Genomic DNA, 144179 nt, shown 5'->3' with positions numbered 1-144179 from the left:
CAAGGGCTTGGGATGTTGCATAGTGGCACCGCGACTGTCTGGCAAGTGCAAAATCTTGAGTTCGACCTCCAGTACCAGGAAAATTTTTTTTTCTCCATTTCTAGGAAGTGTTGCTATTGTGAACTCACATGAACTTTTGATTCTCAAGCTTCTATATTTGTATTTTAATAAAAAATTTAAAATTGGTATTTTATCTTCAATGTCTGAAAATTGTACAAAATTAAAATTGTTTTCAACCACAGTAATTTCTCCCTCTTCAATTTATGGCCTTTGGATTGAGAAGAAAAAGTTTTTTAATATAATATTCTCCTCATCAAGTATTTTGTTTGCTTTTCCTGAAACCTCTATGAATCAAATTATACAGCAGCATCTCCATCCCCCAATATTTCCTTTCTATGATTGTTTTGGCTTCTCTGAATTACACTGGACGCTTTATGATTTTAGAAACCTTTACTTCTATTTATAAGTGAGGATATGGAAAAGCTCTCTGCATATAAACAGAGCTTGCTATTTTTGTGTTAGTATAGGATGACAGTGTTGCTGTCAGATTGTTCACTCTAGACCTTCACATATGGAAATGTGTAGTCTATTTCTTTGGAATGCTCATTTGCTTCATAGAAGGTAATAATCTTGTCCCTTGGCTGTGGATTATTGGCCTGCACGTGGATATCCCAGGTCTCAGCAGTGAACAACAGATTTTCATAATTGATAAAAGAGATTCTTACTTAATTTTTAAGTTTTCTGTTTCAGGACTGACTCCCTTCCATCTCACACCATGTTTTTAACCTTGGAACCAGCAATTACTTCCTTAGATAGAGGGAAGGTAGCACCTGAATACAAACCAAATACATTTCTATTTTGAGGATTTAAGTTGTTTGTGTGGAATTTTTCAGTCCACTTTCTTTCTGGTCCCCTAATTTTCTTTTAAGTCTCCTATGGTGTCTGGCATCTCCAATCAGCTTCTTTGATATCAATATCTCCAATTGTAGGCAGAAGTGATTGCCTTCTAGAAGCTTACTAATTTTTTGAAGAGACAGAGAAAAGTAGCCCTTTTAAAATACAGATTACAGCAAAACCAGAATTATTTCAGTAGATGATAAAAGTTATCAATACATTCAGCAAATAGGAATTTAAAAGAAGAGACTTTTGGAGACAGAATTAGAAAACCATGAGTCAGGTAATAATATTATATAAAGGGCTCTTAAGCAAATTTTGAAAGTGGAGTATAATTGTTTAGAGAGAGCAATGTAGCTTTCTGGAAAATAATAATTTTATATTTTCCATAAACACCATCTTATTCTAGAGAATGTGAATTATATCCATCAACCAAAACATGTATACTTAGTCTTTGACCATTTCTTTCAAAGTCTTATATGTTGATTTGGGTGACATAGTCATATGATCAAAAATTCAGTTAGATTTCAAGAACATTTGAACAGGATATCAATTTTATCCAAATATATGTGAAATAACAGCACTATAATTTTGGGTATGTTTGAGTTTATGAATTCATACTTATGCACATTATTAATATTAAATGGTTATGAATCTTACTGCTCTCAACTTCTGGTTATTCTTAATGACAGAAGATAGCTCTGCTTCCAAGAAATTATATCCAATCAGCAACAGAGATTAGTTTGCCCCAAGAAAGATAGTACATAATTTTATTGTCATTAATAGTAATGATGTAGAGAAATGAGGAGCTGCAGGGTGGGTAGGAGAGAGCGGTGAAGCTGAAATTGTTTCTTTTCTGGAATTAAATTAGGTAGATATTCACATTTATTTCTATTGTAATCCAAAAAGCTAAGGTTTAGAGATGATACAAGATTTCCGAAAAACAAATACCTAGTCTGAGAACTTAGTCATTAATAGTTAATAGTTAGTTGATTAAAATAATCTGTCAATGAGCCTTTCTACTTGGAACATGGAGATAGAGCCCTAATACTTTCCATCTATCTTTGGTCAGCTGCTGGTTCTCTACCTTCCTTTCAGTTTTAATACTCTCATTGTATATTTGTTCTTATGATTCTTTGGAGCCAGAGCACAGGATTGGTGCACAAGTATTGGTGAGATTGAAAGGAATAATAAGGGTTTCCAACTGTGTGATTCACAAGGGGGGCTCTGATATCTCCACCTCACCGGTAAGCGTACTTTGTGTGAAACAACACTCGATATATGGTTTTAAAATTATTAATGAGCATATAGTATATAAATATAAAGAAATCTGTAGCTTCGACTTCACAGTGAAGATTTTTATTGTTAAACATGATATTTTGAGAAGTCCAGAAGAGTAACTAATTATACTTTTCAAACAATTTTGAGTAGAGTAGGCTGTACTTTCCTTTTTGATTTTATTGCTCTCGTTCCTTCTAATAAAGAATTAATTTCACGCTAAGAGAATACTAAAATTGTGATCAAATAAGTGTAAATATGTATTTATTAGTTTTCTTATAAATTCCTTCCATCATTTTGAGTTTAAATTAGCCAGAAAGAAACAATACCTTTATTCCATAAATTTCATCTATTTTTCTAATAGTCCCTAACCTAAACATAAAATTAGATACACCAAAACAGCTTATTAGTGAATTTTCTTTCTTATTTTATTCTCTTTTCCAATTTCATCATTCTTCTCAACTTCATTTCATATTTTCTTCCTTTTTGCATTTAATATATTTCCTTGTTTGCTATCTATTTCACTATATATATATGAATAATTACAAATTTAAACATGCAGCATTATTATATATTATAAAGCACTACATTATAATACTTTGGAAGATTATCAATTTATACTATACATCTATAATGATATTTCATAATATATTAATATTTAAGGTAAATGTTCTGAAATATACAAGGCCCGTTTCCCTAAGTTTAGCATTGATTCAATGTACTAGCATACTATATATTCTTCCATCTTAAAGTTACTAACACAGTTTTCAACAGTAATTTTCTCAGTAGTAATTTCCATATTGATAGAGTGTTGTAATTGCATCAGTGAGGACTACAAACTAACTGGAATGCCATGACTATTTTTGTGTGGTAACAATAAATCAACGTGAAATTAAAGAGGGCAATCAACTTTCCATAATTCTTAGAATGGATTTAATGCCATTACAACTAGATATTTTGAGGAGATATTTAACTTCAAAACTATTTTACGTTAAAGCCCATTAAGAAGTCTTAAGCATTTTGGTAAATATTTATAATATATAATATAATATATTATATTATATATTATATATTATATACAAATATTTATCGTATAAAGATTTATATAAGTATTTAAAATACCAAGGTTTATATTATAAATTCATCTGAAAATATTCATATTAATTGTTGCTAACAAAGATTCATATTTTAATTTTTGATTTATAGCATTGTTCTTGATTTATTTATATGCAAATCTTTTAAGTAGACAATAACATTAAGTAAGAGAAAGAATTTATTATACAGTGTAAAGCTTAGGAGATTTTCTAAAAAAATCTGTTCAATATGTGAGCTTTCTTACTTCAAATAAATATATTAAAATATTTAGTCTTTAATAGTTAAATAAGCTGCATAAATAATTTTAATTACCACAGTTTTCTTTTTGCATTTAATAAGGACACACATGTGTGTAGATCCATATAATGCTTACATGGTTAAAGTTTATATTTCTGACTTTTTCACTGTAATATCCTTTTTCCTTATAGTTGGTACTTAATAAGTATTTGTTGTTGAATGTGTCCTTGAAGATAAACATTTGTATTATACCAAATTTGAATGAATAACATTCAGGTAAACACTGAAAATAAAAATACCTTGAAAATAAAGATAATTTCAAGGGAAAATTCTATCCAATACATCATTGTTGTATTGAGAGAGAAATTAAGAAATAGTAGTCTTTGTTACATCAGTTAATTTTTTCTGTTTTTTCACAAATCATATCAATAAAATAAATGTACAGATCAACACAGAATTTTTTAAAAAAACCTTTTAAATGTCTAAGGTGTTTTTAACATTTTAATTCCTTATCATTCCTAGTCCTGAATGCAGAAAAATAGACACTTGGTACCATGATCCCAAGGTCTATCCACTTTCTGCCAAAAATTGCCACCAACTTTAGTAGTCTGAAAAGAGGCATTGCCCTAACTGCAGTGACAATCTTTTAATAGAATTTCCTATTTAAAGAATGAGATAACTACATTAACTTTCCTTCTTTTCTATTTCTTATAAAGAAGAAAATTAAAAAAAAATTTTAACTATGGCAACCTTTATCAGAACTTTTAATAAAAGAAAGGGAATGGTTTAGTAACACAGTAAAACTCCAGGGTTTATATTTCATCTTATGGGTAGAAAGATAATAAAACCTGACTATGGTTTTGGGGGAACTCATATCTTAGTGTTATAGCAGATTAACTGACATGTGAACATTTCAATGGGCATAAAATTTGCTTAAATTCAGGGAATTCATTCATGTCATTCAAAAGCTTTGAAACAATTACCTTCAATTGACCTATGCAGAATTGAACAACTTTGCCTATGATAACTGCTTTTCTGAAAAATGTAATAAATTTAGCAACCAAGAAGTATTTCCTCAGACACTGAAATTCTCAGAAGTCTGCAGCTTGTCTCTGTAATCCCTGTACTCTTAATTCATGGTCTCCTTATGATATAATCTATTTTCTGTATATATCCTATCATTCCAAGTAACTCTTAGCTTTAAATAGCAAGTATACTTGTCTTCTATTTGCATTTTATTGCTCCAGATAAAAACTACACCAAATAAGTTCTTGTGAAAGTATTGGTCTTGGTCATTTTTGGGGAAGTGACAGCAGAGTAGAAAGGGACAAGGAGTACCACAGGATGGTGGTCAGCACAAAGAGGTAGGGATCACCTGAAACTAGACTTTGAGGAATTAAGTGTCATTGGTTTTCAGCTGTGGCCTTAGTCACCAATTCTATCTAGGTAACAGCAAAAGATCTTTACTTAAATCTTATTACATCCACACAAAATAGAGGATATATATATTTGCTATTGCTATAGAAAGGAAATCCAACTTATACCTTTTCAGCACAAATAGAACATACTGTACTATTGCTCTATGAGAGAGAATTAGCCCTCCTCATGTCAAGTGTAAAGGTCAAAAACAATCCTTCCTGTAGTGAAGATAATACACATATTCTTGAACATACATTGTTAATAACAAAATATTCAAAGATTTGGTGATTCTACCAAGTAGTTCTGATGAGCCAATGCATATGTTATCAATAAATGCATGCAACACTAATTTCTAGAAATTCTGTGCCTTTTCAAAAATTTTAATTGAAGTAGTGGAAGGGAAGTGGAAACACAACATTCATCTCCCCCCCTCTCATTTTTATTAATACATAATGCATTTGAGTAATCCAGAGAGCAAAAGAGATACAATGCAATGTGTGTGATAGCTCTCTATCATTATCAATTAATCAATCTATTCTATCTGCTAATCTCATCTACAGAGAAAGTGAGAGAGAGTACTCATTATGAAAGATAATCTGCTTTACATAAAGTGTACTGACTTTAGTGTTAAACTTATCTAAAAATACTTTTGTAGAAACCTCAAGACTATTGATAGACCTAATATCTATATATCATTGCATATCCAAGTTGACCTATAAAATTTACCAACATATTGGACAATTTATATTCCTGTACTGCTCTCTCATTTTTCTACAAGTTCAGTTCATGAACCTTTCATTAACCTTTTATTGAGTCAAGCAGGGATTGAAACAGTGCATTGCTTTCTTGGCTTTCTTACTGCTGTTAATCAGTTCATACCCATCCATGTGTGCCACATATTTTATAATGCAGGAGTTACCATCTTTTCTCCTTGATTCATAAAGTGTTCAATGGGAATTAGGAAAAAGAAATGAGAACACTGATGAAAGTCAGAAATGGAAATTAACAAATGAGATCAAGAGAAATATATTTAGATTTTATGATGTAAAAGGTGAAGATGACTCCCTTAAATCAGTAGCCAGTATGAGGATAGTGTTGAGAGTGGTTAGTATCAGGTAGATTGAACAGCATGAAAATCAATGAGAGTAAGGGGAAGATTGTTACTGTAACATAGTTAGTTTACAATGTAACAATTTTCTGACACTAGAAACAATCCCGTTATATGTCTCAGTCAGTATCTTTCTACAGTTTAAAATATCACGTTTTTATTGTGCCTATTAATTGTACAGAAAGTCAGGATATGGTAATTTTACCCAAACTTTAAAAATGATCCATCACAAACAATGATTTCCTGACTGACTTTTTAAAATCGGTGTTCTCATTTCTATATACGCATGTCTATTTTTCAGCTTCTACTTCCATATCAACTAAACAAATTCTCTGAAGTTTTGAATTTTACGTCAAAAAGCAAATGTCTTCTGATTAGAGTTACCATTCACAATTACCTTAATTCATCCATCCTTTCTTTCCAGCAATATGCAGTTAAATTTTTTTCAAAAATATCAACTGGGATAATATTTTAAAATTTGACAATGAAATTACCTAGAATAAGCTTTATATTTTTCCAAAGAAATTAATATAGACAAACACTAAGGGTAGTAAAATTAAGCACAGGATCCAGCTGCTTTGAACAGTGAGACGAGAGAAGCAGCATTAAGCACATGGGTTGCCCTGGGTCTATGAGGCACATCATTCAGATTACTGAAGCTTATGGTTAAGGTCATTATTCTGTGTCCAAAAGTCTGTACAAAATCATTATTCTGTATTATATTTAAATTGGTTAAACACATTTCTTGGAGTGAAGCAATTCAGAAGACATTTTGAGATACTTAAATATAACTCCGTCAATGAAATTTTATAGTGGAAATAGATCTGAGTTCTACTTTTTAAGGTATATCAGTAAATTTTTCTTATTAGATTTTCCACTCAAAACTACTTTTTATTAAAATACTGAAATTATTTTTAGCTTGTTATATTTATCAAGAACTGTATGAATAATATATTGCACTTTTGCCATTAATCTATATTAATATTTTCAGTTGATCACCAGAGGTTTAAATTTCATTTGAATAGAAAAATTTGAGAAACTATGACACATAATTCCTGTTTGCTAGATGTAGCAGGACATATGAGAAAGTACATACTGACTTCCATGGGGGTTATGCTGCACAATTGATGTATTAGCATCTTTTTGCTGTTCCAACTAATTACCAATAGCTTAAAGAAGTACAAATTTATTCTGTTACAGGTCTGACGGTCAAAAGTGTAAAATAGGTTTTAGGTTGTGTTTCTTCTGGAAAGTCAAGGGGGAGAATCTCTTGAATATTTTACCTTTTCAAGCTGTTCATAATTCCTAGTTCAAGACCACATTGCTTTGACATTTACTATGTTGTCACATGTCCTCCTCTGATCTCCAGTGTTAAATTTTCCCAAATGTCTCACAAATTCCGTGCTGGCTATGATACCACAGGTGGCTCAACTAACCTTTAACAGTGAAAATGGTCACTGTTAATTCCCTTAATTGTTGCCAGTGTCATAAAATTGTGGTAAGGATTTGTTGCTGTAAGATCCTTTCATATAAGACTAGAAATATAATATTTCATATTCCAAATCATCAGAAATTTTGTTGTTTATGGAATAGTACTTAATGGAAGAATAATTGCAAAATATTTCCTCTGATTTTGTTGTTAGTTGCATTCTCTTTCTTTTTACCCATAAAGAATTTTGGAAAAAGCACACACCTGTGTAAATTATCCTATAAGAGGACTGAGTGGTATTAAAAAATATTCAACAAAGACAAATTACTAGTAATGTGTTGCATAACAGTGTGTAGAAATTAGAGGACTTGTAAATTCTAAAAACACACCAAAGGAAATTTAATATGCAGCTTTCAGATCATAGAGAACTTCTATGAAACAATTATAATTTCATATAAAATGTTGCATGAATACTTAAAATATTTATGAAGATTCTAAAGTATTTAAAACTCATAGCATAAAACCTGTTCTCTGAAAACTAATTGTTGGAGGTTTTGGTCAATATATTAAAATAACTAATGTGATTATATGCTGATTTTTTAATATTAATTAAGTTATTGGAGAAAATTATGTCTAATGCATTTTAGGTTTATTTTATTTGAGTTCATCTCCTTTTATTTGGACTTCCTTTCTCAGTTTAATCTATGCGGATTCTCTAGAGCTATATTTACATATGACATTTTCCAAATTAAACTATGGTTGAGTTAAACCAATATACAGTATAATATAATCTTTTGTATCTTTTAACATCTTACATTTTACTGTTGACTGCATTTTCATGCAACTCCAGCAACAATAATAAAATAATTCTTAATGTTTTTTATCCTCCCTTTCTCATAGTGGAGATGCAATGAATTTGTAACATGCTGTGAAGTCAGAATTGTGCCTCTGAGCTGTGCTTGAATGAGGTCCTCCTGAATAAACTCTATCAAGCTTGACTCTGCTATCCTGTACATTATCTCAGTAAGAAGCTACCTGGGGTCATATTCTGTATTAAGTAGTTTTAATTTGTTAAGACACTGCATTATTCCATGAAAACAAATTTACTTTTTACAGTTAATGTGAAGAAAGAAAATGCAATCACCTACCACTTATTCTAAGCAATTCAAAAAGAAAGACAATTTGATGGGACTAGGAATGAGTGTGAATAAATATCATAAATCTTATTTAGAAGGGAATTAATTTTAGGAAAACATAAGTATAATAAAATATTTTGTTTAAAAAACAGTAATTTGGATATGTGGTATTAGGATTAACTTTGAAAGTAATAGAGGGATTCTGGATAGACACCTTAATTCTCAGGCCCTAAATTTCCTTCTCTATTGTTATTTTTTTTCTTTTAAAACTCAGGAAAATTTTATAAAATTAATAGTACTTGGAAAGCTGCAGGGCACCATTAAAATATTATGAGATAAATTTTTAAAGCTAATTTAGCTTCTTATTGACTGAAATGTCATATATTTGAGGAATCAACTTTAAATTTCCTAGTAAAAGTGTTATCTACATGCAACAAAAATATAATGCTGTTTTTTTTTTTTTTGATGAACTAGAGATCTTGGTGGAATGGTATTGGATCATAATCCCTATTTCTCTGTTTCTTTATCTTTGCTCTCTTAGGCTCCTCATGCTGAATTACCACTATTTATTTCAATTTAAAGAAGGTCACAGATTGACTCATGAAAGAGATTAATCACGCAAATCTGATGCAATGCACTATTTTTAGGGGCTAGTTGAAGTCTTGAATGATTACTGAAGCCCAGTAGGATTGCTGAGGGGAAATTGATCATCTGTGTTGGCATGATGTTGGTGCAAATTTCAAGAAATATTGTGGAGATTTCTGGATGTGGAGGGTCTCATCTGTAATCTCAGTACTCTGGGAGGCTGAGGCAAGGAGACTAAAAGCTTGAGCAGTTTAGTTACTTAAGGAGACTAACTAAAAAAAAATCCAATGAGTGTCTGGAGATGTGGCCTAACTTAGTATGATTGGCCTCTGTTCTGTCTCCAGCACTTAAAAAAACACCCAGCAAATGAAAAAAAAGAAAAGAAAAGAAGAAAGAAAGTAAAAGAGAAAGAAAGGAAAAAGTCAGAAATGTTGTGGAGATTAACTAAATTAATCACAGCAAATAGTCTGTAAAATGCCTGACATATATTGAATGTTCTAGGAACGGTGGCTAACACATCATCATCAAAGATCAGGAAAATTTATTTATATATTTATGTCTGCTTTTTTTCTCATTTTATTTTTATAACCTTGGTTTACTTACATATCCAAGTGCTTTTATGTACTCTGTGTTACAGGCATAAATGTAGAAGTTACTGTGAAACAACCTGCATTGTTGGATTGGGTTTAAGGAGAACAGTAGACTTGCAGACACAAGTATTTCAAAAGATGGAATAGAGAAAGGTTCCCTGACACTAGAAACATTAAATAAAGAAGAGATTGCACATTTCTACTGTGCACACATGCAAGCATTTCTCTTGGATATATTCCTAAGTGCTATAAGAAGCCTGTGGGATATAATACAATTTTCAACTTTTTAAGAACCTCTCACATGGTTTTCCAAATGTTCTATGTATCCAAACTCTCAAAAGCTACTCATAAATTTTCTCATTGTATTCATTTTATCATTTGGTTTCATCAAAATTTATATATTTCCGGTTCATTGGTTGTGAATAGCCTCATCAAAACTATGATTTGTGTTTCCCTCATTGCTGTTTTCTCTGTTTATTGGTCATATGTAGTTTCTCTTATGTGGAATGATATTTATGTTCATGGAGTGATATTTTAAACATTTAGCAACTGGTGTGGCAAACATCAAAGATAAGAGGCCAATCAGAAAAGAAGCTTGATAAAAGGATATTAAACTTGTATTATGTTTTACTGGATAAGCAGTAACTCAGGATTTTCACAACTTTTACCATTCTCCACAGGATTATAGGCTTTTGTACTTCTGATTTTTCTTTTATATACTTTATACCCAATTAAATATATTTCTCCCAGATATAGCTTGTGTTTTTACACAGGACCTTAATTTTAATGTAGTTAAATTTAGCAATCTTTTACAAGACCCACAGTTTTTAAATTATTTCTGCATATATATGTGTGTATACACACATATATATGCATTTGAGACAGAGTCTCACTCTGTAGCCCAAGATTGCCTGAACTCACCATCTTCCTTCCTCAGGTTCCTGGAATGCTGGGATTGCAGGCCTGAGAAACCACACCTGATTTGTTTTTATATTTTGTTTAAGAGATCATATACCAGTTCTGAAAGATACACTCCTTTATTTTCTCCTAAATATTTATTATATTCTCATTAGATTATTAAATACTTAAACGATCTGAGTTTGATTCTGTATGTAATATGAGGCAGGGATCCATATTTATGTTTTTTTTTCTTTGTGGATTATGAGTTGTCCTTATTTGTGTAGCCCCTCTACCCCACACATCTCTCATACCATTGCTTTAAAATATTAAAGGTTCATATATATACAGTCTTCTTTTGTACTCCTTTCTTTGTTTTAAAGTAGTTATGTCTATTTCAATATGGCTATCTTAATTCCCATAGTTTTCAATTTTCTTGATATTTGAAAGGACAAATCCTCTATCAGAATGTTCTTTTATCTTTCAATCTTAGCTTTTGGGGTTTAATTTTAGGAAAACAAAACTAAATTCCACATTAAATCATGTCAATATTTTATAAGGGAGTTTCATTTATATTTACTTTAAAGAATAGATTACCATCTTTACCAAAGAATGTCTCTCTGTATAGAATATCTTAATTTACTTCAGACATATTTTATAAAATTGTGCATGCAGACATGAAAATTCCTTGTTAAAGAAAAGGGTTAAATATGTAAAATGATGTGATTTTATGCTAATCTGTTTGTGAAGTAATTAATATTCAAACATATAGCAATGAGAAACTTGGTAACTTAATAGCTCCCTCTATGTATATACTTCTTCACACATTTTCCCTCAGAGTATTGTTCATGATTTTCCAATTTGAAATCTCCATTCAGGATCCAATCTATATTAATGATATAGTCTGTCAAACTTCTGTTGCATTTGTATCTTGTAACTTTTAATTTAAGAGTTCTATGTTCCTCCAATTTCTTTAGTATTCCAAGCACTGCTTTGTTACCCTAGTGAGTAGAAAAATTAAGATGTATTTAATGAACCCTGCTTGTGCAAAAATTTTTGTTCACGTACCTTTTATTCACCATCTACCAGAACATATAACATATAACCAGAACATACCTAATAAAACTTTTAAAGCACTTTATTTACATTACTTTTAGATAATTATATTATTAAGAAGTGCTTTATTAAAAAAAGAGCAAAATAAAACCATCTCAACAAAAATAAATCCAATCTCAACAACTACAGATGACTCATCATAATTTAGAATATCTTTCAGTTGTTTAATATATATTATTTAATCTTAAATTTGGGTTCATACTTATGAAAATAAAACTAAAATATTTCAAATGTGTAATAACTTATGTAACATCTCTATTGATGGTTAGTCAAATGATTTTAATACTCATTATTTTTCAATTATGCAATTTTTTAATATTAATTAACTCTTTAAATTCTTATTAGTAATTTGCTAAATCAAAAGCAATCTTAAATTTATCTTTACAAGGTTCCACCACTCCCAGCCCAGAGGTCGGGGATTCCAGGCCACCATTCCACCACTCCCAGCTCAGAGGGGGTGAGCCGCTTGGGTGCCAACAGCACCCCTCCCCCACAATTGAAATGAGAAGACACGTAAACGAGTCTCAAAACCAAATTTTCAGATAGGTTACAGCAACCCCAAAGGGAATTGAGATGGAACACTCTGATACTCAACCACCTGGACTCACGGAACTGGCAACAAAAGAGGATATGGAAAAATGAAATCAGAAATAATTTCTCAGATAACAGCAGAGATTGCACTCATAGTGCAAGACATGATTAATAAATATAGAGAGGAGCTGAGGAATAAGATGGAATTCCAACACAGGAAACAAATGGAATCCTTAAAAAGATGCAAACAGATCTCCAGGAGATCAAAAACTCCATTGAAAGCCTACACAGCAGAATGAGCCAATGTGAGGACAGAATTTCAGATATAGAAGATAAGATTGCAATTAGTGACCAGGAAAAGAAAAATTACTTCAAAATTGTAAAGGACCATGAGGAATCAATCCAGCAGCTAGTAGCTGATACAAAGAAGAATAACATAAGAATAATTAGAGTCAATGAAGAAACAGGAGAGAGTTCAGATGATATAAAAAAACTGTTCACAGAAGCAATGGCAGAAAACTTCCCAAGCAGGGGAAGAGAATTTGACATACAGATAAGTGAGGCATTTTAGGACTCCAAATAGCCTTGATCAAAACAAATCTGCACATAGGCACCTAATTGTCAAGATTCCAGAAATGCAAAGGAAGAACAAAGTTCTACCAGCAGAGAAAAGAAACAAATCACATACAAAGGAAAGCCCATCAGAATCACAGCAGACTCTTCAACCCAAACCCTCAAGGCAAGAAGAGCTTGGAGTGATGTATTTCAAGCCCTAAAGGAAAACAGCCTCCAACCCAGATTGATGTATGCTGTAAAACCATCTTTAAACATTGATGGAGAAATAAGGTACTTTCATGACAAAGAGCACCTTAGGAACTGCATGAATACCAAACCAGCACTCCAAACAGTTTTAGACAATATCTTAGGAACAGACAATGAGGAGCACAACACCAGGAAGCACAGTAGAATGAATCCATGAGGTGCGATAAGAAATTAAATGTAAAGTGGGAGAATCCAGCAAACAGGAAAAGTCATGACAATGATAAGTCAATTTGTATCAGTTATAACCACCAATGATAATGGTCTCAATTCACCAATCAAAAGAAATAGGCTGGCAGAATGGGTCAAGAAGCAATATCCAACAATATGGTGCATACAAGAAACACACTTAATTCAAAAAGAAACCCATATATTGAAAGTTAAAGGAAGGAAAACAGTACTCCATGCAATGGGAATGGCAAAAAATAAAAAAGCCATAGTAGCTATCCTCTTTGCAGATCAATTGGATTTCAAACCAACACTGATTAAGAGAGACAGAGAAGGTCACTACATCCTTGTAAAGGGAACGATCCAACAGGAAGAGATGACAATCATAAATATCTATACACCAAATACTAGGACACCCAACTGTATAAAATAAATACTAATGCACATGAAAAGTTACATATGCACTAATACAATAGTAGTGGGGGACCTCAATACCCCACTGTCACAAATAGATAGATCAACTAGTCAAAAAATAATCAAATACTAGAACTCAATTGAACTCTTGAACAAATGAACTTAACAGATGTTTAGAGTCTTCAACCTCACAAAACTAGAATATACATTCTTTTCAGGTGCACATGGGTCATTCTCCAAAATAGACCATATACTTGCTCATAGAACATGTTTAAGTAAGTGGAAAGGAATTGAAGCTATCCTCTGTATATTATCAGACCATAGTACGATGAAATTGGAGATCCATAGCAAAAGGAACAGCAAAAATTTCATAAACACATGGAAATTGAAGAACACACTTCTGAATAACCAATGGGTTACGGAGGAAATTAAAGAAGAAATCAGACAGTTCCTTCAATTAAATGACAAGGACTATACAACATATTGGAATCTATGGGACACAAGGAAACCAGACTTATGAGGGAAATTCATAGCAGTGAATACACATATTAGGAAAACAGAGTGAGCCCAAAATGATGCATAACCTCAAGCTTCTAGAAAAGCAGGAGCACGACAAATCCAAAGTTCACATAAGGGAGGAAATTATAAAAATCAGAGCAAAAATCAATGCAATTGAGACTAACAGAATGATAGAAAAAAGAAATGAAGCCACAAGTTGGTTCTTTGAAAGAATAAACATAATTGACAAACAAAAGGCAACCTTATCAGAAAAAGGAAAGAAAGACCCAAATCCATGCAATTAGGAATGAAAACGGTGATATTATCACAGACCCAAGAGAAATCTAGAGGATCATCAATACCTACTTCAAGTACCTATATGTCAATAAGATGGAAAACACAGAAGAAATGGAGAGATTCCTAGATACATATGAATTACCAAAGTTGATCAAAGAAGACCTAAAAATTCTAAATGACACAATATAAAACAACGAAATTGAAAATGTAATTAAAAACTTACCAACTAAGAAAAGCCCAAGTCCTGATGGCTTCACTGCTAAATTCTATGAGACATTTAGAGTGGAACTACTGCCATTACTTTTTAAACACTTCAATGAAATTGAAAGGGAAGCAATACTCCTAAAATAATTCCTGGAAGCAAGCATCACCTTGATCCCCAAAGCAGAGAAAGACCCAATTGAAAAAGAGAACTATAGGCCAATCTCCCTAATGAACATAGATGCAAAAATCCTTAATAAGATACTGGCAAACAGAATGCAGAAGATCATCAAGAAGATCATAAATCCTGACCAAGTGGGATTCAATGCAGGGATGTAGGGATGATTCAACATACACAAATCAATCAATGTAATACACTATATCAATAGAGCCAAGGACAAAAACCATATGATCATCTCAATTGATGCAGAAAAACCATTCCACAAAATCCAACCCACATTTATGATAAAAACCGTACAAAAATTGGAATAGATGGTCTCTACCTCAATCTGATAAAAGTCATTTATGAAAAACCAACAGCCAATATCATACTAAATGGTCAAAAACTGAAATCCTTCACACTAAAATCACAAACAAGACAAGGATGTCCACTCTCACCACTCTTGTTCAATATAGTTTTGGAAACATTACCCACAGCAATTAGAGAAGAGAAAGAAATAAAAGTAATAAAGATAGGTAATGAAGAAGTCAAATTGTCATTATTTGCAGATGACATGAAACTCTATATAGAAGACCCCAAGAACTCCACCAAAAGTCTTCTAGACTTAATGACCAAATTCAGTCAAGTAGCTGGTTACAAGGTCAACACACAAAAATCAATAGCTTTCCTCTACACAAATGACAGACTCACTGAGAGAGAAATAGGGCAAATAATTCCTTTCACAATAGCATCCAAAAAACTGAAATACCTAGGAATCAACCTAACAAAAGAAATCAAAGACCTCTTCTCTGAAAACTATGGCACTCTGAAAAGAGAGATTGAAGATGATATCAGAAAATGGACAGACATCCCCTGCTCCTGGGTAGGAAGGATTAATATAATGAAAATGGCCATACTTCCAAAACTGCTATATAGATTTAATGCAATTCCAATTGAGATCCCAGAAGCATACTTCATGGACCTTGAGAAAACAATCCAAAAATTCATTTGGAACAAGAAAAGACCCAGAATAGCAAAAGCAATTCTAGGTAACAGAGACATGGCAGGGGGTATCACAATCCCCAACCTGCAACTCTACTACAAACCTACTGTGATAAAAACAGCATGGTACTGGCAAAGAAACAGACCTGAGGACCAGTGGAACAGATTAGAAGATGTAGAAACAACTCCAGAAACACTCAGCCACCTCATCTTTGTAAAAGGTGAAAGATTTATGCGATCTGAAGAGAAACCAGAGTGTAACCTCATCTTTGATAAAGTAGCCAAACACCCTCACTGGAGGAAAGATAGCCTCTTTAATAAATGGTGCTGGAGAAATTGGATTTCAACTTCCCAAAGACTAAAACTAGACCTATATCTCTCAACATGCAGTAAACTAAAATAAAAATGGATTAAAGATCTAAATTTTAAAATAGAAATGCTGAACTGGCTGGAACAGAGGTTAGGTAGAACTCTTGAAGATATTGATGTAGGAAAAGATTTTATGAACATAATCTCAGTTGCCCGGGAACTAGCACAAGCAATCAACAAGTGGGATCTCTTCTTATTAAAAGGCTTCTGCACAGCAAGAGAAACCACCATCAGTGTGAAGAGACAACACACAATATGGAAAAACTCTTCACCTGCTGTTCCTCAGACAAAAGCCTACTATCTCACATATATAAAGAATTTAAAAAGATCAGACCTCCCAAATTTAAAGACCCAACCCAAAAATGGGCATTTGAAATGAACAGACATTTCTCAGACAAAGAAGTAGAAAAAGCAAATAAACATAAAAAAAAATGTTCAACATCACTGGTCATTCGAGAGATGCAAATGAAAACAACTTTGAGATTCCACCTCACTCCAGAAAGAATGACTGCTATCATGAAATCAACCAATAACGAAGGCTGGCAGGGATGTGGCAGAAGAGGAACCCTCCTCCACTGCTAGTGGGAGTGTAGACTGGTGCAACCACTGTGGAAATCAATATGGAGGTACATCAAAGAACTAGGACTGGAGGTCCCATTTGACCCAGCTATTCCTCTGCTGGGGATCTTCCCCAAAGAATTAAAAGAATCATACCACAGTGATATATGTACACCCATGTTCATAGCAGCACAGTTTGTAATAGCTAAAATTTGGAAGCAGCTCAAATGCCCGTCAACTGAAGACTGGATAAAGAAAATGTGATTTTTTAATAAAATGGAGTACTACTCGGCCATAAAAAATGAGAAATTAGCAACATTTATAGCTAAATGGATGCACATTGAGGAGATACTCTTTAGTGAAATAAATAGGACACACATGTGTAAATTCTGAATAGTTTCTCTAGTGTGAAAAAATTGAAAGTGTAAATAAGAACTAAAAGGTATAATCAATAATGTGAAATAGGAAGAAAAGGAGCAAAGGGGAAGGGGAAGCGGGATGGGTAGGGGAAAGGAGAGAAGGGAATGGAATTAATATGTGAAAATATAAAAATGGAAATAAAGCCTTGTAAATAGGGAGGGATGGAGGGGTTGAAGGTAGGGCAGCAGAAGGGGGATAAATAAGAGCCAATAGAGAGTATGTAAAGGTGCAAATTTCCAATGATGAATGTCATTATATTGTATACCTAAAATGTACCAATGACTAAAATGAATAATTGATAATGCAAAATAGGAAGCAAAGTTCCAAAGGAGTAGGGGAAGTGGGAGGGGTAGGGGAAAGAAAAAATTATGAGAAATGGAAAAAATGGAAACAAAATCTTTGTAAATACGGAAAGGTGGAGGGGGTGAAGGGAGGGCTGGGAATGAGAAAAAAATAAGAACCAAGATACACCAGGTAAAGTTACAAGTTCCCAATGAGAAATGTAAATCTACTATATACCTAAAATGTACCAATAAAAGAATTTAAGGAAAAAAACCTATTCTATACATACAAAACTTTAAAAAATTTTATCTTTATGATAATGTTTCTCAATTTTCAGGTTCTATTAATCTTATCTATTCTCTTTTAATAATAATAGTCAAACATTTGGTTCTAAACTTTATTTTTATTTTAATTGACATTTATGGGGTACATTTTGGTACTCTGATTCTTGTATACAGTGTACAATGATCGAACTAACTAGCATATTCTTTTTTTCAATCTTTTGTCATTTCCTTGTGATGACAATATTTAAACTCTTCTATCTATTTGGAAAAATGCTGTATATTTAAATCAGCTTTTACTGATGGGAACAAAAATATCTAAGATAAACAACTTAAAGGAAGGGAAATATTCACTTTGGCTCATGGTTCCAGAGCTTTCTGTCCATGGTTGCGATCTCCTATTTTTTGGTTTGTAGTGAGACAGAGCATAGTGGTGGGGAGCATGCAGTGGAGCAACTTTGCTCATTTCATGGCACCCAGGACTCCAAGTGAGAGTGAAAGGGGTAGATGCTAATAGTCCCTGCAAGGACCTGCCTCCAAGACTTATCTTCCTGTCACTAGGAACCTCCTAAAGGTTCCTTCACCTCCCAGTGGCACCTTCCACAGGAAACCCAGTTCTTATCATAGCAACCTTTGGGGAACTTTGAGGATCCAAACACTCTATAATTTCTGTATTTTTATTTTTTCTTGTTATTTTCATTGTTTATTTTTAAGATATCTTTTGAAGGATATTATTAAGTTCCAATATTTTTCATGTAACTTTTTATTATAGATGAAATTCAAGTGCTTAAAGGGAAAGCTGATGTATTTTTATTGACATGTCTTAATTTCCAGAAATAGACACTTATTTAAAAATATCTTCAAATCCTATATGTATCTTTCAATAATATTTTTTACACATATATCCTGGACGTCTTTTTAAAATTTCATTTTGAAATCATTTTTATTTTTATTCCTATTGTCCAAATGTTTGTGTTGTTACACTGAGTAAAAATTAGTGTAGCATTTTATACATACATAAACATGCATAAGTGCACAGATGTGTGGCAAATTGTCTTCTAACTGAATTGACATTTTGTTCAGTTGATGATTTTGAGTTTCCAGTATAGCCTTAGCATACCACAAAAAACAAAATAATAGTAAATTTTCTATCTGTGTCTTTATCTTTCATTTTTGTGTCTTTTACAATTATATTTATCAATGTTTTCTGTACAAAGTTTGATAATATTTTTAAGGAGGTCAAACTTGTTCAATGTTTAATTATAACATAATTATTTTTGGTGTTTCATTTTTTTAAAAAACCACAGTTTACTGAGATTAGAATGCAATAGTATAGAAGAGGGAACAGGATTGAAAGTGCTGGATTTCCACACTTCCAGACATGCTTTCCTAGTCATTTTTCTGTTGCTGTAACTGTATACTACACACTGAGTAATTTATCAAGAATAAAAATTTATTTGACTTATATCTCTGAAAGCTGGGAAGGACTTCAAGTGGGCATGTTTAGTGATGTCTTTTTTGCTGGTGAGAACTGTGCAGAGTACAAAGGTGGTACAGGACCTCACATGATGGGACAGTAACCTAGCTCAGGGCTCTCTTCTAAAGCCACAGTCTTTTTGAATTAAGGCTCCCCCCTGTGGTTGCATTTAATCTTAATTATCTCCCAAAGGTACTACTTTCTAATACAATAATCAGATTAAATTTCCACTCTCTATACCTCATAATGTGGGTTAAACTTCAACTGTAATTTGGATGGAGGACATTCAAATTACCATAAGAACCTGGTGTGGATAAAATCTTCTTAAGGTCAATATATCTAGATAAGTTTTGGAGTTGGCATATTTCTCTGTTTTGTAGAGAAATATACCCACATTACAAATCATAATTGTACTTTTCCAAAGTTACAGAGTTTATAAGAAATATCACTATTTCTCCAAAGCATTCAATACCTTCTACAAGTCATCAGATCATCTGATTTATTATTCGATGTTATTTAAAATTAGAAAAAGAAGCAGGGCAAGATTGTTTGCCTGCTGATGATTATATTGAATTTTGTGCATAAATCTATATATATAGTTATAATATGCTCATTTAGATAAATTCTTTCACTTAGGGGGTTGCCTTTGAGCTTAAACCATATATTGCATTTTAGGCTAATTTTAACACCAACAAAAATATTATGTTATTTTTGAAAGGTACCTCATCATGTATAGAGAAACTTTATCTATTTTCAGAATAAGGTCTCTAAAAATCAGACACCCTTGATTAATTTTTCTGTTATGAATTATTCATCATTCATTCATTATGAACCAAATAGGGTGATATTACAGAACTCATAAAACAAGGTAGAAATGTAGCCCTGAATCAGAGCCAGGCAGTTTAAAATCAGAGCTGTCATGTTTTCATGTATTTCTTATTCTAAAGAAGTTGTCAAACAATAACACATATAACTATATCAAACAAAGAAACAGATAGAAATTTACTATAGCTTTTCTTTTTCAAGTTTATCTAAATGCCATGATGTCAAGCTGGAAAATCCATTGAAACATAGCTAAGTAAAAGCAGTAAAGATGGCTTTGTAAGTTAGAAATGTGGTTTTAACAATTCTATCAGTTTCTTATGATTAGTTCAATTTATTGTGCTTTTTGCTATTAATGTGAAAAGGTATCATGTGTTCATTTACCATTTTTGTTATAGAAGAGCTAATTATTTTAATGAATTATGAGAGCATTTGGCAAATACCACAAAGAAAAAATAATGCATGGATACAGGCATATGTATCCATAGATTGCTAAAAGAAAATAAGACCAGAATTACAAAACATATTACTTTTTTCCTCATGATTAGAATTTTAAAAATAATGAAGACACAATCTCTCTTTAATTGTCTCATAATAGGTTTGGGGTCTGTTGTTGTATACTGTATCATTTGTTTAATGATTTTAGCATGATGAACTTTGAACTATTCCTTTTACCAATTTTATTTATATTTTCAGTAGTACTGTTGCTCTCAGTTACATTGCCTACCATTATTAGAGAGGGGAGTCTCTAGTGTGTACTTCCTGCCATTTCATTAAAGAGATACTCACCAGTTTTCTTTGACATTTATCACAGAAATATCACAGAATCTGGCACACATTGTATTCTTAGCATAGATTTATTTAGTTTAATATACGATGGCATGAAGAAAGCTGGGATGTACCCGTGGAACTCCAGCTCTGAAAAAACACAAAACTCCAAGATCTGAAGTGAAAAACAAAGGCAAGGTGAGATCTCCCCATCATTCAGGGAAAGGAAACCAACATAAATCACAAAATACAATGCCGAAGCTGTGCATAGAAAGATGTAGAAACTGTAGGACCGAGGGGCAAGTTTGATACCTTCTGAGCCATGTAAATGAACAACTAGAGTTCTATAGAACTCTTATTTAAGAAAGGATGGTAAAGATTCCCAAAGCTTCAGATGAACTGACTCAGCAGAAAGAAAAGAAGAACTGAGAGGCAAGAGGTTGGTGAAGAAGGAATTAAGTAGCTATTTCTGACCAAAGTAATGACAACTATAAAATGCTAAGACCCTAAGAAAAACAGATTCTTTTCCCTTTTTCCTATGTATATAAAGAGTTTTTAATAAAAGAAACACAATTTAAGCCTTAGGTTATGCAATTTAGTTTTGAGAAACAGATTCAGTGAGGTTACATTTTAGGCCGACCTCAGGCAAAACAGAATAAGTTAGTTAACCATGAAATTAGAATAATTATTTGTTATTGACACTTTTCATGACTAAAATCATTTCCACTCAGTCATGTCATTTATTTATTCCTATAATGCACTAAAGCTTTTACTGATGTAAAAGTTTCTTTTTTACAAATCAAATGTGGAAAATGCACAGGTTTTCACAGGTCACAAGTCTTGATGCTTTCTAGGGCCCCTGTTTCAAATTTTCACTTGCAATAAAGGCACAGATGCCATCCTAGGAATGTCCATTGTGGAAAGTAATTAGTCAGTCTCTGGTCCAACGTTCCCTCACACTTCCATCTAGGAAACACAGTGAGTGAGTAGATAAGTTTACATTGGCATGTGGCTCAAGATCCTGAAAAGGGCTGTTTTTATATCATTAAATATGTAAAAAACCTTTATTCTCTTCACTGTTATTATCAAGCTCTGCCAACCACATTAAAATACATGCATATTGGTTTTGGCATTAGACACATGCATCTGTGTGTGTGTGTGTGTGTGTGTGTGTATGTTTACATTCTCTTATAATTCCTCACAGTCTTCCATTCCCTCACTAAAAAGCTCACATCATAGTAAGCGCTCATACATTCAATACTTCAAATATGTCAATAGGTAATAATTTTATTGTTCTATATATGCATATATTTAAAGTATATGCTTTTAGATGTAGGCACTTATTGATGATGAGAAAATAGCAAGAAGATTACAATTGAAATACATGTAACTATGTATACATGTAGCTTTGTGAATCATCCTATATTCATTATGAATGAACTAGGAGATATTCATTTGCAACAAGGGACAGTTGTTTCCTTATGTCTCCACTCAGATTTTAAAACAATAAGTAAATTTTATTCATTGGTTATATGTGGTTGATAATAACAATGGATGCAACCAAGGATAAACTGAAGATTTTTTATTCACTCTCTAAAAGGTTCAAATTAGACAATAGCTTGCTGAAACTGCACTAAAATTTAAAGAATGTTTCTGAGTGAAATCACAGAGTGCAATAAAGTCCCTTTTACATTTTATTTAGTGAACATAACTCTACTAAAGTATAGTGTAATTCATCTTAAAAATTGAGGCATAAATAACTAATTAAATCAATGAGCAGCATTTTGAAAGCTTTGATAAACAAAAGCAAATCCTCTCTCTGAGGGAATCATATAACAGATTAATGGGGCTTGCATCAGACTAAGTATGGGATGTATTTAATAGTGTTTGATAAATTTTGAGGCAAATTAGAATTGATCAGAAGATAAACAACACATTTTAGATACACTTTGTCTTCTTGTTAAAGTTTGAACTTAAATTTTCTTTATTACTCTATTAAGAGCTTAATTTCTACTCTTGCTTTGAAAAAAATGGTCTACAAATCTCCACTATAAAGTCTACTCTTAGTATTTAATATATTAATCTATTTATTTTCTTCTTTACTTGAAGCTTTAAAACACATACATTATAGCACATTGGTGAAAATATTTCAAATGCCAGCTTAATTTTATATCACAAAGGAATAAAAAAGAGAATAAATAATATTGAGTTAGACTTTTTCCTTCTGATAAGAATTGAGATATAACTTTAATAAACCATAGGCTAAATTCTCATTAGCAATTTATCATTATGGTAATAAATGGAGTTAATATATACACTTTTGAAGCTCATGCTTCATATAGTTTTTATTTTCCTCATTATAAGAAGAGCAATCTCTACTAATTTATGTACATGATCAATACATACATGTATCTCACAGGGAAAAGCATTCTTTCTCAATTATGCATTCTAGCTGTGACTGGAAAAGGGCTTAATTCTATAGTAAACCTTGAAAAAATCGGTTTTCAGCCATACAGAATTTCTCAGAATGTTTAATTTGCTCTTTTACTTTGTGAGCCTCAAATTGAAAAGATTTTCAATGTAGTATACATTTTGAGAAAAGACATTTAACTTAACAGGTACCATTGTGTGATGTATTTTAAGAAATGCCAGAATTGTGAGTGTAGTGTAATTAATATGAGGGTTTTATTCCCAATTTTAAATGATCCTTTTTACATTTTTGTGCATCAAATTTATATATTACTATGACTATAGAAAAATATTATTTTAGAAAACAATTTCAAGTCATATCACTAAGAAAATACCTGCTAATTTTTTTCCTATTCTTATCATAGTACACACCTAAACTCTCCTCTAGAAACACTTTTAAATATTTAATTATCACAATAATAAATTTTGTATATACATACATATGTTTAGTGGTTTTATAATTCTGAACTTAACATAATTTTATAAGAATGTCTCCAGTGACTGCTGCTGAAGGAAGTATTTATTGTCTAACATAGATAATAAAATAAATATTAAAATAAAAATAAACATTCAATATGAATTAAAAATACAATTATGATACTATCAATACTAATCAGTGATGGAACTACTCATTCAAATTGGGAATAATCAAAATGTGCACTAGCTTTTGAAAATATAAATCTATGTAGATATATCCACAGGATGGAAGACTTCTCAGAAATAAAAAGAAGTGAACTAATATAGGAAACTACATAGATAAATCCAAAAGCATTTTACTAAGTAAAAGAAGCCAATCACAAAGCATAACATACTATAATATTCCATTTATATGACATTATAGAAAAGGAAAAATTATTGCGATTAATAGCAGTTGAAAGATTTTCAGTGTTGAGGGTAAGAATTGGCTGCATAGACCCATGGGGGTCCTTTGAAGGGTTATAAATATTCTGTGTCATGCTGTCAGTATCACTTATACTACTAGAAATACTTATCAAAAAATTTGGAAACTTGTATGCTTGGAATTGATGAATTTTATTTTACATGCATTTATATAAATTTTAATGATGGTGTCTTTATTACAAATAAATGACAAATCTCATTCATATAGCTTTTCTTGCCAGCCAGTCTTTCCTACATGATTCCAATATAGTACTTATCCTTTAGTGATTTAAAAAAAATTTTTGGTCATCTTTATCATTTGTCATCTATGTTGAACTGTAAATATATGTTCAGCCACAAACAGTATGAAAAAAGAAACACAATGAACACTTTTGAGCAAATTTTGCAAAGGCAAACATTTTAACAATGGCTTATTCTTGTTTCAGATAAAGAGACTGAGTTTTGCCTTTGAAACAGAAATAATATAAACTGCTTAAGTACTTGAAATCCCAATTTCTAACAAAAACTCAGCTCGCATGCCTCATTTATAACTTGCTTAACATTTCTCAACTACTCTTCTGTATAAAGTTCCCATTTTCCCAGAAGTGTCTAATGAGTAGATGCAATGCCTCTGTTTGTCAAGGCCATTGGCTTGCGGAGGGGGGCAACTATCTAATTTCTATATCCTTTTGTTGAACAACAATTTATTACTGTTAGCAAAATCATTACACTAGCTTTGTCTCTGATTATGATTATGAAGTCCCTTCTAGAAAAAGTGACCTATCAAATGCTTTATACTGATATCATTTGTTTCAAGATTTCAGTTTTCCTTTTTAAATTGTTTTTGTTTGTCGGGGTCTGGAATTTTTAAAGTACTGAAGCACTCCATGAGACAGACACTGCTTGATAGTCTGATGGATGAGCTGAACTTGTCTTGGGAGACCTAAAATTTCAACAGTCCCCAAATTACAACCAGAATAATGTCTGAGGCCAACTTCAACCTGATCTATCTTGTTCTTCTAAGGAATTTTCTAGCATGAAATGATAGTATCTATTACCAGAAGAGCCAAAGATGCATACTCACCAAGTGAACGCAAGGTACAAAGTATCCAAAAAGTGCAAGTGGTATTCCAACTGCCCACATTGCACAAGCTGTCACCTTGAAGATGGCAAAATTGAAAACTTTTTTGGAGGACTGAATTTTTTCCTGGAAAAAAAAGAGAATCTGCTGCTTTCACTCTCTTTGTCTTTGGCCCTGGAATCAAGAGGTTGGTAAGTAAAGCCAGTGAGAATGAGAACAAACATGAAGATGCAGAGGACCCTCAGTGTATTAAAGAGGCCTGTGCTGTCAATCAGAACCCTTAAATGCAAAGGGAACAAAATTGTGAACAGACTGCTCTCAGGGGTGACAATGCCATTTACAAGCCCAAGGTGCTTCTTGAAATAGTGTCCCAAAATGACCAGTGAGGGCTGGTATGCAAAGGAGCAGCCACAGGCAAATATAATTCCATAGGTAAGGTACAAACGCTTGATGGATCTTACAAAAGAATTGGACATGAGTCCAATGAATCCCACAGCAGCACCCACAACAGCTGTTTTGCGACAGCCAAATATGTCTGTGAAGACACTGACTAAAGGGCAAGGAAAATCATCCCCATGGACAGAGAGCTTACCCATGCTGTCTTGAAGATCATCTTGTCATTGTCCTTGGACCGGAAAGTCTGGAGCATGGACATGAAGAGCACCCTGCAGGTGTTCTGGAAGCAGAACACCAACAGTTGCATCACATGTCCGCCAGCATCACTAGCCAGCCCCAGTTGCCCTGTGGGGGGGTGGGGGGCGCCCAGGGTTCTGGCCCCACCAGCTCCACCTCCACCTTTTCAGGAGCCGCCTCGGGGTCATCTGAGGGCCTGGGCCAGGCAGCACAGCATCCCTCATGGCCGCGGGGCCGGGCAGCAGCGCCTTGCCAGTCCCCTGCACGGTGGCGGCAGGCTGCTCCTGGATTTTTAAGATATTTTTGATCCAGTAGGTTATACTTTGGAGAAAGGAAAATATTTTCGCTACCTTTGTAGGTCAGATCCTTGCAATAAATAGGCACATAACTTTTTAGAAAATAAAGAAGAAATTCCCTGATAATGTATAATGTTATGTCTACAGAAATGCCTTATTGAAATTCCAGAAGAATATCTGAGAAAACATAAAAGCTTTTTTCAAAATTTTGATACATTTACATGAAATTTAAATATAGTCTCCTTAAGTATGACTCTATATACACATATATTAAATATACTTACATACATATATACACAAGTATATGGTTGAGAAAAAGCATTCAATTCTTTAAGTTCCTTGTAAAATATTCCAAAACCTCCACAGAACAAGACGGGATAGTTTATTAAATTGATTTAAAATGATATTTAAAAACTAAAGACAACTTTTTGTGCAGCACAATCAAAATCCTTGAGGTATCCAAATTTGTCTATTTGTAGACCCAACATGAAACTTTAAGGCCAAGAATTAGCCTTTGTTCCTAGTTCATTCTTTTTTCACAGTGGAAAGTAATATATTTTTTTTCCCTTAAATTCTTTTACTGGTACATTTTAGGTATACATTACATTTACATTTATCATTGAGTGCTTGTACCTGTACATGATGTATCTTGGTTTTCATTCCCCCCCCATTACCTGTGCACCCTTCACACCCTCCACCCTTCCCTATTTACATAAACTTCATTTGCATTTTTTTTCTTTTCTCATGATTTTTCCTTTCCCTTCTTTCCTTTCCCCATCCCCTCTGATCACCCCTACCCCTTTGGACCTTTTCCTATTTCAAATTATCAATTATTTGTTATTAATCCTTTTAATCCTCATTTACACTTTCAGTTTCTCACACTAGAGAAACTATTCCGTATTTACACATGTGTGTCCTATTTATTTCACTTAAGACTATGGCCTCAATATGCACCCATTTAGCTATAAATGACTCTAGTTTCTCCTTCTTTATGGCTGAGTAGTGCTCCATTTTATAAAAAAAAAATATATCTTCTTTATTCAGTTTCCAGTTGATGGGCACTTGGGCTGTTTCCAAGCTTTAGCCATTACAAACTGTGCTGCTATAAATATGGGTGCATATATATCACTGTGGTACGATTCTTTTAAATCTTTTGGGAAGATACCCAGTAGGGGAAAAGCTGGGTCAAATGGCACCTCCAACCCTAGTTCTTTGAGGTATCTCCACACTGATTTCCACAGTGGTTGCACCAGCCTGCACTCCCACCAGCAGTGAAAGAGGGTTCCTCTTTCCCCACACCCCCACCAGCATTTGTTATTGGTTGATTTCTTGATAGCAGCCACTCTTTCTGGGGTGAGGTGGAATCTCAGCATTGTTTTCATCTGCATCTCTCGAATGACCAGTGATGTTGAACATTTTTTCATATGTTTATTTTCTGCTTTTACCTCTTTGTCTGAGAAATGTCTGTTCATTTCAGATGTTCATTTTTGAATTGGGTCTTTAAATTTGGGGGGTCTGATTTTTTTTCAGTTCTTTATATCTTCTAGATAGTAGTCTCTTGTCTGAGGTACAGCTGCTAAAAATTTTTTCCCACATTGTAGGTTGTCTGTTAGCTCTGTTGGTGGTTTCTCTTGCAGTGCAGACGCTTTTTAATAAGATGAAATCCCAGTTGTTGATTCTTTCTGCTAGTTCCTCTGCTACTGGGGTTTTGTTCATAAAGTCTTTTCCTATGCCAATATCTTCAAGAGTTCTACCTAACTTATCTTCCAGTAAGTTTAGTGTTTCTGTCTTAATATTTAGATCTTTAATCCACTTTGATCTTAGTTTAATGCATGGTGGTAGGTATGGATCTAGTTTTAATCTTTTTTGTGGCAGGTTGAAATCCAGTTTTTCCAACACCATTTCTTAAATAGGGTATCTTTCCTCCAATAAGGGTGGTTGGCTCCTTTGTCAAAGATGAGATGGCTGAGTATGTCTGAAATTGTTTCTGCATCTTCTAATCTATTCCACTGATCCTCGGGTCTATTTCTTTTCCAGTACCATGCTGTTTTTATGGAAAGTAATATTTTTCTATAGTCACACATATGGATGTCAATCCAATATGGATTTTATATCCTCAGTTTTGATCAAGGGAAACCTTAAAAACTAACTGCTTCTCAGGAAAATACAGTATTAACAAATATGACAATGACTACTTTCTGTAAACACAATTTGAAACATTATATCTAAACTCAGTTAATCATATAAAATAGTGTAACAAATATACATGTTTTGATGTATGCATGGTTTTATATATAATAATTATATCCAATAATAATTTTGACTTAATTTTATTAGACATTCATAATGCCAGATAGTGTGTACTTTGAAAATATAGTTAGGGAGCATTTTAAAAAGCATCTAAATTATTTTCCATTCAAGTAATTTTTTTCTCCTTGTCTGTACCATTTTCTGTTGAGATAAGGCCACTAGGCTAAGGCTTAGCCTCATGGAGAAAAGAAAGGAAAATCATGCTAAGATGAAATGTCTTTCTTTAGTTTTGGTTCTCACACAATTTTTGTTTCTACTTTAGCAAAAGTCTTGAAATTTCAGAGAGAGAGAATATTTTTTGAAATTCTTAAAATTCAGTTATACAATAATAATAACCAGATTAATAGGAGTGCTACAAAGGACACTTTTGCTTTACAGTAGTTTTGTGGCAAAGGCCTAAGGGAACAAGAAATATAATGACACAAAATTAGATTCATAGATTTTGCTACTTTTCAAGTGAAAGGCATTTATACCATACTAATTGTATATCGTATTTCATTGAAAAGAAAGTTTGTGTTATCTGTTTGTTTCTTTCTTTATAAGAACTGTTTTGGTTTATGTCACATAATGGTTAATTACATTGAAGATATATACAGTGTAATAACTACTGTTATTCTCTTATTATTTGATTTTATTATATTGTTTTAGTTTTTATAAAATTGAAAAGAATAACCTACTAAAATAGTAAATGGTAAAAATATACAGATAAATTTTGGGGTTAAGTGGCAAATTGTAGTGTTTTGAAAGATTTCAAGATTTCCAGAAATGGCTTACAGTCAACTTTGTCTTAAATATAATATGTCACATTTATATAGAGTGACTATAGCTGTGGAGAGTACTGAGTAGATATACCTGAGCAAAACCTTAGTAGTTTGCAGATTCTCTGCAGAAAGAAAAGAATGGAATGTTCTTGAGTCCCCCATGTGGAGAAAATTACTGCATCTGAAGAGCCGCAGGCTTAGCAGGAGACAGCCAAAAGATTTCAGGTTTCCCAAGTGGAGCTGATGGTTGGTCCACGGGAATTTACAACACTGTCTGTGCAACATATGAACAATCTGGAAAAACTTGGCATCAACAACATCTAAGTTCAAGATGCTAATGATCCAGCAAGAAAAACTCTACCAGAGTGCAGACAATGAATAAAAGGCCAAAGGATATATTCCAAGTACAATTAAACATCATAACCAAAACTCAGGGAGAACAATCACCTGATACCCATGTGGGGATAAATCTTGTCACCTCTACTACAGAACAGATGCCTTGAAAAGAGGGTCATCACCTTCCTGGTTCTGATAAAACAACAACACCACCATAGGCTCAAACAAGTTGACTGACTTTCTAAGGTATCAGTACAGAGTGAGGTACTGTACAGGATTGGTACCAGTGCTCCCATGCTTTAAAACTGCATATTTGCATGCTTCAGCTGCCTGCCAAGAATAAATATTATTTGTGAAAGTATAAATCATACTAAGTGGTCTTGATACAATCTCAAGTATGCTAATTCACATCCAACTTATTCAATAGTTAAAATCCACTCCACAGTTTCTAAATATAAAACATATGTGAATAAAATATGTACTAGTATATGCATATGTAAGATATATAATACAACTTATTTTATTGGAGAAACTTCAAGTTTAACTGTGACCTGAGTACCTATTCAGGATATACACACAGACCTCGTCTTTGAGCTTTAATGAAAAACAGATTCTAAATAGGACTTGTAGAAGCTGGATGTGATGGTGCACACCTGTAATGCCAGCACTCAGGAAGCTGAGGCAAGAGAAACACACCTTGAGTTTGAGGCTAGCCTGAGCTGCATAGTGAGTTCAAGACCAGCCTGGACTATAAAGCAAGTCTGTCTCATAAAACAAAATAAAACATAACAAAACAAAAACATCAACAACAAAATATAGGACTTGTACACCTGTAGAATAATTTGTTAGCCCTTTAAATTGTATATTAATTAGTACTAAGAATAGTTCAATAGCCTATAACAGAATAGACAGACTAGATAAATTCTACAGTATTTGAAGTTGAGAAGTTAGATTAAATGAACACCCAGGTTTCGATAAGTTCCCTTATATTGTTTCTGTGTTTTGCTCTTTTACTTTTTATTTTAAGAATGAGTATAAAGCCATATGAAGAGGTTGAAAATCACATGGTAACATATTTTCAGTTATATTATTTTCTATATAAATATAATGGAATTCTTGTATCTTTTAATTAAAGATATGACTTCAGAGTTCACCCCCCAGAATAACTCAGTAGAGTAGCCATACTTTCATAGAATATCATCCTGGAGTCTACCACAGTTCCAGAAGACTCAAAGAAGTTTTTTACATGAATAAATGAATGATATATTGTAGGGAACAAGGAAAAGGGACATTACCAGAACCCCTGTAGTGGATCCTGGTCTCCTATGACCCATGACAACACAAGGCATATTGAAGAATTAAGATAGGAAACTAAACTTGCAGAAGAAGCTGGGATCTGACCTGATCAGTGCTGCTCTGGTGAGCAAAGACAAAGGCACCAGAGCTTGCCACTATTTATTCAGTTCATAGGAAGTAACAGACAACTTACAGGGCAGTGATAATCCTAAATTAACAAAGATCTTACAATTGGAGGAAGTATCAGATGTTTCAGAGGGTGGTGGTAATCCTAAAACCAGAAGATCTTATACTTATGAGAATATTATATTGATTAGGACAGTAAGATGGGCAAAGATGGTCTTACAGCAGCAGGTATGATGCATTAAGATGATAAGGAATTTGTCCCTCCCCAGGTGAGACCTTTCCGCTTGGTTTTCAAAGACCCCGAATTTCTTCAGCTGATATAATCTTGCCCTTGAGCATCACAGCATTACCAGACCATTGAGGTCTCAGCTGTGACCAGAGGCAAAATGGAGTTATGTTTTGATATGTCATTGCCAGCCTGTATACGGGAAGACTAGGTCTAATCATAATTTAATTGTATAATGATTCTTTCTGAAAATTATGTAGAATTGTTCCTGACAATATATATTTTAGTGGATTCTGATTTTAAAATATTTACCTATGATTCTCCATTTTAAATCTTCTTCCTTACTATGTATGATTTAATTAGTCATTGAAAATAAAAATACATAATGCATGATCTTGAAAAACTAATGTATATCCAGATTTTGATTATAGCTTCCTGTTTCTTCTCCAGTGGTGTCTTCATAGATTTTTCTCACACAGTTATTTAAAAGATGCAAAAATTTAGTGTGTATATGTTAATAAGCATAATTTTAAAAGCCTTGTGTAAACAAAGTTCTATAGATTTGTTTTGCTGTTAACATTCACTAAGATTTTTCTCTTTTCACACACACAATGGAAATGTTGATCAGGGGTTAGCTAATGGAATGAATAGTGATTGAATTCATACACTTTTTGTTGTTCCTGTTGTTGTTGCTGTTGTTGTACTGGACACTGAACTCATCCTTTCTGTACTGAGCTTTTTTATTTTTTATTTTGAGACAGTGTTGTGCTAAGTTGCTAAATTGCTTAAGCTAGGCTTGAACTTGCATCCTCTTGCCTCAGCCTCCTTGAGTGCTGAGATTATAGGCATGAACCACTACACCCAGCTTTGAATTCATATTCTTGACTAAACTGAATAGTATTGAAAGACATGGATGAAAATTTGTGTATATGACTAAAGGGTTTTGATAATAATGTAGATCATGTACTTAACTGTGACAGCTATGCTGCTAGGAGGAAACAGGGAGACAGTGACACCAGAACAATGCTAATAGGGGGCTTTATCATCTCATTTTTGCAATGGACACTTCTTGAAGAGAGTAAATCAACAAAGAGGCAGAACTAAATTAAATACTACTTAGTGGACTTAGATATCTGTCCGTTTCTAACAGCTGAAGAATTTTTGTGGTTCTCATGAGCAGATAGCATTTCTCCAGGTAAGAGCATATGATATACCACAAAACAAGTCTCAATAAAATGAAATCTCAAGTATCTTTTCTTACCAAAATGAAATATACCTAGAAATAAAAAAAAACACTTGGAAATATATATGTATTAATAATATATATATCATAAACAATATTTGAAACATCATATTTTTGAATATTCAAAAGGTGAAGGAAGAAATCAAGAAGAAAATTAAAACATTTATTGAAATAAATGAAAATCTATTAGGCGGAAAGTCTGTAGCAATAAATACACACACATACACGTACACACAGAGCAGAAAGTTCTCAGCTAAGCTATAGCTGCATTTCCAAGAAATTTAAAGATAAGAACAAACAAACATAGAAGGTGACAAACTCTAGAAGGAAACAAATACTAAATATTATAATAAAAATAAAAGAAATAATGATTTAAAATTACAAAAGATCAATGAAGATCTGGTTCTTCCAATAGATAAACAGTAGTAGCAAACCATTAGTGAGACATGTTAAGAAACAGAAATAAGATTTTGGAGGTCTTCCACTGAGATTACTGGTCAGAGATGAATTAAATTTGCTTCTCTGGGGTGAACCTTCTGGATGCCATACCACCATACCCAGTGCCAAGGGGGTGAACCACATGGGTGCCAGCAGCACACATCCTCCCCCACCCCATTGTTGAAATGAGAAGACAAATAAACAAGTCTCAAAACCATATTTCCAGATCACCTAAAGCAAACCTAAAGGGCAACGAGATGGAACAATCTGAAACTCAAGCACATGGACTCCCTGAACTGGCAATGAAAGAGAATCTGGAAAAAATGAAATCAGAAATAATTTCTCACATAACAGCAGAGATTGTGCCCATAGTGCAAGACATAATTAATAAATCTAGAGGCACACAGCTGAAAAAAAGAGGAGCTGAGGTACATGACGGAATCCCAACATAAGAAACAAATGGAATCCATAAAACAGATGAAAACAGATTTTCAGGAGATTAAAATCTCCATTAAAAGTTTACACAGCAGAATGAGCCAATGTGAGGACAGAATTTCACATATAGAAGATAAGATTGCAATTAGTGACCATGAAAAGAAAAATTGCTTTAAAACTGTAAGGGAACATGTGAAATCAATCCAGAAGCGGCTAGATGATGCAAAGAAGAATAACATAAGACTGATTGGAGTCAATGAAGAAAGAGGAGAGAGTGCAGATGACATAAAAAAAACTGTTCACAGAAGTGATGGCAGAAAACTTCCCAAGGAGGGGAAAAGAACTTGACATACAGATAAGTGAGGCATATAGGACTCCAGCTAGTCTTGATCAAAAAAAATCTACACATAGGCATATAATAATTAGAATTCCAGAAACCCAACAGAAGAACAAAATTCTACAAGCAGTTAGAGAAAAGAAACAAGTCACATACAAAGGAAAGCCTATCAGAATGACAGCAGACTTCTCAACACAAACCCTCAGGGCAAGAAGAGCTTGGAGCAATGTATTTCAAGCCCTACTTCCAGCAGCTATTTCCCTGCTGGCTATGTTCCCCAAAGAATTAAAAGAATCATACCACAGTGATATATGTGCATATACCATGTTCATAGCAGCATAATTTTTAATAACTAAAACTTGGAAGCAGCCCAATTGCCCATCAACTGGAGACTAGATAAAGAAAATGTGGTCTTTTTATAAAATGGAGGACCACTCAGCCATAAAAAATGAAAAATTAGAGACATTTATAGCTAAATGGATGCACATTGAGGTGATAGTCTTAAGTGAAATAAATAGAACACACATATAAATACCAAATAGTTTCTCTGGTGTGAGAAACTAAAAGTGTATATAAGAACTAAAATGTATAATACACAATGTGAAATAGGAACAAAAGAGGCAAAGGGGAAGGGGAAGAGGGAGGGGTAGGGGAAAGGAAAGAAGGTAATAGAATTAATATGAGAAAATGAAAAAATGGAAACAAAGTCTTTGTAAATAGCGAGGGATGGAGGGGTTGAAGGGAGGCAGGGGAAGGGCGAAAAATAAGAACCAAGAGAGATTATGTAAAGGTGCAAATTTCCAATGATGAAAGTCATTATATTGTATACCTAAAATGTACCAATACAATTAATTTTTAAAAAAGAAACAGATAATATTAAATGAATAAAATGAGAGATAAGAAAGGAACCACTGTAACAAACACCACAGAAATATAAACGATCATTAGAGTTTATAATGAACAAATGTACAGCAAAATTTAATAATCTAGGTGAAATGAACAAATTAAGATTTTACAAAGTGAATCATAAAGGATTGTATAATTTCAGCACAAAAATAACAAGTAGCAAGGTAGAAACTATAATAAAATCTCTCATAAGAGAAAACTTCAGAAGCAGAACACTTCACTACTGAGTTTTACCAAAAATTTAAAGAGGATTTTGTAGCATTTCTTATTAAATTACTTCAAAAAATATTGAAGGGAAGGAAATTCTTCAAAGTTCATTCTACAAAGCCAACTTTATCTGCATAACAAAACCAGACAAGAAGATAACTAAAAGAGAAAAGTTCAACCCAATATCCTTAATGGATATAAGCACAAAGGTCCTCAACAATATCTTAGCAAACCAATTTCAACAGCACATTTAAAAGTTTATTCAGGCTTGGGGATTTAGCTCCATGGCGCCACACCTGCCTTGCAAGCCCAACGTCCTGAGTTTGATCCCCAGAACCGAAAATAAAAGTTTATTCATTATGATTAAAGGATTTTTCCCATGTGTACAAATCTGACTCAACATACATAAATCAATAATCAGGATACTAAAGCATTATCACACCAAAGAGAAAATGACAAAACCATACGTTCATCTCAACAGATGCAAAAAGTGCATTTGATAAAATTCAACATCCCTTCATTATAAAAATGTGGATAAAATCAAGTACAGAAGGAACGTACCTTAACATAAGCAGGGCATTCATAACAAGCTAACAGCTAACATTCTACTCAATGGGTAAATACAAAGCTTTCTTTCTAAGATTTAGGTTAAGAAAAGAATGTCCACTTATATTCAACATAGTACAGGAAATCCCAGATAGAGCAAAAAAACCCCCCCAAAATAAAGGGCACTCAAATTGGAAAAGAGAAGTCAAATATATAACTCTTTGCGGATGGCATACTTTTATATATAGAAAATCTCACGTACTTCAACAAAAGACTATTAGAGCAAATAAATGTATTTAGCAGTGTGTCACAATATTAAAAATTCATGTGTAAAATCAATTACATTTCTATAAGCCAATAGAAGTTATCTGAAATAAAAGCTAAGAAAACACTTCCAATTACAATACTTACAAAAAATGATAAATAATCTATGATGGAATTCAACCAAAGAGGTAAAAATTCCCTTCAAGAAAAATTATAATACATTGATGAAAGCAATTAAAGAGAACATCCCCCCAAAAAAAAACAAAAGAAGAAGAAAGAAAAGAAAGATATCCCATGTCTGTGGATTGGAAAAATTAATCTTGTTAAAATGGCCATACTAAAAGAAGCCTACAGGTTAAATGCATTGCGTATCAAAATATCAATGACATCCTAAAATTTGTATAAAATTATAGATAGCCAAAGCAATTTTAATCAAAAGAACAAAGTAGAAGGCATTACACTAATTGATTTCACAATGCAGCTCAAGGCTATAGTTATCAGCTTGGTACTGACATAAAAATAGATATGTAGAGCAATAGAAGAGAATAGAGAAACTACAAGTAAACTTATGAGCCTACAACCATGTGATTTTTCAACAAAGATGCTGAGAACATGCATTGCAGAAAGTAGAGTGTTTTCAATAAACTTTGTTGGGAAAAGTAGATACAAACATGCAAAAGGATAAAACAAGCTCCTTAATTCTCACTAGTTAAGAAAAATCATCTTAGCACACATTAAAACTGAGCATTATAATTTAAAACAGTAACACTACTAGCAGAATACATAAGAGGAAATGCTTCAGGACATTGGAATGGACAAACTTTTTTTGGACAAGATACCAAAATCATAGAAAGCAAGAGCAAAAGAGGCCAAATAAAGTTTCATCAACTAACAGTTTTGGTTCAGCACAGGAAACAATTAGTGTGAGGAGATAATCTAAAGAATGAGAGAATATATTTGCAAATTATAAACCTGAAAAGAGGTTATTCACAAACAGGAAAATATTAACTCATGTTACTGCAAATTGGCACACTATCTCTGGAGAGCAGGGATTCAAAGAACAAATCTATGAGCTTCCTAGAGCTATGAAAATGTTCTATACCTCAAAAGATATTTTATATAATATTACCAAAATTCATCTAATTGTACACTTATCTAAGCATTTCTTTTTATGTTAATTTTACCTTAATTTAAAAATTATTTTTCATACAAGATTTTATTAATTCCAATGTGAACAGTGAACCTTAAAAATGTAGACTGAGTTTGGTAGTGCACATGGCTGTAGGCCCAGCACTAGGGAGGCTGAGGCAGGAAGATTGCTGCAAGTTTGAGGCCAACCTGGAATACATAGTGCATTCAAGGCCAGCCTCAACTATATAGCAGGACCCTGCCTTAAAATATCAAAAAAGAAATGGAGATTAGAAACACTGATATACTGAATATATCTTAGTAAGGTTACAAACCCCACGAATCTTGAACAATATGATAAATTAGAAATATTAGATTCATGAAATTCAGTCCATTAATAATAGTATAAAGAGATGAAAAATCAACTCATGTTGTAGGAAACATAATACACATATTTGAGAAAAAGTCATATTCTGTAAATGTAAAAATGTTCCAAAGTAGTTTAAATAGAATTGTAAATATTTAGGGAGAAATTTGAGTTTAACGAAAGTAGGTTATTGGATTTCCAATAAACTGTGAAAATATTGTAAACATTCATTCATTCACTGTAAACTGTGAAAATATTGTAAATTATTTATTTAGGCAAATAAAGGCTACATTCTTTGTGAAATACTAGTATGCATCCATAAAAATAGCTCACAGTAAAAAGAGAGAAAATCAATACAGACATCAAGTCATTGAAATTATGTTTGGGAAGTTTAAATTAGCAATATCAGGTGAAATACTTAAATTCTGTGGGTGAGGTGGGGGAAGAGAAGAGAGAGAAAAAGAGAGAGGCAGAGAGACAGAGAGAAAATGTGAGTAGAGATTTAAATTAAGGTATTATATCCTAGTGCTGTTGATTACTTGAATTATTTACCTTTATAGTATTATTCTTCTTCAACAATATGATTTCTTTTTCTTTGGTACCGGGGATCAAACTCGGGTCCTTGTGCTTGCGAGGCAGGCGATGGAACCACTGGGCTAAATCCCCGACCCACCAATATGATTTCTGATACTAGAGAAGAAACTTGGAGACTCAAAATACTAAACAAATGTAAATACTTATTGGGGCCAGGGATTTAGCTCAGTGGTGCCACCACCTGCCTTGCAAGCGCAAGGTCCTGAGTGCAATCCCTGGTACCAAAAAAAAAAAAAAATTTTTTTTTAAATACTTATTTTGAGAATTCGTTTTACTCATTTGTCACTATGGAGACTTGCTGCCATCTGCCATTCCTTCAACAACTTCTTAAAAGTCATTTTCTACATGAGAGGCCATAGAAAGCAATTAATTGTCATCCCAAAGTGATATCTATTCTGGAATATTCCCAGGATCAACAGAATGAGTCATAAGAGAGAGAATAGTAATTTGAAAAGCCAAAAATCACCAGTATAAACATTATTTTTAGTCTTCTAGTGAATAAAATGAGCCATTTGGTTTCAGTGTAGACTAGTCAGTTCTTTTCTGAAAATGTTTACACTGCTCAGTCAGGAGCTATGGCCCAGTGTTAGAGTGCCTACCTAGCATATTCATGGCCCTGGATTCAGACCTCATCACTAGTAAAAAAAAATCACATTGGCCAATATAAATAATCTTCCTATGCTTGCAGTAATGTCAAATTACACATGCATAATGCATTATAGTTTATAAGACACATTATTTCAAATTTCTAGTTTGCATTTTCAGTCCTACATTAAAGTTTTTTGAAACACCCTGACTTTAACACAAATTCTTTCTTTATCAATGTTTAGGCAGGTTCCTAAAATTTCTCCTAAACTGTCATTGCATGTTCTTATAAACTCCAGTTTTAGTAAGAATCCTTCCACATCAGTTTAGCAAGTGCCTTTTTCCTTAAATATTTGGTCACATTTGATATTTAATCAAGTTCCTCATCCTCCATCAACCTGCAGGCAGTGTCTGGTCACCCTAGCATGCTGGTAGGTAAGAATTGTTAGGATTATTTAGCTAGATTATCCTCTGATGCTTGTCTTAGTCCATTTAGGCTGCTATAATGGAATATCATGAACAGGACTGCTTAAATAACCAACATTTATTACTTATAATTTTGGAATCTAGAAAATCCAATATCAAGGCCTTTGAAGAGTTGATGTCAGCATGGTCCTACTTCTTTGTTCATGGATGGCCAGCCCATCTTCCTGTAGCCCTTTATGGTGAGAAAGGGCACTAATCCCATTTATGAGATCTTCATCCTCATAACCCAGTTACCTCCTAAAAGATTGTCCTATACTGATGAATATCATCATATCTGTATTAAGATTTCAACATATGAGTTTTGGGGATGCACAAACATTCAGTCTATAGTACTTTTGTGTTTCTACTACTCCTATTCTTCTGATTGGCCATGAATTCTCCCTTATCTAGCTGTATTTAGAGCAGAGTCCAATTCTCTCCTTCACCAAAAGACACCCTACACCAATCACCACCCCACCCCATAGTCCCTTGAAAAAAGTTTGCCTTACTTTATTGTCCTCAACAATTATCATGGATATGTGCTTTTCTTTAACATCTTAATTTCTAAAGACATGGATCTTTAATTCACAATGTTCTCATTCTAATACATACCAATAAATTAAGATAATATTACTAATAATTGACTATATGATAGCTCTATCTCCATTCATTAACCCATTGAGAGACATTGAGTAATTTTCAAGCCTTTTAAAAACTTTCATGAATTAAAATAATTAAGTAACTAATCACCTTTGATGTTACCCTTGAATAACTTTTCAGTAGCTGTGGCTGGTAGTTTCACCATTTTATCATTAATATGACCTGGACAAATGAAGTCATCCTCCAACTTATTTTATAACTGTTGTGGCCAAATTGGTTTCATAATTCTTTTCTTCAAGAAGTAGTGATTCAATACTACTATCTTTTTGGAACTCATTACATGTCACATGATATAATGATGGAAAAAAAATTAACTTGGCACCATACAGTTCACATTCCACCTCCTTTCTTTCCCTGAATTTCCCATTTCTTAAGTAAAGTCATGGTTGAGAAAGTCACAAATTCATTCTAAACCATGCCTTTCTGGCAGTTTTAAAAGAATGTGATGAATCAGGTTTGCTTTGGGCTATATTCAGTACTTAGTCATTTTTGTGGTGATTGCCCGAAGATGAATTTAGTATGTTCATTTAAACAACCCTCAGCATAGAAATATGATGACAGAAAAGAGAGAACTGAAAGTAACTGTTTTGCACTCATTTTCTACCAGATAACAGAAAGGAATGTCAAAAATACGTATTGGCATTTCCTCAAATTTTAATCATTTTTAGATGAGAAAATACGGCAGTTACATGTATGACAAGTATATTTTATTGAAGTTTTAATTTTAGTTTCAGGTGCCAACTGCTCCAAATTAATCCTTTGCTAGTATCCTGTGTTCACTTCAGAACACTTTTTTTTTCCTTAAAATTTTTTTTTTTTTTTGGATTTATCCAGTCTGGCAAATAAACACGAGCCTTAATGTCAATAGAACACTACAAACAAACAAAGCATATGAACTATTTGCCCCAAAATGAAGTTTGTAGTTGCATTAAAAAATTGGACTGTGGTTTAACTTCAAAACATAAATGTACTGTCCTGGGTGCCTAATACTCAAAATGAATTTGAGGTAGACAAAAAAGCATCAGCAAGATAAAATTAATTTAACATTTGTGTTCTTTATGCTTTCATGGAATGTAGTTATCTTTTTCTTGTACTGGGGATCAAACTTGGGACTTTGAACTTGTGAGGCAGGTGGCGGCACCACTGAACTCAGCCCCTGTAGTTATCTTTTAATAATGCAGTTAGTCCTTTACAAGATTGCTCTATTCTGGGAACCCTAGTAATTTGAGATTTTATTTATTACTTTTCTCTTCACACCTATTATTTTGATTCCAGTATTTAAAAAATACTACTGTGTGTATAATGAATTTTCTTGTGGTTTATTGTGAAAAAGAAATATACTCTTTAATGAGTGTCACATCTCACATAAGTTAAAGATTGTTCCAGATTTCTATCATAGTTAAATTTATAATGATAAAGCTACTATATAGAATGTCATAACGTATCCATTTACTAAAATTGACATGTATAAAATGTCAAATCACTGTGTAGTCATTGATTTCAATACTGTTACTTGGGGTTTAATCATGCTGGATCTTATTTACTGTGCTATTCCTAGGCTAAATGGAAAATAATAAGTTGGACTGTGGAACTAAAATAATGTACCTAAAACTCATACAGTGTTGCCTGCCAAAGTTTATACTTAAGCATAATGTGAAACCTGCTTCTATTTACCACATGAATTGGAGAAATAGAACGTGTGGTGATCTAAATTTACATATTTTATTTTTCTAATTGCCCAAGTGAAACATAAATACATTATTGTGCCTAAAATTAAGATGATAAAGGACCATAGAGAGTAAAATAGAGATATTATAACTTACTTTCCTTTGCAATATTGCTGTTATCGCTCTGATAGTCGCCTTTCTCTAGTTCTTCTATTAATGTTAAAATGTTCTGGTATGCTTATATGGATCATATTTATAATCTTTATTAAAATAAATTTGTTCTACTATATTTTTCTAACAGCATAAATCATCTTCCAAACTGTGACTCTTGTATTGGTTAATACAAATATTAATATCAGTATCTTCATATACATAGAAGGATATCTATTAATTTTCCTATAGATTGTTTAAAAATTTAAAATTACCTATATACTGCTCAATCAACACTCTTGTGTATACATATGTGCATATTCAATTATAATTTTAGACAGCATGTTAATTAGATATGATGGAGTGAGATTCAGTTGAAATTTCATGTTACTTAAGAATAAAAAGTTGGGCTGGGGATTTAGCTCAGTGGTTTTGCTGCCTGCTGCACAAGCGCAAGGACCCGAGTTCGATCCCCAGTACCAAAAAAAAAAAAAGAAAAGAATAAAAAATGTAACAAGTAGCTTTGACTAGTGGTCCACTTAGATTTTTGGTTTTATGTTTTACTGTGGTTTTTGTAGATTTGTGGTTAAAAGTACACCAGGTAGAGATTTCTAAAATCTGGTATGTAAAAATAGAATTTACTTTTTTGTATCAAAATGATGGGGAAATTTATGGTTTTTCAATTATTTAGTAAAAATGATCGAGATGTGATATGCATATGTACCAATTCTCCAAAATAAATGTAAGTATTATATATTTCAAACATGTACTAATAGTAGAAAAAAGAAACAGAAATTGTGTGTGTGAATAAATAATTAAATGAGATTAAACTCCATGGATTTTGCATAATTACCATGTATTTCCTTGATTGCTGGTTATAACCGAACAGAGGGCAGAAGAGGCAGTGCAAACAGTATTGGATTATCGATAATGTTGATAAGATGTAATTCAATACAGAAGTCCACTGTCTTGGCTTGGATTTGCCAAGCCATGTACATTTGCCATGTGCAGCCTGGAATTGAAATTGCTGTCTAAGGGACTATGTTGCATTTCATACTATCATCAAACTCAAGCTATCGCACAGGGAGCCATTCTAAGATGGTCTGTAATCTTCAGTATTGCTTCTGCGAGACAACACTTCTTAAAACTGGGAGTAGAGCACCTATATTTTAGATCTCCTGTATTTCTGACCTGGGGACCCCAGCCCACAACTGTCTGGACTTCCTGGTTACACAATAAAACTGGAATAATCTTTATATTCTTCACCGGCAATTAAACCAATTAGACACTCACAATTCACTAGTGATATAAATGAATTTTCCCTTCCAATACAGAGTATTTAAGGCCTAGATTAATTTTATCAGATCACTTCAGCTGATTAAAAGTTAGGAACTATTTTAATGTCTTAAGTTTGCTTTGATAGTTTCAAATTTCCGTTTAAATTTGAAACATACAATGAGGAAAAAAAGTAGCATCTCAAGCTTAGCCTGTCAAATATAATTCAGATGAAAATTTGAAGCTGTATATTCCTTTTAAATCAAAATTATAAGAAAGTCATTCTTTCATTCAAATTTCAAATAGTCTTATGAGACCCAGTTCTTGTTAGTTATTATTCCAGTAAATATTGTGGTTGTCAAACCAAAGTATATGATAAAATCAAAGCCTAAATATTTTTGAGAGTGCAGTGCATTAGAGGTACTAAAAGTATGTCAGCATTTTTGGAGACAAACATGAGAAATGAATTTGAAAATTTACTTAGGCACAATCCAGCTCTGTGTTATACTGTTTGCACTTCATTCTAAACAGGAAGAGATCACTGAAGTTTTATGCAGGTGAAAATATGCTTAGATTCCATGCTTTGTAATGTTCCTTCTGGATATAGAAGAAGAATGGATTTTAAGGAGGAAACAAATTTCATGTAAATCAAATTTACAGGTGCTACAGAAATTTAGCAAAAGCTGACAATGGCATTAATGAATATATTGTTTTCAGGGAGATGGAAAGAAAGATTTGGATTTGAGAAAATTTACATGGACAGACTAATTTAATTTACTTTTGATAGTTAATTATTAATTACTAAATATTTCTTAGCACACGTTCTCTTTTTGAATCAGAAAATTATTTTTTTCTAATTATAAGACCTATTCTTGGGTCCTGAAGATGGAATTTAGTTTTTTGTTTCCTTGAGCTATCTGAAAATGAATCATAATTCAAAAATAATTTTATTATCTACAAGAAACCATAATTCCTTTATATAACTAATTGAAAATTCCAAATGCTATATTATTGCAACAGTTTTAAGTGGAACATATTATGACTGGCATCTTGGTTATTAGATTCCAGACACATGTGGGAACTGAAATTATAGTATAAAATAATGAGTTGAATCAATTGAAGGCAGCATTCAGGGTTCACAAACTTCATCTCTTAAATGAGGAAGAGACCTCACTTTTAGCACCTTTACTATGTGGTGGAGATTTACAAGACACTATTTGAGAAATGTTGATGAACAAACAATTCATTCATTACACATAATAAAAATTGCAATGGTTAGCATGACTCTCTTTGGAGAAAAATGTCTATATTACTTTTGAATTTAACATTTATTTAATTACATTTACATTCTGACTAATAAAATAACCTGAATTTTTCTAGCAATGTGAAATAAAGTTCTGTAGAAAATTTTGTGACAATAAGAAATCATGGAATTATAGCACTGTTCAGTCTTGAAATACATAAATAAATATAATATGGACAACTGTTATAGTTGTTATATAATCTGTATTTATTCTCAATACCAGTCCTATGGGGAGCTCTTAGTAAAATCATATTAGCAGAGCTAAAGCCTTACGAAAATGTTGATAATATTTACAGCTTGATTTAGGAAGGTTATAACTCAGGCATATTTTAAAAGTTACAAATACTAGTGTGCTTTTAACTTCTTAAAAGCTTATTTTCAGGAAATACAATTCAAGCATTGGAACTTCATGATCTGTACTAATGGCAGCTTTACTACAAAGTTATGCTGTGATACAGTGCAATTTCAGGGTCTCTTGCCATCTCAAAACGTGTGCATTTTCTTTTCTTATTAATAACATTACTCATTAACTAGCTACATTATTTGACACTATAAAAAAAGCCGACAGAGTAGAATATGGGAAGCAATGGAAGATGGGAAAGAAAGGAAAGGAACAACAGTTTGATCACACTTGCAATATATACAGGCTCTTTATTCTGGGACTAATTATTCCAAATTTTCCCATTTTTGATCATTAGTAATTATCTGGGGAATGCTGCACACTAATTGGCTAAAGCTAATCAGCATCCCTTTCTGGAGCTGCAGATGAAGTTCCTTTTCTCTTTTCTCTAAGTTCCAGGGGGACACAGATGCTTGCATTAAATTAGGTTTCTCTAGGTAAGAAGAGGAAGCTATGTATTTATTAACCAGCTAACACCATGAAATATCCTGCTAATATTGAATCTTATAAGAAATTTGAAATGTGCAGAGGAGAAATTCTGACCAGAAAAAAATGTTTTAAAGCATCCCAAATGTTACCTTTAAAAGCTAGGATTTAGTAATCTTGAAATTATAAATTTATTTGAAATACTCAGTTTTATTTCTTCATAGTAAGCTTTTGTCCAATCATTTTGGAGAGATCTGATGAGAGATACATGTACACAGATACAATTAAATTAGATATATTCATTATTGCAACTTTCAAATCTTAGATAACTTCAGATATGAGTATACTTTAACTGGCCTTTCTCAGTCTTGATTAAAAATAGCAAAATGTAATGTGAAATACACATAAGTTACTTATAGGTGACTAATAATTTTCTCACTGATTTTAATATATTAAATAATGTTCGGAACACAAATGCCCTATAAAGAAGCGATTTTTTTTCTTATTTATAATAAGGCCATAAAAGCTGAAAAAAAAGGTATAGAATTCTTCACATAACATAGGTGAAGAGCAGTAGAGGTGCATCTGAAATTGGACAGTGTGACTTTGGGATGGATATTAACCCCCATAAACCTGACAATTAGTACTCACTTGTTCATTTTTTTGGAGCATCTTGAGTTGATCTATATGTTCAAGGTAATCACAGACTTTGAGTGACTTTCTTTCTGATTTTGATTTAATATTTTGCAGCTTTTAAACTTAATTTTTCTTGAGAGAATTGGAAACTATATATGTATAAATGTGGCTTCTACATTTCACTATTTAGTTCCCTATTTTAGAGATGATAGTGTTTTTCTAAGCTCAAGTTTAATGTTATCTATCAAAATTTTTTGTAATTTTATGAGGATTGCATTATAATTTTTTTATTCCAATAATTATGGCCAGCAACTAAAACAGCAAAAATATATATATTCTAACTGAGAATAAAGGTATATTAGTGTTTCAAAGACATACAGACACAGGCCTTGTAAGCTCAGGGTCCCAAGTTTGATCCCCAGTACCAAAAAAAAAATCATCGAAGACATACAGATAAATATGTAATAATTGAAAGAAGTAAATATGTAAGAGAGAGGAGCGGGATATCGTAAGGTGAGAGTGAGAAAGAACTGAGAGGAGAAAGATTTCAGTTTTTTTTTTGCTTGTTATTTGTTTTGTTTTTGTTTGCTTGGTTTTTGAGACAAAGTCTCACTATGCAGTTCAGGCTGACCTGGATCGCTATCCTGATCGCTAAACTCCTGCCTCAGTCTCCAGAGTGCGGGGATTACAGGTATGAGCTACCTTGCCCGGCAAGATCTCAGTTTTCTTTCTTTTTTTTTTTAAATTCATTAAATTTACTGGTACATTTTAGATATACTAATGTAAATACATCATCTGTTGGAGAATGATAAGGTCTCAAAGTCCATTGCCCTTTAGAATGCAAATAAATGGCACCAAGGGAGAGAAACCTGTAAATCTTCACAGAACCTTATCTTTAATTTCCTAGTCTTGATTCCCTTTTATTTATCTTTTAATCCAAATTTCCATCCCATTTTGCTTAGCAAATGCTGACCATGCAAACATGAAACTGCTGTATTAAAAAAATTCTTTCCCGATATGAAACATGCACATTGTATCTATAGCTTTTCAAGAATAATTCACACAACAAAAGAAGTTGTGTGTATTTAGAGATTTTTGGATGAAATTTTTAGAATCTACATTAATTGTGGATTATTCTTAATATTCAAGAGAAAGAACTACCTTCAGCTAGTATGATTTTTAATGCAAATTAATGTTACCATATATTAATTAATCTATCAATATAAATTATTTGAAACACATTTAAATATGCATATTAATTTTAGGAAAATGTTTCTACCTGAAACTTTACATTTGCTTTAAAGATTTTCCAATTAAATACAAGAATGGTCATATTTTAATTTGTGCTACACATTTTAAAAATTACTTGTTCCAAGGTTTTCCTAGTCAATGAGGGAAACTGAGTAACTGACTTTTATTATAAAAGCGACAAATAGGACTGATCTTTTCTGTTTTTTCTCATGTTGGTACTTTTCACGTGATTCACAGTATCTGTCAGATAGTAAACTTTTATTATTTTCATTTCTCACTTTTTACTAGATGAAAAATTTATGTAATATAATCACAAATAAAAAAATATATTGAATGGAAAGTTGGTGTCACATTATTTGCCCATTCCTCCCCTGCAAATTGAGTTGTTTACCTGTGTACTGAGTGGTAAGAGTTTTATTTTTACATAGTTTTTATATTCGACCTCTGTCAGATAAATGTATTATAGTTTTCCTTTCTCCCACCTTGTGACTTTTTAAAAATTACAATAGCATTTTTTAAAGATTCAGTTATTTGTTCTTTATAAAAGTTTGATAAATATTATTATTTTCTTTAAGGTTAATGTTTTTTGTGTTATTTCAAAGATATCTGTGATTTTTCTGAGCTAGTAAATATGTCTTCATATACCTATTTTATAAATCAATTCCAAGTATACAAATACATTAATTTAAAAGAAGATACTAGGGTTTCTTGAAGAATGTGTATGAATATATATTTAATTACTAAATGATGGAATGGCATGTTTAAAAACATTACAAGATACACAAGAAACAAAATAAGTCAATATGAAACATGATTGTTTTACATTTAGAATTTGGTTCATGAAATGAGTTGTAAAGAGGTGAAAAGATAATCTGCAAATTTGGAAAGGCATTTTAATGTGAAACACAAGAGATTTGTATCTAGAAATATAAAAATTCTTAAAAAGAGAAAAGTTAGATGGAATGCAAAGAAAGTTATGAACATGACATTTACTGCAGAATAAAACACACATAGCCTATTTAGGATTGTCTTGCTGTTTCCAATCATTTGTCCTTTCTTCTTCTTTTGTATCGGATTATGTTTGTTTTCAGTTGCTGTGACCAAATACCTGACCTACATGATTTAAAGGAATAGAAGCTTAATTTGGCTCATAATTTCAGAGGATTCATATAGTGGTCAACTGGCAGAAACATCATGGTGGAAACGCATGATGGGTAGATTGGCTTAGTTCATGGAGGCTGGGAAGCAAAGTCGGGGAACAGTGCCACAGAAGAGGCTGAGGAGCAGACTTAGACCACAAGGTTACTCCCTCATGACCATCTAGACACACCAAGAAGTGTGCTTTACTTTTCTGAGAGGCTTTCAAGCAGATCAAGCTGGCAATTAAGCTTAACCACCACAATATAACCATGTGAATTGTCACTTGAACGGCATGCCACACTGTCTTTGGGTTTGGTTATTTAATTAGCATTGGCCAATGATCCACAAACATATATGATCTATGTCACATACAAGCAGATGGTTTAAGAAATACTGGCTTTTAGCTTCTTCTCATATACATATACATATACATATATGTTCATATACATATTTTTTGCCATAAGAAGCATACCTTTCAATATGCACTTATACTCATCCCGTATCCTAGAATTAAGATGTTATATGGAATAAACTTCCAGAAAACTATAGCTTAAACAAAGCCACATCCTGGCACAGAAATAGGACCAAATGAGAGCTGTCATTAGTGACAAATAATATTTGTTCTTTTAAAACACTCAATGAGTTGTTTATCATGATGTACTACAAAAAAACTGATTGATACCTGACTCATAAATAAGAAATGAGAGTCTAAACATTTGGTGATCAGAAATACAAATTAAAAAAAAAGAGGAGCATCCATTTCATATTGCCAAATTTGAATAAGAGAAAATGCTAAAACAGACATGAAAAGTTGTAAAACATAAAAAACTCACGTCCAGTTTCATTATAAATTTGTACTCATTTTAGAAAAGTTGAAAAATATAGATTAGTCTTCAATATGTTCATAAATAGAAGGTTAACAATCTCTTTCCAGGTATTTACCTTGGAGAAACTATTCTACACAGACATCAGGAGTAAAAAATAGTTCATTTTTGTTTTTAAAAAAGCATTTATTTCCCTAGGCCAATACTTAGATTTTTCTACAATAGGAAAATTAAGAGATAAAATGTTGTTGAATAAAGTCATTCCTACAAAATTCATATTTTTTTTATTTTATGTTCTTCTAATAGCCTTTTTTTTTTTCATTTCAATTGTTTTGAACATTGATAGCATGGAGAGAAAAGTGAGTTTCTGGCATTTTTTTCATCAGCTACAACTAGGCAGTATTTTCTATGCTTATTTTACTTATTCTATAAGCAAGTAGAGACTTACAATTTTGTTTCAGATTTTACTTCATCTTTGTTCAGGTAAGGCAGGATTTCCATGATTTCTCACCTAGGTAAAGTACCAATTATATGAGAAATAGATTTAGAGACAAATGTAAATCTACCCATGAAATAATATTATATTCTACTTTAACAAATTATATAATAAATGTATGAATACAGTCGAAATGATTATCTCAGAGCATGCTCATTCTGGTAGAGATAAAAAAATTAAGCACAATGAATTAAATATAAAAACATTCATCTGTTTTACAATTAAAGGTGGGATTTTAAAATAAATAAAAATCCAGGGATCTATTTGCTCTTTATTAATGTTTTAAATTTGTGACTGTTATTGATTAGAAATGTAACAACTGCTTTCTATTAATAATTAAGTGAAACACTTTTTACTTTTTTTTTTTTTGGTGTGGGGATCGAACTTCTCTCCATGTGCTTAAGCAGCAGGCGGAGAAACCACTGAGCTAAATCCCCAGCCCCCACTTTTTACTTTTTGATAAGAAAAGTAATTAGCACCGTTCTGATTATAGACAAAAGTGTGGACACTTTTAAAAAATCCACAAATGTAGTTGACTGGTATAAAGGGTGAGGGCATGGAACTATGTCAAGTGAAAAGACTGATCAGTTTAAACCCGCCGCAAACTGGCCACACATAATATGAGAATGAAGGAATGGGTCAGATATGGGTTGAATGGTCATTATTTAATTTCTTTACAAAATCTTGTCTTGCAAAATAAACTAAAATAAACCTAATACTTGTATGATAATTTGTACTATGATTTATTAGTGTAACATCAATGTGCCTGGTTCTATCTTAAGAAAATATCTTATTAACTTTCAGATGTGCTTCCATTTTAAGAAAATACTTAAGTATGAGGCAAATAGAAGCTTTACTATCCTGTGAATGAACTGTGTTTAACACTATAACTTCATTTTCTGTCTCTAAGTCAGGAGATGAAAGAACCGGTAACACAGATTACCACAGAGCTACATATCAACAAACAAGGACCATAAATCTGGTGACTCTACCACTTCCTTCCACTCCTACCACCGTCTCTCTGGTTCCCTTGACCATGACAAGTCCCAGCTACACATTTGTTTCCAAGGCAGAATAAGGAAAACAAAATCACAGAAAATATGAGTAACAATTGTGACAAAATGGTTTTTGTGACAAAAACAAAATGCTTACAAAAACACATGAATTATCATTGGTTTTTTTTTTTTTATTCCTATACATGACTGCAGGAAATGTCACTTGTGTAAGTGGCCTGGGTTGCATGGTGCCACTGACTATCAGCAGTTGGCTGTCCTCTGCTCTGACTGGCATGAGTCTATGCTGTTCCGGTAGTTAACATTCTAGTGATTGACTGTCACTTTGGTAGGCAAACACTTTTGTAAATGTTTTGGAAATAACTGTATCTTCATTGTACAATTTGTATTGTTTGTGTAGGAGTGCTTGAGTATTTTTGATTGGGGTGCTCTGGACTTTTTAAAAAGACTAAGAAAGATGATTCTCAAGGTAATGTGGTTTGTGTGTTGTAACTGCTTGGAAAATAATAGATATAATTGTTTCTAATTCCTGCCCATTGTCATTTTTTATTGCCATCTGTTTTATTGAATTGTATATTGTGACAATTAAAAGGCCACTAAAGTGTTAATTGAAAAATAAGACAAAAAGAAAATCAGTAATAAAACATGTTAAAATTAAACAAATTGTGAAATATTAAGCTAGAATTCCTAAGTATTTGAAGTCTAACTGTGTTTACATATTCTTGAGGGCAAATTCTTAACTTTTTTTCAGTATTATTTTTTCTGTTGTATAGTGACTATTATTTTTAATAAAATATGGTTTACAAGTAGGTTATAAATTTCAAATATACCTATGACATGTATTTTAAAATTTAAAATAATTCCAAGCAAACCACATTAGTAAAAATTTTCTTAAGATAATATCTAATTTAGTTCATATGTTTATAAAATGTTAAAGGATATTAAGGAAAACTGTCTATTTTAATGTGCAATTTTTTTTCAGGAAGCAGTGAATCCTAGAATTGTGCAATTAAATTATAAGTAATAATTTAATAAAATAAAAATATTCCACACACTTTTAATGTCTCTGGAATGATGATAATTTAAAAAAAAAACCCTCAAGGAAGGAGAGAGAGTTGAAACATATAATGGCAAAAATAATGGAACAATAGCAATTTCCACATGAAAACATGCACGGTCAATGCCAAAAGTCAATTTCTGTTCCCTTGAAAATCTGCCATGCCAAGCACAGCTCTGGGCACCTAAAATGTACCACACCAGTACTTGTTGGAAGAGTGTCTTGCTCAATATGTTTATATTGAAAGATAGATCAAGTATATCTTTGTTTAGACAAATAACTTCATTTACAAGTAAATAAAGTGGCTGTGTGATACATCAGTCTGGAATAATGGAGTAGGCTTTTCTGATTAGTGCCATGATAGAGAAGATTCAAATGAAAATTATCAAACACTTTCTTAAATAACATTGCCCAGTTTAAATATATATAGAAGGTTAAATATTAAACACTGTATTAGACTTTTGATTTCCAAATGATAATGTTTACATGAGATTAAAAGGCTATTATTGAATTAAATTAAAAAACTCCAAATAGAGAATTGTGAAATGAAAGCATTTTTGAGATCCTAATATGGTACTAAATTTTCTTATCACTATAATAAAAAATTATTTCTCTTCAATGTCTTTCTAAATCATGAAGTGAAATGTACTTCAAAAGTTCTGCTTTTCAATAGTAGAATACATTTCAATGGAATAAATTACATATTTTGAACAAATACTCATAATACATAATTTTGAAAATAAGGAAGGGCTTGGTCAAAAAGCAAAGTCAAGTAGTTGTCTTAGATAAAACATACTGTTCTCGGGCTGGGGATTTAGCTCAGTGGTTCTACTGCCTGCCTTGCGAGTGCAAGGACCTGTGTTCGATCCCCGGTACCAAAACAAAACAAAACAAACAAAAAACTTACTGTTCTCAATTGCTATGTAAGCTTACTTAGAAATCTTTCCATATTTTAAGCTACATTTGAATTTTATTTTATTAAACAACAATGAAGAAAATCTTGGGATATTTAGCTTAGCTCAAAAATAGAAGGATCATTTATTTACATTCAGAAGTGAGTTCTAAATTATATGTATTATTATATGTAATATAATATATAATATTATATACAATGTGTTATATGTAATATAATATATAATATTATATATAGTGTGTTATATGTAATATAATATATAATATTATATATAATGTGTTATATGAAATATTCATCCTTTCACTTATATCAAGCAAAATATCACAATGGATACATACAATCACTCACAGAATCACCATTGCAAACATGGTCAAACTCAAAAATAAATTTTAAAAGTTCCTTAAAAAGTGGACTTGAATATTTACAGATTTCCTGGATTTGAGAGGACCCTTTTGAAACAAAGGCTTATCTGGAAAATTCCATCTGTAATCTTACAAGTGTATCATGTGTAAAGAGTGGATGTTGAATTTTCAGAAATCAGCATGTTATTATTTAATATTAATACTATATAATGTGATTTAATGTGAATTTATCATCAAGCCTTCTGGGAATGATTATGACTACTTTGATTGTGGCTGTAGGTCTATACAAACGACTTAGTGTTTTCTCTAGATGGTGAAATACTTTCAGTTTAACATGTCAGTTTTAAGGTATGGCATAAAATAAATTAGGTTTAGATTGTAAATTTAAAACAGATAATGATCAAGAATGACAAGGAATATTATTGACCTTAATTATTTTGAATTTGCAAGAAATGGAAAGAATTATCTTATAATTTATCTATTGGAATAGACTCAGTCCTACTAGTGCAGACCAGGTTTTGATTATGTTGTATATCAGACAAGGATTGAATCTTTCAAATTTGCAGCAAAGAGCAACTATGTTTGGCAGGGTTGCCTGCTTTATCCTTTTAGAGCTATTTCTTACAACATATTGCAAGTCAGGGTTTTGGAATACATTAGTTAAACCCACTGAGACAAAGGATTAGGTTTAACAGTTGAAACAGTGGAAATAGGGCTAACATTTCAATATCAAAGGTGTATAGGATCAAGCAATATATTAAATTTCCTCCACAAAAACCTAGTTGGATTAAATTCTATCTTATAATAAATAACACTTTACTTGGAATTGATTTATATATATATATATATTTCTACTTAAAGGTGAATTTGACTATACTTTTCAGCTGACTTTGCTTCTGTTTCTGAAACAGCACAGCTTTCAAGAATACTTTTAAGGGGAAATTAATGCTTTTAGTTGTGCATAGTTGAATGACTCAGCAAAAATACTGCTGAGTTGATGACACCTCTTGGAGCTGGAACACAGTATTTAATGAAGTTTCCTAATCTCTTGGCAATCGAAAGAAAAACATGATGTTTTCTAAGGTCAACAACTTATGAAAGTAGAAGATGGTTCCTCATTTAATTGTGATTTTTTATTCAGATTCATGACATTTTCTGCTTATAATTTGAAAAAATCTTTACCATATTTAAAGGGTTTATGATTTTACCTACTAATATTGATGTGGATGAAATAATTCCTTCACTAGCAAAATTGTATACTTTTAAGAAATTCTTGGGATGGGCTTCGGAGTGCATCCACTGAGGCCGGGCCGCCACAGGGGGAGGCGCCAACTCGTGGCCTTGCTGGGCCTGTGACTGAGTTGAGACCGTGACCCAAGAGGCAGAGCACAGGCAGTGCAGGCTAGTGCTGAGTCTTACTAACCTTGTTATAGAAGACAGCTTTACAAGGACTTAGGAGGAACAGGATTACAGATGACAGAATACCAGGCTTCAGAAATATAAAACAACCAGCAAATCATATATTCTTCAGTGGATCTGAGAATTGATAAAATCTGTTCTTCACAGTGATTTGGAACTTTATAATCCCAGAGAAAATTTGACCAAGGTCTGAAATTTACTTTTCTTTATCTATAGGAAGTCAACTCTGAAATAAACATTTTCTATTCATTTCCTTATAGACATAAGAACTTACAGTTATTCTGGGATTACTTTCCTGACCTCTGTAGAATGTTTCTATAAGAGTTCCAGAACACTCGGCCCAGAGGAAGGAGTTTCTGGGCTGCCATCCATCTGTGGCTCCTGGCCCAGAGGTAGGGGCTTCTGAGCCACCATCCATCCTGCCAATCCCAGCCCAGAGGAAAGGGCTTTGGGCCTGCCATCCATCCTGCCACTCCCCTCCCAGAGGAAGGAGCTTTGGGGCCACCATCGCTCCCACCACTCCTGGCTCTGAGGTAGGGGCTTCTGAGCTGCCTTCCCACTGTTCCTGGTCCAGAGAAAGAGGCTTCCCAGCCACCATCCCTCCCACTGCTCCCAGCCCCAGCTGACAGGAAAGGGCTTTCGGGCTGCCTCCTGTCCCCCCGCTACTGACCCAGAGGAAGGGGCTTCCGGGCCACCATCCCTACTGCTACTCCCAACCCCTGCCTGCCCCACCTCTCCCAGCACAGAGGAGGTGATCTGCATGGGTGCCAACAGCACCCCCACCCAAGGTGGCCCCAGTCAAAATGAGAAAACACGTAAATAAGTCTCAAAACAAGACTTCCAGATCACCTACAGCAACCCAAAAGTGAAATGAAATGGAGCACAATGATACTCAACCACCTGGACCCACTGAACTGGCAACAAAAGGGGATCTGGAAAAAATGAAATCAGAAATAATTTCTCAGATAACAATTGTGCTCCTACTGCAAGACATGATTAATAAATCTAGAGAGGAGCTGAGGAAAATGATGCAATCAGAACATAGGAAACAAATGGAATCCATAAAACAGATGCAAATAGATTTCCAGCAGATCAAAAACTCCATTGAAAGTCTACACAGCAGAATGAGTCAATGTGAGGACAGAATTTCAGATATACAAGATAAGATTGCAGTTAATGACCAGGAAAAGAAAAATTGCTTCAAAATTATAAGGGAACATGAGAAATCAATCCAGCAGCTGCTAGATGATGCAAAGAAGAACAACATAAGACTGATTGGAGTCAATGAAGAAACAGGAGAGAGTGCAGATGACATTAAAAAAACTCTTCACAGAAGTAATGGCAGAAAACTTCCCAAGCAGGGGAAAAGAACTTGACATACAGATAAGTGAGGCATATAGGATTCCAACTAGCCTTGATCAAAAAAACTCTACACATAGGCATATAATTGTTAAGATTCCAGAAACTCAACAGAAGAACAAAGTTCTACAAGCAGTCAGAGAAAAGAAACAAATCACATACAAAGGAAAGCCCATCAGAATCACAGCAGACTTCTCAAAACAAACCCTCAAGGCAAGAAGAGCTTGGAGTGAAATATTCCAAGCTCTAAAAGAAAACAGCCTCCAATCAGATTGACATAACCTGCAAAACTATCTTTAAAAATTGATGGAGAAATAAAATACTTTCATGAAAAAGAGCACCTTAGAAACTTTGTGAATACCAAACCAGCACAACAAAGAATTGTACACAATATCCTAGGAACAGACATTGAGGATCATAACCCCGGGAAGTAAAGCAGAATGAACCCATCTGGTATGACAAGAAATTAAATGTAAACGGGGAGAACCCAATAAAAAGAAAAAGACATGGCAATGACAAGTCAATACATTTCAGTTATAACCATCAACATTAGTGGTCTCAATTCACCAATCAAAAGAAATAGACTGGCAGAATGGGTCAAGAAGCAAAATCCAACAATATGTTGCATACAAGAAACACACTTAATCCAAAAGGAAACTCATAGACTGAAAGTTAAAGGGTGGAAAACAATACTCCATGTGACGGGGACCCAAAAAAAAGCAGGAGTAGCTATCCTCTTTGCAGATCAAGTAGATTTCAAACCAAAACTGATTAAGAGAGATGAAGAAGGACACTACATCCTTGTAAAGGGAACAATCCAAGAGGAAAAGATAACAATTATAAATATCTATGCACCAAACATTAGTGAGCCCAACTATATAAAACAAATACTAACAGACATGAAAAGTCATATATGCGTTAATACAATTGTAGTGGAGGACCTCAACACCCCATGGTCACAAATAGATAGATCAACTAGACAAAAAATAAGTAATTAAATACTAGAACTCAATTGAACTCATGAACAAATGAACTTAACAAATGTTTACAGAATCTTCCACCCCACAAAATCAGAATACACATTCTTCTCAGCTGCACATGGGTCATTCTCCAAAATAGATCACATACTCACATATAGAACATGTTTAAGTAAGTGCAAAGGAATTGAAGTTATCCCCTGTATATTATCAAACCACAGTGCGATGAAATTGGAGATCCATAGCAAAAGAAACTTGAAAAGTTTCATAAACACGTGGAAATTGAACAACACACTTCTGAATAACCAATGGGTCACAGAGGAAATTAAAGAAGAAAACAGACAGTTCCTTCAATTAAATGACAATGACAATACAACATATTGGAATCTATGGAACACAATGAAAGCAGTCTTACGAGGGAAATTCTAGGCAGTGAATATGCATATTAGGAAAACAGAATGAGCCCAATTAAACAACCTGATGCTGAACCTCAAGCTTCTAGAAAAAGAAGAGCAGGACAATCCCAAAGATCATACAAGGGAGGAAATTATAAAGATCAGAGCAGAAATCAATGCAATGGAGACTAAAAGAATGATACAAAAAAATCAATGAAGCCAAGAGTTGGTTCTTCAAAAGAATCAACAAAATTGACAAACCCTTAGCCAACCTTATCAGAAAAAAGAAAGAAAAGGCCCAAATCCATGCAATTAGGAATGAAAAGGGTGAAATTCCAACGGACCCAGCAGAAATCCAGAGGATCATCAATACCTACTTCCAGAACCTATACGCCAATAAGATGGACAACACAGAAGAAATGGACAGATTCCTAGATATATATGAATTACCAAAGTTGAACGAAGAAGACCGAAAAATTCTAAACAACCCAATATGAACCAATGAAATTGAAAACAATTAAAAACTTATCAACTAAGAAAAGCCTGGGCCCTGATGGCTTCACTGCTGAATTCTACAAGACATTTAGAGAGGAACTGCTGCCACTACTGTTTAAACTCTTCAAGGAAATTGAAAGGGAAGCAATACTCCCAAATTCATTCCTGGAAGCAAGCATCACCTTGATCCCCAAAGTAGAGAAAGACCCAACTGAAAAGGAGAACTATAGGCCCATCTCACTAATGAACATAGATGCAAAAATCCTTACTAAGATACTGGCAAATAGAATGCAGAAGATCATCAAGAAGATCATATACCCTGACCAAGTGGGATTCATCCCAGGCATGCAGGGATGGTTCAGCATATGCAAATCAAGCAATGTAATACACTATATCAATAGAGTCAAGAACAAAAACCATATGATTATCTCCATGGATGCAGAAAAAGCATTTGACAAACTCCAACATGCATTTATGATAAAAACCCTACAAAAAATTGGAATAGATGGTCTCTACCTCAAACTGATAAAAGCCATCTATGAAAAAACAACAGCCAATATCACTAAATGGTCAAAAACTGAAGCCCTTCACACTAAAATCAGGAACAAGACAAGGATGTCTGCTATCACCACTCCTGTTCAATATAGTTCTGGAAATATTAGCCATGGCAATTAGACAAGAGAAAGAAATAAAAGGAATAAAGATAGGTAATGAAGAAGTCAAATTGTCATTATTTGCAGATGACATGAAACTCTATATAGAAGACCCCAAGAACTCCACCAAAAGTCTTCTAGACCTAATAACCAAATTCAGTCAAGTAGCTGGTTACAAGGTCAACACATAAAAATCAATAGCTTTGCTCTACAGGCATGACAGACTCACTGAGAGAGAAATAGGGGAAATAATTCCCCTCACAATCACATCCATAAAACTGAAATACCTAGGAATCAACCTAACAAAAGAAATCAAAGACCTCTTCTCTGAAAACTATAGCACTCTGAAAAGAGAGATTTAAGATGATATCAGAAAATGGACAGACATCCCTTGCTCCTGGGAAGGAAGGATTAATATGGTGAAAATGACCATACTTCCAAAACTGCTATATAGATTTAATGCAATTCCAATTGAGATCCCAGCAGCATACTTCATGGACCTTGAGAAAACAATCCAAAAATTCATTTGGAACAAGAAGAGACCCAGAATAGCAAAAGCAATTCTAAGTAAGAGAGACATGCCAGGGGTTATCACAATCCCCAACCTGCAACTCTACTACAAAGCTACTGTGATAAAAACAGCATGGTACTGGCAAAGAAACAGACCTGAGGACCAGTGGAACAGATTAGAAGATGCAGAAAGAATGCCAGACACACTCAGCCATCTCATCTTTGATAAAGTAGCCAAACACTCTCACTGGAGGAAAGATAGCCCCTTTAATAAATGGTGCTGGAGAAATTGGGTTTCAGCTTGCCAAAGACCAAAACTAGACCTATATCTCTCATCATGCACTAAACTAAAATCAAAATGGATTAAAGATCTAAATATTAAAATAGAAATGCTGAACTGGCAGGAACACAGGTTAGGTAGAACTCTTGAAGACATTGGTGTAGGAGAAGATTTTATGAATTAAACATCAGTTGCCCAGGAACTAGCACAAACAATCAACAAGTGGGATCTGTTCTTACTAAGAAGCTTCTGCACATCAAGAGAAACCACCAGCCATGAGAACAACAACCAACAATGTGGGAAAAAATTTTCACTAGTGGTCCCTCAGATAAAGGCCTGCTATTTGAATCTCTAAAGAGCTTGAAAAAATCAGACCTCCCAAAATTAAAGACCCAATCCAAAAATGGGCATCTGAAAGGAATAGACATTCTTCACACAAAGAAGTAGAAATGACAAATAAACATATGAAAAAATATTCAACATCACTGGTCATTGGAGAGATGCAAATGAAAACAACACTGAGATTGGACCTCACCCCAGAAAGAATGGTTGCTATCATGAAATCAACCAACAACAAATGCTGGCGGGGCTGTGGGGAAAGAGGAATGCTGCTCCACTGCTGGTGGGAGTGTAGACTGTTGCAACCACTGTGGAAATCAGTATGGAGATACCTCAAAGAGCTAGGACTGGAAGTCCGATTTGACCCAGCTATTCCACTGCTGGGGATCTTCCCCAAAGAATTAAAAGAATCATACCACAGTGATATATGTGCACCCATGATCATAGCAGCACAGTTTGTGATAGCTAAAACTTGGAAACAGCCCAAATGCCCATCAACTGGAGACTGGATAAAGAAAATGTGGTTTTTGTATAAAATGGAGTACTAGTCAGCCATAAAAAATGAGAAATTAGAGACATTTATAGCTAAGTGGATGCACATTGAGGTGATACTCTTAAGTGAAATAAATAGGGCACACATGTATAAATACTGAATAGTTTCTCTGGTGTAAGAAGCTGAAAGTGCAAATAAGGACTAAAATGTATAATAGGTAATGTGAAATAGGAAAAAAAGGGCCAAAAGGGAAGGAAGTGGGAGGGATAGGGGAAAGGAAAGAAGGGAATGGGATTAATATGACTAAATGGAAAAATAGGAACAAAATCTTTGTAAATAGGGAGGAATGGAGGGGTTGAAGGGAGGGCTGAGCAAGGGTGAAAAATAAGAACCAAGAGAGGTTATGTAAAGGTGCAAATTTCCAATGTGGAATGTCATTATATTGTATACCTAAGATGTACCAATGATTAAAAAGAATAATCGATAATGTAAAATAGGAAGAAAAAGTCCAAAGGGGTAGGGGTAGTGGGAGGGGCAGGGGAAAGGAAAGAAGGGAAAGGAAAAATGATGAGAAATGGAAAAAATGCAAATAAAGTCTTTGTAAATAGGGAAGGGTGGAGGGGGTGAAGGGAGGGCTAGGAATGGGGGAAAAATAAGAACCAAGATGCATTATGTAAAGGTACAATTCCAAATGAGAAATGAAATTGTGTTGTGTGTCTAAAATGTACCTATAAAAGAATTTAACAAAAAAAAGAAAGTCTTAGTTTATTTTCAAATAGTTAATCTAAATACAGTTCATATTATGTTATCATACTGAAGTTTACTTTAGCTTTTGATGAGTATTACTTCCAATTTGCTTGAAAGTTGAATATATTTGCTTAACTGTTTTGTCAATATTCATCACTTTGTGAATCCTGACATGTCAAAGTCTAAGATTCCATTGGGCCTTACTTTAACACTTTTATTTGAATTATATGTGAGTTATATTTGACTACCTATAAAGGGAGTTAGAAAAATTTTGTTTATAGCTCCAGTTAGAAAACATAATGGTAGTCACCTTCAATAGCAAACTACTGCTCTATTAAACCACTCTCCCAAAGTATCATCTATATTTGCTTTGCATGTCTTTGTTTATACATTCATCCACTAAGCATGTACTGAATACCTAAATAGAAGACAACATTGTGAGCACACTTAGGAACCTGTGACTGATGCTTTCTGTGAGCATAAGGAGAATAAAGCATGAGCAGATTTTTATGGGAGACTTTCCAGACTGAGAAAAAGGGAAAGACACAGCTCCATGAAAGATGAGCAGTCATGAGACAAATGGAAGAGCATGAGAAATGGGACAAAATAAGGAAGAAGATGAGAAAATATATGGTAAGATGGTCAAGAGATGAGAAGGTAAGTTTCATGCTTTGAGCCTCACTGATCATTTTTCCCCCGTTGTTCTTCTATCTGTAACAGTTGATTCAGGGCTTTGAGAAGACAATAGAAGATTATAGCTTTTATGATTTTTTTAAAAAAATGAATAGATTGCTAGTAGCCATATGAAGGCTACTTTGAGGTGATTGCTATTAAACAAAAAAGAAAACTAGAGGGGACTGGTAATGGTCATTCTCAAATCAACTTGATTAAGAGATGGTTAAGGGATTAATAAAACACACTGCTAGGTGTATCTGTGGGATCGTCCAGAAATTACTGGTATGTGGGTCAACAAATTATGGAGAGAGCACAGCCCTGATGTGAGTTGCACCTTCCAATAGGCTTGCAACCTGGCTAAAAGGAAAGGGAAGGGAGAAATCGGCCTGTGTTTTAAAAAGCTCCATGGTGCTATACCAGGCACATCTTTTGTAAGGGCATGACAAGTGGGCATCAGACTGCAGCTTTTCCACCCTTTCAACTGGGACGCGGACCAGTGATTCTGCAGGGACCTTTCAGGTCCTCCATGTTAACTGATTCTGCATCCTTTACTTCTCTTGTTCTGGGCCTTCCAGGATCTTGGAATGAGCAACTACTGGATTCTCTGGCTCTCCAGCAAGTAGGGAGTCACTGTTAATTATCCTGCCTGTGATCTATTCTGTTCTTCTAGAGCAATCTAACTAATCAGGTAATTAAGTAGCATTATCTCCAATTCTGTGAATTTCCCATCATGTTCTATGATATAACATTTAAAAGTTATTGGCTTCTTCTTTTTTCTTAAGGTTGGGAATAATTTCCTTCTTCGAAGTTACATTATTTTTATTAGTAAAAAGTAATGAATTGATGGAATATATTTGATGTAGAGATTATTGTAAGACTGTGTACCCTCTTACCAGGGCCACTAGAAATGGAACATGTCCAATAAATCTACACCAGGATTTTTAGCTGTACCTGGTTATATTGTTCCATACTGCTAGATATCTTTATGGGCTTGGGAAAACAACATAATTCATCTCTATATTCTGAAAACTTTCTCCTTTTATCTCTCTTACCTCAAGTTTTCTTTGTGTTCTTAAATTTCAAGTGGTCTGAATTATTTCTTCTCAATTTACAAATTTAACTTGATCTATTTCTTAGTAGCTTAGTAGCTTAGCTTAGTAGCTAAGCCCTTTTCTGACACAAATTCTTTACAGGTAACTATTTCCTACCCATCCTCATATGCCATATATATAATTCCACTGAATTGTGATAGCAGGATTTGAAAATAAGGCTTCTAATGATAAGGAAAATATTAGTCTAATGTAGAAGAAATTAGGAAAGAAAGAAAAAGAAATATATAAAATATATTTATATAATATTAATGTATAATATATTATATATTAATATATATTCTCCAGAATTTTGTAGGGTGAATAATACCTGTAGCCAAATGGACAGATTATATTTCAGGACAAGACAAATGAACTTTGTAGGCTATCTTTAAAAGATTATGATATTTTGTGGGAAATAATAAAATATTTATTAAAGATAATATGGAAATAACATTATGCTTTGAAAAATGTAGGCATCGTGGATTAGCCTTTATAAAAATTTGAATCATGGAAATACCTTGTAGATTTTGTAAGTGAAGCTAAACTATTAATAGAGTCTTTTACAGTGATTTTTATAATGTAATCTCTAGTGGCTTTTAACAGAGAATATAAAATGATCTTAAAGTCAATAACATTAAAGTTCAATATTTTGGTGACTGTTTTATAGATGCTCATTAAGCAATGAGTTGGGACTACAGCTACTTTTTGAATTTATATTCTTTCTCAGCATTTGTCTAAGTATATTACTGTTTGAAACTTGTAAATAAAATTTCTTATATTGGAAAATTTTTGTAAGGCCCTAGAAATGACAGGGTAAGTTTCCGGTTTTCTAATGACAACAATTAATGTCTCTCTGTTTCACAGTATTTGAGTATAGCAATTTCCCTCTCAAGGCATAAAATAATAAATATATAAATATATATTTACATCAGTGTAGTCTGAAACGCATATGTGAATAACAGATAACTCTCTGTAAAAAGTATGTTCTGGTGGTAGTTCATCACATAATTTATTAGAATATTATAGCTGTCATGGAAATCTCACATAAAACAATGGCTTTTCTACTTCTTTGATGATTCATACAATCCCTTAATTGATGTGATTGAGGAATTACTCTTGCAATCTCAGTTTAAACAGTGCTATTGGTTTAAAATACTTTTGTTATTTTTGGAATTCAAAAAAATCTTTTTGCATTTTAAGTAAAAGCCATCATCCATCATTCACTCCTAGTGTTTTTCTTCTTGTAGAGTCAACCTGGAAGTTGACTTTGTTATGTACACACTCTAAATTCTTTATATACCTGATGGCTGTTGTCTCTTCTGCATCCTTAAAATTTCTCCAACTGATGACATACCTTACTGATATTTTCTTTAGATGTTCATAATACTATTTAACTTACCAGTGTGGCATTTTATTTTAGATAATGTCACATATTGTTTTATCTTGATTATTTTTAAATATGCCTTATTCTCACTGGCTATTGCTAACATCTTATATTTTTATTAGCTATATTTCTAATTCTAGAACTGTCTTTTCAACTGATTGTAGTTGACTTTATATATATATATATGTATTATATATACATATATTATATATATATTTCATTGTGTTTTCTTTTCAACTCTCATTTGTGGTAGCTATATTTTTAAAATATCTGTTGGGTTTGTAAGTTCAACTTCTGAGGCAGTCATCTACTCTGCTTGGTAATGTGTCCTGTGGAAAAACACGAGGCCTTGATCTCTATTAGTCCAGTGTTTTGGGAAGAGGAAATGATATCAATCTCAAATCAATCTCAAAATATGGAGCCTTGAGCAACACAAAACCATTATTAATCATTCCTGTGTGCTTCCTAATTGGTCACATGCTTCAGTGAATATTTCATCCAGAAATCAGTAGAATTTAGAAGAAGTTAACTCTGAAACTTTTGTCTTTCTTTTCAAAAGGTTGTTTACTTTGGATATAGAACTCAAGCATGAATGGCTTTTGTTGCTTTATTATGAGTACATTTAAGATCTTATTCCATTGCTTCCTGCTTATACAGACTTTATCAAATAAGCTAAAATCCTTATATTGGCACTTTGTAAATAAGTCCCTCCTTGAATCCAGCTGTTTGGAAGATTTCCTGTCCATCCTAATTTTAAGTAGATTTATTATGTTGTGCCTTGGTATTATAAAATGTATACTTGTGCTTGAGTTTATTGAACTTCTCTTATCTGCGAGTTACTTCTTTAAATTCAACTAGGAACATTTTAGTAATTGGTAGTAAAAATTTTTTGCAACTACCTGTGATATTCTAATCACCCATAACTTATACTATTTCATATTGTACCATATCTAAATTTCTACTCATATTTGTTCAATTTATGTTTTTGTCTTCACTTTTAATGAGTTATATTGCATTATCTCAAGATCAGGAATCTTTACTTCTGTAGAGTTTAGTTTTTTGTTAATTTTCTCCAGTGTATTTTTATGAAAATTTCATTTACATATTATTCTTCTATTATTTTCCTCATAAATGTTCTCTCTCTCTCTCATTTTTTTTTTTTTTTGTACCAGGGAACGAACTCGGGTCCTTACACTTGCGCAGCAGGCGGTGGAGCCACTGAGCTAAATCCCCGGCCCCTTTCTTTCAATAAATCTTTATACTTCTCCAACCATTCTAGCCCACCAGCACTGTAGGCTAATAGAATACATATAGCTAATTTCTTTGGAAAGAAATAATTTACAACATTGACCATAAGTCTTTATCTTCTATTTAAGACCCCTATCTACTCTTTACAGTTCTCATCAGATAATCTGCTATTTCTCAGATTTTTGGTTTTATTTACATTGAATAATTTTACTCTTGTTTATAGTTAGTGATTATCTGCTTCACTACATGTATGATAATTTAAAAATTGGGTTGCTGAAATTGTTTATCTCATGTTTTTGAGTACTAGATTTTAATGTACTTCTTTATAGAGCACTGGATTTTGGTATGGCAGGCAGTTGAATAATCATGGATTAATTTGGTACTTTAAACTAATCATGGATTAGTTTGGTACTTTGACCTCTTAGAGGTCTTAGTGTGACTGATGCAAAATAACATTTTTTCTAAACTAGTTTTGTTCCACTAATGGGGTGATTCCGCTAATTCCTCTGATAAGTCTCCAATGTTCCAGAATTATTAGTTCTTTTCACTGTAGCTAATAAGAACATTATTTCTAGCTCTCTTGAGCTCCAGAAATTATTTGATCTAATGCATTCTATAGACTTTCCTTGGTCTCAAATAGATTCTTAAACATGTCAGACCATTACTCAGATAAATACTCCAGGGTATTCCTCTGCAGATACTTGCATCCTTCTCTCTCAGTGCAGCCCTCTCTTTGCCAACATTCTGCTCTCCTAATTTAGGAACCTTACACTCTGTGAAGCTACGTATCTATTTTGTTACTAGCTTCTATTTAGTTCTACCCTTACGTGTATTAGCATGGAACCTGCCTTCAAGTATGCTTCTAGCAGAATAAAAAGAAAATGTATAACAAACCCATTTTTTTCTACTCAACCCTTTCCTTCCTACTTCGAATCACCTTGACCTCCAGAATATATTTCCTTACTAAACACCATTTAAAATAGCCTTCTTAGATTTCTTCACAACAGTTTATCTGAGTCTATACACTGTAGATGAATTAACAGATGGATGTGACGAATATAATTTGATTTGAGGCAACAAATAGTCTTTTTGCAATCATCTTTAGAGAATGAATAACTTGTTAGATTCATATTTTAGATAAATATCTATAGACAATAAGAGAAAGATTTGAAGGACATAGAATTAAAAACAGAGACCTGGGGCTGGGGATTTAGCTCAGTGGCACCATGCCTGCCTGGCAAATGCAAGGTCCTGAGTTAAATTCTCAGTACCAGAAAACAAACAAAAAACCAAACAAACAAAACCAGAGACCAAGTTGATGTGTGGAAACAGTGTGAGTTACTAGGGATTACAGAATGGATATAATTAATCTTTGGTTAATTATAGGACTTGTCAGTGTTCAAAGGTAAATGTGAATTGCAACAAAGAATGGCTTTCATATTTTTAGTTTGGAGATTAGGATAGATAAATGTGTTGTAATTTGAAATGGAGGGTATAAGAACATGAAATTCATCAAAAAAGAGTAGTTTTGATTTGTTGTTGAATTTAAATACATTTTGGACAGAGAAATAAAAGTCTGAAGCTAATGGGAATGTATGATTTCAGGTGTTAATTCATAATAATTATTTCAGTTATTTCAAAAAGTTTTATAATGGATGAAAAGACTAAATGTTACAATTTTGACTAAAAGTAGTTAAAAAAGAATATATATATATATATATATATATATGTTTTCTTGGACATATATATATGTTTTCTTGGTACCTTGAGCTTGTGAGGCAGGCAGAGGCCCCACTGAGCTAAATTCCCAGCCCAAAATATGAGATACATTATTTTATATAAAATTTATACTTTATAAATTCTATGTAAAATATTATAAAAATTTAAAATATATTTATATTATAAAATAAATAAAATTTTATAAATTTATATTTTATTTATATCACAAAATATATAAAATTTTATATAAAAATTTAAAATATATTTGTATTATAAATATATAAAATTTTATAAAATATATAAATTTATATTTTATTTATATTATAAAATATATAAAATTTTATATAAAAATTTTAAATGTATTTATATTATAAAATATATAAAATTTCATAAATTCGTATTTTATTTACATAAAATTTATTGTTTTATATAAAATATAGTTTTATAATTATTCATCATTGTATAAGATTTAATTTAAATCCTATTGTTTTCTACAATAAACACTAGATGAAGATTTTACTTCTCAGACACTCAAAACAGAAAATGACCTTTAGAAACAGGAAGAAATGTTAAGTTCCTATAAGTTTAAAGAGGCTCTACAGACCTTAAAATTTGAAAGACAAATAATCTAACAGTCTTATTGGCTACCCATTCCTGTCTCATCTACCAGTCATTTTGATGTAACTCTAAGGAAAAGAAAAGTTCTTATAAGGGTGTTAGACATTGATTTTTCTTTATCACATGTGAAACATTCCTTGAAGTCAACAACAGCAACTAAAAACTCCAGTAACTGAAAATATGGATACCTGCAGGTGGTACTGGAAATTGGATAACTGGGAGACCATATACCATGAAAAAAATAAAGTTTACTACATCCACACATTTATATGGCTTTAAAGTTGAATATTGTTATTAAAAGTGAGGAAGGCATAGCTCATTTTTTCTTTTATGCATGAGAAAAGCTAGTGACAAATAATATAAGCAAAAAGAACAGTGCTCTGCTAAGAACTTTTAAAAACTTTTGTCTCTTTAGCTTTTGTTCCGACAGTGCTTGGACTTTAGAATTAGCCCTTCATGACTTTTCTGACATTGTGACATTATATCCTGTTTCCAGCTGTGCTGACTATTCTAAAAGAATATTTTTGAAGACAAGATAAAATTAGCAGTGCCAGAAATTCTACATGTTGGGAGCACAGAATATACTTGGAGAAAAATGGGCCTATAATAGCCACATCATCATCTAGTGAGGAGAGTATCTACAGAGCTGAAAATCTCAACCTCAGTCTCTGTACAGAGGCTTTTTTGTGCTCTAACTAGTGAGTTTAAAATGACCAGTATAGAACAGAGGTAAGTAATCTAAAATTTTAATGTATTACTCAAGTTCTTTAATACAAGAAAATCAAGGATAATTCTGGTAACGTTTGAAACTCAAATAATTTTCTGGGAGAAATACCAAATCTTGTGTCATGTTCTAAGGGTAAATGCTTCTTGCTCAGATTAATGCAACCTGACAGCAGATATTCCCAGACATCCAAAATTATAAAAGGTTTACTTCCTTATCTCTAACATTGAGTTAACCTGACATTAAAAAAGCAAATAAAATTTTTATTGTAAATTGTAAAGTTATTTTTAAGTATAGTTAACATATTTGAACTGCTCATACTCTGCTTCTACCCTTTATAATTCCAATAAACTCTACAGAAAATCTCTCTATGTTAATTCAAGAAAAATTATATGATATCTAAAAAATCAACATTTGACAGGAGCATTAGAACAGAAATAAGAGGGCTACTTTGATTCTATATCTCACTTTCCAGAAAAAAGAAATACAGTGGGTAGAAAGCATTAATTATTAAAAGTTAAGTTATTCATTGCAAGGCTTTTTTAAAAATAAATTTGTTTTAGTTGATACATAAAAACAAAACTTATACATATTAGTGGGATACCATTATGTTTTGATGTTGTGATACATGTTTCAATGTTTTGATACATGGATATATTATACAATACATGGATATATATTATATATTATACTATATACAATATATAGATATATTATGAATATATACAATGCATGGATATATTATACAATGCTCAAATCGGGTTAAACATATATATTTCTACAAACATTTATGTGGGTTTTTTCTAACTATTTGAGATATATTGTGTGTAATTTTCATCTATAGTCACCCCAGTGTGCAATAGCACATCAGAACTTCTTTTTCCTGTTAACTGCATCTTAGTACCCATCTTTCTCTGTATTTCCTCTCCCCGCTCTCGCCTCTCCTCTCCAGGGCTCTGATAACCACTGGTAATTGCCATAATATTCTAGACATCTATGAGATCAACCTTTTAGATTCCTTATATGAATGAAGATATTTTTCTTTCTGTGTCTGGCTTGTTTCACTTCACATAATCTCCAGTTCCAGCTATGTTGTCAGGATTCCCTTCATTTTATTTCTCTTCCCTTAATTTTATTTATGGTTGACTAATATTCCATTGTGTATACAGCATGTAGCCACATTTTCTTTATCCATTTATCCATTGATATACACTTAGGTTGTTCCTATATTTTCACTATTTTGAGTAGTGCTGTAATAATTATGCAAATGCAGATATTTCTTCAATATATTAATTTCATTTCCTATATACCCAGGAATGGGATTGCTAGATCATATGGTAGTTCTATTTTTAATTTTTTGAGAAAAATGTGTATTATACTGGCTATACTAATTTACATTCCCACCAAACATGTACAACAGCTTCCCCTTTTACACATCTTCATCAGGACTTGTTACCTTTTGTGTTTTTGATAATAGTCTTCCTTGCAGAAGTGAGGCAGTATTTCTTTGTGGTTTTGATTTGCACTTTCCTAATGATTACTGATGTTGAATATGTGCTCATATACTTGTTCATCATGGCTTCTTTTGAAAAATACCTCTTTATGTATTTTGCCTATTATATAATTGGTTTATTTAGCAATGAGTTAGGCCATGAAGATGTCTTGCTCATGAATGGGATTAAGTCCATAATAAGTGCAGCTTCTCCCAGCATTGGGTTCTGTTTCCCATTTGTCTTCTGCTGTGTGAAGGGACAGTGCTTCTTTTCTATAGAGAATTCAGCCCTCAAAAGACACCTAAAGCTGTTAATACTGTGAATTTAGACTTCTCTGGTTCCACAACTGTAATAAAATAAAATTACCTTTTTCATAAATTATCCAGTCTTAAGTATTCTGCTATAGTAGCACAAAACAAACTAAGACATATAACCAAGAAGCATATAAAGTTTCAAATATGATTGGTGAAATTTAGAGAACACACAGACCATATTAGAAGGACACTAGTGCTTTACCTATCAAATTGAGAAAGGCCAGAAATCACAAGCATTTTTCTTGGGTGTAATAAAGTTTTCCTTGAGTATGATATTTTCTGTATATATTACAAAATATAGTCCATTTTAGTATTATTCATCCCACCTTTATTTTTTGAGTTTAGAATGGACTTTGACTAAGTAAGTGCTCAAAACAAATTGTCAAATAAAATAAAAACTTAATGTGTTAGTTTCTCTCATTTAAAGTGTGAGAGAAATAGATAATGTGATGTAGACAAGAGGGCAATTATAAATTGAATGGCTGCTAACTCACAATCATAGTTTATACATCATTGCATTTAGTCTGCACCATAAAAAATGAGATGCTTCTTTAGAACCTCAGACTATATGATGAGCCATTTCCTCAAATTACCATGGTTGATTATTGGAAAATCAGGACCTGGACCCAGGCCTGTTTAATTAGAAAATCCAATAGTTTTCCCAAAAGTATACAAATTTGTAGAAGTGTTAAGAAGTGTTTCTTCCCCTCTCTGGCATGTTTTTCTTTTTATTCAGTAGCCTGTGGAAGCTTCATAGTCTTTTATATGTTTGGGTGATTAATATTTCAAGGAAATATGAGAGAGTAGTACTTTTGATATGAATATAGTGTCTCCTGCCCTACTCTATTGATATTTTTTACTTTTTGATGATATAGAAGACTTCTATTTATAGATAGTGCCAAGTTAGCTTTCTAACTGGAAGGACAAAAAAATCAGATCTTTTAGATTGGATCTGTCTGTCTCTCTCAGCTTTGTATTGCGGTTAAGATATGATTAGATCTTCAGAGAATCATTTACAATGATTTTTTTCTTCAGGTCATTAAAAATAGATTGAATAATAAAGAATTTGGGTTATATTTTTCTCAAATTATTTCTACAATTATTTGGCTTATGCTTCCCTCCTTCTCTCCTTCTGGCCTTCCCTCCCTTCCTTCCTTCCTCCCTCCTTGGCTCCTTCCCTCCATTCCTTTCTTCCTTCTTCAGCAATCAAATTTCCATGAAGAATTTATGACATCCTATTAGAAAAACAAACAGCTTTCATTGATGTGAAAAATGTTTGGTTTATTTTCTCTTAAGATGCAAAAATCTAAATTATTCACAGAGCTGTGTGGTTTTTGCTATTTTATAACAAAAAGGTTCTATACTAAAAAGAAAAGGGCAAAAATCTGTAAATATTGACCTTGGTTTGGAAAGTTACTTGAGCACACAAATTATATGCTGTACCATATAATTTTATGGAAATTTGATACCAGACTTTATTTAATTTATACACTAAGGTTTGATAACTCTAGGCTTTCTAGTCCGATTTATGCTGGAGGAACTGTGGGAAAAGAATACATCATTTTGTAGTCATGCTTGGTAATTGCTACACGCTGTAAAGATTTTGCTATGGTAAATAGAAATAATTGCAAAGTTACCTGTTCACTGTGCATGCTTTCTGTTCCCTGGCATGGCACATTACACCAGAAATTCTAGATTTTTACTTAAGATGGTAATATCATTCCAATTAATTGTGAAATATGTGCTCACCAGACAAGAGGCAATACCAAAGTGCCTTGAAGCAATTGTGTCCTAGACTTATGAAGTGTATGATTGATGAGAAAAGACTCACCTTGGCTGACCCAGGAAAGGGAGCTAGCCAGTGGAATATATGGGAACCTGTCATGCTTTATCTTATATTAACTAGTATATAACATGGATCTCTGAGGAAACATTGAAAGGGAACATAAAGTTTCCAAGCACTGTGTCAAATCTAGAACAAAAAGGGTTTTAAAAATCATTATTGTAGAAATTTTATATTGTATTTGTTGTTTATATTCCTTTTTGGTATATTTATTATTTATATGTGGATAATTAATTATTTAAATGATGCACACATTGTTTATTCAAATTTGTATTGGTAATTTATAGTTTGAAATATAGCATAAAAATTTACCTATTCTTGTTGACTATATGTATCTGAATTTAAAGAAATATTTGCCTAAAGTATTTTTTATAATATGGTAGACATTTAGGAACAGTTTAAGAAAATCTTCCCAAATGAATACATTAATGTTATATTTTAATAATGTGTACATACATGGACACATAAAGATTTATAAATACAATATATACATGTAATATATTATATATATTATACTTCCTGTGTGATTTCTCTGCTCTATGCTTTTTAATGGTAATTAGCATACAATTTATAATTATTACCAAGACCTACAGTGCCTTTTATGGATTTGCCTATGTACATCAGAAGTTTTAACTTCTACTCCTTTGCTCAGTTTCTGGGATTTATCCACTGGGCTTCTTTCTGTTTGCTGGAGATGTCAACATCTTTCCTCTGTAGAAACCCTGCTCTCGGTGTTCTTTCTACTCTAGACATCTCTGCTCTCAGACTACATACTATTGACTTCCTGACATTCAGTTCCCAGCTATGTTACTTTCTTAGACAAACCTCACTTAAATACACCACTAATTTTCCTAAGAAATAATTTTTTAAAATTACCATTATACATCGTTTATAATACTTAACATCTTAAATCCAAACTTTTAATTTTAGTATTAGATACAATATTTTAGTCTTGTGTGTACTATTCTATATATTAAATGTTTACATCCATCAATTTATGTCAGTAGTCATTAAGGGACTCTACAGTATGTGGATAAACATTTTTTTTTTTTTTTGGTACCAGGGATCTAACGCGGGATCTTGTGCTTGTGAGGCAGGCAGCAGCACTGCTGAGCTAAATCTCCGGCCCACGTGGATAAACTTTTGATGAAATGCAAGAAAATCGTGTAGACTCAATTTATCTACTCACAAATTACTGATTTTAAAGAGAAAACAGTAACTTTACAGAGGAGTAAACAGGGAAACATCACCTTAGTCAACAGATCAAATATTTATCACTAGTAATAGAACCAATTGCCATCAAGAGCCTTTTGAAATGAAACACAGAGAAGGGTTAAATATTATTTTGGTATTACTTATACCCAAAACATGTCATCTGGTTCCAGCCTTGAGCAAACTGTTCCACAGTAAAACAGATTTAGTTAAACTGGGCATGATGGCGCATACCTGTAATCTCAGCATTCTGAGAGACTGAGGCAGGAGGACTGCAATTTGGATCCCAGCCTGAACGATTTAGCAACTAGGGAGATACTGACAAAGACTGATAAAAGGCTGATCCTACAGGTATAATGTTTTTATCCTATGGATACACATCCATGCTTTCTCATCATTTTGTCTAACTGTAAAAATTCTCATGTTGGATTTATTTATTTTTTTTGTAATACTGGGGATCTTATATGCTAGGGGATTGTATAAGGCCTTGTATATGCTAGGTAACCACTCTATTACAGAGTTACACTCCAAGTCTTTTTATTTTATTTTATCATATTTTTAATATTTTGAGATAGAATCGCCCTAAATTACTTAGTCTGGCTTAAAATTCATGATTCTTCTGCCTCAGCCTCCTGAGTTAGTTGGAATTACAGGTGTGTGCAAACATGCCTGGCTCTCATGCTGGAGTTTTAAGGAAATATGTTTTGTTGTTCCATTTGTGCTAACATTGATTGCTAAATTATTATGAGATTTGCATATGTACAGGGCAGATACACTACTGTCACCCTTTGCTTCATTTCTGACAAGGTAGTTTGGAGTGAGGGGAAAAACAACTTGGTGCAGAGTTTTTCAGAGACCTGAACAGAAAGACTACTGAAAGCAGAGGCTGATTATCTAGGTCCAGTGATCAGAATTCTAAAGCACAGGGCTAGGTCCAAGTCAGGAATGAAATAGGATGATAGAGCAACTGAAACAGCTCCCCTGAATACTGTTGGCAGTAGGGCAGTGGGAAGGGGGTTCCATCTCTCTGAAACATCATCAAGCAGTGAACAGAAGCCAAGGAGGTTTGAGAAAGGGTGGTCTAGGAGTGAGCGAAGTAAACTGGGACAAACTCTACTGCAGCAGTGAAAGGGACAAATCACAGTTGGCTCCAGAGCCACATCTTCTAGGATGAAGAGGGCCTGAGTCTGGCTTAGTTAGCATGTGTAATGAGGACAATTAATCAGCTAGTAATAAGCATTAAATTGACATGGATCAGTTCCCACAAATGTAGAGCAATGACCAAGTGCATAAATCAAGCTGGGTAATATATGCATGAGCTGCTAGAGAGAGACATTAAAAATCATGTTTCTATACAATTCCATACATATTTCTATTATGATATATTTAAATGTATTTTATTAAAATTTGTTTTCTTTCAAAGAAGATTGTTAATTTATACAAAGCAGAGAAGGCCTCTAGTTTTTAAATCTATAAGTGTTTTAATCTATAAGTGTTTTATAGCCTCTGTCGTCCCTCTTTCCACCTTCTCTTCTTACTCTCCACATGGCATATAGAATAATTCTTTTAACATATAAATTGTATAATATTCCCATCTTCAAAAATCATTCTAATATCTGATATCCAATTTCATGTGAAACGATCTACTTTTCTTATGACCTAAAGGTAGGGAAAGCATATAAATTATGACTTAGACCAGGACACTTAAAAACAGAAAAAGAGACCATTAAAAATTATGATGTTATAACATCATCTATGATGCCCCAGGCAAGCTTCAATATTCAGCTCTCTCTCTTTCTTGCTCTTGCTCTCTCTCTTTCCTTATCTTTCTCTGTCTTTCTCTGTCTCTCTCTCTCTCTCTGTCTCTCTTTATCTCTGTGTTTGTCTTTTTGTCTCTCTCTCTGTCTCTTTGTTTTTTCTGTTGGTCTTTCTCTCTTCCCCATTTTATTTTGCCCATTGCAACTGGGCAGAACCTTAAAAGGTAATGCTTACTAATTGATTTTAGAATTGAACTAATTTTTATGAAATTTCTTTAATAAGTATTTAAATCTCTTAAAGTATTTAAATAAAAAGTATTAAAAACTCTTAAAATTATGTCACAATTTTTGTTTATATAAAATTAATTTACTAGTGATTTTAAAAAGTGCACACCAAGCACATACACATGCATACCACTACACACATGTATTCACATACAAACTGTCAGGCAGTGGTGTGTTGGAGGAAACATTGAAATCAGGGTCACTTGTAATATTCTCAGATACTTTGTGGGTCAGTTAAACTGAGCCATTAGTAATTTTAAAATATATGTATTTAAAACTTTTAATTAACTTTCAGCTAATTACCTATATTTTATGCTCTCCTTTTTTGCTCACTGAAGAAATTTTATGTGCTCTCAGGAAAGTATCATATACTATTCAAGTGCAGTGGATGAGGAGGCGGGTGTTCAAACCATGGGAGAATTATTTTTCTGTTTTTCCTTGAGGCTCCCATTAGTTTTAAATTTTATCCTTATTACAGTTATAAAGAAAAATTGAAAAGAAATTCTCATGTATCCAGCATCAATGAGATATTCCCCCATTAATATATCTTATATCAGTGTGACACATGTTATAATTAATGAAATAATTATGATACATATCATAGTTAAACTTAATAGCCTATTTAGATTTCTTAGATTTTACTTAATATAATTTTTGTATTTCAAGATTCCATCCAAAGCATTCTTTGTAGCAGTCATTTTTATTAACCTATTTTTTTCTGAGAGTTTTAAGACTTTGTTTGTATTATCATAATAGTTTTGAGTGCTGGTCAGTTTTGCAGCACATCCCTTATTGGAACTTTCATGATGTTTTTCTAAGATGACCGAAACTGCAAGTTTTAGGGAGGCAGTCAGAGGTCCATCTGCAAACTGAAGAGCCAGTAAAGTGGGTGGCATAATTCAGCCTGAGTCTGAAGGGGGTGTTGGACAGGGAGTGGGCATGAAAAATAGTAAGAGTCTGGATTAAGACTCAAGAAGTAGATGTAGTATAACATGGCATCCCAGCATGGATGACAAAAGGTTTGTTTCTTACTACTTTTACTACCTTTCTGTTCTCTGCCCTCAATAGATTGGGTAATTTTGGTCCACATTGGTGAGGAAAAGCTTTTTTACTCAGTCTTACTGGTTTACCTTTTAGTCTCCTCCAAAAATATCTCTACAGACATATCCATAATCATGTAATGCCTACTACTTTGTACATCATTTAGCCCAGTCAATTTGACAAATGAAATTAAACAATCTATATAAATCATTTAGCATTCTTCTACCTTAGAGATTAGATTCCCCTATGGACTTGTTTATTCAGATACATATTTATATCAGTATGGACCCATAGACATTTAATTTATTTATAGTATGAGCTGCAAACTAATATTGCATTCTTCATTTCTTGCTCAAATTGTTAATGTTTAAGTAAATAGAAGCTTCTTCAGTTGGCCATGTGCTATTGACATATTCCCATCAGTGTGTGTGTGTGTGTGTGTGTGTGTGTGTGTATTTTGAACACTCCTAATTTTCTGACAGTATAAGATGCTCCAGGTTCATTATGTATATTTCCTTCTGTGTAATAATGTCATTTATTTCTTCAAGAAGTCCAAGTTCTTTTTATTGGAGAATGCTGTTGGAAATCAAGAAATTCATGCAACATGTGTTCATTGCTATTGTGGAATCATGTGTTTTAAAATTTTTAAACTGGGGCAACAAAATACACGTGTGTAAAAACTCATATATTTATGCACACTTATGGAGATTTTTACATAGCGACTTGTATCTATATTTAGCTAAATACAAGATTTCCAATTCTAGTACATTATCACATGAACTATTTTAGCCTATTCCACTTGCTAATTGTATTTTTTAGTTAAGTTCCAAAGCATTTAATTCTTAGTTCTAAACAAGATTTTAAAATTTATCATGTTAAAGAATAGTTCGGTGGGCACAAATTATTTAAAACTGATTAAATAAAGAGACAGAGAGCTATGGCACTGCAAATATTAAATTATGCTTTGGAAGTAAATGAATTTTTATTTAAAAATATGCTGAATACTAGAAATTCACATTAAGTACTTAAAATAGGAAGTTAATTACTACATAGATGTGAGAGTAGTGTAGTGTAGGCCAGACAATGGAACATACAAATGGAAGCCTCAGAATATTAAAGAGAATCCAGCCTTTAATACCACTTCATTAGCCCACTTAGGAAATTAGCATCAGAACACACAATTATTATACAAATAACAAATGATATATAAGTGTGTGTATATATGTGTGTCCATGTGTGTGTTCACAGTCAAGTGTATGTACCATTTCAGAGTGCATCTTATTTCAGTAATTCTCAATAATTTTATCTTCTGGTAAACATTATGAAATTATTAATTATTAAGCTACACCAGCTATTATAATAGAGGTTAATCCTTCTTGTATCATATTGTGATTGTCTGAATAAGAAAAGCTGAGTGGGACCCTAGAGAACTCTGGCATAGGGAGTTTTATTTCTGCATATATGTGCTACATACCTAATAAGCAAGACTTAACTATAGGAAAGTAAAATATTTGGACTTGAAATTAAGAATTTAATTACATTAACACTTTATTTCCTCTTGGATGTGGAGATTATTCTAATATGCAAAATATCAGGAATATTAGCATAATAAGCTTCCCCTATCTATGACTCAGAGTATTAGGGGATGTTGGAGTTGGCTTGTCTAAACAGAAGCAAACAAGGGAAAATTAAGCAGCCTTGTTATTTTGTATCTTCAAGTATTCATTGAAATAAGAAAATGTATGTATTAAAATGCAGTGACAGTAAAGTAGCTTATATTTGTAGAGGGAGTAGAAATTTTTCATTAAATTTTGCATTAAGTAATTCATATAGGTATGTATAAAAATACTTGCTGCGATTATAAAATAAATTATATACTTAATGAGGCTTTTTAAAAATTAAAGTGTCAAGATTATTTGGATTTGGAAAAACCAACCATGCTAAAATGGAAATACTTATTATCGCTCTCATAAGATATATATTATCATGTAGAAATTGCAGCTAAGGAAGAGACTGCATTGCTAGAATATGGATATACTAACTATCTTCACTTCTCAAACATACTACCCAGTCTACACACACACACACACACACACACACACACACACACACACAGAGGAGCAGACAAGCAACCATACACACAACTCTGCATCATTTAGGAAAATGACATGTTGTTATATTGCCTTTTATTTTATGGGCTTTATACAATTAGAAAGAGAGGAGGACCCCTCTGCATGCCCACCAGGGCAGCTTAGTCTTGCGGGCTGAGAGGTCCCTGGCCTTTTGGAGCCTCACTCCGTCTGGCTCGCCATGCCCACCTGTGACCAGCGAGATGGTGAGGACCCCTTGGCATTCTCACCAGAGCAGCTTAGCCACGCAGGCGCCTGCAACCCCCATCCATCCTCCCCACCCTCACCTCTGGCCTCCTGCTGGGAAGCTACCTGGTTCCACACTAGACAGGCACAGGGGAGCATAAAGGCCATTGTCCTGAGCTGCAGAAGTAAACAACAGGTAGAGGGCCTCTCTCAGGCTCCTTGATGAAAACTGAAGCCCACTGGAAAAGTGAAGAGAATCTCTGCAATAAAGGCACACCAGACCACCGTGCTTGGTAAGTTGGAGGGATCATCACCTCCCATTTCAACCTGTACTATCTTTAGGGGAAAGGAAGCTGGAACCTGCAGTAGAACCTTGCACAGTTCAACCCTGAAGGAGAACAGGGAGCTCAACTTGAGACTTGCAGCCAGAAATCTGCCTGAATTACATGGGACTGCAACTGGCTTGCTAAGACTCATTGACTTTTATCTGCACACTGATGTGCATGTTGTCTATTGTGACAGCACAGACATACCCTGAAAGAGGGCCCCTTATTTTTATCTTATATTTATTTTCAAAATTATTATTAGTATTTTTGGGGAGGGGTCTTAGTTTTAATTTTTATTTTTTTCTTTTTCTACTCTTTTCAACTTATTATTTTTCTCTTCTTTCTTTCTTTTCTCTTTTCTCTCTCTCTCTCTCTCTCTCTCTCTGCCTCACTCCCTTGCTGTCCCACATTGTTCTTCATCTCCCTTTGTGTTCCAGTTCTGACCCTAATTCATATTTCTTCTTTGTTTTTCTTTTCTTCTCTTTTTCCTTCTGTCGCCTAAGACCTCTGGCCTCACTGCTAATCTTCTCCTATCCTTCAACCTACCTATCCCTCCCTCCCCAACTCCTTCTAACTCCCCATCTAGAAGGGTAAAGTTGCTATATTGAAGAGTTTCTTCACTATAAACATATGTTGGGTTGGTCCTCGATTTTTATTTAATTCACACTTAAAGGTGATAAAGTGATAACTACCACAAATTTTCATTTTCTAGGATGTACTTGATGCTATGGTTTTGCTGATTGTATCACTTAGGCTAAGGTGTTGTGATTGATCTAATCAATTGTCCTTCTTGGTATAATGAAAATGAGATAGCCTCAAAACCATTAAAGACTCAAAACCTAAAGACCAGCTATATCTGGAAGACACCCCTGAGACACAATCATTCCATAAGTGTTCTAACTACAAGCAACAAAGATACTTACAATAAGCAACTTCGAAGTATCAACCCAGGAACGAAACCAAGGACAATACCAAAAACAAAAATGAAAAGACATTTAAGCAAGGCGCAAACTCAGGCTTCCAACCCACAAAAGGAAAATTGTGGGGGAAATGAGGTGAAAAAGTCTGATAATCAACCACCTGGACACCTTGAACTGAGAGCACAGGAAGTAGCAAAAGAGATGAATGAGGCTCTAGAAAAATTCAAAACAGAAATAATCTCCCAGATAACTACAGAGATGGTGAGCAGAGTGAAAGACATGATTAGAGGCTCTAGAACAGGAAAAGATAAAAAATTAAATGAGCTCTGAAACATACCAGAAGCCATGAATCCCCAGCATAAGAAAAAAAAATGGAGACCATGATCACCAAACATAAAAAAGAAATAGAATCCTTGAGGCTAGGGATTTAGCTCAGTGGTTCTGCCGCCTGCCTCGCAAGCTCAAGGATCCAAGTTTGATCCCTGTTTTTTGTACCAAAAAACAAAACAAAACGAAATAGAATCCTTGAAACAGATTCAAACAGATATCCAGGAGATTAAAAGCTCCATTAAGCAATGCCGATTGAAATTCCAAAAATATACTTCACAGAACTAGAGAAAACAATCCAAAAATTCATTTGGAACCAGAAGAGACCTAGAATAACAAAAGCAATTCTGGGCAACAGAGACATGGCTGGGGTATCACAATACCCAACTTGAAGCTATACTACAAAGCTACTGTGATAAAAACAGCACGGTACTGGCAAAGAAACAGACCCAAGGATCAGTGGAATAGATTAGAAGATGCAGAAACAACTCCAGACATACTCAGCCACCTCATCTTTGACAAAGGAGCCAACCACCCTCATCGAAGGAAAGATAGCCTATTTAAGAAATGGTGTTGGAAAAACTGGATTTCAAACTGCCATAGAATAAAACTAGACCCATATCTATCACCATGCACTAAACTAAGATCAAAGTGGATTAAAGATCTAAATATTAAGACAGAAACAATAAACTCGCTGGAAGATAAGTTAGGTAGAACTCTTGAAGATATTGGCATAGGAAAAGACTGTGAACAAAACCTCAATACCACAGGAACTAGCACAAAGAATCAACAAATGGGTTCTCATCTTATTAAAAAGCTTCTGCACTGCAAGAGAAACCACCAACAGAGCTAAGAGACAACCTACAATGTGGGAAAAAAAATTTAGCAGCTTTACCTCAGAGAAAGGACTACTATCTAGAATATGTAAAGAAGTAAAAAAAATCAGACCCCCCAAATTTAAAAACCCAATTCAAAAATGGGCATCTGAAATGAATAGACATTTCTCAGGCAAAGAAGTAAAAGCAGCAAATAAACATATGAAAAAATGTTCAGCATCACTGGTCATTCGAGAGATGCAGATGAAAACAACACTGAGATTCCACCTCACCCTAGAAAGAATGGCTGCTATCAAGAAATCAACCAATAACAAATGCTGGTGAGGGTGTGGGGAGAAAGTAACCCTTCTTCATTGTTGGTGGGAGTGCAGACTGGTGCAACCACTGTGGAAATCAGTATGGAGCTACCTTGAAGAACTAGGGCTGGAGGTTCCATTTGACCCACCTATTCCCCTGCTGGGTATCTTCCCAAAAGAATTAAAAGAATCATATCACAGTGATACATGTGCACCCATGTTTATAGCAGCACAGTTTGCAATGGCTAAAGCTTGGAAATAGCCCAAATGGCCATCAACTGGAAACTGAATAAAGAAGATGTGTTTTTTAAATATATAATGGAGTACTACTCAGCCATAATGGGAAGCTAGAGACATTTATAGCTAAATAGATGCATATTGAGGCCATAGTCTTAAGTGAAATAAATAGGACACACATGTGTAAATACTGAATAGTTTCTCTGTTGTGAGAAACTGAAAGTGTAAATATAGATTAAGATGATTAAAATGAATAATTGATAATTTGAAACAGGAAGAAAAGGTCCAAAGGGGTAGGAGAAGTGGGAGGGGAAGGAGAAGGCAAAGAAGGGAAAGGAAAAATTGTGAGAAAAGAAAAAAATGGAAACAAAATCTTTGTAAATAGGGAAGGGTGGAGGGGGTGAAGGGCTCATAGGTAATGGGGAAAAAATAAGAGCCAAGATACATCATGTACAGTAATAAGCACCCAATGATAAATGTAATCGTATTGTATACCTAAAATGTACCAATAAAAATTTAAGCAAAAAAATAGAGAGAGGCTCAGTACTCTCAACACTGTACTTCCTCACCACCTTATACACTGCTCTTTTGTGCTCTTGCTCTTCTTGATACTTTTTATAGAGCACTGTAAAATTTACCAAAAATGAAATTATTGTTTTATAGAGTGATCTATACTCCATATTCATTATACCACTCTTCACAATAGCCAAAAAAGGGAATCAACCTTAGTATATATCAACTGGTGAAGGGATAAAAAATATCAGGAATAAATACTATTAGTTTATAAAAAGAAATAAATAGTTTTTCTTTTTATTTAGAGTTTGGGTTTCTCATTTAAACAAGGAGATAGGCTTTTTGCAAATGGAAAGGAGTCCAAGGAATGGAAGGAGAGAAGGGGAGAGGGAAAGGGATCATAAAAAAATTTAAATGTCTCCTGTACACATACTGATTACTAACAAGGAATATACTTATTATGTATCATGAGCAAGTGCTAATAAAATTAAAAAATAACAAAATCCTGTCTTTTGTAGAACTATGAATGGAATTGGAGATCAATATGTCAAGTAAAATAAGTCAGACACAGAAAGACATGTACCATATACTATCTCTCAAATGGCAATCCAAAAATTTTGCTTTCCATAGTTGAAAACAGATTGGTAGTTAGCAGAGATAGCAGTGAGTATGAGGACGGAAGGATTTGAAAATGTTAATCATAGGCAGTAGACAGAAGCAAAAGGTTTTGAAGTATTATTGCACAGTAGGGGGACTGCAGGTAACAGTATTTCAAAAAAGTTAGAACAAAGAAATTTGGAAATTTTCACCATAAAGAAATGGTAAATATTTGATCAGATGAACATAATTAATATGATCAAAATATTATGCAATGTACACATGTATAAAATATAATATGGTGCCCCATTGATATGTTTAATTTTTTATATTTGTATATATCCATTTAAATGTTTAAAACTTCCTTAGCTAGAAATATCTGAGATTTTACCATATTTAGTATTTCAAATTCAAAATTTGGAAGTCTTAAATTAGATTTTAAAGATAGAATTAATTAAAATTAATTTAGATTATAAAGAGAAGGAAGCAAAATAATTTTTAATGACAGTGATCATAGCATATGAGCAAAATAGTCATGTGACAATTTTATAAGTCAAATTTTAAATTGTTTTTTATTGTTTCTCAAATTACTCTTCTCTAAGTGAATCAGAACTGTAGATTTTTTAAAAAATCTCTTTATGCAGAAATGAGTTTTTTTGGTACTTAGGTAGAATCTTCCAGGTATAACTATATTAAGAACAGTTTAAGAAGTGAAGGAAATTTTAATTATGTTAGAATATGACCTTAATCACAAATTACTGTATCATTTCTGTTTCCTCTACCAGCAACCTTCAGTTCTTTTCTTCTTTTGATAACATCACCCAGCCACCTCTTGGAAAACTGTGCCTAATTTTTGTCTTCAGTGGAAGTGAAATTGTTAACCATAGAATCCATATAAGACCTAGAGCAATCCAGTCTAATTTAAAAAACAAAAGCTTTACTGGGATAAGGTTCACATAACATAAATTCACTCAATTAAATTGTATACATATATAAATACTTGTTAAAGTATATACTATAAAGCATTTTAAAGCATATCCATCCATACATATATATTCTATAAATTATATACTTTAAAGCATATATATGCCTCCTATGTGTGTATACATATATATGTATTTATATGTATATATATACACATATATATATGTATTCCTTAATTCTGCCCCCATATGTGCTCTCTCCCTCTCAGTCTTAAACCCCAGGCAATCATTGTCCTATATTTTATCTCCATATATTGGCCTATTCTGGATATTAAAAAAATATTTCTCCCATTTAACTGTAATTATTTGTCCTCTGAGAAATCTCAAGTTACATAAGAATGAGAAAGTGTGTGATCTAAGCAATTTTAATGGCTATACATTGAAGAAATTATTATTGTTATTATTATTTTGATGCCTACAGAAGAAATTTCATTATCAATGTTCATCCTATATTTCAGGGAATCACTGCTTTTTCTAAACACTATTAGCTATTACACATCTTTGAGTAAGATTTAATACATTTTTGTTTGAAATTAAAAGTAAAGACAAAACAAATTTTCTAATATCCAAAATTCTGGTTAGTTTGTGTCTGACATTTGGCATATTCTCTGCATAAACTGTCTTAATACCATTTGCAAGTTTAAATAATACAAATATGGAATTAATAATTAAATATTTGACCAAATCCCTCTCTGTTAACCTTTTGTATTACTTAAAAGTCTGCGTTATTTATTTATTATTTATTTATTTATTTATTTACTTCTTTCCCTAATCCTTGGCTTTATTTTGACACCTTCATAGTTTACATGGTCCCCAAGTCCTTTCCTAAACTTTGCCTGTATCCATTCCTGGCATTTATCCTGATTTTATTTTTGCGTTGCAATTCCAAGTCACATCTTCTTGCCATTTCTCTGTGAACAGCTGCTTGTACTGACTCTATGCTGGTACTTCTCATTGTTATCTGTGTTTTATTGCCACTGCTTACAATCTTTGTCTATGCTGCCATGTGGCATCTTGGACATGTGTGCCAACTTCATACATTTAGTATGATCTTTTGGGAAAATTCTAGAAAGGCTGACCTCTTTAGAATTTTTTTCTAAGATGTCTAAGGTTTAGGCTAGTTATAGAGAAAATGAAATCAACTAATTCTTCCAATAGATTTTATGCAGCAAATAGTCAAATAACTTATTCATTTGATAAATCATATTTTAAAATTGTTATAATCTCTCCATCTACAAATGTGGCATCAATGCCAAGTTTACATGATAAGATGTATGAGCATTCTGACATAAATATGTTCTAGCATCTATACAATGCTATGACTATTTGATCCAGATTGCACATTCACTCTTTTAAAATGGCAAAAGACAAAAATTGGTTTCTTATTAAATGAAATATGTAAACTATGTATATATATTTAAATTTCAACCACATTTCTTGTATTAACTAATGAATTAAAATATTTATATAGTCTATCATCATACCAGAAGTGTTCATCTATGGTTGGTACACACAGTTGGAAGCTAGATGTATTACACAGATGAATCTCTCATAGTTGGGAAGCAGTACCTTTAATTTTGGGTTTTTTGCTCAATCTCATGGAACCCTTGGAGTGCGAAATCCCATCTAGGAAAAGACAAAATTTAATTCTTTTGAGCAGAATGTAGGAAGAAGGGAAGATTTAATCAAAAAGTTCTTTTGCATATACTTTTAATTCTTCTCAATGAAAAATTACATAAGATGATAGGTACTGAAAGGTGCATTGCAGTGAATCTAGGGTTTGGAATAGACAAGAGAGAGGGAAGTAGAAGTAAAAGGATCAAGATGTGCTGTGAATTATATACCAATTGCTCATATTCCAAGCATATCCTTATCCTTTTACTTCTACTTCCTGCCCTCTTGTCTATTTCAAGCCCTAGATCCCATTGAAAACAACACTGAGATTCCACCTCACCCCAGAAAAAATGGTTAATATCATGAAATCAATCATTAACAAATGCTGCTGGGGCTGTGGGGAAAAAGGAACCCTGCTCCACTATTGGTGGGAGTGTAGACTGGTGCAACCACTGTGGAAATCAGTATGTGATACCTCAAAGAAGTAGGATTCGAAGTCCCATTTGACCTAGCTATTCCCCTGCTGGGTATCTCCCCAAAAGAATTAAAAGAATCATGCCACAGTGATGTATGTGCACCCATGTTCATAGTGACACACTTTTAATAGCTAAAACTTGGAAATAGCACAATTGCCCACCAACTGGAGACTGGATAAAGAAGATTTTTTTTATAAAATAGAGTACTACTCAGCCATAAAGAATGAGAAATTAGAGACATTTATAGCTAAATGGATGCACATTGAGGCCATATTCTTAAGTGAAATCAATAGGACATACGTGTAAATATGGAATAGTTTCTCTGATGTGAGAAACTGAAAGTGTAAATAAGAATCAAAATGTATAATAGATAATGCGAAATAGGAAGAAAAGGTCCAAAGGGGAAGAGGAAGTGGGAGGGGTGGGAGGAAGGAAAGAAAGGAAATAAATAAATATGAGAAAAGGAAGAAATGGAAACAAAGTCTTTGTAAATAGGGAAGGGTGGAGGGGATGAAGGGAGGGCAGGGGAATGGGGAGAAAATAAGAACCAAGATACATCATATGTAGGTACAAATTCCCAATGATGAATGTCCATCATATTGTATATCTAAAATGTACCAATAAACTTAATAAATTTGAAAAAGTAATAAACATTCTCATATGCAACCTAACAGGAGACACAGAGCCCTATGACAATTCCTTAAGAGATTAATTAAACTTGGCAATGTTTATAGAGCTCCTTCTTCATTCACAGTTGCAAGCCTGCATCCTCATTTTCATTAGTTCATATATCATTCCACTGTTGAAATTACATGAGAATAATGGAAATTCAAGGGGTGAGAAAATACTTTGGTGAATAACTAAATCTAAAAATTTTATTACAGTAAAGACTTTTTACATTTACTCCCCTTCAAAATACTTTCCCTCATGTTGAACACACTTTTCCCATTGTTTTTGTGGTTTTCAGAAACCTTCTGGAAGTCCTCTTTCATGAGTGCCTTTCATTGTTCTATCATGCCTGCCCTGATATTTTGAATTGATTCAAAACATTTACCTTTCTTCATTATTTTGATTCTGGGAAAGAGCTAGAAGTCTTATAGCACCCTATCCAGTGAGTAAGGTGAGTGAGGACACACCATAATGTTTTTATTTGACAGAAATTCTTATAAATATTTGGCTAAATCAATGAAGGCTGATCAATGAACATAGTGAATATCTAAATAAAAAATTTACTGTAGAAGACATATTGTCATTAAGCCCATGAAAAATATTTTCTCTTGATTCAAAAACACTTTTTTATCATTAGTGGGCATGTATTTGTTACTATAATTTAAAAAAAATAGACATTCTCTGTACTTTGTGATCAACCCATAGATGCTAGTGGATTAGTAAAGCAGTGAGAAACAGATGCTTCTAGTTGGCTCTTACTAGCCCATATATAGGTAAGATGTGAATGATTTTCATAACCCTGTATCATTAAATTCTAGCCAGAATATACTATGAGAAAAAGTATCAAATATTATAGTTCTATAACAATAATAAACAGAAGCAAAAATAGATCTCTATCATAGAATGTAAGAAGAGAGGAAAATGTAATGGAGCATCGACAGACATCACTAAGGACTAAGTAGATGTGTCTGGGTCCAAAACAAGAGTAAACTTTAGTTTTGCAGAACTGGGTAGTAGTTCATATCCTTCCCTTATAATGATAGATTCAGTTCAGTGCATTCAAGTTGCATCTCACAACATATTTGATATGTCCTGTGCCTGGGTTTCAGGATCTATTGTATTATTTGTTGAATGATACCCAAGGTTTCGCTAAAAATTGCAGAGGATGGATTGTCAGAGAGATGATGGAAAAATGACAAATTCTAAAAAATCTTTAGAATTAAAAAAATTCTCAAAAATAAAATCCAAATCACAGTACAGTATATATTTTAGAGACTATATCTTAACTAATATATTTATCTGTAAAGGAATTATGGATAAAAGTATTAATCATGAATCTGGGAAGGATCAATACCAGCAATGAGCTCCTGAAGCTGTGCTTCTTTTTTCTTTTCTTTATTAGGATAGAAAAAATCAGCCTAGTGCAACTTAAATTGTTAATCAATTAAAAATCTAGCATTCAGCAAGCTTTTTTCTGTAAGTGTCCAGAGAATAAATATTTTAGGCTTTGTAGATTGTTAAGTTTCATTTGCAACTACTCCCCCCGCCTTTCTACCGTGAAATCAATTATAGATAATACGTCAATGAATGTGGTTGTACTTCCATAAATGGCACAAACATAGACCATGGCTCATATTTCCATAGTTTTCCCAAAGGTTATTAAATTTTTTCACCCTTTTAAATTTTTACTACCTGCTGTTCATACTTCTGCTGACTGATGTGTGTGTGTGTGTGTGTGTGTGTGTGTGTGTGTTTGCTTGAGTGAGGTTTTGGAGTTTTATTCTGCCTGAAAATAGGTCAGAAAGGCCAAAGTAACTAATAACTATATGTTTTCTTTTCAAATTAATTATATTCTTAAGTCAGAATTTGTACATGTCTCACAAATATGTCTTTTTCCTTCATCTGTTCACATCCGACCAGCTAACCACAAATCTGTCATGGGATGATATGTACCAGAAGATACCATTTTTGGTAGAATTCAGTAGCCTACTTGAAAGAAATAAGTGGGAAATGGTTAATAGAATTATGATGTTCACTTTATAGCCCTAACCATCTGAATATGAATGCATAATGTATTAGAATTCTTGGAAAATATATAGACTAGAGTATCATGCTCTTAAAAATCAGTCCTACAAAAAGAAGAAATAAATGAATTAAATTGGATTTGATACCTGCTGGTGTAACAATTTAGCCCCTTATCTCAGCTCATTAGAGGTTGGTGCTTATCAGGCCAAGGTCAGAGGTTCTTTCCCCACATGAGACATACAAAGACAGCCATTCTGTTCCCTGTCATTACACTGCATATCTTATTTTACTCATAAGTTTCATAAATAAATGCAAATGATCACAAGCAGAGCAAGAGAATGAATATGTAAGTCACAGTTCATTCTAACTACTAGAGGAAAGAATATTCAAACACACCTTCCTGGCATAAGTAAGATTATTTCTAAATAAAAAGAACAGTCCATTATATTAAATATATTTCCTTTATATACTAATAAATTATATATTAAATTCATTATTTTAACCTAATAAGAATATACTACACTTCAATTTCAATTGTATTTTTTCATATTAATTTGTCAGTTACTATGTTATATTTTGGGAATTTAAAGATCAATAAGATTTCAATGACTTAATAATGGGTATAACACAAGATTTCCATGGCTGTATTTCAGTTTTATGTTTAAAGTTTGGGCTTGTGAAATAATGATAACACTCAGGTACTTATATATGATATTGGGGCAAGATAGAAGAATTAAAAAATTCTGTTTCACCAAGCGTCTTTTCTTCAAAAAATGTTTCTTTTAGGGAGATAGAAAGACAAGGTACACTGACAGAAAAATCAACATAGTATTTTATTATTAAAGAGTTCTATTCTTCCAAGTAAAGCAAAATAGAAGTGAAGAAAACAGTTATCTCATCTAGCTTTATGTTGTCACAAACTAAGGGGCATTTTAAAAATTCTTCAAATTTTGATCAAAAGATTTAATTTCAGATCCAGATCCAGTCTTTTTGCCAGATTTTCAAAAGCTTAGTATTTTAATTTATACAAAAGTTCCTTTTCCTCATAAGATTGCAGGGTGTCTGAAGTCTCAAGACATTTAAGAAATTGCTTCTATGACAAGACACCTGGGAAGTTCTAAATATCTGTTTGCCAAAACTGACTTCAGGGCAAAGCTTTGCCAGGTCCCCATCTCTACTCAAAGTCAGATCTTAAAATATTTCCATCTGCTTGGTCCAAGGTGATGTGAATGGGATAATAGTGAAGAGCTCTTGTACCAAGCTGTAAGAAAGTAAAAATTCAACATGGTCTTCCAGTTGTAAGGTTAAAGAGAATACAGAGGGATCTCAACTTATTGGATAACCTTTTAACCAGCAGATAGTATTAGGGCAAAACATACTCAGTAACCTGCAGGTTAGCTTAGCAAATTGAACTCTCTTCTTCCAGAGATGAGGAGCACAAACTTGTTCTATTTTCTATTTCAGACCTGATATGTCTTTTCTATGGTACTATGGATATATTAATTGACTACATTAAACTTGAGTAGTCTTAAGTATATTATGAGAATAACAAGTTCCAAATGGCTATGTACTCAGTAGGTAAGAGTAGTTCCCTTTATCCTCTCATTACATCACATATGACTTTATTGGGCATGAGAAGGTAGAAGTAGGAGATAGGACTGCTGAGAGTGAAATCTGAAGCAAATAGGTGATGTTTCATCTATGACACAATTTTAACAGATGGAAAGACTCTTCAGTAAGGTGAATAAATACAAACTAATTCTTACAGGTACAATATGTTAATGTGTATGACTTGTTTGGATAGTATCAAGAAACTGAATCCAAGTAATAAAATGCTGACATGAAATAAATATTGAAAGTGAATAAATTCCAAAGATTGTAGAAACAATCTTGTTTAATTTTAGATTTTAGGTTTTAGGTTTTATAGGAAGTCTACCATCTATGGTGAACAGAGTTATTCAGTTCCAGTTTAGAACTCAGTGATGATTAATAGTCAAACATTGGGGATTTAGCTCAGTGGTTTTGCCGCCTGCTGCGCAAGCACAAGAACCCGAGTTCAATCCCTGGTACCAAAATCAAAAACAAAAAAACAGTCAAACATGAAATTCTAAGCATATGAAAATATTTGTAACATAACAAAGTAAGTAAAAAATAATTATTAGTGTATATGGGCTTTGCTTAAGATGAACAGTTGAATTAAACTTTTGTAAAATATAAGATTAGACTGGACCAGGAAATAGTCTCATTTTCCTTATTATGCCTATTTATTTGACATAAAAATATAGTTCGGAAGTAGCAACAATGAGTGTTCTGAAAGTGTGATGTAAATCATGAAAAAAATTTCTATTGGCTTTAATAACATCAAATTCAGTGTTGACTTGGTATTGAAAATTCTATTTTCTCCTCTTTAATATAATTCTTGGATAAAAGTTCTGAAAAAGAATTTTTAAGCAAAATTAATAATCAGTACAATATCACAGCATTATCAAGGCTCAGGGTTAAAAAGTAGAAAGGTACAAAAAAGGAAAAAATAATACTGACTTATTGCCTTTGTTCTGGAAACCATCTCCAGACAGGAAACTTGAATTGAAGCCTCTGTGTGAGAGTCTGTATTTCACAATGTAGCTTAAATCTTAGGAACAAAGACAGACTCTTAGGAGAGGAAATTACATAACTCTCTCCCCCACCTCTTTCTCTCTCTCTCTATAGATAGATAGATGATAGATTGATAGATAGATAGATAGATAGATAGATAGATAGATAGATTTTGAAGTAAAATGCTACTGTTCTGTGCTCTTTGTTACTTATATAAAGTTTAGATATTGTGAAATGAAATGAGCCCAGAGTGCTGATTTCATGCACACTTACATTTATGTCACTAGCTGGTAAAAGCACAAGAATTACAGAATATTTTAAAGGACATTAATGGTAAGTATCCAGCATCTCTACCTATTTACCATCAGGTTACTCCCAAAGGAAATTTTACCCTTTCTCCCAGGCCTTTTTCCAACTGTCTGGCTCTTGGAATACTCTTAATGTCTGATAAACATGAATTTGCACTCCAAAGCTATGCATTAGTTCTCAGCATGGAAATATGCAGCTGTTATATGCTAAGAATGTTATTTATATTCTTAAAATTTTTGAAAAAGAAATCTTTCCTTCCAAGGCTTAAAATTTTCCCTAAAATATAATTCTAATCTTAGATTTTCCTCTTTATCCTTGTTTACCTTTTCTGCCATGCAGTGTTGTTGCTCTTCAAAGAGCTGCAAGAAGAGCAAAACCATTACCGTTCCTGCAGACCACTTTCTTAACAATTAGCACCTGAACATATTAATGTGGTTGCTCAAAAATGATAATATCATGCACACTGGTCACATATTTTTTTGTATAATTTTCTTTCACTCATGGAGCCTGTCCATCTTCATAAACTGGCAATAATGAAAAACTAAAGCTCTCAGATCACAATGCCGTATATAGCGCCAAGAGACTCCTTTGGCAGGGTCCTGACCATGAAGAAAAAAACCAGAATACATAAACTCTCCTGTTTTCTTCTTTTGCAAGATATAACTTTGTGTTAGTAAGCTCTCTTGCTGCTGGAACACAATATCTGACACCTACAATTTAAAGGAGGAGATGTTTGATTTAACTCACGGCTTCATGGTAATTTAGTCTTGATTGGCTGACTCCAATGTGAAAACATCATGGTGGAAGGAAGATATGGTACAGTAAAGTTGCTTAGTTCTTATCAGCTAGGAAGCAGAGTAGGGAAACAGTGCTAGAGAAGAAAGGGTGAGGGACTGGATATAGACCCTAATGCCATGCTTCCATGACCTACCCAGACGTATTCAGAAATTTGGTCCACCAATACCCTGGGCAAATCATAAAGCTAATCAAGTTGACATTCCACTTTAACCACCACATCCCACCTCTTTTGAACTTCATTCCCAAATACATATCCATAAATTTAACTATGAATTTAGCTATGACTTAGCTATAAACTCTTGTAAAAATAAAAATAAGTAACATAATCCCATGATATAGTGGCACAGGGCATATATTCCCATTCTGAAAGGGAAAAATAGAGGGATAGAAAAGAAGTGGACCAAAACAAGAGTAAAATTGAACAGGACAAACCTTAATTTTTGTCGCTCCATATTTGGCATGTAAAAGGCTTGAATGTGTCCACCCCTGTGGGTTTGCTGGTTGCAGCCCACATCACCTTTCTCTTGAGCTGGCTCTACTCATGGTCTGCAACTTTCCTTAACTGATGTTCCACATTCATGGCATCTTCAACTTTACAAGGTACCCATTGTGCCATTGGATTCATTGTGACAGCTTTATGCATTATCATTTATGGGGCTTCTGACCTGGTCTCCCTGGACTTCTTTGAAATTTGGGGAAACCTCCTTCACTCTACACTTCTTGCATGCTGGATATCACAAGAACAGTGCCAAAGTCCACCACCAGCATGGGCAGTATCCAAGCCCATGTGGAACATGGCAGCAGAGGTCTGTGATCATCTGCATAGCTGAGCACATTAAAATGAATTCTAGGGGATGGATACCTTATGGCACCTTTCTCAAGCATGTGCCCAGGTGCTTTCTTCTCAAACGAAAGGTTATATTTTTGCACCTTCTAGCCTGGGATAAGTGGGGTCTTGTTGATTCCTGAGATGCCCTCAAGGTGTTTTATTTTCTTATCTCTGTGTGCAATAGTTAGTTCTTTTTTAAGGGGCCTAATCTCTTTAGGAGCCATATGTCCTTTGGCCCCAACTTTACATATGGTTCTTCTGAGACAAAATTTACATTTTTCAAAATTTTCTGCTCTGCTTTTTGTCCCCAGTTCTCATTATAAATTTGACTAAAAGCATTTAACCATGCTTATGCCAGAGGCTGAATGCTGGGTTGTTTTTTTAATTTTTTTCTGTCAGATAAATTAGTCCACTCCCTTATAACCTGTTTCCACTGGCCTGAACCACCAGTAGTAGAAATGCAAGATTTTTATTTTTTTCCAAAATTCTTATGAATCAGATATTTTTCTGTGACTTATGGATAAGTGTCTTTTTAGAACAAATCCACACATTGATGGGAAGTTGAACTTTACCCAAGTTAAAATTCTCAGTAGCATCCTTAAACCAATTCAACCTCTACTTTTTATTCTGATTCTTAAATATCTTTGATAGCCCTCTTCTGTTGATGGTCTTTGATAATACCTTATTTTATCACATTAGTACATTAATTATGATAATCTTTTTTCCCCTCTTTATTAGTACATATTGCCATACATAATAAACACAATCATCATAGGGAAGTGGTACATATACATAATCACATCTTTTATTGCAATACTGAGGAGTGAACCCAGGGCCTTTATGCTAAGCTATATCCGAGTCCTTTTTTTTGAGAAAATTTGCTAATTTAATTTGCTACTCAGGTAGACTTGAACTTGGAATCCTCCCACCTCAGCTGCCCAGAGTGCTGGGATTAAATGTATATGCCACTGTACCCTGATTAATTATAACAGTCTAGTATCTTAAAATTATGCCACAAGTCTCTCATTTTAAGCCAATTTTCACACCCTGCCAAATATTTGTATTGAGTATGTCAAAATTCTGATTAAAAGCTAATATAAATTTCCCATAGTCTACCACATAATTTCAGATAGCAAGTCTCACTATCCCAAGATGTTATATTTTAACCTCTTCATTTTCTTGTCTCATTTCTTTTCTGGTTTCCTATTTTCACTGTTGTATAATAATTTATCTTTTCTTTGTCTCTAATTTTTGGGGAACACTTTTAAATCTTGGACTCTCCTAGATGATGGGTGTGTCTTGCATATTGACAGTGGGCCCTTTCCTCACAACTAATTTTATGTGATGTAGATGATTCAGAATAGGAGCTGGTCACATCACAAAGATGTACTTTATGAGTAGAAACTTGGAGTTTTGAGCAAGATAATATCAGCTCAACTTTATAATCTCTGGAATTGGTATAACTGTTGAAAATGATGAAGACTGAGTTCAGCTGATCATTCAATTTTCATGCTTAAATAATAAAACCTTAATAAATACTTTGAACACCGCAACTGGGGCAAGATTTCTGGCTGGTGAACACAACATTAACTAGAATGGTGATGTATCCTGATTTCATGATGTTATGGTTTAGATCTAAACACCCCTCACCCCCTGCCAAATCCCATGTGTTTTTAAGGTCATTGCATCATGGGAGTGCTATATTCATAGCTGGATTCATCCATTGATGAGTTCGGGAGCTGAACGTGCTGTTGGTGGGACCTTTCATTAAAGGTAGATTACTGGTGATATGACCTGGAGGGGTGATCCTCCTCTTGCTCTGGGCCACCAAGATGTGAGCAGCTTTCCTTTACCATGTCCTTCCCATGTTGTTTCTAACTTGGAGCTGGCTCAATATGAACTGAACCCACTGAAATTCTGAGCCAAAACAAACCTCTCCTTCAAGTTATGGGTTTTGGGTATTTTGTCCCAGCAACAGGAAAGTCACTAATACACATATATAAAGATCACAGAAGTTCAGTGTCTAGAACACCCACAGACCTTGCCCTGTGTTTCTTTATTTAGTTGGTCCTGATTTGTATCCTTTATAATAAACTGTACAGGTAACTATAGCACTTTCCTGAGTTCTGTCAATCATTCTAATGAATTATCACACCTGAAGGAGTAATCAGAATTCCTGAATGTGTAGCTACTTGGTCAGAAGTGTGAATGGCCTGAGAACTTCTAAATGTGTGACTACTGTAAAGGCGGTTTTATTGAGGTCTGTGACTTAAACCAGTAGATGCTGCACTAATTCTGGGTGGTTATCATGCAAACTACATTGAGGTATTAGAATGACTCAACATTTATCTGTTCTCCAGGTGTGATTATTCCTTGCAACTCCATCTCTCGGCACATATTACTCTCTTTTTAATTAAAACTTTTCAGATCCCTCCTAGTTATACCAAAGAATGTTAAAAAAAATTATGTGAAGTGTCTATAAGTCCTTAGATTGAATTTATTTTTTTTAAATTTTACTTTTAACTTTGTTTTTGGCTTAGTTTAGTTTAGTTTACTCTTTGGACTTTTGTGCACACAATTGATGTAATCATGCTTCAAGTTTGGGATTATATTTCCCATTGCTTATTCATGCAAACATTAACAGACATTCACTGCAGCATAAGTAATGTATATCTTGACAATTCAGTGCTGACATGACTCTTTAAAAAGGGCATAAGGCAGCATTTGCATATTTTTTAATTTATATATGGCATTGTGCTATGCATCTCTTTTATATTTTTTACATTTTTATATTTTCATATTTTTTCTTTTATATTAACTTATACTACATTAATTGTTGTCATATAATGATAGATATTATTTTCATACATATGTACATATGTTATACATAATATACATTTTAAAATTCTATTTCTTCATTTCATTAGTGATAATCTCTCATTTTACTTCCAATTCTCTACTGATACTAAGATATAGGGAAATCAACAGCTTGTGCAGTTGTCTGTTATAAACAGTTTGAAAACAAATCAACGAGTAAGGTAGTATTTCATAAAGTATACACATTGTGAATTTCACTGCTTACTTCCAGATTCTCTCCAGAATTTTCCATTACCTCACAGTTCCAACAGAAATGCATGAATTTGTTTACATCCCAAACTCCTCATTAGCACTTCATATTGTTTTTCATGGTTTTACTTCACTTTCAAAGAAAGTTTTTGACTCATTTCTTTAAATCTTTTAAGTTTTTAAGCTTTGAACCTTGACACTGCAATGGTAGTGTGTACCCTACTACTGTTTCTTTTCTTTCCTAGGGTTCACCACTCTCTCTGTTATTTGTTTTAACTGGGATTAGAAGTGCTAGGGGAGGAGATGATTAAGCATTATATGCCTTTGTGAATTTAATGTTTATTTTCAGTACTAGAATAATCCAAAGATACCCTACATCCCATATTGAACCTGCTGCTCTCTTATGGAGAAGAAATAACTGAACAATCCTCCATTAACACATGAAAATGCTGGGGGAGAACTCTTTTCCTGAGTGCATCTTCTATTTATAGCCTTTGTTCCCACTATGTTAGGTTACCCCAGCAGAATTCAATTGTTTTTTTCTTTCTCATTGTTTGCTCAACTCTCCTGCATAAGGTTCTGAGATCTATAGAATTGCCTTTTGCACCATTAGCAGCTCTATTTTTGAGTTCAGGGGAAGGAATTAAGAGTTGACTTATTTGGAGTACCTTTCTGGAACATTTTGCTCCTATTAAAATATCTGTCATTATTTTGTAGTTATGATTTAAAACCATTGGACCTATCTTCCCTAAAATTATTTTCGGTAGCTAGCACTCAGTCTCTAGTGGGTTATTCATATATATTTGTGAAGTAAAATTTGCAAATACTAACATTTTTTAAAACTTCAGCAGAAAAATTTTACTGCGAATTCAAAATTGGGTCAAAAGTATAACTCTCTGTATACCCTAGGTCACTGGCATGTTAGATTCAAGGAATATAAAAATGATATTCAGACAGTTTTAAAGTTTTCTGGGTTTTTAATTTTTATATAGGGCTGCATATGTGTATGTGTTGTGCATGTTACATGAATGCTTGTAGATATTCTAATGAAATCTCATTGTTTTAGGAATGTCCTCCAAAATGTAATATCTATTCAATGTAGTTACTGTAAGTCTCAATTCAGTAAAAATATTTAAACTGATAGGATATTTCTGTTTATTTGGATGTATTATATTTATTAATAAACTGGATTTTACTTTTGTAATTACATAAAGCTAGCCTAAATATTTTTAAGTTTCAGAATGAATTTTTAAATTTTCTGCTGCAGACCTATCTTGTCCAAGAGTTGATCATTCATGGATATTGAAGGTGATGTAATAACTTTCTTTACAAATCTGTTATGGTACTATTAGTTGCAAATAACTGAATTGTAAGTTAAATAATAAAGGCAGGTAAGTGGGTATCTTAACCTCTGTTTCTCTGCAGTTTTTATGACCCTGAGCTCATAAAAGTCAATATTCATAGACAAGTTAAAGGACTATCATCAGGTGAGGATGCAAGCTTTTGCTTTACATCAGGAGAGAGAGAAGCAGGTGAAATGTCTAACTCAAAAAATTGAGTGAAAGCTCTTGTTTCAGTTAAATTGGACCCCCGATGTACCAATCAGTGAGGGTGCAGAAATGCCTGTTTGCTTAGACATGAGACTGAATCCTTCCCTGGAAAATTGCTGTGCAAGAGAATGCCGGGAATGCAAATATTGGTAGTAGTGGTAGAGTTAGTCAAGGGTGAATCCCTTGTAAATTACTGGTGTGCTCCACAATTTAGGAGAGCATGTCCCTGATTAACTAGGGTACTATTAGGAACTGGGAAAGATGAAGTTTTGGATAAGCAAGAAAAAATGCTTCTTTCATTAACTGGTGTCCTTCTTTAGTTATTTTCCCTAACAAAACTAATTCCTACTTGAAACTATCACTAATTCTACCATTCTGAAACACTAAATAGGATCAAGTCACTTTCTTTAGCTGGAGTTTTGGATAGCTTTCACATTGTGGAAAGAATGAAACACAAGCTCTTTCATAGCAAGAATTTAATATATTTTAAGGATTTATGTAATTGTCCTTGTATAACTTTTACTTTTCTTTACCAAATCAGGTTACACACCCACGAATTTCCATGGTTTTATTCACAGTGTGTCTTTAAGCTTCATCTAATGAATTTCCATCTATATTTTTGATGTCTGCCTTTAGTATCACTCCTAGGAAGTGTTTTCTGACTTTTCCATGTCATTGGCTCCTCCTTACTATGTCTTCTAAACTTACTTTTTTTCCTTCTCTAAAGTTCCTTTGTGCTCCCACAAAAATTTCCCCTAATCATGGTTTGTGTCTTCATGAGTTGTATTTCTGTATTTTATAACACATAATATTATCGTATCTACTTGGCATACACAATAAACATAAAAATATATGTGATTAAGGAAAATAGACATTAAATTTGCTAGATAGCTGGGAGTTTCTAACCTTACCTCAGCCTCTATAGACCTAGATAATTGGCAGTAGTGTTATATAATATATTAGCTATAGATTAAAGGCCAGCTATTGACATTTATTTGCTGCTCTTATTAAGTTACAATAATCCATTATGAATGAAAATTGGCTGTGACTTTCAGGCTAGGCCAAGATAAATCATGTAAGACAATCCTATTAATGCCAAATAAGATAATGCTGCATTGGCTATATTTGTCAAATTTATTAATACGTATCAAATGTAGAGAGAAGGGTTTGGCACATTGAGAATTTAATAAATAAAAACATTCATTTATGCTTTTATCATTAGATAAAACTAGTAGAAATAAGCTGGAACAAGAATATCTTTTAATATATTTCTGTGCATAACAACACGCACTATATTAAACATTCACAAATTATTTTTTGAGCATACACACAGACACATACATCTAGGGACTTTTTGAATACTCAGTGGGAAAAGAACTATTTAAAATATTCTTAAACATAAAGTAGTATAAACATGAGTCAGTCACCAATATAAGACATAATCAACTTAGAAGAAAAAGGACTTATTTTGGCTTACAGCTGAAAGATTTCAGCCCATAATCATCTATTTCTATTACTTAGGCCTGTGGCAAGGCAGAAATATGATGACAGGAAGACATGGTGGAGCAAAGCTACTCACCTCAGAGAAGCCAGGAAACAGAGAGAGGGAGAGAGGGAGAGAGGGGGAGAGAGAGGGAGAGGGAGAGAGAGAGAGAGAGAGAGAGAGAGAGAGAGAGAGAGAGAGAGAGAGAGAGAGAGAGAGAGAGAGAGAGAGAGAGAGAGAAACAGACAGAGACAGAGAAAGACAGAGACAGAAAGACAGAGAGAGAAAGACAGAGTCAGAGAGACACAGAGAGACAAAGAGAAGACAGAGAGCCACAGAGAGACAAAGAGAGAGGAAGCCCGGACAAGATATAGTCCCTAAGGTCATCCCCACTCCCTCCAACTGTGGCCCACCTCCTGTTTCCATCGCCTACCAGCAATGCTATCAAATCATGAATACAACATAGTTGAATCCCCTGATGCTGTGACAGACCACTTTCCTCCTGATCCAGTCATCTCCTCAAAGCTCTACCTCAGCACCACAGCTTTTTGTAAGACATCTCAGCTTTAAAGCATAATAAAAAATACAAATACAAAACTTTTTTGGAGGTTATTGTAAATGAATAGGAATTAAAAGAAACAAATCAGTAAATTATTTAATACTAAATAATCATTTTAAAAAGTCTTTAGTTGGCTGGGGATTTAGCTCAGTGGTTCTGCCACCTGCCTCACAAATGCAAGGACCCAAGTTTGATCCTCGGTACCAAAAAAAAAAAGTCTTTAGTTATTTTAGCCATACGTTTTTTCGTTTGTTTACAAAAACTATAAAGGTAAAAAAATGAAAATATTGAACAATATCCCACAAATATAATATGACAACATACACTGGCCACACATCCTTAGAAGAACTGGAAAAGGAAGGAAAGAATGAAGTGGATGAATTTATCTATGTAAAGTTAAGACAGGATGAGAAAGCTGATCTACAAGAATATTCTGGGAGAGAAATCTGGTAAAGTTATAATCAAAGAGCAGAAATATTCTTTTATCATGAATATTTCATTCAACCCGGAAAAGTAAAATAGATCTATAGGAAATTGTTGAGTTCATAGATGTTAATTTCATATTGGTAGTAGAATTTCAAAATAAGGTATTTTATTGTATCACTTGTGTTTTTCATTTTCACAGAAGAAAATGCATGCCTATTCATTTTTTCTTATTCCTCAATGAAACAAACAAATTAAGACCCCACAGAAGACATAGTTCTAAAATTTTCTACTTACAAGCTTACATTAAACTGATATTAATTCCCTCTAGATTATGTTTTATAATCTTGATAAAATGATTGGAATGGCCCCACAATGATAATGTGAGGTTCACTATAAAGCAGGTTAATATGCCTATAATAGTATACTCTTACATCCTATAATAGCAGGCATATGACCAATCTATTTTTATTGAAATTATTTAATTTTGGAGGCCTGAGTTAATACGTTCATGCCTTAGGAGAATAATATTATGTTTATGCTTATGACTAAAGAAATAATAAATTTAGCCATTAGACTCAGCTTTTCCATAACCACATATTATCTTTTAGCCTGATGTTGTTTATTGGAGCCATAAGCTATTTCCCATAAAATAAACATATCCCACATTTGCAAACTATTTTCTTTGTTTTTTACTTGAACTCACAATATTTAGTAAAGAAGGCAATTTATTCACTACCTGCCTATTCTTTTTTTTTTTTTTTCCTGTCTTCAGGGAATCCAAATCACCAATGTCCAGGTAAGGGAGCTCTCTAGGAAAATGACTCTTACAATATTGTGGGATTCATTAATGGACTGATAAAATGGCCACATTAAAGACTTGTCAAAGTCAGTGGCAAGTCTCATATTTGAGATGTTAGAAGTAGCTCAGCAAAACTTGTCTTCTATGACATTAAAGCAGTGGTTCTTGGAGAGGACCATTTGTCTCTCCCTACAGCCCCAAAAGAAAAACACAGCCCAACAAACTAGATATGTGGCAATATTCAGAGATAGTTGTTTATTTTCGTGACTCAGAGGCTACAACTGAGTCTAGCTGTAATGAGAGAAGAGATCAGAAAAACTGTAAACATCCTAGTACATCAGAACATCTCACACCCTCTCTCCACAAAGAACTGTTTGTCTTAAACTGTTTGTCTTAAGCATCTAAACTGAGAAATCTTGCAGTAAAGCAAGTATATTAAACTGTGGAAACATAAGTATCTCTTTTTTACACCAATAAAGTGTACAATTATTAAATAATTTATAGAAAAATACTTTAATAGATGCCTTTTCACCATACTGTTTTTTATCAAAATAATGTAAATGTAAATAAAGGCATAGGCTATATTTTGTTAGTTCATTTGTTTTCCCCTATTTTTATACACTTTATCTTGTTCTAGAAACAATTTACAATGGTCATAAAATTTTTGAGGTGATTCACTTTATACCTTATTTATAATCTTAGACAAAAGAATAATGTTGGAAGTGTTTTTCTTGTTTCTGTGAACTATCTCTGCTGAACTTAATTAAGTAGTTCCTGGTGTTATTTGCATAATTCGACTGAAGTGAGCAAGGGTCCCACAATGGAGCTTCATGTCCTGACATTTAACATCATTTTCTATAAATCTGAATACCCAAAGTTATTCTGTTCTCTTTAGGCAAATCCATAAGGATCACCCCCCTACACACACACACCCTTTTAGTTTCCAGTAGCTTGCTTGGTTTTGTTAGCTATTCCTTCCAGTTGTTACATAGTCTTGTAAAGTACCTTGACAGATGTGTTTGAATGATAAAGTGCTGTACATGTAAAAGTGACTGTTGATTTTGTTGCCTGTTTCCTGGCAGGATTCTGACATGATGGAATGCCTGTCTCAGAGCTGACAGTTATCCCTGCCAATCACCAGCCACGCTATATCTCTGTCTCCTTCCAATGCCATCAAATTATGGCAGTTTCCATAGTTATTTTTTATAAAATCCTTTTGAGTGCTGATTGTAATTGTCATTAATATTTCTTTCAGTTCCAAAAATTGTAATTCTATGGAATCATTAATAATCTGAGGCAATCTTTTAAAAAATTGCAGTTATATTTTGACCTATTTTGATTTCAATTTTCCATATTTGATTTTAGGTTTACAATTAAAAAGAGGTGGATTATCTGTTTTAAAAACAAAATTTACAAATTAAGAGAGTTGAGGTGTACTTTTAACTATTGAATATTGAGAAATACAGAGTCCACCAAAAAATGTATACACATTTCTGGAAAAGAAAAACTTGTATAAATATTTTAATACAAAATTTACTGAGAAATCATGAGATTAACACAAGTTACCTTTGGCCTCCACAATTACAAGAGGTGCTCAAGGTGGCAGCCATTAGCTTCCAGACATTTATTAGTATGGCAAACTGCTGCTTGGGTAACCTTGGTCACTGAGATTGCTGCACATGCTTTTTCAATTTCTTCTCTAAGGGCTCGCAGTGTAGGGTTTTTCTGCAATATATTACATGTTCTAGGGTCACCCATATGAGGGTAACACCATCTGTTGATAAACATCATACTATTTTTCTTTTCCTAAACTGTGTATACTTTTTTTTGACCAACTCTGTATTTTAAAATAAATAGACAAATCTTTTGCCAACACTACCTGGCCATGACCTAAACTTGAAGAAATGACTGACTCCCTCAATGACTTTCTGATAAATATGAAGAAGACTAGAAAAAGAATACTGCTGTAGAAAATTCCTACAATTCTCCATCACTGCACACTATCTTAAAATTGGTAAATCAGCAGAAGCGAAGAGATTAGTGGAGGAAAAGAGGAGGTAAGAAAACAAGGTTGGAAAGTTTTGCTTAAGTAATATGACAGAATATTAAAACTAACACTAAAGAGTTTGTATTTTTTCTTAAACGGCATTTAAAATTTGAAAAATGGAGCAGAATGACCATCTAAACAAGTCTGTGGCCATTTTCCCTCAAGATCTTGTGATTTTTACATAAATTTGCTCTACCTAGAATTGACATAGAACAACCATAATTAATCTACTTAATAGGAGCATTTGGGATTATGCACAGAAAATTTATATGCTTGGGATGAAAATTGATAATTTCAGTATGAAAGAATTCTATTTTTCTTTCTTTTTTTTTTTTTTTTTTTTTCTTTTGATACCGGGGATCAAACTCAGGTCCTTGCACTTACACAGCAGGCGGCGAAACCACTGAGCTAAATCCCCGGCCCCATGAATTCTATTTTTCAAAATACTTAAGACATTGGAACAGGAATAAATCAACTTATGTAAACGTTCAATGAATATTTTGGAGACATTTTGATTAAATAAAATTAGAATTTGAATTAATAATAGGTGTGTAGAAAATTAAGCCAGAAAAATTCATTCTAGAATTAATAAGGAAATCATCAAAAATCAGTAATGACGATGTACAGTACTTGACTTAAAAACCAAGGAATAGGTGGCTTCTTTCCTCATTCTTGTCTTATTTGACCTCCTGGTAAATCCAGCTTAATCATTCAGTGTCTTTCTCTTTTCACATTTCTATCATTATCATAATCAAGAGCATAATTTTAATAAATAATTCACTGATCTTAGTATTCACAGCTTTTGTCTTTATTCTACTAAATTGTTCCATTGCCAGAGTCACATTTTGAATCGTGCTATTACCAGAAAATTTTCTACTTCAGACTCAATATCCCATTCTGAGACATTTGGAGTTGATGTAATAAAAACCTAGTAATGAAACCAAAATATCAGAATAACAATAAATATAACTAAAGCAAATTTCAATTATATTATTAATAGTTTTATCCCCTGATTGATGTAATAGGATCATTAGTTTTTAATATCTCAAAATTGGTATTATTTTTACATTGCTCTTCTAGTTTTTGTTTTTAGATAGCTAGTGTACTGTGGTTAATTCTGTGAAAAAAATATTTATTTTCAGCCTACTGGTATTTCAGGACTATATTGTTTATGATTTTACAGTTCCTTCTGCCCAGCTCTCTGAACTTCCAGTGTAAAACCACAGCTACATATATAGAAGCACTTTGTGACTCAGCCTATGGAGATGTTGTGATATTGTAATATAGCCTATGAGTCAGCAGGTAGCTGCATTTAGTCTGTCATTATAAACCCGTGTGATAGTGTGGCAGCTGCCTATCCAGATCAGTAAATTTCCAATATTTTATTTAGTTTTTCTTTATAAACTGGATATTTTTGTCCCAACTGTTTTCTTCAATAGTGAGTGTGGATAGATTTGGCATCATACATAAATACTAAACTATTTAATCTTGCACCTAGAAAGCTCATGGCCTGTAGCACTCACTTGTTTGTATTTTTCTTTTCTTTTCTTTTTGCTTACATTATTTTATTGGTACATTTTAGGTATACAGTATGTTTACATTTATCTTTGGGTACTTGTACCTGTACATGATGTATCTTGGTTCTTATTTTTTCCCCATTACCTGTGTGCCTTTCACTCCGTTCGACTCTTCCCTATTGACAAAGACTTTGTTTCCATTTTTTCCTTTTCTCATAGTTTTTCCTTTCCCTTCTTTCCTTTCCCCTTCCCCTCCCACTTCCCCTACACCTTTGAATCTTTTCTTCCTATTTCAAATTATCAATTATTTGTTTTAATCATTTTAATCCTTACTCAAACTTTCAATTTCTCACACCAAAGAAATTATTCGGTATTTACACGTGTGTCCTATTTATTTTACTTAAGAGTATAGCTTCAATGTGCATCCACTTAGCTATAAATGTCTCCAGTTTCTCATTCTTTATGGCTGAGTAGTACTCCATTTTATTAAACCACATCTTCTTTATTCAGTCTCCAGTTGATGGGCACTTGGGCTGTTTCCAAGCTTTAGCTATTAAAAACTGTGCCGCTATAAACATGGGTGTACATATATCATCACTGTGGTATGATTCTTTTAATTCTTTTGGGAAGATACCCAGCCCGGCAATAGCTGGGTCAAATGGGACCTGTAGTCCTGGTTCTTTTTTTTTTTTTTTTTTTTTTTTTTTTTGTGCCCGGGATCGAACTCGGGACTCTAATCCTAGTTCTTTGAGGCATCTCCATATTAATTTCCACAGTGGTTGCACCAGTCTACACTCCCACCAGCAGTGGAGCAGGGTTCCTCTCTCCCCACAGCCCCGCCAGCATTTGTTATTGGTTGATTTCTTGATAGCAGCCATTCTTTCTGGGGTGAGGTGGAATCTCAGTGTTGTTTTCATCTGCATCTCTCAAATGACCAGTGATGTTGAACATTTTTTCATATGTTTATTTGCTGTTTTCACTCCTTTGTCTGAGAAATGTCTGTTCATTTCAGATGCGCATTTTTGAATTGGGTCTGGCATACTACTCCAGACTCAGGACCCATTAGGATTCCATCTGCTATCTTTTTTTTTTTTTTTTTTTTCCATCTACTATCTTGTCCACATTTCACAGAGCTTGTATTTTCCTTCTGCTTGTTGGCAGATGTAGCTTTCTTTATTTTATTTGAACTTACAGTTTTTGGTAATTTTATTATTTTAAAGAGTGCTTATCTATGCTATTTGCTTAGAAGTTAAAGTATAATCCACTTCATAATTACAACATACATATATAAGTAACTCATCAGGATAATAATTATTGTTCACTCATAAATTATTCTCATAGATTTGTAAAGAAATAACACTATGTGGTACAATGGACAGCAAATTCAACAATACCAAAAATTAAGTTTATCAAGGATCATCAGAGAAACATTTATAACACCCATTACATCCCTCACTCCTGTCATGTTTAAGTAAAATCCAGAAAAAGGAAAATTATATGAGTCCCTTCTGTTGTCATCCTAGTTCTGCCATTTTTAAGGTACCTACATGATTCCTGGAAATGCATTAGAGTAAAATTATCAGAAGCATTAGTCATTTAGGAAATTTGAACTTTTCATGCCAAAGAAATGCAAACTGGGTATAAAGCTATCTGTATTTTATGAGTAAACTATTTTCCTCACATTCAAGGAAAAGCATATTAATGGAATAGTTATGTAACAAGGTTTTGTTCTATTGAGTACTTTCCAACTCACTAAATCGATGCAAATTTTAATTATACCTTGACTAATTTATTCCTTCTTATTTTGAATAGTTCGTATTTCAAATAAGAAATTCTCTTGTAGCTTTCATCTCACTATGGGGGAAAATTTTATTTGAACATTATTAATTTGCATTTGTCCCATACTTTAGTGACAACAAATTTGTTTACATATTAAATAACATTTTCTGAAGTAGTCCAGTTTCACATTAGTATCTCTTGGGTTTTCAAGCCCAGAAAAGCTTGATGATTTTTTAAAACAAGCAGAAGATTAAAAATGGAATATTTTAAGTGAGCAGAAAATTTCTATGACTTTCAAATGTTTTAAGATATATTGCTGTCATATAAGATCCCCTCTACAAACAACCTTCTCCTTATTTTCTCCAGAAGTATTTTCTATATAAATTACATATTGTCAATCTTATATTATAATTCTTTCCCTAAAAGCCTTTGACAGATCTTGCAGGTATAATAAATAACAATCATAAGATACTTCAAGATACTTCTGAAAATATTCAGTTATAAATTTAACCATATAACTAATAGAATCCCACTTAAAAGCTAATGTTCTATTTTTCCTCAGTTTAAAGCTTAAGTAAATGTAGGTATTATTCTACAGCATTCACTATTATTTTTGGTAGAAGCAGTTTATTTTTTGTGAGATGGGAATAATCTGATTTTACTCATGCTTAGCGTCTATAATTCTATTCCTCTCAGAGTATCTACCAAAGTTTTTTAGTGTTTAGAGTTACTATTAAAAGAATAATTTCATTCTTCTTTTAAAATTCTGACTTCATATTTTGATATTTAGCAATTTAAAAGACTTTACATTCAAAATATATAGCAGTCTGTGAGATGTCATTGTTAACTTACTGCATATTGCCACTTCATTTTACCAAGTTTATGACAAAGTGACTACAACAAAGACTAGCTGAATGAAGAAATGGAATAATACACAGATATATACTAAGGAAAAAATCACTTTTATTTTATTACATATCATCCATTGTTTATTGATAATGTTGTAGACACAAAATTTCTAAAACAGCCTAGCTTATAAAGAACTACAATTTTAGCAGAAAGAGTGGATATTTAAAAAAATTAAACTTAGGTGCAACTCAATACACACTTTAAGAAATTTGATAAGGTTCTTTAAGAACAAAATAAAGAAGAGCTTCCTTGTGAAAGTCAGAGCATATATTAAAGTTATGGTAAGGATTTAACTTTAGATACCTAGTTCATATTCATCATTATGTATGCAGGAGCCACAAAGAAAGTGGAACTTAAGCAGGGTTAAGCAGGCAATTAGTAAAAAATTCTATGTTAAATTCTTCCTCCCTGATTTATATTATATTTCTTATCTTTTAAAAAATTGTATTAAAATAAGTTCTTTCTTTCACCAGTAGAGAGGCACTTCCAAACTATCTAAGGACAGTTCATGTTTTTTTTTTTTTCAGGGAAGTTTTAGTATCATAAATCTTCAAAATATTAGTAGAGAGACTTCTATGATGGAATTCAATTAGCAGTACAAACATATCCAGAGTTTTATCAGTTATCCAGCAAGCACAATGCCCTGATAAATAGCAAGGATTTTTTGTTTTAAAAATAACTTATAAAATATAATCAAAATAAGTTATTTATCTGCAGAAGAAATGATTAATTTGCTAGCAAAATACTGACTGGAAGAGTAAATGTGCGTCCCATATTTTATTGCTTTTTTCTTTCATAAAATTTTAGTAGTACAAATAGTTTAAAATAACATTTGCTTTAGGGCTTGAACTATATTCTAGGTTTACATTCAAATATAAGGTAAGGAGGTTTAAAATTTAGACAATTTTAAAAAATAATGAAATTCTGGTCCAGATATGATAGAATATACTCATTTCCTACCTCTTCACAATGAGCATAAATATAATCTCTAGATGTCGTGAAAGTGGCAACCAAAAGATTGCTCTGAAAGGTAATGAGAGGAAGGCAAACTTGTTTGGGATCCCAGGCCCTAGGAAATTGCACAAAGGCAGGGAGTCATATAATCCTTAACCCTCAAGGAGAGGAACACACAGCTTCAGCATCCACAACCCTAAACCTAGGAGTGGACAAACCAGGTAAGCTCATGGTGCCCCTGGACTGCAACAGACCCTGTGGCAATGTCAAGCAGTCTTGACAAAGATAAGCAGAATAGTTGAGGACCTGCCAAAAACAGAAAACAAAGGAAATATTCAGAAAAGAAATAGGTCAAAAAACTAACCTAATAAAATATATATATAAACAAAAAGATGACATAAAAAACCTTGCTGCGTTTGGTCAATAATAGAATGGAGATGACAGTTTACACAGTCAGAGTGAGGCAATAAATCCACCCTGAGCAACAGAAAGTAAATAGGCTGGATAAAAAAACGAAGAGAGCCTCACAAGGCTGTGGACAAGAATAAAGGATAAATCAGAGTCTCATTAAGGCAGGAGAGATAAAAAATTTCTTCATTATGGAAGAAATGATGATTGAAAAGTTTCCAAATTTTGGGAAAGGACCAAACTTCAGCTGCAAATATATGAGGAAATTACACACAAGATAAACTTAAGGAAATCTATGCTGACACAGATTCTAAAGAAGTTAAACTTCTTCTAAAGAGTCAAAAAGAAATTCATGAATGCAGCCAGAGAACTTTTTAGTTTCAGAAGATCACGATGATCTTATTACTACAAACCATGAAAGTCAGAAAGAAGTGGCTCATCACTTCACATCTGTTGAAAGAAAAGAACTGCCAATCACAAAATCTAAAGCCCACAAAACTATCATCCAAAAATAGAGATTTCTTCTCAGAATAGGAATTTGATAACAAAACAAAAAGAATTTATCATTACCCAACCTCCATTGAAAGACTAGCTAAAAGACATTATTCAAATAGAAAATAATAAAACCTTACAGTATTACAAAGTAAGAAGGAATTCAGATAGAAAAATAGTATCGGAACATAAAGTAGATAAGTATCTTTCCACAGAAATTTGATCATATTTGGTTACCTAGAAAACTTTATATTGGTATATGGTACTGAAATATGGTATTAAAAGTAACATAATTAAGGACATAAATGAAATTGAAAATTCTACACATCATTCAGAGCAGTAAAATTTTAATACAAACAAAAGGTTATATATCATATATATACATTTAATATTCAGAGCAATTATTATGAAACTTATATGAAGAGATATATTCAAAGCTATTTGAATATATGTGGAATACTTTTTTCCCATTTAGTTTATTGGTACATTTTAGATATACAATACAGTTACATCCATCATTGTGATTTTGTACCTTTATGTGATGTATCTTGGTTCTTATTTTTTTTCCCCATTCCCTTGTTCTCCCTTCACCCCCTCCATCCTTTCCTGTTTACAAAGACTTTGTTTCCATATATTTCCTTTTCTCGTAATTTTCCCCTTCTTTCTTTTCCCCTACCCCTCCCACTTCCCCTACTCCTTTAGACATTTTCTTTCTATTTCATGATATCAATTATACATTTTGATTCTTATTTACACTTTTAGTTTTTCATACCAGAGAAACTATTCAGTATTTACATATGTGTGTCCTATTTATTTTACTTGAGTATAGCTTCAATGTGCATCCACTTAGCTATAAATGTCTCCAATTTCTCATTCTTTATGGCTGAGTAGTACTCCATTTTATTAAAAAAACACATCTTCCTTATTCAGTCTCCAGTTGATGGGCAATTGGGCTGTTTCCAAGTTTTAGCTATTACAAACTGTGCTGCTGTGAACATGGGTCCACATATATCGCTATGGTATGATTCTTTTAACTCTTTTGGAAAGATACACAGTAGAGGAATAAGTAGATCAAATGGGATTTCCAATCCTAGTTGTTTGAGGTATCTCCATATTGATTTCCACAGTGGTTGCACCAGTCTGCACTCCCACCAACAATGGAGAAGGGTTCCTTTCTCCCCACACCCCCTCCAGCATTTGTTATTGGTTGATTTCTTGATAGCAGCCATTCTTTCTGGTGTGAGGTAGAATCTCAGCGATGTTTTCATCTTCATCTCTTGAATGACCAGTGATGTTGAACATGTTTTCATTTGTTTATTTGCTGCTTTTACTTCTTTGCCTGAGAAATATCTGTTCATTTCAGATGCCCATTTTTGGATTGGGTCTTTATATATGGGGGGGTCTAATTTTTTTTAGTTCTTTATGTATTCTGGATAGTAGATCTTTGTCTGAGGAACATCTGGTTAGAATTTTTTCCCACATTAAAAGTTGTCTCTTAGCTCTGTTGGTGGTTTCTATTGCAGTGCAGAAGCTTTTTAATAAGATGAGAACCCAGTTGTTGATTCTTTGTGCTAGTTCTCACGCTATTGAGGATTTGTTCATAAAGTCCGTTCCTATGCCAATGTCTTCAAGATTTCTAACTTATTTTCCACCAAGTTTAGTGTTTCTGTTTTAATATTTAGATCTTTAATCCACTTCTATTTTAGTTTAGTGCATGGTGAAAGATATTAATTAATTAATTAATTAATTTATTTATTAAAGAGGCTATCATTCCTCCAGGGAAGATGCTTGGCTCCTTTGTCAAAGAAGAGGTAGCTGAGTATGTCTGGAGTTGTTTCTGCATCTTCTAACCTATTCCACTGATCCTCAGGTCTGTTTCATAGCCAGTACCATGCTGTTTTTACTACAATGGCTTGCAATATAGTTTCGAGTTGGGAATTGTGATATCCCCTGCCATGACCCTGTTGTCTAGAACTGCTTTTGCTATTCTGAGTCTCTTCTGGTTTCAGATGAACTTTTGGATTGTTTTTTCTAGTTCTGTGAAATATGCTGTTGGGATTTCAATCAGGATTGCATTGAATTGTATAGCAGTTTTGGAAGTATGGCCATTTTCACTATATTGGTTCTTTCTACCCAGGAATAGGGGGTGTCTCTCCATTTTTTTTATATACTCTTCTATCTCTTTTTTCAGAGTGCTGTAGTTCTCAATGTAGGGATCTTTTTGCTTCCCTCATTAGATTGATTCCTAGATATTTCATTTTTTTTGGATGCTATTGTGAAATGGATTGTTTCCCTAATTTCTCTTTCGGTGAGTCTGTTATTCGTGTACAAGAAGAGTATTGATTTTTGAGTGTTGATCTTGTATCCAGCTACTCTACTGAATCTGTCAATTAAGTCTAGAAGTCTTTTGGTTGAGTTTTTAGGGTCTTCTGTGTAGAGTATCATATCATCAGCAAATAATGACAGTTTAACTTCTTCCTTCCCTATCTTTATTCCTTTTATTTCTTTCTCTTGTCTAATTGCTGTTGCTAATGTTTCCAAAACTATGGTGAACAGGAGCGGTGATATGTATGTGGAATCCTTAAAAAGTTCAGATAACTGCAAGAAGGGAAATAAACTGAAATACAAGAAGACAAAAACGTAAAAATAAATAATAAAATATTAGGTCTAACATGTCAAACAATTATTCTAAGTCTAGGTAATCTAAATATACCAGTACAATGAGAGATTTGAAAAGTAGATAAAATTATGATCTACATATAGGCTATTTTACATAAGGTCACTTCAAACTTAAAAATATTGGGTGCTTAAAAGGATGGAAAAAGATATAGTATGAAAACATCAATCACAGGAAAGGACCAGTAACATTCTTAATATTAGAATCATGTAAAGTAGACTTGAAAGCAAGGAAAATAGAGGAAAGAGGGAGGTATTATTGAACAATAAAAAAAAGAATAGCTTATCTATAAGATCAAGTGATCCTAAATATCATCAAGAACTCTAGACAAATGAAACAAAAGCTGATTTGGCTGAAAGGAAAAACAGAGAAACACAATTATTATTGGATATTTCAACATCTTCCTTCCAGCAATTGACAGAACTATCAAACAAATTGAGCAGATGCAGAAGACATGAACAGGAAAATCAACAAACAAGTTCTAATCATTACACTTGCAACACTCTTACTCAATTACACCGTATATATCTATCAGGTATCCATGAAAGATTCACTATGATAAACTATTCTCTATACCCTAAAATAAGTTCAACAAAATTAAAATAATTTATATTATTCAGAGTAGATTCTCTAGATAATTATGAAATCAAACAGGAAATTAAAAACAAAAATACACATGATCACTAAAAATGTAGAAATTATATTCTTCCAAATCATTTATGGGTAGAAAGGAAATGTTAAGGAAAATAAAATAATACATAAAACTTATAAAGAATGAATAAGAAAGAAAATGTGAAACAGAATTAGAGTAGTTTTGAGAGGGAGATGTATAGCACTAAATATTTCCATTAGCAGTGAATACAGACTTCAAATCAATAGCCTAAGTCCATCCACAATACTAAACATGGAAGCATAAAATAAATCCCAAAAAAGGAAATTAAAAATAAGAGTTGAAATCAATATAATTGAAAATAAGAAAATACAAAAACTGAACCAAAAACCGAATTCTTTAAAAATTCAGTAAAATTGTCAAGCCTCTGTTTAGATTGACAAAAATAAAAAGAACATACAAATCACCACTATCAAGAACGAAACAGGGCATATAACTACAAAACCTGTAGCAGTTAGAAGTAAAATCTACCACAATTTTATGGGAGAATTTACAATAATTTTATGCATTTTTTCCAAGAAAATAGAAGATTTTTGGATGATTTCCAAATTCATTGCATAAGAACAATATTGTTGTGATACAAAAATAGAAAAAGTATCAAAGAAGACAAATATTACTCATGAACTTAAATGCAAAAATCTCAAACAAATATTAATTAACAGAATCCAGAAATGTATAAAAAAAATGAAACAACCTCAAGCTATGAAATTCTCATTCTCCAATCAAAAAATCAGTCTAATTCATCAAATCAATGAGCTAAAGGAGAAAATCACATTATTTTATCCACTGCTATAGAAAAACACTTGACAAATTACACTTATTTTATAATCAAATCTTCGGCAAGTTCCCAAAAGAAGGAAATTTTTTCAACTAGATGAAGAACAATTTAAAAACAACTCTGTAGCTAATATCATATGTATCAAAAAAGATAGAATGTTTTTTCCCGAAGATCAGGAATAAGAAGAAGATGCCTGTTCCCACTACTATATTTCAACACTTTTAAACACATAACCAGTGAAATAGTGTGAAATAGAAATGAAAATCATACAGATGAGAAAATAAGTACTTAATTATCTTTTTCTTCAGAGGACATGATTATATCATTCAAAATCTTCTAGAATTAGCAAGTGAGTTTAAGAAGGTTATAGGGTTCAAAATCAACTCACAATAATCAATTACATTTTACATGTAAGGAATAAGCTGAGACTTTCAAAACAAAATATATTTATTATTGATCCTTTTTAAAAAATAAAGTCACTTACCAAAGTATTTCTAAAATGTGCCAGTATGTCAAAAATTATAAAATACTGATGAAAGAAGTAAAAGAAAACCTCTATAAATGATGCGATACATCTTAGACTATATTGAAATTTCAACAAGAGTAAAGAAGTCATTCACTCCACAATTGATTTATATGTTTAATGTAACTTCTGTCAATATTTCATATAAACATACAGAAGCTTATTCCAAAATTTATATAGAAAGGGAAAAGCTATAAAATAGCTAAAATAGTTTTAACAAAGTAGAAGAAAATAGAAGAAATCAGCTTACTTGATGCTGTCTTCAATTTAACTAAAGCAACCCAGACTAGAAGGTACTGATGGAAGAAGGAACTAGTTGAATAGAATAAAGAAATCAGAAAGAGATCCATTCATGATCAATTAGCTTTAAAAATTCAATAAGATTGGTTTTTCAGCAAATGGTGCTGGAGCAATAGTATATCCAATGACAATAAAATAAACTTTGATCTAAGCCTTAAACAATACAAAAAATTACCTCAAAGTGGATCATATACTTTATTATTATTTTTTTCCAGTACTGGGAATCAAACTCAGAGCCTTGCACTTGTGAGGCAGGCACAGTGCCACTGAGCTACATCTCCAGCCCAGATCATATACTTTAAATCCTATAAAACTTTTGCAAAAGAAATAAGAAGCAACTTTAAGATGTAAGGGTTAGCAAAGAACTTAAATGACACCAAATACATTATTAATAAATGAACAATTGATAAACTGACCCTCATCAAAACTTACAACTCTGGTTTTGCAAAAACTCATATGAGAAAGAAAAAAGACAAGTAGAAAATATTTGCAAGCCATATATATGTATTTTTTTTCCTTTGGTACTGGGGATTGAACTCAGGACCCTCACTTGTGAGGCTGGTGGCAGAAACACTGAGCTAAATTCCTGGCCCAACAAGCCACGTAAAAGACTGCTATATAGGATGTACCTGAGCATATCTATGACATTTCAATGGAGATAAACAAATAAATAGGTGAAACTATAGTGATATCCAGCAATCAGCAACTAAAATTGCAGTAAGATATAACTCCATAGCCATCACAGTAACTCCAATAATATTGTAATGTATACCTAAAATGTTACCAATAAACTTATGGGAAAAAAAATTGGAGCAGCTTTTACTTCTTTGTCTGAGAAGAGTCTGTTCATTTCAGATGCCCATTTTGGGTCTTTATATTTGGGGGGAGTGATTTTTTTGAGTTCTTTATATATTCTGGATAGTAGTCCCTTGTCTGAGGTACAGCTGCTAAAACTTTTTTCCCACATTGTAGGTTGTCTCAGTTCTGTTGGTGGCTTCACTTGCAGTGCAGAAGCTTTTTAATAAGATGAGATCCCAGTTGTTGATTCTTTGTGCTAGTTCCCATGTTACTGAGGATTTGTTCATAAAGTTTTTTCCTATGCCAATGTCTTCAAGAGTTCTACCTAACTTATCTTCCAGCAAGTTTTGTGTTTCTGTTTTAATATTTAGATCTTTAATCCACTTCGATTTTAGTTTAGTGCATGGTGAAAGATAGGGATCTAGCTTTAATCTTTGGCAAGTTGAAATCCAGTTTTTCTAACACCATTTATTAAAGAAGCTATCTTTCGTCCAGTGAAGATGCTTGGCTCCTTCGTCAAAGATGAGGTAGCTGAGAAACTAAAAGTGTAAATAAGGATCAAAATGTATACTTGATATTGTGAAATAGGAAGAAAAGGTCTAAATGAGTAGGGAAGTGTGAGGCTTAGGGAAAAGAAAAGAAGGGAAAATAAAAAAATAAGAAAAAAGAAAAAAATGGAAACAAAGTCTTTGTAAATAGGGAAGGGTGGAGGGGATGAAGGGAGGGCAGGGGAATGGGGAAAAAAAATAAGAACCAAGATACATCATGTAAAGGTACAAGATCCTAATGATGGATGTAACTATTGTATACATAAAATGTTCCAATAAACTTAATTTTTTAAAATTAAGAAATGTTGAATGAATATATTAACTAAATAAAAGAGCCATCATGAGAACACTCACTCACTTTAATCTCATTTTACTCTATGAAATGCTCAGCTCTTTCCTAAGGATCAAGAAAAATAAAATTTAATATATTTTAGGGATCCATGTGTCAGTAAATAATCTTTACATTTTCAGTTATCTTATAGAAGATAGAGTTGTCAATAAAGAAATTTGCCCAAAATCAACACTAATGTTTTACATTGTTAATCCTATCCGTAAATAGTATGTGTAATCTGAAGTTTTGAATCTTGACAATTAATCATGTATATTAGACAACTGTTTATCTTTATCTCATTTGAACACATTAATGGGAAAATTAAAATTTAGTAACTAATTACTAGTGAATCATTGTCTCTTGGAGTCCCTTTAATTTTGAATCTGAAAAATAATGAGCTAATGATATAGGCATTATGTGGGGAAAAAGATGGGGATATCTATATTTCCTTTTTTATCCTCTCTCTTATTAGAAAGATGAAAAATAGTGGTTGAAGTTTTCCACACAAAAAACAAAATAAGTGAATGAAAAGAATTGATATTTAGTACCTTAGAATTACAGGCTAAGAAGTGTAACATGCTTCCTATCAATTGATAGAAAAAGATACAGCTAATTAGCTCCAATTTACCTCTGCTTCTCTGAAGCTACACTTTGTGGGCCAGAAGATACTTTATTTCGTATAATTATCACCCTTTCTTAATCTTCCTTAGAAGACAAAATCTAAATATTTGGGTCAAATTGAGTCTGAAACTTGCTTTATTTCTCAGTCCTGGTCATGTTGTTGCTGAGAACTGGTAAGTTGGGCCTGATGAGAATCACAAAGTACAGTTTCTTATGAAGTCTTGTGTTTTAACTAACATAAATAGAATAATCCAAAGCAATAAAAAAAAATATATCCATAAAAGGTTTAGAGGTGTTACTTATATGCTCAATGAAAAATAAGAGGATATTTCAATTACACTAATCTTACTTCATATGCATATCCCATATATTATATCAGTATATTTTAAAATACTACTTACTAAAATAAACTACATTAAAATTGCCTAACTTACTGTGTTAATACCCCCATCCCTCAGAGGATACTCCAGCTCCAAACTATAACATGATTATTTAAAATACCAATTTGTGGGTCAGTTTCAGATATAATGAACTTGAAGTTGTGCTTTTGCTTTGTTTGTGTGTGTGTGTTTGCTGAAAATGTCTTGGCAGTGTGGGGGATTGAAATTATGGCCTCATACATGTTAGGCAAGCACTCTACCTCTGACTAAAACCCTGAGCCTATTGATATGTTTTGATGGTAAGTATAGATTCAGGAACTTGTATAAAAATTCATCAGGCCCAACCTTGAGACCATCTTACTCTTCCAAAGTGATTCTGTAGCAACAAACATCCTAGAATTGCAATTCTAAAATTTAGATCTAATATAATTTAGATCTAATATAGTATTTATATATTTGTATAGTATTTATATAAATACAGTATACATATTATGTATATATAATACATAATATAATGTATATAATATATTTTTAATAAATACAATATGTATTTTTGCTTAAATTCTTGTATTGGTACATTTTAGGCATAAAATATCCTTACATCTATCTTTGGGTACTTATACCTGTACATAATGTATCTTGGTTCTTATTTTTTTCCCCATTCCCCTGCCCTCCCTTCCCTATTTACAAAGACTTTCTTTCCATTTTTTCCTTTTCTCATAATTTTTCCTTTCTCTTCTTTCCTTTCCCCTTCCCCTCCCACTTCCCCTACCTCTTTGGACCTTTTCTTCCTATTTCAAATTATCAATTATTCATTTTAATCATTTTAATCCTTATTTACACTTTCAGTTTCTCACACCAGAGAAACTATTAGGTATTTACACATGTGTGTCCTATTTATTTCACTTAAGAGTATGGCCTCTCTCTTTCTCTCTCTCTCTCTCTCTAATATATATTATATATAAATAAAATATATATATTATATATAAATATATAGTATTTATATAAACATCATATTTATATACTATAAATATAGTATTTATAGTATTTATATAACCCACAGCTGCATATTCCACATACTCACTAGTCTCTAAAACTGTACTAATAAATTTAGGACAAAGACAAAGGAAAGAAACCTGTGTTATTTTCAGGTATGGAAAGCATCAAACCTTGTTCTTCACTAGAAAAACAACAGAAAAACAAAAACGAGTCAGAGTCTACCATGAAGTCTGTATTTCCTTAGATATGTACACTGGTGTGGATATTTTCTAGTTCAAGGGTCAACAAGTACTTCCACACATGCTTAAGGTTCTATAACACTAAAATCTTGGCTCTGGATCTATAACACTAAAATCTTGGCTCTGGACTATGCATATCAAGCAATAGTGCCTTCTGTGCATTTTGATGATGCTTACAAAGTGCTCAGTATCACAGAGAGGTCTAGTGCTCCTTGTACTATTTGAGTGATGAGGCTGAGGTGGAGAGTGGTTAGTATCTAATATTTACTTCCATTCAATCATTCAGAAAATAATATTGTGTACCTTCAGTGTGCCTGGGAATATATTAAGGTCTGATGATAAACAGAGAAATAAAACACTACAGTTATCCTCAAGGATCTGGCAAGTTTTATTGAAGAGACATACAAAAGACAAGAAAAATACAGTGTGGAGATAGGGGAAACAGACTGAATCATGGGATTAAAAAGAAAGAGAAAATTCAGCCTCAGGAATAATGGATCAAGATTGGAAAATAATTTGAGTAATCATAAGAAATATCAAAGAGAGTACTGAGGCCTGGACACAGCAATAATTTGAATTTTATTGTCTTGTGGCTAATAGGGAAAATTCTGAAAGCAGCAAAATTGCATATTTGCTAAGTAGTGAAGCCTAAAGGAATGGAAAACCATTTGGAGAAAAAGTACAATGAGGATAAGAGAAATAAGTAATTTTCAGTGATATTATCAAGGTATAACCCAAAGGACTTCATAGCTAATAAGATTTGGTGTATAAGTTCAGTAAGAGCTAACAGTTTCTGCTTTTGTCTTGGGTTTTTGAATGCCTGATAGTGTCTACATTCAGCCAGTTAACTCTGGCGGAGAAACAGTTTTATAGGATGCCTAGGTAGTCCATTTGAATCCCAAAGGAATGCTGTATATAATCAGTGATCCATGTTAGGTTGGAGCAAAAAAAATTCCTTTGCTGACACCATCATCTGCAGTACCGTGGAGTGACTCCCATGCACAGAACTCTAGGAGGAGTGGCTAGAAAGAATCAAAACCTCAGTGTGTTGCCAATTGCTGATTATATTTGGCAATAAAGAGATTATGTTCAGACAATTACATATGGTACAGTAAGAAAAAATTAATTCAGAGGAGAAAAGATACTGAGTGTTTGTGACACTGAAATCTTTTAAAAATTGTGTGCTTTTAAACAAAAAGAGAAAAATAAATTTGAGTAAACACAAAAGACCTAATAAGATCCAGAGTTTGAATTTTTTCCACTCAAAGTAGATAGTCTCAATTTAGCAGCCACTAAAATAAAACAGAGATATACTGGAAAAGGATGCAACAAAATGATTCATGCTTAAGGAATATGACGAGAGAAATATTTAATTGGCACAAGGAACTCACTGGAAACAAATAAATCACATTTCTGGGGGAAATTTCATTACCAAAGGACGTATGAGTCCATTTCTAAAAGTATACTTTCAAAAATATTTAGTATCCAAGAGTCATCTTACTCATCTTTAATATGCCCAAAGAAACTGACTCTCCTCCCCAAATGACAGTGTCAGAGTTTATGAAGTAGAAAAAGAAAAATGGAAACAGAGTTCTGCTCAAAGAATAGAAATGGCTCTAATCAGAGAACACTCCCACACTGCCAGGACAGGGATTTCATGCTTACCCATGATAACAAAGTAATTCAGTGGAACTGCTCAAAATCCTTGCAGCTCACCCTATGTAACTGAACACTGTTGTGACAGTTAATCCTTTCCCATATTCTGTAGTGCATTACTACGACTTAGCTTGGGATCTCTTTAGATCATGGATTGATTAGACCAAGAATGACATTTGACTTAGTAGTAGAAAACACTGCACATTACTGGAGTTCTTGAACCATGGTTCAGGGCACTACTAAATGGTGATTATTTTAAGATTTTCCCTTTTGGAGGGTATATTATTCATGGAAATGAAAAATAAATTGTAGCAGAGACTGCTGGCTCTGTATCAAGCCCCTTTCCACCTCTTTTTCATGCGCTGAGATGTCTTTCATTCAATTTCTATTTTCTCTTCCACTTTATGGTTAGAGATCAGGTGAAAGCGGGTGGCCTGCAACATACAGTACATACTGTTCTGATTATAAGGAGCTGAGATTCTCTATAATCCACTTTGTAATTTGAAAAAAGCTTGTAAAGTTGGAATTATGTTTCAGATGTTAACTTACCTTGTTGGTAGGTTATCCCCTTTTACCATATTCTTGATCAAAGCAACTAGGTTTTAATGACTTGTGGTTTAACTAAAAACATCTGTACAAGTGTCAATTATTGTATTTTTACTTTCCATTATAGATTGCATTGCTATGTTTCAATAATCAATATTGTTATTTTTTTGAAGAACAGACATTGAAATATGAAGTTTACAATTTTTGCATAATTGTACATTATATATCTGGTTTGCTGTTAATTTCAAGAATAAAATTTGGCCAAATTAATATGACTTTAATTATCCCAGGTAATTAAATTCCACAGTCCAAAATGATAATTATTGTATCATTCATGTAAGAGCTTTTAAAAAATTATTATTTTTACAGCAGAGGAAAAAAAAAAAGGAAGAGTTCAGGCAAGACTTTATCCTTGTCTTTTTTTCTTGTAAATTTGGCAAATTTTGACAAGTAATTTCCCTCTCCACACATGGCTGTCACAAATAAAATAATTGGAGTTAGAAATATTTATTATCATTTTTTGGTAAGGTTTGGATAATTTAATGAAAATCTCTGGTAGCCACTCAACCAAAAGTTCTTTACCCACATAAACTTTCTGTTACTAACTTTTCTAGTTGTTTATTTATTTTTTAAATTAATTTTATTGATACATTTAAGGTATACAATATAATGACATTCATCATTGGAAATTTGCACCTTTACATAATCCATCTTAGGGGCTGGGGATTTAGCTCAGTGGTTTTGCTGCCTGCTATGCAAGCGCAAGAACCCTAGTTAGATCCCCAGTACCAAAAGAGAAAAACAAAACAAAACAAAAACAACAACAACATAATCCATCTTGGTTCTTATTTTTTCCCCATTCCTCTGCCTTCCCTTCAACCTCTCCACCCCTCCCTATCTACAAAGATTTTGTTTCTATTTTTCTTTTTCTCTTATTGATTCATTCCCTTCTTTTTCTCCTACCCCTCCACTTCCCCTTCGCCTTTGCCCCTTTTCTTCCTATTTCACATTATCTATTATACCTTTTGGTCCTTATTTACACTTTCAGTATCTCACAGTAGAGAAACTATTCAGTATTTACACATGTGTGTCCTATTTATTTCACTTAAGAGTATCGCCTCAGTGTGCATCCATTTAGCTATAAATGTCTCTAATTTCTCATTTTTTATGGCTGAGTAATACTCCATTTTATTAAAAAACCCACATTTTCTTTATCCAGCCTTCAGTTGATGGGCAATTGGTCTGCTTCCAAGTTTTAGCTATCACAAATTGACCTGCTATGAACATGGGCACACATATATCACTGTGGTATGATTCTTTTAATTCTTTGGGGAAGATACCCCGCAGGGGAATAGCTGGGTCAAATGGGACTTCCAGTCCTAGTTCTTTGAGGTATCTTCATACTGATTTCCACAGTGGTTGCACCAGTCTACACTCCCACCAGCAGTGGAGGATGGTTCCTCTTTCCCCACAGCCCAGCCAGCATTTGTTCATTTCATTATAGCAGCCATTTTTTTTTCAGGTACCAGGGATTGAACTCAGGACCTTGCACTTTCCAGGCAGGAACAGTGCCACTGAGCTAAATTCCCGGCCCTTTCTAGTGCTAATTACAACTATGAATTAAATTAACTTTTATAAAAATCATCTCTCTAAAAATCAGATGAAGTAATATTGAGATACATATTTATAGGTAATGTATTTGTGTAAAAATGAACATCTGAGATAAAAATGAGGTTATTAACTCAGAATAAATTCCAACTGACATCATGTTCTATATAGTGAATTTGCTCTTATACCCATAATATCTACTAATCTGTGTGTATTAAATAATATATTTGTTTTAAAATGTTGTTGAACATTTCAGTGTGCAGAGATTTAATTGGACTTTGAATATAGAAAGACTAGTCAACAGTTTGGGAACGATGACCTCTGAAAAATGACAAAAGTTGAGGTTACTGAAGCAAGGAATGTTTATAGAAGGAAAACAAGAGATACATGACTCTTGGACTTTGGTAATGAAAATAGCATGAACAATGCCAAAGAAGGGGGGAAATTGCAAAATAGTGCACTCCAAAGCAAAACTAGGAGATGAGCTTTACAAAATAAGACTAAAATATGGTATCAAATATAGTGGAACACTTATGGATCATAAAGACTAACAAAGAGAATTTCAGTTGAAAGAAGTTCCACAAACAAAAGAAGCTTTGTATATGAAAACAAATATAATTTTGAAAAATGATAAATGTAATCCTTCCTTGGAACTTTCACTTTCTATTTTACCTAACTACTTCAGACCACATCAAGAACTAACCAATCAGTTATAGTTTTACTACTTATTACAAAATAAACATATACTCCTTTTTTAGTATATTACAAATCTGACTTTTCTTTACACATCTTTTTTCCCCAACACTTACATGTCTTTTGATTATTAATCTATTTGTTATTAATTTACAATTGATAGACTCCTCCAATCTTTGTACATTTAATAGCATTTGAACATGTTTAAATTGTGCTTCTAAAATAATTTTTTTTCATTTTTAGTATAAACTTTATAAGAAACTTTTATGCTCTATTCTTTATAAAATTATGATTCACATACTATGTTAGACTAATTTCATTTTCATCCAATGCAATACAAAAAATTCCTCTCCAATGATTGAGAAAAGACACATGTTAATATTATATAATATATAATTAACATATTTATGTAATGATTAACATTTTAAAATTAATATTTAACTTTTTCTAGTGTATTCCAAAAAGTTAAACATTTAAATCAAGCATTCTCTAGCTCATACATATTTTTCCTTCCATTCCTATTTCCAAGAGGCAACTGCTTTCCATGCCATTTTTGCTTGTTACAGTGTTTTCCTCCTAATTATAATTAATACGTGATGTCACTTTTATTTATTCATTTTGTTTCTTTAATACTTTATATTATAGAACACACTGATTTAACTTTCTTACAGTTAGAACCAGTAGAGCACTCTTGTCTTGGCCCTACCCCTCTGAATTCCCCATATTTTGAGCACCTTCCTCAGAACTGAATGCTCCATCTCCACCAGGGTTTACCTCACCTGACAACTCCTTTCAGAATCCTACGTGGACACAGACCCAGTCTCTCCTTCAGTGTTCTTTATCATCTTCTGCTGTTGTTCCTAAGGGTGACCAGATGCACCACAGATTCCAGACTCACATCTCTGGGTTGCCCCAGGCCCATGGGGGTGGACCTAGTAGCACAGGGTTTTGTTGGAGTGTAAATCATTTCTGTTATGGTTTTTCTTTTTGGTATCATGACAGATTGGTCTGCTAAATACTCTGATCACTGATATCAGATAACCCTTGTGGCTCTGCACCATTGATGAATCTTAGACCCTAGAATTGAAAAAAATCTTGGGAAAAGGTATATGTCAGGGCTTCTTCATGAGCTCTTGCTATCTATGTTTAGACACCAGTGCCGCTTGTGGTCATGACCATGGAGGAAGGGTCTGTGTGCCCACTTCCCTTGGATCAGAACACTGAAAAGAAAATCCCCTCTCATACTTTTCATGCTTTGCTTTTTGTAAGAAATTCCTTTAGAAGCAGCAATAGTTATAACTTCTGAAGGTTTTCAAGAATGTTTTTTGGTTGTGTCAACAAGCCTTTCCGTTCAATTTTGTTTCTAACTTCCAAATTATATGATGCTACTATGAGACTAGAGATATTTGAAAATATGATATTTACTTAACTGTAACAATATTGTTCAACAAAAAGGTAAAATACCAGTAATATGATCCCTTCTTGGTCTTAATGACTTTCACAGGTGGCTCATCATCTTCACTTAGAGAACACATGCAATTTAAGACTTTGGTGCATTAATAAAGTTCAGCAAATAAAGGTGGATATTTGTTTACAAAAATTTCTGATTCTTTCTCATATACAGGAGGAATAAACCCTGTGAAAAATGGATTGGAGATGCAGACATTTACCAGCTTAGTTAATCTAAAGTGATATCCAGTTTTAGAAAATTATTTAAAAATTGCTAACAGTTTTTATTCACAATGTGTTCTATTTTGTATATCATCCAAATATTTACTGTACTCTATCAAACTGCACTTTGAACAGAGAAAAATATCACGTGAAAATAAAGAATATTAAAAAATTTATGTAGTTTCTAAGAGGCCTAAATTGTGTAATTTATATTGTTTATGAATAAAAACTAGTTTATTGATAAGCATCAATAATGTAAGTAGTTTCAAATACAACACACTGAGTCCTAAAAGAAATATTTACTGAGTAGTGAATAAATACTAGTGAGAAACACCTAAGGGAAAAAAGGAAAGAAATACAGGCATACTTGATCATTTAGTCACAGTAAAACATATATTTTATTTAAAATATATTTTAATTAATAACTAAAAAGATTATTTTACCAACAGGAGGGATGAGTTATGCCTGTTTTTAAAGAGACTATCAGAGACAATTCTTATTTCATATTTACAGGTTTATAAAGAATAAAGATTGATAGCAAGGAATTTACAAATATTAATAATGATGAAATATATTTATTTAATTCTGGATAAGGAAATAAAGGCTAAATGTAACTAAAAATAGTGTTTTTTAATCTGTAAACTTTTTGATTTCTATTTTTTCAAAAGCTTATATTCTTTTTTTTTTTTTTTTTCTGGTACCGAGCATTGAACTTGGAACCTTGCTCTTGTGAGGCAGGCAGCGGAAACACTGAGCTAAATTGCCGGACCTCAAAAGCTTATATCCTTTGGAGAAAAATGCACTGCTAAAGAGAGTAATCACCTTAAAGAGTGCAAGCATACAGAATCAAGGTTAGGGAATTGGTATCCAATTAAAGAATTACTATCCAAAGAACTTAGAAAGATGAGGTACAAAAATCCTATTCTTACTAAAGAAGTGCTCCTTGTTGTATAATTTTGCTTTTGGATTTCATCTCATAGTACAATGTTAAGATGATAGAATATAATTAATAAATGTTGAATCATTTGTAAAATATATAGCAGTAATTCTGAGCTAGGTATGAAGTAATATTTTATCACTCTCTACAAAATATTCTCCCATTTCTCACTTTGGAGTCCATTTTCTGAAATACTTGATACTATGTCTAAATAGGACTTATATGCATTTTAATCAATGCAATTAAGTAATAATCTTATAAATTAAGAAGAAAGCATTATTCTTTGTTATTTGGTTGAAATTTCTTCTTTTCTTATTTTGTTGACTTTTAATATTTTAGTATATTATGATAATTTGTTTCAGTCCTGGTCCAAGGTGGGATTATTGAAGCTTTTCTTGCAATTGATAAATGATGGAATATGTATTTTATTTATGTACATATTTGGCTATATAGGAAAATTGATGCACCAATGTCAGTATAATAAAATGACTAAAATCTATCAATTATCTAAATTTAGGTATCTCTCTGGGACAATATGCATTGCATATAGAAAATATGAAAATATGATTTGCAATAAATGTCCAGATGAAATATACTTTTAACATATTTTCCATTGCTGAAAATTGTCACCTTGCAAATATCTAATTAGAAGACATACACATCCACCAAAATATCAACAGAGTATGAAGTAATATGCTGTTTTGATATCAGGCATTATAATAGAATGCTAAGCTACAGAAAATAGATGGAAAATAACATATATGCAAATACATAAAACATGTAAAAAAGAAATTGTGGAAGTGACTAAATAATGTAGATAATATTAAAATCTAAAGGCAGAATTAAATATGCAAAATGTAATGCATAGAATTATAAATATTTATAAGAAATATAGTATTATATTGTCAAAACTTAAATATTTTAATGTGACTTTTTATTCCAGTTTGATACTTTTGTAGAATAAAGTTATAAAAAAAGTAATGACACATTGAATATGGCAAAAAGTAATAAAGATGACACATTTACGTTTATAATCTTTTAAAGAATACCACCAATATCTTCAAGTACATTTTAAGACAACTTTTTTTTTTTTTTTTTTAAGACAACTTTTGACTTTAGGTAGTGCCATATTCAGTTACTATTACAAGTTTACAGTAATGTAGATGATTCTTTTATGATACAGTATACATTTATAAAATTGAAAGACAGAGATAATTGTAAAGTCTATTTTAAGGTAATATGTAAGGATTATTGATGAAAATTAAATATTTCAGTAGGTCTACAAAACCAGAGTTCTGGAATAAACATTTTTCCCATTAAAGACTTCGTGAAGAAAACTCAAAATTTTATTTTGATATGTCTGTTTTAGAGAAGTGTGTGTCTAAGCAAATGTAAATACATGTTAGACATCCAGAAAAGAGACACATAATTCACATTTACTATCTTTTCAGAGACTTAAGACTGATATTTAGAGTAATTTATACATATTTTCCCTCACATTTGAGTTCTAAAGGATTTGAACTCACTGAAATTGTCAGACAGATCAATCATCACCATCTTTTGTTTACTTTCACAGGACCTTAATTACAATATAGCTCTATTAATTAAACTCTTAAATTTTGAAAATGTTTAAGCAGAAAGGAAAAATAGAGATAACTTCTTCAAATTTTTAGTCACTTCTATTGTTCACATAATTCTTTTAAAACAAGTCAGTTTTCTAAAATGACAACCGGGTACAGCACCACATACTCGTATTCTCAGCACTTGAACAGTTTAAGGTGGGAGGATTGAATATTTGAGTGTCACGAGGACAATTTAAGGATACCCTGACCAAAATAAAATTAATAATAATAATAATTATAATAAGCCAGGGTGTAACTCAGTGGTACAGAACCTGTGGGTTCCATCCCCAGTACCTCCCCCACAAAAGAAAATTGTAACATGAAAGCAAACAAGTTATGATAGTATACATCCTCACATTTTGGAGCACAAGAGAAATGTAAAGATACCTTGTTATCTTAAAGGCCATTACCAAAGATACTGACAGTCCAAGCAAACAGAATGCCAACTGTTATACAACACAGCTGTGGCAAGCCGATTTCAGTTTACTGGGAGTACCTGAAACAATGTGCTAGGCATTAATAAAAGTGGAGAAAACAGACTGAATAAGAAGTCACAGTCTCAGCCCGCAATGGATTCACAATACATTTGTGAAACTGTAAAAATACACTCTAAGTCATAATACACTGTTTTAAGCCCTCTCCTGTAGCACAAAAAGTCCACTGAATACATCAATAGGTTTGACAAGTATATATCCATTCCAAACTATGTGCCTAATACCAGGCCAGATGGTACCATTTTAATCCTGTGAGATGAAAAGGCCTTCAAATAGAAGATGATGTTATACAAAACAAGAAGACTACAATTTCATCAGCCAGGAACAATGTAAATGACATATGCTGAGGAGAGGGAAAGTGGGGAGCAAAAGGGGCCAGGGGTTGCTGAGGAGAGTTTAAGGTATTACAATGGGTGGAGGTCCTTAGGGAACCATGTAGGCTGATGTGAGGCAGGAGGAAAACCTTAGAATCGATCCTCAAATATTACAACTTTTCAGTTTTAACCTAGACATGCCTGAAAATCATTGAAATAACTTGGTATATGAGAAAAAAATGATTATAGCAAGCTATTCTGAAAATTCTTATAGTAAATTTTATAAAATAGTTAAAATTTTTTACTTATCTGAAACTAACTTTTTAAAAAAGGAAAATATTTGGACTCATCTCTTACACTTCAACATCCTTGCTCTGTATAACATACATCTGTTTTTGCATTCTTTTTATGCTTGTGTATGCTTTGAATAGATATCTGATTGTCCATGGACATGGTCTTATTTCTTTTTATCCAAGGTATTCAAGCTCAACTATAGCTCTCAACTATAATATTAGATAGCATTTATGTAGAATTGAATTCTGGCCAATTTTTTCTTTTGTATGCCAGTTTAAGAGTTGAAACCTTTTAACTGTGTCCTTGTTTTATCCTGCCACCCATTATCCATCAATACACTGGGTAATAAGGTCTTGGAAATTGAAGGACATAGTGATATTAACTAGTAGATTTAAATTTAAAATGCTTACATTTAATGCTTGTGCCTGGCTTCAGTATAGATTCCCATACAAATGTAGGAGGTAAAAACCATCCAGAGGCCAAAGATAAACTGATACATAGTTGTATTAATAAAACATTGATACTGAAGTCAAGACACTGAATATATTAAAGTTTACAATATACATGAGTTGCCTTCTGTATAATTCACTTTGCGATAAAGGATTGGTTTTTTTGAAGTTTGTTGAATATATTAATATCAACCAAGTTTTGAATACCAAATTTTTGGTACATTCTTAAAAGCTTGCAGTAACAGGGCATACATTATTTCTATCTTTGTTAGTTTGGTGCTAAAAATAATAGTGCACAAGATACTCTAAAGAACAAGTTAATTTATATGATAGGACCAACAAAGGACTTTGTTTTACAAACTGGCTAATGCGTTGCTCTGTGTTTTGTAATGTTATTGGGAATTACTTAAAGTTACAAGTTAAACTGATGCTGCTTTCTAAACAATCTATGTTATATGCTATGTTTGAAAACCAAAATTAAGTGTGTAGCTTAACTTTTAGTTAATGGGAAAATGCAGTAAATTGATGTTGTAGTTAAGATATTATCTCAAATAAATTTTGATCAGCAAGTCAAATAATTAAGAATTTTTACAATGAGTTCTTTCATTGTTAGTATCATTCAATTAATTCAACAAAAACATGAAGAAAGTAAGTTCTATGCATGTATGAATATATTAAATAAAACTTATTATTTTGAATAACTAACATACTATAATAAAATAATGAAACCACTAGCTTGTGGTTTCATGTAATTTTAGATGAAATAGTTATTTTCTATATTTACTCAGAAAAAAATATTTATGCATAAAATGTAAAAATAGTAAAATGAGAAAAATAAAATTACTATACAATAAAAAAGCCAACAAACAAACAAAAAAAATAAAAAAAATAGAAAGGGTAGAAGAGTATTAGGATTAAAAATATTTACATAGGGGCCGGGGATTTAGCTCAGTGGTTCTGCTGCCTGCCTTGCAAGCACGAGGTCCCAAGTTCAATCCCTGGTACCAACAAACAAACAAACAAAAAAGTATTTATGTAAACCATTTCAGAAAAATAATTATGAAAAAAGATATCAAAGGGTAATGTAATTTACCTTAAGTTTCACAATTATTAGGAGTGCAAAATTTAAGAACAAGAGGTCTAGGATCAGTTGCCAACATTCCATGCCTTTTGTAAAAGTTGAAGCTCCTTAATCTCATGAGTTTATAATTAGCTTGAGTGAGCACTAAACTATATGTAAATCACAGTAAAAAATATGTGTCAAATATTATTATAATTTGTTTCATAAACAAAATTAAACTCATACCATAGCTGTAAAAGAAAAACATAGGAAATAGTCTCTTTTCCCTTCTTAATTCAACACTGTCAAGGTAATAACCCATGTTTGACCTCTGCTTGTAGATGAGAACAAGCCAGGTGTGGTAAAGTGAGAGTATGAGGCTTGTGTTCTGGGAAGCTGAGGCAAGGGGGTTGCAAATTTGAACCCAACCAGGGCAACTCAGCAATTTAGCAAGATCTTGTCTCATAAATAGGGCTGCTGGTGTAGCTCAGCTCAGATCAGTGTAAAGAATCTGTTTTTAATCTCTGGCAGCACATGCACACACATGTGCACACATATACACATGTGGGAACACACACACAGTACTAAGAATTGGCTTAAAGATAATGCAACTTAGAAAAAAAAAGATAATGCAACTTAGAATTAAAACATTTCTTATGACATTCACTAGTTGTTAAAAATTTTTCTATGATAAATTATTCAATTAAACTATAATAAAAGATAATAATTATACAAACTGAAGTGACAATAAACAAAATGCCAGGGCTGAGACCTCTTGCTTTGGTATAAAATCTCCAGCTGAGGGCCAGGGATTTAGCTCAGTGGTGCCTGCCTCATAAGCACAAGGTCCTGAGTTTGATCCTGGGTACCAAAAAAATAAAACAAAAAATCTCCAGCTGAAGTTGGTCAAGAAGAATCAAAATAACTACAAAACTATTAGAAATATACATTAACATTGACCTGTTAATTGTGACTCTCACAATATATGGATTGTTTGAATATTCAATATTTATAAAGTAATTAAATCTGTATTATAAATAAATACTAGTTTTAGAATTTCAAACAAATTTTTACATTAGTGTCTGAAGATCAAGACAATTTGGTTGTTACTTGTAACAACTAAGTCTTTTATTCCCAGAATGTAAGAAGGTTTGAAATTCTTTTTCCTATTTTTGACTTCTAATCTTTTACTTTTTGTACCAAATATCTGTCCTCAATATATTCAACCTTAGTATTAATCAAACGTTAAATGAGCATCTGAATAATGACATCTATGATAAAGGACTAGGTAAAGAACACCTGTAGAAAGACTAATTCTCTTTTCTGGGACTAGACAATTGTTTCTCAGAGTTCACATTAGAAATATGATGTAGTTTAGCAACTCTCTTATTGAAACATTAAGTGAATAAGTAACTTCATTGTTACTAACTCTTCTTATATGTCTACCTAATTATAGTTAGTACATATTTTTATTCAGTTTACATTACTATTTAAAGATTGATGATCTCATTCGTGAAGATAAATACATATTATATTACCTTTCCTGATTGAATGTAATGGTGTAGATCTGTCTATTTCTTGTCTACAGAGAAGTATTTAGTTGGATTAAATTACCATATAGCATACATGGTATTATTTAATTTACTTAAACATGATATGAAATATGTAATTGAATGATTCTTTTATAAACCATTTCATCACACTATTTTATTTAATATACTTATGTGTGCACAAATATCTTTAAACCAAGGAAAGTTTCTTTATGTAACAATTTATTTGTTGTAGTTGAAAATTTGCTTGGAGCAAATTAAGTACCATTTTCTGGTAAAAAAGAAAGATGTTTGAAGCCTAATTTTTAGAAAATATATTTGCATTTCAAACCTTTTACAAGAAAAAACAAACAACAGTTTAGTGTATACAAAGGCTAGCCTTTGTTTTTCAGCTTATCATTTCCTATATATAATACCTAGTCTAATAAGTGTTATATTTGGCACATATCATGGCATAGAAAAATATAGGTTAATGAAGTAAACTTCTATAGACCAAATGTCTCTAGAAGTGCACCAAAATTCTCATTTGGGACTACAAGTTGAACTTTGGCTTCTGTATTTTGAGCTGGCTTTGTGAATAGTTTCTAGTAAGTGGTATGCTACTTAGGTAGGTTTCATATGGCCTCTCTGAAGTTCCACTTAGCTGACTTCATAGTATAGCAAAGCCTAAGCTTAAGTACTCTTAATAAGGCCTCATGACCCTCGATAACCTTTACAAATGTGTAAGAAATATTCTTTCATAATGCAGTCAAATTTTTTCTGATGGTATTAATAAACCAAATGAAAAAAACAAAGCCAGAATTCTCCTATTTGCAATTAAAAATTTAAGAAATTTGATAAAGTTTTAGCAATCAAAATTATGAATTAAGGTGAATATAAACTTATTACTGTAACAGCAGTAAACTTTACCATATTTCTGCATAGGATAAGATAAACTTGAGAAGTATGATAAATGTACACAATGACTAAAGTGTGTATTATTGAGTCAATACCAAACTAAAATAATTTTCTAAAAGACAAATTTAGTTAATAGTGCAGATGTTGGGCCGGGGATTTAGCTCAGTGGTTCCACTGCCTGCCTCACAAGCGCAAGGACCCGGGTTTGATTCCTGGTACCACACACACACACACACACAAAAATAGTGCAGATGTTTACAAATGATTAGTAAGTAATTGCTTATTTAGGGCAATTATAGATCTTTAACATGTATTTCTGTAGGTAACACTGTGTATGTGTATGTATTATTTATGGGGGAGTTGGGTGTAGGTGGAAAGAGTATTAAATCTGATAAATTTAAATTTGAATTTCTATTCTACTACATATTATCTGTGTGGTTATTAATAAGATATTTATTTTCCATTTAATAATGCAATAGTTGGAAGGTTCTGATTTTAGATGACACATGCATGAAAATCAATAGTATAAGTTCTGAATTCTATTATATACTCAATAAATAATTCTTCCCATTTTCCCCAATAATTTCCTCTCTACTCCATTTTACTATCACAAGTTTCAATTATATTCTCTGTAAACATTTGACTCATTGATAAATCCATACATGTATAGTATAACATATATAATATGTATACATAGTATAACATGGCACCTCATATTCCTTTATATTGAATGAAAAAGGATACATAAAGTAATTGCTTCCACAAGAGCATTTGGCAGCTGCAAAGCATCAGTGATTTGTAGTACAGACAGTATATTTTTACATGTAAAATATTGTTTTATCCGTATAAGTTTGCATTATGAGCATGATAAAACCAATGAGTTATAAGCCCTATCTAGGTTAAAGGAAAGGGAGACTAGATCATATAATTTTTGGTTGAATCATTTTATCCAACCTTAGTAATTTGTTTGGATAATATACTGATATGGTAGGCTTAGAAAACATTTAATAAATGCCCATGTAATTTTATAAATAAATTGAAATTGTCAGAATTCTGAGAGACTGTAATTAGCAGAATTAATTAGCTGAAATTTTAAGTAATGTGCTTCTAAAAAGAAAAGGAATAGTCATATTTTTCTCTACACATCATTAACATCTAAGTCAAAATGCTTTTAATTAGTAATGTTCAAAGAAATCAACACTACGACCATATAAGAATTCCTTTTTAATGAATGCTGACCGATTTTTTAAAAAATATGTAATTGTATAAGAAATTTTAGACTGTTATTATGTTTTCTAGAATTACTTATGTCCTCTAATTACCTTCATGACAGTTCTATGATGTATGAATTTTAATGAAAAATAATATATTTTGTATTAATTCAAAAAGTTTCCTCCAAAAGGCTGATGTTGAGATGTGGTGATACAAATTACAACTAATATAAATGCTTATTTGGGAGAACAGGAAACGTTAAGTTCTGCTTATTTGTACAATAAAATTTTCCATGCCTCTTAAATGAACAAGATTACTCCCACTGTAGGCTATTAGTAGTGTTATTAGTTACTGGCATTAAAAATATAGCTAGGCCAGGGGTTTAGTGCACTGGTTCTGCTACCTGCCTTGCAAGCACAAAGTCCTGAGTTCGGTTCCTGCTACCAAAAATAAATAGATAAATAAATAAATAAATAAATAAATAAATAAATAAATGAAAGAGCTAAAGTTAACTCAATTTCTTAGTATTGTTACGTTGATTTAGAAAACATCCCTACATTTTTCTTTCCCTTTATCCCCCTCTTATCTTTTCTTGCCCTTCCTTCAGTCATCTATTTATTTAATCAAATAGTCACTAAACAAGGAGTAGACATTAGTTAAAAAGAAGCAGTAACAGAAAAATATTTAACTTGTTGTTTTGCACACTAGCTTTATCCACAGTGAAAACAAATTGCTGCTCCAATATGATCTTTTTGATGGTTTTGTGTCTCTTCTAAAAAGCAGTAAAATTTGTTCACATTTATCTTTAGTTGTCAAAAGACAGGATTTTAACATGGTATTCTTAAAATGCACTATATATTTAGCATTTCTTAGTATTTTTTAATTGGAAGAATATTTATCATTTCACTCAAATGATTTTGCTACTGATTATATACCCACAATATTTGCAGTATCAATTTTAAGAATACATTACATTCAGCTATACCCTGGTTTTGAGCAGGTGGACACATTAATAAGAACTGACTTTCAGGTAAGCAAACTTTCCTGTTTTATAAATCTGTTTGACCAAAAAGCTATTTTACAGCCTTTATTGGCCAAGCTTAAATGTGAAGAATCTTAACACATTGAGGAGAAATAATAAGTCTATACAAACTAATTTATTTTTTAATATTTAGGAGATTTTTTAAAACATCCAGCAGAATACTAAATGCTAAATTATAACTATAATATATGGTAGATCAATTTCAAAGAAATGAAACAATCTTGCAGCTCTGTTTCTATCATTGTTTGATAATTTTTAAATTGAAAATAATGATGTCATTTTGTATTGCTTGGGTAATCCTAAAACCCATAATCTTCTTCCCACTCTGTTTTCATATTTTAATTTTTTATGTGATCCTTATTGTCAACAATTTGTTTATTCCAAAACAAATATTTCTTTAGAATGGTCAAAATATGTCCTTGAAATTCTGTGAATGGTGATTTTTTATGTACATATAAAGAGATTCTGCTTCCCTTTAGGTGAGTTTCAATATAACCAATAGCTATTCTTATAATACAAAGATATCAATATTGCTTGGATATTCATACTTACTTTGTCATATGATCTTTTTCATACCAAAGTTTAAATATATGTGAAATCAAATATATAAAAATATATATTACTGCTACTATATTTAATTTCAAAAATATTCACTTGACTGGCAAAACATATTTGTTATCTTTTTTATAATTTATGTTTTAGTTTTTGCTCACTTGAATTTATTTGATACATAAAATATGATCTATGGACTAAATTTTCTCATTTTCCAAAATATTTAAAAATGCAATCTACAAAATAAACATATCATACCACATGTATGTGACTGTGTTTATAACATGTTAATACCTTGCAATAATTTATTTCAGTTAAAAGAATGTTATTTTTCAATAAGTCACACATTTTTTAGATACTGCATGAAATAAGTAAAACAACAGTGAATTTTGAAATGGAGAAAAACTTATTTCTCATATATAGTCTTTGCATAAGCAGTTTAGTGGTTGTTGTGTTATACAAGCTCCTTATTTCTCAAGCACGAGAGTTTTTACTGATAATTTCAGACAACCATTTCAAAAAACACCTGCCAAGCTTTTTGTTTGTTAGGTTATAGCCTAGAAACTGTATATCACACTGTTGCTTAAAGTTCATCACACAGAATCTAGCCATGATGATACATCTAGCTAGAAAAAATGTGAAATATAAATTGAGTCAAAAAACCATGTACTAAATCAAAACTCATAGTGCTAAAGAAGAATTGGAGAATAAACTTTGGATAGAAAAACAGCAATCTCTGTCAGACAGACCTAATTAACAGTTGTGGCTTTTGTGTTTTTACATCTGGAAAGGAAAATCTCTGCTTAGTTCTTTCAATTCCAAGTTTATTTTGGCTGTGCCACATCTTTATTCTGCCAGAGAAATTTTAAAGTCAATTTCAATTAAAACAAGTGGACTTCTTATTAGATTTTCATCAGTATAGAATTTTTTTTTTTTGTACCAGAGTGAGAACTCGGGACCTTGTGCTTACATGGCAGGCACAAGAACCACTGAACTAAATCCCTGGCCTCTAGCATACAAATTATTTTGAAAGGGATTTATATCTTTACAATATGATTTATCATCATTCACTAAGCAGGTACGGCTCTATTTACTGAAGACCTTTATAAAGCTCTTGACAGTATTCTCTTTTTTCTTTTTAGTTCTAACATCTTCATTAAATCGTCTTAACTTCTAAAGTCATTCCTATATATTAATCGTTACCTTAAGAAAGAAAACCTATCACTGTCAAAACTCAAGATGGTTTGGGACCGGGGATTTAGCTTAGTGTTTCTGCCGCCTGCCCTACAAGCCCGAGGACCCGAGTTCGATCTCCATCTCCGCTACCAAAAACAAAAAAAACCAAAACAAAAGAAAACCCCAAGATGATTATTGATATTTGTATATTCAGTAGTAGCTGCTGAATATTCACTAAACCTAAAATATTTTGATTGTGTTTCCTGATAGTATTATCCTCCAAAAATAGTGATATTTTTCTTACACTGATTTATTTCTCTGCTATTTTCTTATGTAGTGGTTAATCATGACCAAGATTATACTAAGCATTAGGTAAGAAAGGAGATGTTTATGGCTCATTCTTGGTATTATGGAAATGTGTCTATTTTTCAGATTTGACTGTTAATATCTTTTATTTAAGATGGCATTGTCTATATTACGCAAACTAGTAATCTATTTCTGATTCTCATAGATTTTTCAGGAAGTAAGTATTGATCTTTTGTCTTTCTCACATTTAATGTTATGGTAAAACTCCTGTTTTCTATTGATTTCACAGTTACAATAGTTTGCTATATATAGCATATTTCCAATAGGAGAGAAATCGTAATGAAAATATTTAAAGGACTTTGACACATGGCAAAATTATATTTGTCAGTATTTTACTTACGATTTTAAAGCAATAATCTTAACCAATTTTGACCTATTGTCTTAATTTGTTTGATATGTGCTTTATCACTAGGGTGTATTGTATGTAATACATAAATGTGTATAATAATTACATGTATGTTGGCTTCCAAGACACTAAGAAAGGTTTCTAAGGAACTGCAACCCAGTACAAGTATATTAAATCATTTATGTCATTTCAGTTTGTTTACTAATAATGAAAAAATAGGTGAAATTATTTTGAGCAATGTATTTTTAAATAATCTAGCTAAAATGTTATTCTAACATGTAACTGTTATGGCTTAGATCTAAAATCTTCCCCCAAAGTCTCCTGTGATTAGAGGCAGGGCATTTGGAAGGTGATTGGATCATGGGGATACTATACACGTCAATGAATTAATTGATTGATGTGTTCATAGCTGAACATGTTATCAGGGGGGTGCAAGTGAAAAAATATGTTACTGGGAGCATGTAGAGGGAGGGTATTTTCTTGTCCTTTACTCGTCCTTTAGCACTCTACCCCCTGGCTGCCATAGGTTGAGCAGTTTTCTTCCATCATGCCCTTCCACCATATCATTTCTTCCTTGTAGCCAGCTAACTGTGAACTGAACATTCTTAAGCCATGAAGCCAAATAAATCTCTCTTTTAAGGTGCAGGTAGGGTATTTTTTCACAGTGACAGGAAAATGACTAATACAGGAAACTTATTCCAAGAGTCAGGTCATTGATGTTACTGATCATGAGGGTGAAAAGTCTTTATCACACATTTGTGGAAGGAGTTTGGAAAGTTTGCAGAAGCAGACTGCAAAGCACTGGAATGTTGCATGCAGTATTTGATGGGTGATACTGATTGAGCTCAGAAAACCAGAAAGCTGATAGGAATGGAGAGAGTAATAGCGAAGCTCATGAGGTTTCATTTTGGAAGGAAGACTATTACAAACTGGGCAAGGGGTCACTTGTGTTTCGTTCTGGGACAGAATTTGTCCAGGTTTGTCCATACTTTGAAAGGTGTGAGACTGAATTTAAAAGTGGCAGAATAACTAATTTGGCAGAGGAAATTTTAGCCCAGTGTTTAGGCTGTGGATAGATAATGCTGGCTGCTTTTATCCATATAGAGTGAGAATAAAGAACTAAAAGCAGAGTTGACAGAGGTCAAAAAATTCCAGTTTGGCCAAAGTGGAACCACATCAAGTTGGGACCAAAGAGAATGTGGTTGCTGAAAAGATTAGTACTATTAAAAGAAAGACAAGTACTTCCCACCCACCAGGACAACAGAAAAGATGGCTTGAGGCTATTTCAGGAATTGGTCAGATCCTGCCTATTACAGGTTCAAGATGTGGAAGGATAACTAATTTGAAAGACTTTCTTTAAGAGCCCCAGGCTACCCTGCTCCTTCAGTCTCACCTAGGAATCTGTTTCCCTGAGTTCAGGCTTCCAGGTACTTAGAGGCCACTCCAGCCACTGCCTCAGCATGTGGCAGACCTTGATATCAAGACACGGTGAGGGTGAGGATTTTTTAGGCTTGAAGAATTCCAAAGTTATAGATTGGATCATGGAGGATTATGAGCACATTTCAAAGAAAGCCTGAGAGGCCAGGTTATGTGCCCCTGAGAGATGATGTGTGAAGCTCTTGAGTATGCAGCTGGTTTGTAGTCTTGGGTTGGTCCAGTTGGTTTCTCTTCACCTATTCTTCTGTTGGAGAAAGAGAATTTTAGCCCTGTCATATATGTTGGAAGAATTTAACTTTCTTTTTTTTTTTTTCTTTTTTTTTTACAGAGATTCATAGCTAAAAGTTTGCTCTGAAACTCAGAAGAGACTTTGGACTTGATTTTCAGCAATGCTGAAACTGGAAAGACTTTTTTAATATTTGAAGTGGACAAAATAAATGCATTTTGTATAATGAGATGCACAGGAGCCTTTGTGTGCTCAAGGGAGGAATGTTAAGGTTTAGAGCTAAAACGACATCCAGAGTATCTTGTGTTAAGAGGCAGAGCTTTAAGTAGATCATGGAAAATGAGAGTATTATATTAATCAACGGGTTAATCCATTAATGAGTTCTAAGTGTGCTGTCAAGAGGTGGGGCCTGAATAGAAAGATATGTCCTTGTGGGCATGATCTGGAAGGGTGTATTCTTGTCCCTGGGACCTCCCTTCCTTTTTGTTTCCTGCCTGCCACAATTGGTCAGCTTTCCTATGCCATTCACTTCTGCCATGCCATTTATGCCTTGAAGCCAGCCAACCATGGGCTGAATCTTCTGAACCTCTGAGCCAAAAAAAACTATGCTTCTTTAAATCATAGGTATTAGGTGCTTTGGGATGAAAAAGTGATGAAAATGTTACTAATATGTAATCAATATAAAAACTATTGAGATTTCCTTTCTCTTTCTTCCTTTATTCCTTCCTTTTTTTCCAAATCCCAGGACATAGTTATCCTTGTTACATATCTTAATTTCATTGAGCTGTATCTCAAGTGCTCATTTGCTGCTTGTGGTGGGTGTCACCTGTATTTTCATAGGTTTGACTCACTGTGATTCATCAGTGTAACAATTCAACCTTGAACCCATTTGCATTACTGTATATTTTCAACTTTATTTATGCTTATGGGCATGTGCATCCAGAGGTTCAGATTAAAGGCATGAACTCCCCATGATTTCCATAATCCATAACTTTATTATTTATTTCATAGCTATTTATACCAATACATTCTTGATGGATACATATAGATTATTTTTACCTTCCATTAAATGTTACAATGTAATTTAGCAATTACGTAAGAGGATGTAGATTTTAAAAGTTTTCACTTGAAAGTAGTTTTACTGAATATGCTTACTTACCAATTATTTATCTAAGGAGGACCACATATCATGCAATTTTCTTTGACCTGTGGAGATATAAGGAGATATATCAGGCTATGTTTCCCATGACAGGGTGCTAAATCGATTTTAGCATTGTTCATCTGAATATGGCAGCACACCTGGATGAGCTTTTCCAGAGGACTCACAGTCCAAACACGCCCTCCATGTGAACTTTCTGCCAATTTCCTGCAAAGAGATTTCCATATTTTTGTATCCCACAATAATTTATGTCACATGGAGAAAATTCATTCTGTGAAATAGTTTAGTGGAATTCTTGAATAGGACATCTAAATATGGTGTTTTGTCAAATTTATTGTGTTTTCTTTGATCTGTATCATTTTCTATCTCTTTGTATCAATTATTTTATAATATCTTAAAACAGATTATAATGTGACATGTGATAATTATGACAATTTATGCTACATTAAATTTCCATTATTATTCATTGCAAAGTAATGTGGTTCAGATTTCACATCCTGTAGAATACACCTGATATTATTTATTTTCAATTAATCATTCAGATTTCTACTTTAGAAAGATTTTATTTCAGTAATCATTTCTATAGTATATGAAATAATTTTTAATCAAATTTTAAATTTCAAAATTTTTAATATATTCATTAGAATTTAGTTTATCATTTTTAATAGAATTTTCACTTTTGTTTAACTGACACTGATTCTTGATTTTCTTAGATTTATTGGTGTTTTACTTTGATGATTTATTTTTGTTTTCAATAATTTTTAATTTTATTGAATATCTGCTTTTCCTTGAAGTCCAGTTGAGGAAATATTTTGAATAGTTTTAAAAACTTTGTGTCTTCTTTTACTTATCAATTTAATCTTTCCTTGGTAACTAAGTGGAAGGAATACCAAATTATGTTTTAATAATTTATTCTTACCATTTCTAAAATATTTTTAATTTAAATTGGTAAAATTTATTATTGGGCAAATATTTTACTTTTTTTCTTCATCTGGATTTATTTTTTATAAATTGATCTAATTTTTTTATGTTTCTTTTTATGCATCTGCCTAGCATATAACTTCCAATTTGTTAGGTCTTTTAAAACTTACTTATTTTAATAATCAATACACTTGAAACTATTTTCTTCAGTTAGAGTTTGGTCCTTTCATCAGGGACAACTTTATCATTATAAATATATAAATAATTATAAAGTAAAATATTTTCCCCAATAATAGATTTTACCAGTTTAAATTAAAAATATTTTAGAAATGCAAAGACACAAAGTCTTTAAAACCTTCCCTTGTTCCTGATGACGAGCTATATTGGAGGTTTAACAGCTTATGCTGTAGAGTCTGTAACTGTTTCTTCCTCCAAAGCAAAGCCTTGAAAATGGAAAATTCATTTCATGTTGTGGCTGGTTTGATAAGTTTTACTTAAAATATGAAGTAAGAGATAGAATTCTTTTATTTTACTGATTTATATTTTTGATCTCTACTTAGACCCTACACCATTTGATGTGGCCATTCCAGAATTTTTGTTGTTGTTAAGAATGGTGAAAAACTATTGGTGAAAGACATTTAAAGCTAAATGGATGCATATTGAGGCCATACTCTTAAGTGAAATAAATAGGACACACATGTGTAAATACCTAATAGTTTCTCTGGTGTGAGAAACTGAAAGTGTAAATAAGGGTTAAAATGATTAAAATGAATAATTGATAATTTGAAATAGGAAGAAAAGGTCCAAAGGGGTAGGGGAAATGAGAGGGGCAGGGGAAAGGAAAAAAGGCAAAGGAAAAATTATGAGAAATGGAAAAATGGAAATAAAATCTTTGTAAATAGGGAAGGCTGGAGGGGGTGAAGGGAGGACAGGGAATGAGGAAAAAATAAGAACCAAGATGCATCAAGCATAGGTACAAGCACCCAATGGTAAATGTAAACGTGTTGTATACCTAAAACGTACCAACAAAAGAATTTAAGGGAAAAAAAAAAGAAGGGCATGCCCTTTCAAGTTTCTCTCTTTTGTAAGTACAATTTCTTAACACTGACATGACCATGCGTTGATATTGCTATGTTTTCTACACAGTCTTATGGAAAATTTAATATAATATCAATTAAGACTAATTGTGTTACATTATTTAATAGTGATTGAACTGTTTTTTCATTATTCTCGTAAATTAAAAATAAAATATTATCAGAAAGTTGGCAAAATAGTATTGAAAATAGTCCAGCCTGCTGTGGTGGCTCACATGTGTCATCTCAGCATGTAGGGTTCTAGCAGGGCTCTGTCCCAAAGTGGAAAATTAAGCCCAGTCTCTGCCACTTAATGATATCCTGACTCAAATGAAAATATTAAGAAAAAAGCTCGGAGGATAAACAAGGCTCTGAGTTCAATGCCCAGTACTACAGAGATCCGCACAGATATACATAAACACATTCATTAAAATGATATACTGTACCAGAATAAGATATTTTAAAATAAGAGCCTAATTGTCATTATCTAGTACAAATACTGTGAAAGCTTACATAACCTAAAATAACAATTAGTTTGGAAATAAATATCCTGAATTCATATATTTAATATTTCATCATTTAAAAATAAGTATATAGTACAAATCAGTGCCAGTTTTGCTGCTCTTAATGCTCAAAAACATAAAGACTCACATTTATAGTGACTCCTTACTGAACTCAGGAAATATGACTCCTCTTCCAATTCAGAACCAAAATACATTTTCTCTTCCAGATTCCAATGTGTTATTTCTTAAGATATCCCTTTAATAACCATAGTTATTTTTATATAGAATGTTATTTTCAATATAACAATATGTGAAAATATGGCAGAATTATGTACTTCAATATAAAACACTTACTTACTCTCTGAGTCCCATTACCAGAGATAAAAATGAGAGCCTCACAGCCTACATGCTCTCCTGACTAGGTAATTATTTTTATAACTAGGATACAAGCACATTCAATTATTCTGTCATTTTTGAGACTCCAGCAATATAATAAGGTTTGAAATCTTCCCTTGCAAATATTTCAACTAAGAACATCTATAGCAAACAGGATATTTTCCCAACACTGCTTAATCATTTCCCTTAATCATTGTAAAGATTTAGGGATATGTCTTGATTATTATTGAACATACGTAAAATGTATTGATGTCCTGACTAATGTCAATCTGTATTTAAACTTTGGTGAGAATTACAACAAAATTACAGAGATAATTTTTAATTAAACTGTCAATATGTTAATAAGTATGTTATCCTTTAAATGAAAACACTATAGGTAATCTGCCTTTAAACCTCCCTAGTTTAAATTATAAGAGTTAATCCTGTTTTCTTTCATAGGTTTTATGTTCTCAAACACTGCTCAGAGACATTTCAAAAGTGCTGATTTAAAATATTATTTTTTGAAGAGTGCTCTGAATCATTTCTCTCTAAATTAACTTGTAGGACCAAACAGTCCTTCTTCTAACAACTTCATTATTTTTTTTTTTTGCACTGGGCTTCATATTTTCCTCAAATTGTCACGACTACTAGATTTACTTCATGGTCACCACATTGTTTTGTAAACTTCTATTTGAATTCATTCTTCCTCTGTAATTGACTATAATAACTTAATTTTTAAAAGTAACTTCATTATAATGTGCTCTATATGCTTTACAATTCTCATTCTACACAAGAAGTTTTTGGCAAATGACTTATGGTGCTCATAATTAACAGTTGTAACTGTTAAGATTCTCTGTCTATATATATGTGCTTTAAATCTTAATTGCCTGAAATGAATTTTGTTAATTTCATATAAATAATTATTTTTAAAGCCATAATCTTATTTTCTAAGGAAGAACAATGTCAAAGTTTTAATTTCTCAACTTCAGGAAGCAAAGAAAATATCTCACTTAACACAGATGAAATGCATTGTAGACAACAAAATCCACTTTTAATTGGTCAGGTAGGTCTGGATTTGGATACGACTGCAAAGATCATATATTTTCCAAATTCCAAAAAGTCCTCAGTTCTGTGTTTCTGTAGCTCTTTCTAGTCCCTCTGATAAATCCCCCTTTTAAAGTAGGAATTTGCAAATGCACATAACATCGGTTTATGTGCTACATGAAATATGCTGCTATTTATTCACTGAATGTTTTAGTATACCAAGGTGTTCTTATGAATTTACTGAAAAGCCACAGGACTTCTTAGCACAAAGTACATAAGCCATTAATCTAGCCTCCCCCATTTATTTTTGGAATAGATTGAGCATGACATATGTGCCAATACTTTTATGGACAAATAAAAAAGCAAAGTTTAATACAAATTAAATGATTACTCAAGGGATATAACGCATTGGGTAAATAAAGTATGTTCACAAAATTTTCCAGATGTTCAGAGTAATGAAATTTTGCTTACATCGATGAATATAATAACTCAAACTTCTTCATTTATTTATTTTTTTCCCCATTAACTTTATTGGTACATTTTAGGTATAAAATACAGTCATTCATCATTGGGATCTTGTACCATTACATGAGTCTCTTGGTTCTTATTTTTTTTCCCCTTCCCTTGCCCTCCCTTCACCCCCTCCACCCTTCCCTATTTGCAAAGACCTTATTTCCATTTTTTTCCTCTTCTCATATTTTTTTTCCTTTCCCTTTTTTCCCTTCTCCTACCCCTCCCGATTCCCCTGCTCTTTTAGACCTTTTCTTCCTGTTACACAATATCAATTATACATTTTTTAAATTACAATATTAAGATCTAGGAGACATTACCACAGATTTTACAGAATTGAAAAGGATACAGAAAGCATATTACAAAAATCTTTTTTGAAATAAATTTGACAACTTCTAAGAAGTAACTTAGAAGACAAATTAATGAAACTAACTCTGGAGGAAATATCAAATTTGAACAGCACCTATTAAAGAAAGTATATTCCTAGCTTGAAAACCTACCTATATGACAACAGCAGGCTCATAAACATTTTAACTGATAAATTATATCAAACATTTAAAGCAGAAAAAAGAAGGAACACTTCTCCCCTCATTTTAGGAAAATCAACATTGTGCTAATCCTAAAACTGGATAAAGATAATAGAAGAAAAAGGATGAAGATAGATAGAAATTTCTTTAACAAAACAAACTCTTAGAAGTCACATCTGGCAGTATGTAGAAAGTCATTTTATTATAAGGATGGCAATGTTGGTTCAGCATTGGAAGATCCACCCCCAAAAGTAAACATTTTAACAGAGGAAAGGAGGAGGCCATATGATCCTGTCACTAGTTGGAGAAAGAGTATTGGACTAAATTCTACAGCTGTTCATGGTAAAAGCTATCAGGAGACTAGAAGTAGAACAGAACCTTCTCAACAGATCAAAGACATGTACTCCATTCTTCCAACAAAAACTCCTTCTATGAATGGAGATGATACAATGCTTTCTCCCTAAAGTGGGCAACAAGGGCATATATGCCTACTCTTCATCTGTCCATTAGACTTTGAAACATAGGTCTAAACCAAAATAGTCTGGCAATAAAATGACACAACTAAGATAGGATTGGCACGGCAGAAGCAAAATCTTTATATATAGATGAAATGATCATCTACAGAGAAAATACTATGAAATCTCTAGGAGCCCCTAGAACTTGTACTTGAATTTAGCAGGATTAGAAAACACAAGGTATGTATAAAAAATTCAGGTCTATGTATACTTACTATAAATGAAGAACTAGATATTGAAATTTAAAAGTTATGTAGGAGTACAAAAGACCCAGAAAAGCCAAAAACAAAAACAAAAACAGTGTTGGAAGATGATTAGCACCCAATTTTAAGACTTCTTCTAAAGCTACAGTAATCAAGGCAGTGTTGGTGTAAGGAAAGACATATAGATCATTGGAATAAAACAGAGAATCTAGAAATAGTACCACATATATATGGTCCACTGAGTTTTGAAAGATTATTTA

At 32.7% G+C, this 144179-nt stretch overlaps 1 pseudogene; it reads right to left on the bottom strand.

Annotated features, from left to right (window-relative positions):
- Window positions 1-25253: 25253 nt before the first annotated feature.
- On the bottom strand, window positions 25254-90841 carry LOC101715766 (monocarboxylate transporter 10 pseudogene; annotated as a pseudogene).
- Between the last annotated feature and the right edge of the window lie 53338 nt (window positions 90842-144179).

Source organism: Heterocephalus glaber, unplaced genomic scaffold (assembly GCF_053883595.1).
Source record: "Heterocephalus glaber isolate CG9 unplaced genomic scaffold, H.glaber_assembly_v1.0 deba00001553, whole genome shotgun sequence".
Classification (NCBI taxonomy): Eukaryota; Metazoa; Chordata; class Mammalia; order Rodentia; family Bathyergidae; genus Heterocephalus; species Heterocephalus glaber.
Note: the sequence above shows the minus strand (reverse complement) of the source record. Positions and strands in the feature narration are given on the sequence as shown.